The sequence below is a fragment of the Melanerpes formicivorus genome, unplaced genomic scaffold (genome assembly GCF_026170545.1).
Source record: "Melanerpes formicivorus ecotype bairdi unplaced genomic scaffold, bMelFor1.0.p_v2 SCAF_71, whole genome shotgun sequence".
NCBI classification, from domain to species: domain Eukaryota; kingdom Metazoa; phylum Chordata; class Aves; order Piciformes; family Picidae; genus Melanerpes; species Melanerpes formicivorus.
Genome location: NW_027142423.1, coordinates 1,189,010 through 1,330,332, shown reverse-complemented (window position 1 = coordinate 1,330,332; position 141,323 = coordinate 1,189,010). Strand labels below are relative to the sequence as shown.

General features: G+C 49.4%; 2 protein-coding genes across 7 annotated transcripts; one reads left to right on the top strand and one right to left on the bottom strand.

The window, feature by feature from the left end:
- Positions 1-38,710: 38,710 nt before the first annotated feature.
- On the bottom strand, positions 38,711-76,177 carry RHPN1 (rhophilin Rho GTPase binding protein 1). 3 transcript variants are annotated; one of them, XM_068163209.1, is made up of 15 exons: positions 75,584-76,177; positions 67,765-67,883; positions 58,287-58,415; positions 53,596-53,671; positions 53,123-53,200; positions 51,649-51,773; positions 51,171-51,337; positions 50,482-50,669; positions 50,180-50,336; positions 48,333-48,452; positions 44,369-44,563; positions 44,032-44,108; positions 42,789-42,935; positions 41,422-41,580; positions 38,711-40,975 (listed from the first exon to the last, which is right to left on the bottom strand). In XM_068163209.1, exons 1-15 carry the CDS (start codon positions 75,683-75,685, stop codon positions 40,781-40,783), a joined length of 2,034 nt encoding a protein of 677 aa, XP_068019310.1. In that variant the 5' UTR covers positions 75,686-76,177; the 3' UTR covers positions 38,711-40,780. The 3 variants fall into 3 exon arrangements, with proteins under 3 accessions (XP_068019310.1, XP_068019307.1, XP_068019308.1); XM_068163206.1 differs by having other exon boundaries at positions 38,711-40,978; positions 75,584-76,176; XM_068163207.1 differs by having other exon boundaries at positions 38,711-40,978; positions 67,765-67,880; positions 75,584-76,175.
- A 3,784-nt stretch (positions 76,178-79,961) lies between these two features.
- TOP1MT (DNA topoisomerase I mitochondrial) lies at positions 79,962-124,126 on the top strand. 4 transcript variants are annotated; one of them, XM_068163203.1, is made up of 21 exons: positions 81,211-81,321; positions 81,612-81,705; positions 81,823-81,896; positions 82,116-82,206; positions 84,833-84,891; positions 86,511-86,583; positions 86,719-87,602; positions 92,157-92,272; positions 94,148-94,269; positions 95,350-95,472; positions 96,289-96,476; positions 97,172-97,316; positions 98,497-98,640; positions 99,698-99,883; positions 100,501-100,569; positions 101,597-101,711; positions 102,285-102,412; positions 103,163-103,257; positions 104,583-104,732; positions 106,104-106,207; positions 124,055-124,126. In XM_068163203.1, exons 1-20 carry the CDS (start codon positions 81,278-81,280, stop codon positions 106,204-106,206), a joined length of 3,003 nt encoding a protein of 1,000 aa, XP_068019304.1. In that variant the 5' UTR covers positions 81,211-81,277; the 3' UTR covers position 106,207; positions 124,055-124,126. The 4 variants fall into 4 exon arrangements, 3 of the variants coding, with proteins under 3 accessions (XP_068019305.1, XP_068019304.1, XP_068019306.1); XM_068163204.1 differs by lacking the exons at positions 106,104-106,207; positions 124,055-124,126 and adding an exon at positions 79,962-79,984 and having other exon boundaries at positions 104,583-104,736; XM_068163205.1 differs by lacking the exons at positions 106,104-106,207; positions 124,055-124,126 and having other exon boundaries at positions 103,163-103,261; positions 104,583-104,670.
- Positions 124,127-141,323: the final 17,197 nt, after the last annotated feature.

The window sequence follows — 141,323 nt, the reverse complement described above, 5'->3', positions numbered from 1 at the left end:
CCCTGGTGATCATTCATCCCAGCACATTGTTAAGAGGCAGATAATTAATTGTTGAGAGTCACTAAAAAAATGATCATTCTGCTCAGAGAATTACCATGATGTTCTGCAGGAATGTTAACACTTGCAGCCATAAAATGAAGGGTGAGCTACAGCACCAGCTGCCAGGAGAGCCATGAATTATAGTCCCATGATTGGATGCAGAGATAGAGCTTCCAGACCTTTCTGAGGAGAGGAGATGCACATTCACCAGATATTAATTTTTTCTACCCCAGAGTCCATGATTGACTGTTAATGACTGAACCAGGAGTAAAAACTGGTTTTGCTGATACCAGTTTGGCATGAAGAGAGCCTTCATATTTATTTCCCATCTGATTAATTGGGATTTTACTCCAAACAGCTGGAAACAAATAAAATACAATACTTACAGAGGCAAAACAGGTCACACTAGCAGGACTGTGTTCCACTACCTGCCTTGTCTGGAGAAGAGGAGGCTGAGGGGAGACCCCATTGCTCTCTACAGCTCCCTGAAAGGAGGTTAGAGTGAGGTGAGGGTCAGTCTTTTCTCTCTAGTATCAGGTGATAACATGAGGGGAAATGTCCTGGAATTGTGCCAAGGGAGGTTTAGCTTGGCTATGAGGAAAATTTTCATTCCTGAAAGAATGGTCAGGTGTTGGAACTGGCTGCCCAGGGAGGTGGTGGACTCACCATCCCTGGAGGAGTTCCAGAAACTTGTGGACATGGCACTTTGAGACATGGTTTAATGGCCATGGTGGTGTTGGGTTGATGGTTGAACTTGATGATCTTTTCCAACTGAAACAATACAATGATCCTATGATTCTGTACCTCCTGTGGCTGAGCAGCTGGATTGAAGAACAGCAGGGAGAGAAAATCAGAATTACCAGGTCTGAGAGTTAATCTCTGGAGATTAAAGAGGTTTTTTTGAATGCTCTCCAACCAAGCTGAGGCATCTGGAAAGGTGGATTGAACATAGTCCTTGTTCTCACATTCCATGAACTCCAACCCAGTGAGGCTTATGTAGGGAATCTGGTAGATCTCCAAAGATTTGTCTTTGGAATCAAGATGACTCCTGACTTTGCATCCAGCAGTGTTATCATCCTTCACAATGCTTAATGCTGCTTATTGAAGAACTGAGCTGAAGTGGGCAGGTGTAAAGAAGGACAGAAGGTGGTTTTAGAAGGCATTTCTCTGCTAGATAAGACCTGACATATTTATTGATTTCCATTTCTGATGGAGTAACATTTGCATCACTTAGCATTCCTCCACAAATGGACTAAGGAGATGACTCAGGTCACAGCTGGTTTCCCAAATATGGGTTGTTGTTTTTTGTGTTCAAGAGATGTTCACTTTCCAAATGACTAGCTCTTGGCCTTCCCTTCCATGCTCTATCCCAGTGACTTCATCTCTTAGCAATGGGGTGGGTTTCCTGGCTGTCAGACCACTTGCCTACAAGTGATGAAGATACCTCCTCCCTTCTCTTCCAAGCTGGGTTTTGTTTTCCCTGTTTTTCACAAAGCTGCGTTTGAATCTTTCTGTGGACAGAAGGCCCAGGAGAGAAGGAAATGAACTATCTAACCCCAGTCTCACAGCAGGAGTCTCTTAGACAAGGAATTACTAGAGAGAGTCCAGCAGGGGCTATGGAAAGGAGTCTCTGCAAGGATGAAAGGCTGAGAGCCCTGGGGCTGTTGAGCCTGGAGAAGAGAAGCCTGAGAGGGGATCTGATCAATGCTCAGCAAGAGCTAAAGGGTGGGAAGCAAGAGGATGAGGCCAGACTTTTTCTGGAGGTGCCCAATTATAGGGCCAGGGGCAATGGGCACAAACTGGAAGCCAGGAGGCTCCACCTGAACGTGAGGCGAAAATTCTTTTCTGTGAGGGTGCTGGAACAGGCTGCCCTGAGAGGTTGTGGAATCTGCTTCTCTGGAGAGCTTCCAAACCCTCCTGGACATGGTGATCCTGGGCACCCTGCTGTGGATGACCCTGCTTTAGCAGGGGGGTTGGTTTAGATTATCTCCAGAGGTCTATTTCAACCCCCACCATTCTGTGATTCTGTAAGTCCAAGACCCAAGATGCTATTGTGATCTCCCAAGTAAAGCCACTGACCAGGATATGCTGTTGGTTGGATGAGAGTTGTTGAATATGGACATTGAACCTGCACATTTGTGCTTGGAATATGAAAAATGCAGAGCAGAAGGTATTTCTTGTTTAAGCTAACACTGCCACAAGTGTGTTCACCTCCCTCATACCAGTACCAACCTTCCCATCCCCAGTATCAGCTGACATCTGACCTGTGGGAAATGCCCAGCTGCTGAAGACACTCATGGTGTGCCCCATTTGGGGCTAAATTCAGTGGGGAGGTCAGAGACAAGCAGCCAGGACGACCAGGGAGCTGCAGCACAGGAACATAAAGGAGCAGGCTGCAAGAATAAGGGCTGAGAGTGAAGATGGTCTTCAAATCAAGTAAACAAAGCATCAAGAGGGAGGGAATAGTTTGCTCTCTGTGTCCCTGGTGGGGAGGCTTAGATGATGAAGCTAGAAAGACTTAGTCTAGACATTAGGCAAAGCTCCCTAACTGGAAAGAGTGAAGCAATGTCTGAGGAGGAGGAGGGGGAACTCAAACACTGGAAGAGTTCAAGACTAGGTCAAGTGAAACATCTCTCAAGAGCAATATGGGTCTTGCTACTCCTACCCTGTGGAGAAAGAATGATCCTATGACCCTACAATGCCCATCCCAGCCCCATTTGCCAGGGGTAACAGGGTATATTTCCAGGTAACCAGAACTCAACTAGAAAACAGCCTACACACAGACAGACCTTTGGTTTCTACTGATCAAAGCCAGGCTCAGAGGACTGATTGAGAGCTTCCTGACTCCATGGCTGATCACTCTCCAGTGTTTTCAGCTTTAATGAGCTGTCTGTGAGGAGAGAAAGGGAGACATGAAGGTGCTCTGCCGTATGCAGGTAACACAAACATGTCACTGATGCCTCCTTTGATGGCCTCTTACTTAGGGGATGTGCTGCAGGGAAGCTCAGCTTGTTTGGGGCTTGTATTTTCTGCCCCTCATCATTATCAGTCTTTGACATGTGATAGCAACAGGTATCACCCCATGGAAGCAGAAATCATGCAAAGCAGCCACACCAGCAAAGAGGCAAGGATAAATGCAGCAGGAAGCCCACACAAGAAGGCCTTGTCTACAGCTCATCCACCTCCACTCAGTGCAGGCAGGTGGCACTGAAGATGAATAGCACTGGCAGGGCTGGCAGGAATGCTCAAAGCCAGTGACATCAGCCATCACAGCCAATTAGAGTAGAGCTACCAAAAAGCAGCTTCTCTACTTATGCTGGTCTTCTCCAGACAGGGCACACAGCAGGTCCTAAGCCTATCTCCTCCACAAGGCGTCCGGATCGCTCCTCTGATCTGTCTAGCTGTCATATTCTTCTCTGTGTGCACAAACCATCAATATTCTCAGTAATTTCCAGAGTCCTTCTTCCAGGCAGCCTCAGGAAGGACAGAGACACACTTAGGAGTTAAGGTCATGTCTTCCATTAAGTCCAGGAGAGACACCACTCCCAGAAACCCATATAGGGTACACCACGTGAAGCTCTACCTGTACACCTAAAGGATTTGGGGATTGACTGTGGTCCAGCCAGAATCCTGGAAGAGCTGAAAATAGGAAACACAAGCTGAGTGGCAGGATTGTGAGTAGAACCATTTGATTGGAGAGTGGCAGATGTAGCTGCTGGCTTAAGAAGAAGTTAAACTGGACAATTTGGGGGCTCTTAGCCTGGTCCCAGGGGCATCAAGGAGCCACTTATTGAAGACATGGATCACATGAGAAATGAAAGTGAATGGATTTATTGAAAATAGGTAGTGTCCTTCTCTCCTGAGATCTTCCCTGGATAACAGATTTTCCAGGAAGAGCAGAATGTGGGAGGTGTCATCTGTCTGGATTTAGTGAAGCATCTGATGTGGCTAATTGTCCAATTATCTGATGGATAATTAGCCATGAGGATGGAGAAGATAGGATCTCTATGAGGGTCATGAGATGGGTGAAGAATTTGTAGGCAGTGAGAGCATAGTGGCTGACAGGGGAAATACAGGGCTGAAGGGAACAAGTGGAATTCCTTAAGGCTTTCTTTGGAACAACTTCTACTTCATCATTTCATGCATGACCTCATTTCAAAGAGGAGGAGTCCGCTGATGAAAGCTGCTGCTGCTAAGAGTTTAGGAGGCAAAACCCATGTCCAACAAAGAGCTAGATGACCTGGAGAGATTGGAAAAAGAGAAATGAGCAAGATGAAATGCAGTCATGCAAAGCACAAGATGAGCCAGATATGAACTCACAACAAGATAACATGGGGGAACAAAGAAGGAAAAAAAGGAAAGCTGAAGTTAGCCAGGCTTGATACTATGAGATGTCACACCATGCACCCATGAAAAAGAGGTGAAGGTGGCTGTAAGATAAACTGCATCAGGGATTGTTCTCAGAACTGGTCAAGAAAAAAAAAGCTTTTGCTTGAGCTTGGTGTGATACAGCTCATACTAAACTGGGACAGATGGATGAAGTAGGGCTTGGGGAACAAACATTGCTTTGAGGTGTAAGCAAGAAAATTTTGTCTTAATTAGCCAGCAAAGGCTGAGGTGGAGAAGTTGTGACTTATAGACATGCTTAGGACAAGCAGGAGGAATAAAGAAGAATGGTTTGGACTGAACACTAAGTAACACAAGGAAATCACTATAAACTGTCCAGAGAAGTTAAAGCAAAGTTCAGATTCATCTTGGAGACCCAAGCAGGAGAGGCAACAGATGAACTTCACATCAGAGGAAATTGTAATGTGATAGTTAGATAAAACTTTGCTTGTGAACATGGTCAGATGTTGGAAAAGGACTCAGATAAAGTATGGGATCTCCACCCTTGGAGGTATCCCAGGGAGGTGGTGGAGTCACCATCACTGGAGGTGTTTAGGAAGAGACTTGACGGGGTGCTTGGTGCTATGGTTCAGTTGATTAGATAGTGTTGGGTGATAGGTTGGACTCGATGATCTCAAGGGTCTCTTCCAACCTGGTTAATTCTATTCTATTCTATTCTATTCTATTCTATTCTATTCTATTCTATTCTATTCTATTCTATTCTATTCTATTCTATTCTATTCTATTCCATTCCATTCCATTCCATTCCATTCCATTCCATTCCATTCCATTCCATTCCATTCCATCCAGACCTCAGAGAAGGCTCTAGGTTTGAAATTGGATTGACCTTCAGTGTTCATAGGCTTCAAGCAGCAGTTTGGACAGGAAGTTATCAGAAGTCCCTTCCAGCTTCTTTGGATTCTATTATTGGAAAATAAAGATAACTAAAAAAAAAAATCAACCTAACAAACCAAACCAAACCCAAACCCAAACCCAAACCAAACCAAACAAAGGAAACCCTGAAAATGCAAAGTTGGCTTTTAATTGCCAAATTAATGAAGATCTTGAGTGGGATTCTGCTCATCTCTTTGTGTTTCCTCTGGATGCAATCACAGCTTATTAATTTTAAATTGCATGGAGAGTCATTAGCCTTGCAATTGTCTGCTCAGTAAACACGCTGCTCCCCAAGGGCTTATTGAGGCTTCTCTATTCCTAGGTGACCTGCCTGGGTATTGATTATTTGCTCGTTAGTCTTAATTAACTATGGTTTTTTTAATAAACAATTGGAAGATAATCAAGAATCAAGCAGAAGCTTTTTTCCTGGGGAACATTAGAATCAGAGTGGTTTGGGTCGGAAAAGACCTCTAAGATCATCAAGTGCAATCATTAACGCAGCGCTGCCAAGTCCACCACTAAACCGTGTCCCTCCGCACCACATCTCCAGGGCATTTCAATCCCTCCAGGAATGGGGATCCCACTGTTGCCCTGAATAGACTGGTCCAGGCCTTCAAAACCTGTTCTGTGAAGATTTGTTTCCTAATGCCCAACCTGGTGCAACTTGAGGCCACAGGGCATCTATCACCTCTCTGGGCAGCCTGGGGCAGTGTCTCACCCCCCTCAGTGTAAACAATTTCTTCCTTCTCTCCAGTCTAAATCTACCTCTTCTAGTTTAAAACCCTGCCCTCATCTTTCTTATCAGCCTGTTTAAGTACTAAAAGGCCACAAGAAGGTCTTCCTGAATTACCCTCTTCTCCAGCCTGAACAACCACAGCTCTCTCATCCCATCCTCACAGGAGGGAGCTTCCAGACCTTGCATCATTTTTGTGGTCTCCTCTGAACCTGTTCCAATATGGGGTATCATGTGTCATCTGAGTTGCCTCAAGGTATCTGGGACACCCTCTTAAGCTTTGCAGATGTTTAATAGGACCTATAGGGAACCCTCTTGACCTCTGGATCAAAAAAATGAAGGTCAGGCTGGGGAATGGAAATGTATAGACAGCTGAGAGACTGTCTATACATTCCTACATCTCCTCTTGCCTCTCTCCTTATGATTAGGGGCAGGTCTCCCACAGGACACCCTGCCACAAATGCACCTCAGCTCACTGGGACAGAGTCTGAATTTGGGGTGCACTTAGCTTGTGAAGGCACAAAGGCTGCAGGATCTGGACATGAGCCTTTTGAAGCTGCATGGGTTGTGCAAGACAGGTAATGGGACTAGAGATGAATATGTGCAAGTGGGTGAGGACTGACAGGTGGCACCTGTTTCCAGCCTGATCTAGTGTGGGGTGTCCCTGCCCATGGCAGGGGGGTTGGAACTAGATGATCCTTGTGGTCCCTTCCAACCCTGAATGAAACTATGAAACTATGAAACCTGGGCAGGTGTAGAGGTGGTGGACACCTGTGCACCCACATTGTGAACAAGGAAGAGAAAGGGCACAATAGGCTGCTGCAAGTGGAGAAGTGGAGCACTGATGAGCAGAGTCAGTGCAGGGTTCCCAACCTGGAAGAGTCAAAGTGGGGATTTCCAAAGTTGAGTTTTCCACCTCATCCTTCCCAATGGCGTTGGGAAGCACTGACTTGTCCTGCTGTCTAGGGGTGATTCAGAAGACAGAATTATGACGAGATGGAGGAGAAAGAAAGATTTCCCTCTTGTTTTGGGTGTGGGTTTTTTTTGGGAGGGGGGAGGGATACACACCAAATTAATGAAAAATCAATCTGGCCTCAAGAATCCATTAATGGTGATAATGCACTGGTGACGTAGCAGGAGCAAGAGCAGCAGCAAAATCCAATAGCACCAGTTAAAGTGGGGCTCTGACACCTTCCTGCAGTCATGGTAATTTGTGGGGGATCATGTAGGGGGCAACAGATTCAGAAGAGCACAGCAACATCTTCACTCTTTTCTAAGACATCCTGGCTTCCAGCTGTGGCCATGCATGAGGTTCCCATGCCTTGCCCAGAGCATGATGATGTTGTATAGGTACATTTCAGAGATGAGAGTCCACATGTGAGTCCAGGTAACATAGAGCCATAGATTCATAGAACCATGGGATATTTTTCATTGGTAGAGACCTTTAAGGTCAGCAAGTTCAAGCGCTAGGCCAAAACTGTCAGGTTGCCACTAGACCATGTCCATCAGCATCACAACTGAATGGCTTTGAAACACTTGCAGGGATGGGGACTCCATCACTTCATTGGGCAGTCTGGTCCAGGCCTTGACAACCCTTTTTGTGGAAGAAATTGTTCCTCATGTCCAACCTAAACCTCCCCTGGCACAACCTGAGCCTGTGTCCTCTTGTCCTGTTGCCTGTTTGTTGAGGAACAGACCAACCACCACCTCACTTCAACTTCCTTTCAGGGAGTTGTAGAGAACCAGAAGATCTCTCTTCAGCCTCCTTTTCTCCAGGCTGAACAACCCCAGGTCTCTCAGCCACTCCTCACAATTCTTGTTCTCTAGACCCTCCACCTGCTCTATTTCTTCACTGACCCTCAGCTCTGCAGAGCTTTTAAGCAGGATGCCCCAAGCTAAACACAAAGTAGTGTCATGATCTTCCACCCCAGTACAGCACCTTCCACAGGGTGCCAAGTTTTGAGACGATGTGAATCACATTCACCAGCATGTGGGGACTCTGACCAGGTCCTAGCGTGTCATAGCACTGTCCTTCAAGCAGACAAACAAGACCAAGGCTTGGGGCAACAAGGTGTCCACCTTGATGACCATCGACCCCCACAAATCAGCATGACCATGCCCACATGTCCACACTTTCCATCCTCACTCCATTACTGATGTACCTTTCCTCATGCAATGAAAGCTGCCTGGCAGCTCCACCCTGGACACTTTGCCTTCTCAATCCCCCAAGACCAAGGCTTGGGGCAGCAAGCTGTCCAGCTTGATGACCATCGATCCCCACAAACCATGGGGGACTGGTGGTCATCCATTCCCACATGTCCTCACCCTCCATCCTCACTCCATTACCGATGGACCTTTCCTCACGCGATGAAAGCTGCCTGGCAGCTCTGTCCTAGACCCATGGAGGTTCTCCCTTTCCCTCCTCCTTCCCCCAAGCTCATTCTGCTCTCCCCACACCCCACCTCGCCGGATCGCTGAGATTTATGAGCCAGACTTGCATTATGAGGTGAGTGACTTATCGGTCTGTCAGGGGGAGCGTTTTAAGACAGAATTATATGGGAGAGGGAAAAGATTTTTACCAAATTAATGAAAAATCAATCCAGCCTCAAAAATCCATTAATGGTCATAATGCACTGGTTACAGATAGAGAGATAGCGCAGAATCCAATAGTGCCTGTTAAATACCTCTCCTGGAATGGAGCGTCTGGGATATAACTCATTCATTAGGCTGCCCATGTTTACTTTTTAAAGTGACACCAATCTCTGTCCCTGCAGGACTCCATCTCCATGCAGCATTTATAAGCCACGTTCCCCCAGTGCCCATCTCAGAGGCCAAGATGGTCTCCACGCTGAAGGAATTGATGCTCTATCCCCTTTTCTCCCCCTCCCCAGGATAATCCCTGCTGAGATAGAGATGGGTTGACTCTGTTTCTGTAGCTGATGGTTTCCACCCTTCACTAAGTGTTGGCTTTGACCCCAAAGAAGAGTCATAGAATCCCAGCATGGCAAGGGCTAGAGGGGACATCTGTAAATCATCTAGTTCAACCCCAGTGCTAAAGCAGGGTCACCCACAGCAGCTTGCCCAGGATCATAATGTTCAGGTGAGTTTGGAACTTCTCCACTGCAGGAGACTTCACAGTCTCTCTGCACAGCCTGGACCAGGGCTCCAGCACCCTCACAGCAAAGATGTTTCTTCTCCTGTTCAGATGGAACCTCTTGGGCTCCAATTTGTGCCTGTTGCCCTTTGGCCTTCCACTGGGCACCACTGAAAAGAGCCCAGCCTCACCCTCATGACCTCTCTTGCTGCGCACTGAGAAGATCCCTTCTCAGTGTGCTTTTCTCCAGACGAAGCAGCCCCAGGTCTCCCAATCTCTCCTCATAAGAGAGAGATTCCAGTCCCCTAATCATCCTCGTGGCCCTCTGTTGGACTTTCTCCAGTAGTTCCCTGTCTCTCTTGATCTCAGGAGCACAGAACCGGACACTTTAGCTCTCTCGAGGTCTGACTTGCAGCTATGTCTCCTCTCTACTTTCCAGGTTTTATCTTAGTGCTTGACTTAATCTAGCCTGGGAGGAAATGGCCTCAAGTAAGCTTTGGATTTGGTGCTACTGTGACCTCACCTCCTTCTGCTTTACAGCCTTGGGATTCCTGCACTTGCCACCGATCCCCTCCTGATTTATGCTGAGCAGAGGTGGGATCAGGACCCAGCGTGCTTGGCTGCGATGCCTGGATAGAGTCAGCTACACACCTCGACCCTGCTAAATGTCATAATGCTGCTGGGTTTTGTTTCCTTTAAATCTTTTTAAAAGCAATAAAAAGCCCTAGAATGCTCCCAAGAACCAAGCATCTAGCAAAGTGACAGCCTGTCAAAGCTGCCTCACCAAGAAACCCTGGTCCCAGCAAATTTTAAGCAGGAAAATTTATTCCTGTGTCGCTCATCTCTCCGAGTGAAAAATGGCCAAGGGCTCCTCTTTTGCATGAAGTCTGGGAACCAACACAGTGCTCAAACGAAGCAGATCGGCTCGAAACAGAACCATTCATCATCTGGAACAGGCAGCCATGACAAGTACCGCCACCAACAAACAACAACAACAAAAAAACCCCTCACCCCAAAACCCGAACCCAAACAAAAGGAAAAAGGAAGTGAAAAAAGGAAGAAAGGAGGAAAAAAAAAACAAACCAATGAAGTTGTGTGGGTTTTATCCAAGCTTAAATGATCCTGCCCATTTACATGACGTGACAGGTTGTAGGGCTTGGCCAGGAAACAGCTTCACTCATCTCTAACAGAGGTTTCCAGGAGAGTGGCTCTATTAGCTTGGTCACCTTTGCTGCCACATACTTTATTAGAATAACCTTTATTAGAATAAACCAAACCAGGTTGGAAGAGACCTTCAAGATCATCGTGTCCAACCCAGCAACCAATCCAACCCACCCCAACAGCTAACCCATGGCATCAAGCACCCCATCAAGTCTCCTTCTGAACACCTTCAATGACGGCGACTCCACCACCTCCCCAGGCAGCCCATTCCAATGGGCAATCACTCTCTCTGTGTAGAACTTCTTCCTAACATCCAACTTGAACCTCCCCTGGCGCAGCCTGAGACTGTGTCCTCTTGTTCTGGTACTGGCTGCCTGGGAGAAGAGACCAACATCCGCCTGTCTACAACCTCCCTTCAGGTAGTTGTAGAGAGTGATAAGGTCACCCCTGAGTCTCCTCTTCTCCAGGCTAAGCAGCTCCAGCTCCCTCAGCCTCTCCTCATAGGGCTTGTGTTCCAAACCCCTCACCAACTTTGTTGCTCTTCTCTGGACTCGTTCCAGCAAGTCAACCTTCTTCCTAAACTGAGGGGCCCAGAACTGGACACAGTACTCGAGCTGTGGCCTAACCAGTGCTGAGCACAGGGGCAGAATGACCTCCCTGCTCCTGCTGGCCACACTGTTCCTGATGCAGGCCAGGATGCCATTGGCCCTCTTGGCTGCCTGGGCACACTGCAGGCTCATGTTCAGCCTACCATCAACCAGCACCCCCAGGTCCCTCTCTGCCTGGCCGCTCTCAGCCACTCTGACCCCAGCCTGTAGCACTGCATGGGGTTGTTGTGGCCAATGTGCAGAACCTGGCACTTGGATGTGTTAAATCTCATGCCATTGGACTCTGCCCATCTGTCCAGCCTGTCCAGGTCCCTCTGCAGAGCCTCTCTACCCTCCAGCAGATCAACTCTTGCCCCCAGCTTGGTATCGTCAGCAAATTTACTGGTGATGGACTCAGTGCCCTCATCCAGATCATCAATAAAGATGTTAAAGAGCACAGGGCCCAGCACTGATCCTTGGGGCACACCACTAGTGACTGGCTGCCAGCTGGATGTGGCTTCTACATGACGTTTCCCAATTCCAGCCCCCACCCAGGGATTTTTTTTTGGGGGAGGGGGGTTGGTGACAGACACCTGCTACCTAATGTCTGTAGTGAGTTTGTGTTGTGTTGCCTTCTAGGATGCATTAGTGTGGGAGGAGGGGTGGAGAAAAAGAAGATGTGGAGGGAGTATATTTGAGCAGTTTTCCATCCCTGGGACATGGACTGGGGGATGAACTTTGCTGGAGATGGTCTTGGGAGAGGATAGAGTCCAGACTGACTATATTTTCTTTCACACTGCTTGTACACACTTCCAGCTTGACTTTTGTCTGACAACACTTTGGGATGGACTCCTTTTGAGCTTGGAGGAGATGATCCTTGTAAAGCAACTATCTCTCACAGACCCTTTTTTTCCCCAAGATCATATCTCATGGGATTATTCCAAACAGTCTTAGTCTTCTCTCTAGATGTCCAAGGCTTTGATCCTGCTTTTTGTCTTATTCTTTTCCCTCAAGACCCTGAACTTTGTCATTCATGGTCACTTCAGGCAAAGGAAATATGCTCTCCACCTTCCTCCAAAGAAAAACCACACATAGGTTGTGGGTGGCTTGTCCATCAACCAGATCTGAAACTTAATCCTCATTCAGGAAGGTAGAGACTAAACAAAACAGCTTTTGATCCAAGTTCAGACTCCAGATGTCCTGCCAAGGCAGAGAAAAAAGCCATGTCATCCCCATGTTCTTGGTCTGCTTCAGGACTATGCCATCCTCACAGTAAATCAGATTTTCCTCATGCTGAGGTGGAACTTCCTGGGTTCCAGTTTGTGCCCATTGCCCCTCACCCTATCACAGTGCACCAGTGAAAAGAGACTGGCCCTGTCTTCTTGACACTCACCCTTAAGGTCTTTGTAAACATTGATCAGATCCCCTCTCAGCCTTCTCTTCTCCAGGCTAAATAGCTCCAAGTGTCTCAGTCTTTCCTCCTCAGAAAGATATTCCAGTCCCTTAATCATCCTTGTAGACTTCACTGGACTCTTTCCTCAGCTCCCTGTCTCTCTTGAACTGGTAAGCCCAGAACTGGACCCATTATTCCAGGTGTGGCCTTACTGGTGCAGAGCAGAGGGGTAGAAGAACCTCCCTTCACCTGCTAGCCACTCTCTTAATGAACCCAGGAGACCATTTGCCATCTTGGCCACAAGGGCATATTGCTCTCTCATGGTCAACTTACTGTCCACCAGGACCCCAAGATGCTTCTCTATGGAGCTGCTTTCCAGCAGGACAAGCCCTGACCTTTACTGGTGCATGGTGTTATTCCTCCCCAGATGCAAGACTCTACACTTGGCCTGGTTGAACTCTGTGAGACTCCTTTCCACCCAACTCTCCAGCTTGTCCAGATCTCACTGAATGTCAGCACAGTCTGACAGGGTGTCAGCCACTCCTCCCAGTTTCCTATCATTCTGGGCAGAGGTGTGATGTTCTCTCCTCCCACCCTGCTGGGATACTGCCAGGTCCTCACACATGGACCTGTCACATGTATCACAACGGTGGCCACTTACAGGACAGTTCCACAGGCTGCAGGCAGATGGGGATCAGGTTTTAGTTCAGAAATGCTGACAGGTAAGGAGCTTAGAACCAGCATCATGAGCAAGTGTAGCCTCTGGGTTTTATCCCCCAGCAGTTTCAAATACAAAAGAGAAAACAAAAAGAATGCTTCATTTTCTTCCTTAAGTCCTCTGCTCTCAGAGCTGGATTTAAAAGTTTGGGTTCAAAACTGTCTTTAAACATCAAACAGCCAAAGGTTGCTCTTGGTTCACCCAGTGTCAGTCACAGAACTTGAGAATCACAGAATCTCAGCATGGTGAGGGTTCAAAGGGACCTCTGGGCACATTCATCCCACCCCCCCTGCTAAAGTAGCATCACTCACAGCAGGTTGCCCAGGGTCACAATGTCCAGGTGATTTTGGAATCCCTCCAGAGAAGGAGACTCCACAACCCTCTGGCCAGCCTGCTCCAGGGATCTGCCATCCACAAAGTGCTGAAGCTTTCCCTCCTATTTAGGTGGAACCTTCTGGCTTCCAGTTTGTGCCCACTACTTCTTGCCCTGTCACTGGGCACCACTGAAAGTGTCTGGCCCCATTCTCTTGCCCCCTACCCTTTAGCTCTTGATCAACATTGAGAAGATTCCCTCTGAGGCTGCTCTTCTCCAGGCTGAGGAGAAGATGAAAGGATTCACTGCAGATGAAAGGATTGCCATATTTCAGTCCATCTTTGTGTGTGTAAGAAGCCCTCTAGAAGCTCTCTGGAGCTGAGCAGATGGGTATTTCTGGTCACTATGTGCCATCCTCACCCAGCTGGTGCTGAGCAGAAGGTCAGCTGGGACTTCAGTATATCATTGTGGCCTCCAAATCTATTCCCCTGTCAGCACTATTTCCTCCCTCATGCAAGTCCCCTGCTAAAACCAGACCCCAGCTGTGCCTGACGTTGCACAAAACCCAGCTCCTGGCCTTGCAAGATGTCCTGTGCCTGGTCACAGGGACCTGGAGGAGGGTGGCAGGGGATTTGTCTCCTGCCAAGCTACGTGCAGTGGATCTGCAGTGACGCAGAGCTACCTTCAGCAGATCCATGGTGACACTTTGTCCCTCAGGCAGCTGGGGCCGTCCCATGTTTGCAGCCTCGTGTGGTGACCTTCCACAACCCCACATATGTGTAAGGCTCTCCCAGGGCCTTGTATAATGGTGAGAAGCCCCCATGGGAGCCTAACAGCAAGTTTCCCCACTGTGATGTGATCTGTGGGTGCAGATACCCTGGTTGGCCTCAGCTGCTCCTCACAAGATTTCTGCTCTAGACCCTTCATCATGTTCATTGCCCTTCTTTGGACACTCTCCACCATCTCAATGTCCAACACCACAGGCTTCAGCATCTACAGGGCAGATCTTTCTCTTTCCCCAGGACTTTGCAACTCAGAGAGCTGTAGGATCCTCCTCAATTCACAACCTTCTCCTTCTCATTCCCAGTCTTTGTGATCTCAAGGATTCCCTAATTGCAACATATTTTGGTCAGAATCTTGTATCTTGCCCTTGGCTGCTCTTTGTGGGGTAGAAATGCTGCTGGGAGAGGTAGACAGGGACCATCAGCACTGGGAATGGTGTCAGTGATGGGACTGCTTTTATGGGGCTCCTATGCTGTGTCAAAGCACCTCATGAAAAATCTCCGTCTAAGCTTTTATTTTAAACCAAAATCTATACCTTGGGCTTAGCCAGACCTGAGAAGACCTCCTAATTTTTCTTTAAATAACAAGCTGAGCATTTGCCAAGGCAAGAGGAGGGGAAAAAATAGATTCAAAACTGTTTTCCTAAGGTATTTGGGAAGCCAAGAAGTTCCCTGTTACAGAGTGGTGGTTTCAAATAACCTTCCCCCCCCCCCCCCCCCCCCCGCCCCCCCCCGATAAAATAATTCCTTGGATCTAATTTTAGACATTTGGTGTGGAACCTTAAAAAAATTAAAAGTAAAAAAATGAAATATTAAGTGGGGTCTCATGAAAGTCAAATCAAGTTGGGTCCTTTCTTTATTTTGAACATAAAGATGATTTTTTCCCCCTTTAGATTTTCACACATTTTGGTGGTTCTCGCTCAATGAAGCCACGAACAAAGTCCTCTGATGCAAAGTGAGATCCTTCTTGGCTGCTTTCATGCTGTGCTTAAATATGAGAAGGAGATCCATATCCATATGCATATCTACATGTGCATGAGACACTTAAGAAAGTGCTTTGCTTGGTTTGAAATATTAATATTTAAGCTGACCCACCTCTACCATCCACCTCATTATTCATTCTTTGAGGAGCTTCTCAATGCTTCTCACTGCCTAAAGGGTAGAGGTCAAGAGAATGGGGCCAGACTCTCGTCAGTGGTGCCCAAGGGGCAGTGGGCACGAACTGGAAGTGAGGAGGTTCCATTGGAACGTGAGGAGTTTCTTGATTGTGAGGACAACAGAGCAGTGGAGCAGGCTGCCCAGAGAGGTTGTGAATCTTCTTCTCTGGAGAGGTTCCAAATCCAGCTGGACATTGTGATCCTGGGCAGCCTGATGTGGGTTGCACTGCTTTATCAGGGTAGTTGGACTGGAAGATCCCCTGAGGTCCCTTTGTACCCCTACCATGCTGTGATACTGTGGTTCTGAGATGGGAAAACTGAGGCACACCTACATCATGAGGGATCCTGCTTGCTCATCTCCTCACCTTTCACCTTGGCTCTGGATTCTGAGCTCAAATGGCCTTTGCTAGGACAAGCATCCTCCAGTGATGAGTTATCGTTCTGCCCCTGCACACTGCACTGGTTAGGCCACACTGTGTCCAGTGAGTACTGTGTCCAGTTCTGGGCCCCTCAGTTTAGGAAGGATGTTGACTTGCTGGAACGAGTCCAGAGAAGGGCAACGAAGTTGGTGAGGGGTTTGGAACACAAGCCCTATGAGGAAAGACTGAGGGAGCTGGGGTTGCTCAGCCTGGAAAAGAGGAGACTCAGGGGTGACCTTATCACTCTCTACAACTACCTGAAGGGAGGTTGTAGACAGGCGGATGATGGTCTCTTCTCCCAGGCAGCCAGTACCAGAACAAGAGGACACAGTCTCAGGCTGCACCAGGGGAGGTTCAGGTTGGATGTTAGGAAGAAGTTCTATACAGAGAGAGTGATTGCCCATTGGAATGGGCTGCCCGGGGAGGTGGTGGAGTCGCCGTCATTGGAGGTGTTCAGGAGGAGACTTGATGGGGTGCTTGGTGCCATGGGTTAGCTGTTTGGGTGGGTTGGATTGGTTGATGGGTTGGATGTGATGATCTTGAGGGTCTCTTCCAACCTGGTTTGGTTTATTCTAAATAAAGGTTTATTCTAAACATAGTTGGGCATCCAGGGAGCATCAGGAAGCAGAACCGCTCAACGATGCTGGTCCCACGCGAGACGGTCCCCGCGGTTCCTGAAGTAATTTGTGCACAAGCGCTGACCAGCCAAGCATTGAAATACTTTGTAGACTCAATTAAAGGGTTTGAGGAAATTGCTGGGGTTTGGAGTTGGGGGGGCTTATATGTTTGTTGCTGTTTTTTGTTTTGGGTTTGGGTTTTTTTTTTCCTTTTAAATACCACTAAGAAAGTCTTTATTCATTTCCGCTCATGTGATTGACAGAGCAAGGATGCCGAAAGCCTCGAGGTCACTCCATGAGTCATTAATCCTGCTGGACACAAGCTTTGTTAGCAATTTTTTCTTCTCCAGCTGGGTGAGATCTGACCAAGAGCCTGGTGGATTCAGACCCACATTTAGTCCCAAGTTGGGGTAGCAAGTGTTAAGGTCATCAGCACACCACCGAGTCAGGTGCATCTTCGTCTTTTCCAGTGAAGAAAGCAGAGAACTAAGGCATGAGGGTGCTGTCACAGCACACATTTCTTCTTTCTCCAAGCATTGTTGTTTTCTGTTGGGTAAAACACAAAGATCTGGGCAAGTCTGGATGTTAGGAAGAAGTATTTCAGCACAAGGATGATGGGACTCTAGAACAGGCTTCCCAGGGAGGTTGTGGATGCCTCCTCCCTGGGGATGTACAAGGCCCAGCTGGATGAGGCCTAGAATAGAATAGAATAGAATAGAATAGAATAGAATAGAATAGAATAGAATAGAATAGAATAGAATAGAATAGAATAGAATTAACCAGGTTGGAAGAGACCTTTGAGATCATAGAGTCCAACCTATCATCCAACACTATCTAATCAACTAAACCATGGCACCAAGCACCCCATCCAGTCTCTTCCTTCACACCTCCAGTGATGGTGACTCCACCACCTCCCTGGGCAGCTGAGCCTAGTTGGGAGGCATCCCTGCCCATGGCAGGGAGGTTGGACTAGATGACATCTAAGGTCCCTTCCAACCTAAGACATTTTGTGATTCTATGATGATTCCATGAATTATTGGCTATTGGTTAGCAACAGCAGAGGTGTTTTGAAGAGCCCTTAAGATGGGGAGTTGCTGGTTTAGCTGGCCTGCTGAATCTGGGTATTTCATGTGACCGTTTCAGTTTGCATTCCAGACTATCAAATCCACAATGGACATTTCATGCTCAGCATGTTGAACCTTCGGTTTCACAGATATCAAAAGCTGAAGTGCTGCAACTCTTCTGTTTACCACAGGCAGAAGGCAGGATGCACTGAGATCCTCACAGCAGCCAGAAGATTCTTGGTTGGCCAAACCTCTCCTGGGCTGGAGAAGGCAAAGTCTCCTCAGACCCATGCCAATCTGCCCTTGTGCTCAGTGAGCGTCTGAGCACCTGCCAAATGATGAGAGGATTCCCTGAGTTCATCTTCACTTCCTCTCCATGATGTCATATTTCCCACTCAGGCTCATTTCTTGCACTTCTGGCATTTTGGGAGCATCTTTAGGAAAAGCAAAGCTTGCTCTTTCCTCTCCGCCACTTCCATCATCCCAGTCAGTCCAGAGTGCTGTCCAGAGCAATACTCATCATTGTCAATACAGTCTTTGATGGCAGGGTTCACCAGGGTCAATATGGTCAGAAACTACCCCAGAATATTTTACAGAGGTTGTGACAGATAAAATCAATCAGCCCATGAATGACTCAACACCACCAAGCACCAGTTGTGTGTTCTTCTGCATACCATGGTGGTGGAAGAGGGTGGGTGGGTAAAAGGAAATTTCCCCCTTTTCTTGCTTCACCTCATTTCCACTTCAACTCCCCACCCCCCACCCCTATTTTAAACATTCATATTCCCCATCCCAAGCCTCAGAAGGTGCCTCTCATGAGCCAGCTGGGCTCCATAAGCTCTTAAGCAGCTCTAGACATGTCCACGTCACAGCAGGCAGCACTGTGGTAGCGGAGGTGAGCAGGACAGATTTTCTGAGGGGCTCATCTTCCACCAAGATGTCCCAAGACTTGGGCAGACGTGGGATTAGGTGCTTATTATCCTCCCCCAGTTATAGTAACTCATAATCCTGGGATGATGCTTTTGACAGGTGGAGATGAGTGATTGGACCCATCCCTCCCACCTCTAAGACTCTTGCAGTAGCTCAATAGCTGAACCAGGCTCCCCATCATCCATCAGGGATGTCACCTCAACTCTATGCTGGGTTCAGCTTGCTCCCGGTGATGCCCTTAAGGACCTGCTGCTGGACCATCTTTCTAACCTTCAGGTGTAGATAACAAACCCCTTTGACCCCACACCAAAGCACCCTCGGTGGGTTTCCAGCAGAGAGAAAGAGGAAGGATCACATCTAGACACCCTTTTCTCCTGGGGAGGTTTCCAGCAGAGAGAAAGAGGAAGGATCATAGCTAGACACCCTTTTCTCCTGGGGAGGCTTCCAGCAGAGAGAAAAGGGAAGGATCATATCTAGGCACCCTTTTCTCCTGGGGAGGTTTCCAGCAGAGAGAAAAGGGAAGGATCATATCTAGGCACCCTTTTCTCCTGGGGAGGTTTCCAGCAGAGAGAAAAGGGAAGGATCATATCTAGACACCCTTTTCCCCTGGGGAGGTATCCAGCAGAGAGAAAAGGGAAGGATCATATCTAGACACCCTTTTCTCCTGGGGAGGTTTCCAGCAGAGAGAAAAGGGAAGGATCATATCTAGGCACCCTTTTCTCCTGGGGACACCAAGCCAGTAGCCCCTCAGGTGTTTTTTTTTCCCTCTAGTGCAGCGACTGACTTGGCACTTCTGCATCTGTGTCCTAACAAAGGGGTGATTAATTTCCTCAGGCCACGCTGGGATCTTTACCAAAGAGAGAACAAGCACATCCCAAACCTGTCCCCATCTCCTCTAGAGCAGGGCTGGGCTCCCCTCCTCTTTCCCCTCCCCGGTTTTTTCCACTCTGCCTTCCCTCTCCTACTAAATTAATCTCCATTGCTCCAAAGGTCTCTCTCACACACACCGCTGACCCAAGCTCAAATTGATTTTTTTTTCCCCCTCCCTTACCCCTCACCTCCTGCTGCTTTCTGCCAGCAAAGCACAGAGAGGATTTTTATTATTATTATTATTATTTTTATTTTATTTTTTTTTTCCTTACTGACGTTATTTTCATTTTATTTTTTTGGAGGAACTAACCTTTGACCTGCTGGGCTCTGGGAAATAAAAAAAAGTAAATTAAATCAATTTAGAAGTGTAAAATGAATTATTTCAAATCAGGAACATGAGGGAACCTGAAAGGGGGGTGGGGGGTGTGTGTGGAACGGGCTCTCTTTACTGCCTGCTTAAAGGGGGAAGTTACTAAGCCAGCTGTTGGGTTTTCATTCCTTCTTGATTGTTCTCTGCTTGCTCCAATTAGTCTGTGGCTTGTGGATATTTATTGCTTCTGTTTTAGGCAGACCAGATCAGAAATGTCTTGCCCTGCGGCTCTGAGATGGTGGGATGGTTCTTGTTTGGGTAAGTCCTTCAAATTCACCTTCTAAGGTGGGTATGGGGTGATGATTACAGGGTTTTGGGGTACAGAAGCTGGACACCATGCTCACAGCTGGGTGAAGATGAGACATCAGTGTGCTCAGGTGGCCAAGAAGGCCAACAGTATCCTGGCTTGGATCAGCAAGAGTGCAGCCACCAAGATTAAGGATTGTCCTCATATAATGGGCACTGATTCCTGGTTCACTTTTGGGCCCTTCACTCTCAGGATGCTGAGATGATGGAGAAGGTCCAGAGAAGGGCAATGGAGATGGGGAAGGGTCTGGAGGACAGGTGTGGTGAAAAGCAGCTGAGGGTCCTGGGCTTCTTCACCCTGGAGAGGAAGAGGCTGAGGGGAGACCTTCTCCCTCTCTACAACTCCCTGAAAGGAGATTGGACAGAGGTGGGGGCCAGTCTGTTCTCCCAAGGAACAAACAATAGGACAAGAGGAAGCAGCTTCAGTTTGTGTCAGAGGAAGTTTAGCTTGGGCGTTTGGAATAATTTCTTCCTTGAAAGGACTGCCAAGCCCTGTCCTGGGCTGTCCAGGGCAGTGATAGAGTCCACATCCCTGAAAGGACTGAAAAGCCATGTAGGTGTGGTGCATGAGGAACATGGGTTAGTGACAACCTGGTTAATGGTTGGGTTTTGTGGTCTTGAAGGTCTTTTCCTAAATGATTGAAGGGGGTCTCAAAAATGGGTGGGGGAGTTTGAAAGCTTGTCCTGATCACACCACACTCAGGAGCTCTGGGAGCAGCATCCTGGCTCCCCACAGTGAAAATCGTCCTTGACAGGGACAGGACAGTCAATCTTCTTCCAAGGGTCAACCTGGTGTTGGATTTCAACTCCAGGGCCCAGGTGGGAAAGCTGGCCCCAAAATGCCTCTGTTTGTGAGTGCAGCCAATGCAGCAAGTCAGCAACTCTGGAAGTGGCTCCTCAGCAGCTTCTGGGGGACATCTCAAGGACAGTGCTCCTGCAGAGGGCACGTAGGGCTGAGACTCCAGGACGACACACACAGCATGTTGTGGTCAGTCTGTGGCAGGGGTGGACTGGAAGGGGGAGGGCAAGAAAGCTGTGCAAGATGTTTGGAGTGGACTTGTCCTTCAATTTAGTAAAGGAGCAAATCTGGGATAGGTGAGTACTGGACAAATGTCACCTCTGCAAATGTCTTAGGGCCATCTGTCCAGCACCATTTGCCTATCTGCTGAGGGGCACCTTGGTCAGGGAGTGAAAGGTTCAGGACACTGTACCATACCCCTAAAGCAGGACATGTGGGGCTAGCCTTGCATGGGGCCAGCCTCCTGCTCCAGAGACTCCCAGGCACTATTGCAAAAGTCTCCCCTTCATGAGGGAGACAGAAGTGACCAACCCATCATACAGGGACCCTGAAGAACCAAGGAGAACCACACATGGATCTGTAGAGTCCCAGTATGATGAGTGGTAGATGGGGAAGAAAAAGGTAGTAGGTTGTTTCCCGGTAGCTCTGAAGTGGTGGAAAAATAGACACAGCCCCATTACCAGGGGCTTCAGTGAGGCTGAGAGATGGGAGGAAGGTCAGGGATGCAAGGTCAGAGGTTGCCATCTAGAGGGACCAGGACAGGCTTGAGAGGTGGACCCCTCTGAACCTCATGAATGTCAACAAGGCCAAGGGCAAGGCTCTGAACCTGTGTTGGGACAATCCTCAGCATCAATCCAGGCTCATGGATGAAGGGCTGGAGAGCAGCCCTGTGGAAAAGAACTTGGAGGTGCTGGTGGGTGAGAAGCTGGAGATGAGCCAGCACCATGCACTCCCAGCCCAGAGCCAGCCCTGTCCTGGGCTGATCCCCTGCAGTGTGGGCAGCAGGTGGAGGGAGGGAATTCTGCCCTTCTGCTGAGACCTCACCTGCAGTGCTGGGACCAGCTCTGGAGTCCTCAGCACAGGGCAGACCTGGACCTGCTGGAGTGGGGCCAGAGGAGCCCACAGCAATGATGGGAGGGCTGGAAGCCCTCTGCTGTGATGTCAAGCTGAGAGAGCTGGGGTTCTTCAGCCTGGAGAAGAACAAGCTTCACGGAGACCTGCTGGCCTTTCAGTGCTTAAAGGGGGCTGTAGGAAAGCTGTGGAGTGGCCTTGATCAAGGAGTGTGATGATATGAAGAGGGGTGATGGTTTTAAACAAGGAGGGAGATTTAGATTAGATTTTAAGAAGAAATTCTTCTTTGGGAGGGTAGTGAGGCCCTAACCCAGGTTGCCCAGAGTGGGGGTAAATGCCCATCCCTAGAACCATTCCAGGTCATGTTGGACAGAACTTTGAGCAACCTGTTCTAGTGGAAGATGTCTCTGCCCATGGCAGGGGGGTTGGAGCTAGATGGCCTTTAAGGTCCCTTGCAAGCCAAACCATTCCATGATTTTCTGGTTCTCTGATTTTGGGGTGAGGGTTCCTACTTGTCAAAGCTCTCCTGCTCCTTAGCAGAGTGTCTCAGCTCTGGTTGATGGGCTCCACTGGGATGCCTGCAACATGTGCAGAGAGGAGAAACAAAAGGATTTAAAGAAAACAAGCAAAGAGCAACCCACAGCACCCAAGCAGATGTTTCCCCAGCTGCAACACTGATGTGCCCATTTGATCTTGGAGATGTAATTACTGCTGCTTGCCCATTGATCCCAGCCAGGAGTATTGACCAGCTGTGGTGCTCGTGGACTCCTCAATCCAGCTTCACTAAGCAGTGTATCACTGAAACCAAGGCCAAAGCCAACTCTCCTCCTGGTTCCAGCTCTTTACAGCAAGCCCACCTTGATGTGCATCACCTTAGAGACAGCAAAAGCTTTTTTTCCTCTCACAAAAGGCTTTTTTAGGTCATGGTGGTGTTTTATTCCCTCACCAGCTTGTCTCACCTGGGGTCCATATGGATTAAACCTGAATCTCTTTGGGACAGGAGGGTCAGGAGGGTGCAGCTGCTCAGCTGGAACTAGGTCAGGAGCTGGGGTGATGTAGAACAGCTGGCAAATATCAGGAGGTGCCAAGTGGAGAAGCTGGTACCACCTGGAATTTCTATTTGAGAAGAAGTTTGGACAGGGCTTTGAGCAGCTTATCTTTTTGAAGATACCCCTGCTCACTGAAGGAGGTTGGTCTAGATGACCTTCAAAGGTCCCTTCCAATCCAACCCATTTGATGATTCTATGCCTATTGCTCTGGTCCCAAGGATTTGGGAGACACCAGCCTTCCTGTGGTCTTCCCATGCATGCATGGCATCTGCACATGGGAATCCCATGCATGAGGTGGGTTCCATGTGGGCACCAACGTTTTGAGGTAAGTGGAGGCATCACAGCACGATGTGCCTCCACCTCTTACCCACCAACAGTACCCTGTGGGGTTTGTTCCAACTCTGCTGAGCTGGTTGCACTTGCAGCTGTGTATTGGCAGGAGAACAGGAAGCTCACATGAGCAGGTGGTGCTCACTCCTCTCTGGACCTGTGGGTGCATCATCACCTTTGGGCTTAGCATGGAAAAACACAGAGGGAAGTCACAAAACATGTCCTAAGGGCATCAGAATCTCTGTGTTTGCTCCAGATGCACTGTTCAAGTGCTCTACCACCCTCAGTGTAGGGAAGCTCCTCCTCATGTTTAGCTGCAATTTCCCTTTTTCCAGTCTGTGCCTGTTACCTCCTGTCCTGCCACTGGGCACCACTGAGGAAAGACTGGTCCCTTCCTCTTGGGACCCATCCTTGAAGTATTTGTAAGCATTGAGAAGATCCCCTCGCAGTCTTCTCCAGGTGCCTCAGGCCAGTCCCCTCATCTTAAGGGGGTTTGGTGGTATTTGAGCTGTAAGCCAAATTTCAAAGAGCCCTTTAAGATCATTGAGTCCAACCATTAGCCCAGCATTGCCAGACACTAAACTGTGGCACTCAGCACCACAGCTCCATGGCTTTGAAACCTTTCCAGGGATGGGGACTCCAACACTATCTGGGCAGCCTGGGCCAGGCCTTGACAACTCTTTCCATGAAGAAATTGTTCCTCATGTCCAAACTAAACCTTCCCTGATGCAACCTAAGGCCATTTCCTCTTGTCCTATCACTTGTTACTGGAGAGAACAGACTGTCTCTCATCTTTCTCCAACCTCCTTTCATGGAGCTGTAGAAAGCCAGAAGGTTTCCCCTCAGCCTCCTTTTCTCCAGACTCAACAACCCCAGTTTGCTCAGCTGCTCCTCACCAGCCCTGTTCCCCAGACCCTTCATCAGCTTTGTTGCCCGTCTCTGGACCTGCTCCAGCCCCTCAGTGTCCTTCTTGGAGTGAGGGCCCAAAACTGAACCCAGAGTTTGAGGTGTGGCCTCACCAGTGCCTGGGTCAGGGGGTCAATCACATCCTTGATCCTGCTGGCCACACTATCATTGATCCAAGCCAGGATGCTGGTGGCCTTCAACAGCAATTTCCCAACTCCCTCTTCTTCAGGTGGAGGTTTATGCAGGCCCTGGAGGGGGTTTAACTTGGTTTTATTGCCCTTTTCCATTCTTTCTTTTGTCCTTTAAACCAAATAATCATTCTTTTCTTTTAATATTTCTAAGGGAAACCTCCCATCAATCTATCCACCTCCCCCACCTGAGGGCTGCCCAAGGTGCAGTGGCAACTGTCTACCTTGCAGCAATAACTCCACAAATGGATCCCAGAGGAGAAGTGAAAATCCTGGTGTACTACCAGCCACAAATCCCTTTCAGGAGAGATGTCATCATTTTACAGCCAGGTAGGGCTATGGAGAAAGAAGGAAGCAAACTGAGAAGGGATGAAGGTAGGGATGAACTCCATAAGTACGGGGTTGGGGCAGGTGGCTGGGACCTCTTTGGCTGTGGGGTTTTGGGGTTGCAGGGATATGAGTGGTGGCACTTGCATGGTGATGTTGCTGGGCATCATCCATTCTGGCTTAAATCCACACCTATCTGGTCATGCCACCAAAATATCTTCCAGTTGTCACCAGTGAGCCCAATGTTAAGTAGGGATGGGCACAAGGTAAAGACCCTGCAGGAAGGGGTCAGATGGAAGATGAGTGCTGCTGGGAAGAGGACAGGACACTGGGGCTCATTTCCCAGCAGTTCTGCTTCTGAAAAAGAGCCTTTTGTTCTACTGCGTGCTCTGGGAAATGGGGCTCATCCCTACCCTGCACCTTGGCTGCAGAGATGGGTTCAGACTATTGGCACATGGTGGCAGTGCTGTGGGACATGGAGCTGTGTTGGTCCTGGTCTGGTCTCTCAAATCCTGGATTGGCCCCTCTGAAGCTGACCTGGAATGGTTCCAGGGATGGGGCATCTGCCACCTCCCTGCACAATCTGGACAGGGTCTCACCACCCTCAGCATGAAAGATTTCTTCCTTCTCTCCAGCCTAGATCTCCCTCTTTTAGTTTCAAACCATCATCCTTTCTCCTGTCACAGCAGGCCATACTAAAAACTCTGTCCCCAGCTCTATTCTAGTTCCCCTTTAAGGCCACAAGAAGGTCTTCCTGCCACCAGAAATATGTCTCTGACCTGTGAGAAACAAGTCTTAACAGACCTTGTTCAGCCCTGGATGCTCCCTTCAGGATACCAGTCTCTGGCAACCCAGGAACCCTTGAGCCACTGGGCTGCTCTATCAGCTGACAGGGAGCAGCTTGGTGGCTCACCAAGGGTATTCATGGTGTGGGGTCCTCCAAGGTGCTTCACCCATGCAAGGCTTGCTCTTTGTCACTGTGGCAGAATGTTGGGGCTCAATCAACAAAGAGCTGCAGCAGCTTCAGCATGGACTGGGCAGGGTAACGGATGGGAAAAGCTGGTTGACTGAGAAGAAAAGAAAAGAAAGAAAGCAAGGGGGGAAAAAGGCAAGCAAGAAAAAAAAGCAAGAAAGTAACAAAAAAAATCAATGGGCAGGATGGAGATGACATCATATCACCATTATTATATCATCAGCCCCACGCTGCTGATTTATGGCTCACACAATCACTCTCCTCCTACGCTGGCCTCAGCTTGGTGTCTCCTGCCCTGCTTACCCCAGAGCTCTCAAAAAGCAGCTCTTGGCTTAAAAAGCAGAGTGTGGAGCCATTATGGGCCTTCTGACATCCTTCTGGCCTCCTCAGCCTCTGTCTCCAGAGGGATTTGGGGCAAATGATGCTGCTGTTCTTCACTACTTGCCTTTTTGTCAGGTTATGATGGTGCATCCTTTGGGGATGAGCTTTTGCCTCAAGGGTTCCTGAGTTGGGCCTAATCTCTTTGCTCTAATCATGTTTCATTGCACTTCAGGACATGGTTTAATGGCCACAGTGGTGTTAGGTTGATAGTTGGGCTTGATGACCTTAGAGATCTTTTCCAAGTGTAACAATTCCATGTTTTCTCCATTTCCTTTTCTTTCTTTGGTGGGAAGCATGGAATGGTGAGCCCAGCCTGACCACCTTAAAGGTCTTTTCCAACATTAATGACTCTATGATCTCAGCTGTGAATGAGGGAAGGACAAGCTCTGGGTGAAGATGCAGTCAAGTGCAGGGTCCTGCATCTGGGTCGAGGCAATCCCAGGCACAAATACAGGCTGGGCAGTGACTGGCTGGAAAGTAGCCCTGAGGAGAGAGACTTGGGGGTGCTGGTGGACAAGAAGCTCAACATGAGGACGCAGTCTCAAGCTACATCAGGGGAAGTTTAGGCTTGAGGTGAGGAGAAAGTTCTTCACTGAGAGAGTTGTTAGCCATTGGAATGTGCTGACCAGGGAGGTGGTGGAGTCATTGTCCCTGGAGGCATTCAAGAGGGGATTGGACGTGGCACTTGGTGCCATGGTCTAGTCATGAGGTCTGTGGTGACAGGATGGACTTGATGATCTTTGAGGTCTCTTCCAACCTTAGTGATACTGTGATACTGTGATGAGCTCTCAGTGTGCACTTGCAGCTCAGAAAGCCAATCAGATCCTGGGCTGCATCAGGAGAAGTGTGGCCAGCAGGTCGAGGGAGGTGATCCTCCCCCTCTACTCAGCTCTGGTGAGACCCCACCTGGAGTGCTGCCTCCAGTTCTGGAGCCCCTATTACAAGAGGGATGTGGAGGTGCTGGAACGTGTCCAGAGAAGGGCCACAAGGATGATCAGAGGGCTGGAGCACCTCTCCTGTGAGGACAGACTGAAGGAGTTGGGGCTGTTCAGTCTGCAGAAGAGAAGGCTCCGAGGTGACCTCATTGTGGCCTTCCAGTATCTGAAGGGGGCTACAGGAAGGCTGGGGAGGGACTTCTCAGGATCTCAGGTAGTGATAGGACTAGGGGGAATGGAATGAAGCTGGAGGTGGGGAGATTCAGACTGGATGTGAGGAGGAAGTTCTTCCCCATGAGAGTGGTGAAGCCCTGGAATGGGTTGTCCAGGGAGGTGGTTGAGGCCCCATCCCTGGGGGTGTTTAAGCCCAGGCTGGATGAGGCTCTGGCCAGCCTGATCTAGTGTGGGGTGTCCCTGCCCATGGCAGGGGGATTGGAACTAGATGATCCTTGTGGTCCCTTCCAACCCTGGGTGATACTGATACTATGCCACCTCCAGCTACAGAAATCACCAAAATGATCATGTTTGTCTGGGTCTGGTTTAAATAAAAGAACATCAAAACATTAAAAAGAGGAGAAACAAAATGTGTCCCAGATTGGCTCAGGAAGAAGTTCAAGTCTCTGTAGTCACACCTTCTTAGTGGTATTACCCATGTGTGGCAATTCAATGGCTCTTCAAGCAATTTCATACCCACATGTTCTCCACAAGACAGCTTCTGGGCAGGGAGGTTGATTTCAGCTCAGGAAGGATTTAAAGATTTGGTTCTATCTCATAAGCAGCTGAGGAAATGCCACCTCCCATCCCTCAACCTGGTGATTAGAGAAGATAAAGGCTAGCAGCAGAGCCAGCCCGGCCAGCTGACCCCACTTGCCTCAGTTTCCCTTCTGCTCCAAGGAAGTAAGATCATGGTTGGACTCCAACTCCATGATCTTAAAGGTCTTTTCCAACCAAAAAGGTATTCTGTGATTCTGCCTCAGTTTCCCTTCTGCTCTGAAGAAATGGAGTTAGATAATGGTTGGACTCCATGGCTCAAAGCTCTTTCCCAACCACAATGATTCTGTGATTCTAAGTACAAGAGGCAGGAGGAGGGCTCATGTGGAGGGTTGAGACAGCTCAGCATGGGAAAAGCCCTCAGGTTCCTTTCTGCTCCAAGGAAGTAGAGTTAGATAGTGGCTGGTCTTGATGATCTTAAAGGTCTTTTCCAACCAAAATGATTCTGTGATTCCAAGTACAAGAGATCTGGGGGCTTTGTCTGAAGGGCTGAGACAACTCCACAGGGCAAAACCCAAATATTCCTGCAGGGCTGAACTGAGTCCAAGCCCTTAGATCCTTGCTAGCCATGTAACCCTCCTCCTTGTTTTTCACAGACCTCATGGAGCACCCTCCCAGCCTGACCAGTTATTCCAACTGCAAGGACAGGCTCTGACCCCTGCAGTCCTCCCAGTCCCACCAGCTGCTCTTCATTTTTGAGCTTCCCCAGGCAGTGACTCACTGGTTTTGCCCACACCCCACTAGGGCCTCGGTGCAGCCACAGCTAAGAATAAACTCAAACCAGTGCTGATTATGTTTACTGGGGCATGACCAGTTCCTCATGAAGCCCTTGAGCATTTTATGTGAGGCCACCCCCCCACCCCCGCCACCTTCCCCACCCCCCTTAATACCCAGTTTGTTATCTGCTCCCCAAAGCTCAGCACATCAAGGCTGCAGCACTGCTGAGGCTGCACAATCTCACTTCATCTGACTCCCTCCTGGCCCCTGTAGCATCCAGATGTGCAGGGCTCAGCATCCATGGGATGGATTTGGTATCCAGCTGTACCAGACTCCGGATGTTTATGCCAGAGTCATACCCAGATGTGCCAAGCTCCTCACCCCTGTGTGGGACACATCACCAGCCTGGCACAGCTCAGCATCCAGTTCTGCAGCATCCAGTTCTGCAGCATCCAGCTCTGCAACATCGAGCTGTGTAGAGCACTGTTGCACAGTACAGCATCCAGAAGTGCAGAGCTCAAGATCCAAATGTCCAGGGCACAGCAGCCAGCTGTGCCAAGCTCCTCACACCTGTGTGAGAATCAGTAGAAGCCCATGCAGAGCTCAGCACCAGGCTGGCCAGCATTCAGATGTGCTGGATTTGGCACCCAGCTTTGCCAGCTTCAAATCTCCATGCAGAACTCTGCATCCAGCTGTGCCAGGCTTCTCATGCAGAGGAGCTCAGCATCAACCCACACAGAGTTCAGCACCAGGCTGGGAAGCATTTAGCTGTGCAGAGCCCAGCATCCAACCATGCCAGGGTCATATCCAGCTGTGCCAAGCTCCTTATCCCTGTGCAGCCTGGAACAACTCAGCATCCAGCTGTGCAGCATCCAGCTGTGTGAAGCATACAGGCACAGCATGAAACCTGCAGGATTTAGCATCCAGCTGTGCAGAGCTCAGCACTGGGCTGCCCTGGAGCATCCTGGTCGTGCAGGGCAAGGAGTTTGGACATATGTTGGGTATCTCCACTTAGGCAGGAAGCCAGGGAGAGGCAGAAATGATTCCCAGCTGGAGACTGACAGCAGGGACTTGCTCCAGGGAAAGGGCAGGGAAAGTTTTTGGCAGAGTGGAAAGGTTTCATCACCGAGATATCATCAGGCTGAGATCTTTCCTCAGGGAAATTTATTTTCTTAACTCATTTCCAATCAGTGTTTCCTGCTCTGAAAGAGTCACCTGTGTGTCATGGTGGGGGTGCTGGAGTTTGGTTTTCCTTCAAGAAGTTGAAGGGGAGGGGAGGTTTAGACTGGATATTAGGAAGCAATTCTTTACAGTGAGGATGGTGAGACATTGGAACAGGCTGCCCAGGGAGGTGGTGGATGCTCCCTCCTTGGAGGTATTCAAGGCCAGGGTGGACAGGACCTTGAGTAACCTGGTCTACTGGAGGTATCCCTGTCCATGGCAGGGGAATTTGAACTGCATGATCTCTAAGGTCTCATCCAGCCCAAACTATTCTATGAATCTAAGGAGTTGAGGATCTTCTATAAGTTCTTGGATATTCTAGCATGAGAGGTGCTGTACATCAATATATGTTTATTGACCCTGGTTGCAGCATCCATGTGTCTCCTCTTGGCACCTTGCAGCATCATCAGGGAGCTAAGGTGTTATGTATGGGATGCAGAATCATAGAACCATAGAACGGTAGGGGTTGGAAGGGACCTCCACAGGTCATTAAGTCCAATCCCCGTGCCAAAGCAGGGGCACCCAGGGCAGGTCATGGTAATTCATCCAGATGGGTCTTGAAAGTCTCCAGAGAAGGACAATCCACAACTGCTCTGGGCAGCCTGCTTCAGGGCTCCAGTACCCTTACACTAGAGAAGTTTCTCCTCATGTTGAGTTGGAACTTCCTGGGTTCCAGTTTGTATCTGTCGCTCACATCCTATCCCGGGACAGCACTGAAAAGAGACCAGCGCCTTCTGCTCTGTACCTTAACAGCCATGGTGGTGGTAGGCTGGTGCCTGGACTTGATGATCTCAGAGGTCTATGATTCTGGACCCCAGCACCTGCTACCTGGGTGCCAACAGCTTGGAGCATGCTCCCCAGTGAAGCTGGTGGCTGGAGGTGGCAGATGCCAGCGGCCTGCCGAGGCAAACGGCTCTGGAGGCAGCAGGTTCCTCCGGGTTTGGCAGCAGAAGGCTATGGACTTGGTGATGTTTAATTAATGCGACTGGCTCGCCACGTGGTGGGGAAGGGGAGGGCTGGGGACGGGAAATTGTCCCTTGGAGGGACAAACCCTGACAACCTTGTCAGCCCCAATTAGCAGGTAATTACCTCCATGACGTGCATCTTTATTAATCCAATTAATAGAGCTGGTGGCGTGACCTCGGCAGATCTGCTGACTCAGGGTGATGCTCCACAAGGGGGAACGTGGGAAGGCGGTGGAGGAAGGAGTGAATTCCTCCTCTCCTGAACCATCTTCTTCATCACTAATTTGAGTTGTCGTGGCTGTCATGGTTTGAGCAACTGAGATCTCTCCCACCCTGATCCTAACTGCTTCCTCTTCCATTTCTCCTTTTCCTATCTACCATCCATCTGTATGGTTTGAATAGGCTGAGGTGTCTCCCACCCTGACCCCAACAGCTTCCTCTTCCCTTCCTCCTTTTCCTGTCTCACATCCATCCATCTTCTTTGCCTTCTTGTCCTCATATTCATCCATCCATCCATCTTCTAATAGAGAGAGAAATATTCTTCTCTCAGCATATCTAGCCCCACAGGGTGGTGATCCAGGATGTGGGGGGTGCCTCCAGTCTGGAGTGCTACTCTTATCCCTGATGACTTCTTTAAAGGGTTCCAAAGGTCTCAGTGTACAAAGCTGGATGGTGAAAAGCTCAGTGCTGGGTGACAGGACAGATGGAGAGATAGATGGATGGACAGATGGATCAATGGAAGGTTAGAGAAGGTGGCTAGATATATAGATAGGCTGATAGGTAAAGAGATGGATGGACAGATAGGTGGATAGATGGACTGGTAGATAGATGAATGGTTAGATGGATGGGCAGATAGATGGATACAGAGGCAGATAAATAGGTAGGTAGATAGGTGGATAGATAGACTGAGAGAGAGGAATGAATAGATGGATGGATGAACAGATGGTGATGGACCTGGGGCAAAAAGATTGATGCTGCTGCTGCCTGTGGAACCAGGTGGATACAGGAGTCTGTGGATACAGCTGAATAGACTGATGGGTGACTGGGGAGCCAGTCAAATATTTTGCCCAGGTCATACCTCTTGTGAGGCCACCACAGAGCACAGGCAGACAATGATGCCCAGTATGGATGGTGATGTTGCCTCAGTATGGATGGTGGTGCTGCCCACGTGCTGATGTGCTTTGTGGCCCATAGCCATTCATTCTGGCCAACTGTGAAGTGAGCATCCTTCCAAAAACACTGGAGATGCATCATAAATGGAGATGTTCCCCTTCATGAAAGGGACAGTCCCAGAGAGCTGAGATTGTGTCCTCCAGGAAAAGAATATTCTGAAGGTCCCCCAGCTCCATCTTCATGGCTGGGATTGTAGTATTGGGTGATAGAATGAAAGGAAATCACAGAATCACCAAGGTTGGAAGAGACCTCAAAGATCACCAAGTCCAACCTGTCACCACAGACCTGATGACTAAACCATGGTACCAAGTGCCACGTCCAATCCCCTCTTGAACACCTCCAGGGATGGTGACTCCACCACCTCCCTGGGCAGCACATTCCAATGACTAATGACTCTCTCAGTGAAGAACTTTCTCCTCACCTCCAGCCTAAACTTCACCTGGCGCAGCTTAAGACTGTGAAATGGCCTGAAATTGTGCCAGGGAGGGTTTAGGTTGGATATTAGGAACAATTTCTTTCCTGCAAGAGTGGTCAGGCATTGAACAGGCTGGCCAGGGAGGTGGTGGAGTCACCATCCCTGGAGGTGTTCAAGCAAGGTGTGGCTGTGGCACTTTTGGGACAGGGCTTAACGGCCATGGCGGTCCTCGCTCAAAGGTTGGACTCAATAATCTTAGAGGTCTTTTACAACCAAAATAATCCATGCTTCTGTGCTGCTGGGCACTAACCAGGCAGGGCAGGAGCTGGGGTGGGGAGTGAAGAAGTGGAGAGAGGCTTTATTGTATTCTTTTTTCCCCTTCATGGCTCTCTTGTGGAGCGACCTCTCCTCTGTCTTTCCCCACAGATGGAGCCTCAATTAAATTCGGAAATACATTTTTTAATAGGACTTTCACCTCAGCTCCCTCCCGGGCTATTAAAGCCATTATGGTAGAGTTAAGTAAAGAACCACCAGGCAGGCAAGAAGCTTTGAGAGCCTCTTGTTGCTGTCATCACATGTTTATGGTCCAGGCAATGTTTTGCTTTATTAAAGATTCAGCAGCCATTTCCGAACGGCTCACTTCTGTCCTTCCCATTAAAGCCCTGCTTCTTCGTGACTGCAGGGGATTAGGAAACAAAACAAAAAGGAGGATTGCTCCCAAGGTGGGGAAGAAAAGATGAAGAGGTTGGGAAAGTCGGAGGGTACGTAAGGAGGTGCTGCATTGGAGAAAGAGGGAAGAGGCACCTCGCAGCTCTGCCTTGAATTGTACCACCCTGGAAAGCTTCCCAGAGGAAAAGGACCCAGGGGTGTTGGTGGACAGCTGGCTGAACATGAGCCACTCTGTGTCCAGGTGGCCAATAAGGCTACCAGCATCCTGGTCTGTGTCAGCAGCAGTGAGGCCAGCAGGACTAGGGCAGGGATTGTCCCTCTATATCGGGCACTGGTGAGGCTGTATCTTGAATTCTGGGGTCAGCTTTCAAGAAGGACATTGAGGGGCTGGAGAGTGGTACAGAAAAGGGAAATAAAGCTGGTGAAGGGTCTGGAGAACAGGGCAGGTGAGGAGCAGCTGAGGGAACTGGCACTCTTTAGTCTGGAGAAAAGGAGTCTGAAGGGAGACCTTCTGGCTCTCTACAACTCCCTGAAAGGAGGTTGGAGCCAGGTGGGGGGTGGTTTCTTCTCCCAAGAAACAAGTGATAAGAGGAAATGGCCTCAAGTTGCACCAGGAGAGGTTTAGGTTGGACACAAGGAACAATTTCTTTGCTGCAAGACTGGCCAGGCATTGGAACAGGCTGCCCAGGAAGGTGGTGGAGTCACCATCCCTGGGGGTGTTCAAAAACCATGTAGATATGGCACTTTTGGGACAGGGTGTATTGCCATGGTGGTGTAGGGTTGGTGGCTGGACTTGATGATCTTAGAGACCTCTTCTAGCCTTAATGATTCTGTGATTCTTTGAGTTTGTTGCCCCTGGGTGCTGCAGGGTTTATTTGCACCTGGTCTCCAGGAGTTGAGCAGGATACAGCTCCTGGGGAGTCATGGAGGTTGCTGGCTTGGCTCAAAGCAAAGGCAAATCCCTGCCTAACTCATGCAGAGTGAGGTCACAGCAGCTGCACTTGCTCCTACACATGAGGGACCTCCACTGAGAACCAGGACTCTGACAGCCTTCTAGCTCTCCGGTATGTCCCCTATTGCCCTATTTCATGACCTTCTTGCCCTGTTGCATGTCTAAGTTACTCCCCAGCATGCCCCTCCTGCTTCACAGCATGACCCCATTACCCCATAGCAGGACCCACTGGCCCTGTAGGATGTCTACCTTGCACCACAGGACAACCCTCTTACTCCCTAGTGCAACATCCTTGATCTGTAGCATGACTGTGTAGCTCAATAGCCCCATTGTGCTAGGCTGATGTTCTTGACCAATAGCTCTCTCGCTCCACAGTATGACATGCTTTCCTCTCAGCATGATCTTATTGATCTACAACATGACTTTCCTTCATCACAACATGACCTCCTTGCCCCGTAGCAGGTCCATTTTGCCCTACAGCATCACCTTCCTTCATTACAGCATGAGCTCCTTGCCCCAGAGCATGTCCACCTTGCTCCATAACCTGACCTTCCTTCACCACAGCATGATCTCTGCACCACAGCATCACATTCTTGCCCTTTTTGCTTGGTGTAGACCCAGAATGTTCTCCCAATGCACACTGCAGTCTGTGAAAGCCCCACACCTCTGGTCTAGCCTGGGTTTCTTATGCCAGGGAAGTTTGTGGTGCAGTGGAAACTTGTCCATCTCTTGCTGCTGCTCTTGCAGTGAGATGGTCAGAAGCAGATCCTCATATGGAGGTGCAAATCCTGGGGTAGGGCAGCTGTGTCTAAAGTGAAAGTTTTGCAAGTTAAGACAAGGAAGGGGCTGGGCTGGATGCTGTGTGAAAGCTACCAAGTTAGAAAAGCTGACCCATAATGACTCCAGACATGTTCTGGGGAGAAATCCCATAGAGGACCAGCATCACCCCCATCTTCTTTTGGACTACAGAGCACAGACCCTTCAGAAACACTGATGTCCCACAGAAAATAGGGCACAAGAGGTCAAAGGTGGTCCCTTCCCCATCCCTGCCCCACTGCCAGACCAGATCCACCACGGGCCAGGCCTGGCCTGCTCCCACACAGGACGTACTTGTTCCTGTGCATGGAAAGGGGCTTGAGCACTCCCCAGGGACCACACAAGGATGGGAGTGGTGGAACTCTAGCCACTGCTTTTGTCCCTGACAGGAAGCAGCTGAAGGTGGCAGACCCTGGGGACAAGCAGGTGCCTGGCAGCTCCTTGCTGGTGGTATCTTGTCTTCTTCTCCCAGCAGCACTTTGCCCACTGGGCAGCATTGAGACATCTGCTAGAGCAAGAGCTGGCTTGGGGGTGAGCACATAGATGGGTTTGCACAAAATCACAGAGCTGTGTCCGTGGGGGTGCGTAGCGTCGGGGGCAGTCTGGGACTCGAACACCATCCCACCCAGGGCTGCAGTGGCTCGGAGTGAGGAAGGATTGGCCAGGCTGCAGGGAGCAGCATTCAGCACGAAACGACTCTGCCCTCTAGTGCAAAGCTGCCAGCCTACATCTCCACCAGCTGCTGAACCTGCTGGTTTCTCCCCTACACCTCCAACAAGGCCTCAGGACTAGCTTGTGGGAGCAGGATGGGTGCTCCCAGCAAGATTTCAGGCCTTCCTTTCTGTGGTGGATGGAGCTCAGAGTCCTTGGCTTTATTACTTGCACACTTTCCTCATAAGAAGTTTGCAGAAGTTATGGTTGAAAACTGCTTTCCATGCCATGCTTTGCAATGTGCTGGTCTCCAGAGCAGCCAGGGATACCTCTACTCAACCTTGGGTGGTAGTGTGGGTCCAGGGCTGCTTCAGCCCTCCCAGAGCAGATGTAGCTCGGCCGTGCTACGAGGAGTGGGAGCAGTGGACAGGCTGCTGCTGCCCTCTAGTGGGCGCAGGCTGGAAAGGAGGTGGCAGTGGGCACCTCACTGCACTGAGAACCGGGGGGGCTCGGAAGGACCAAGCTGGGATGTGGGGCTGAGGGTGACAGCTTCCATGGGATGTAAAGCAGGCAGCCCAGGGAATTAGTGGAGTCCCCATCCTTGGAAGGATTTAAAAGCCCTGGAGAGGTGGTGCTGAGGGACATGGTTTAGTGGTGACCTGGCAGTGTTAATGGTTGGCCTTGGTGATCTTTCTATGACGGAGGACACACAACAGCACTAAGTGACCACAGTACCAGCAGCCTTCCTGAGAGCAGGATAAAACCTGCTGTATCCCATCCTGCACCCGAGGTGATCCCATCGATCCACTCCTGGTCCAGGACTGCTTGAAAGTAGCACCAGGTGCTGCTGAAGGACCTGATCCTGAAATTGCAAAGTGGTGGGTGGAAAGCTGGACATGAGCCAGCACTGTGCACTCCCAGCCCAGAACCAGCCCTGTCCTGGGCTGATCCCCAGCAGTGTGGGCAGCAGGTGGAGAGAGGGGATTTTGCCCCCCTGCTGCACTCTGCTGAGACCCCACCTGCAGTGCTGGGGCCAGCTCTGGAGTCTTCAGCACAGCAGAGACATGGACCTGTTGGAACAGGGCCAGAGGAGGCCACAGCAATGATGGGAGGGCTGGAAGCCTTCTGCTGTGAGGCCAGGCTGGGAGAGTTAGGTTTGTTCGTCTTGGAGAAGAGAAGGGTCCAGGGAGACCTCATAGTGGCCTTTCAGTGCTTAGACTGTTAAGAAAGCTGGGGACAGACTTTCTATCAGGGCCTGTTGTGACAGGACAAAGGGTAATGGTTTGAAACTAAAAGAGGGAGATCTAGTGTAGAGAAAAGGAAGACATTTTTCACACTGAGGGTGGTGAGACCCTGGCCCAGGTTGCCCAGAGTGGTGGTAGATGCCCCATTCCTGGAACTATTCCAGGTCAGGCTGTCTGGGGCCCTGAGCAACCTGCTCTAGTTGCAGATGTCCCTGCTGACTGCAGAGTATTGGATTAGATGTCTTTAAATGTCTCTTTCAACCCAACCCATTCCATGGTTCTAGGAAATTCAGTGTAGTGAGCAGCAATAGGACCTTGCACAGCTGCAGCACGCCAGCACCAAACCATCTTGGGGCTGAGACCATCAGCCCAGTAGCTGCTTTCCCTCTGTTGTCCCCAGGGAAGAGGCAGGAGCATTAATTTGTAGCCTCCAGAGAAGCTATTATGGGTTATGCTGCCAATGAGCCGTGAAGCGAGGACACGGCCGCAGCTCCTGACACTGCAGGTAGCTTCTCCTCTTCTATTAAGAGATCTGTTGTGTGCTTAATGGAGAGGAAAATCAAAACACCTTCCCACCATGCTGGAAGGGCTGAAACACGGGCCAGGAGATTTTTATTATCAAGCTCTGAGAGGAGGAAAATCCAACCTCAAAGGCACCACTCAAATCCACCTCAAAGTGGGATGAACATCCCTTAGATGTCTGGGCTCTCCCTGATGGGGTTCCCATGGTGGTGGGCACCACTCTTTGCTGCCTCAAGGGTCCTAGAAATCAACCAGGGATAAAAATAAACCTTCTTTGCACTTCCTCTCTAGTCAAAACATTCCCCTAAGAGGTGCATTAACTGGTCATACCTGGCCTCAGCTCCAGAGCCCACCCCAGAGCTCCCCTCCTCAGAGTCAGAAATTGGAGAGACCTCAAGTTCCCAGCTACTCTTAAAGCTATTTTTGCAGTGGATCTTGAGCTTTCTACCCACGTTGTCCCTCACCATCAGGATCCTACAGGATATCTTCACCTCCTAGGTCCAGATGGAGAAGACAGAAAGAAGCAGTGAGCACCAGGTCCTTGCTGAGAGAGGACACATCTCATCTGAATATACGTCATCCCTGCTATGGAGTCATGTTTCCCGCATCCACTGAATGTGGGCGGGAAAAGGATCTGCTGCAGCAGAAGATCGTACTGTGGGTGGCTTAAAACAGCTTTGAGGTTGCTGCTGGGTACAGGAGGAGGTCTGATAAAGAGGGAAACACCTTAAGTTACACAAATATATCCCAAGAATCAGATGTCATTTTCATCCTGGCTCGGTAGGTACTCACCTTGGTATCTCTCAAGAGGAATTACTCTGTCCGTGCTCTTCCAAAAACAAGAGGTTTGGAAACCTTTGCTGCAAATCCCCTTGGAAGCCTAAAAGCAGCAGATCAAACCTGGGGCCTTGAGCAACCCAGTCTAATAGGAAGTCTCCCCTGCTGCATGGCAGTGGGGGTTGGAACTAGGTGCTCTCAAAGGTCCCTTCCAACCCAAGCCAGTCCATGGTGTGATGAAAGCACGCTGGGTGAGAACAAGATGTCTTTCTTAAATGGTTTCCTCATATTTTCCAGGAGAACCCCCCATGAGGTCCAGTCTGAGCACCACTCTCCACCTCTCACCTTAATTCCATGAAATAACTCATGTGACAAAGCCACCAGCTCCCAGTACACCACACTGGAGATGGAGGTGATGCCTCAACCAAGGGTTGTTGGGCTGGTCTAGATGCTTAGGAGCTCGATTTGCTTTGGATCAGGCTGTACAAGAGCTTAATCACGGAATGATAAGGGTTGGAAGGGACCTCTGGAGATCATCAAGTCCAACTGCCCTGCAAGGCAGGTTCACCTAGAGGTCACACAGGAACACAACCAGGTGGGTTTTGAATGTCTCCAGAGAGGAACAATCCTGGGCAGCCTTTTCTACTGCTCTATCACCCTTTGGTTGAAGAAGTTTCTCCTGATGTTTAGATGGAACATCTTATGCTCAAGTGTGTGCCTGTTATCCCTTGTCCTGTCACTGGGCACCACTAAGAAATGTTTGCCAGCATCCTCTTGACCCTTGTCCTTCAGCTCTTGCTGAGCATTGAGAAGATCCCCTCCAGGCTGCTTTTCTCCAGGTCAAACAGCCCCAGGTCTCACGCTCCTGACACCCGCCCTCCCCTCCCAACCTCAGCAGCTCCAGACACAGGTTCAAATGGCCCCCAAATTCAACCCATTTGCAAAACCAGTCCATGGCTTGCTCTACTCCATGGGTGGTGCTCCCAGTCCAGCTGTAATTGACAACAGAGATGAGCTACCAAGAGTTTCTGAATCAGTGCTTTTTTAATCCATAAAAGGTCCATGTACAAAGTAAAAAACCAAACCAAACCCAAACCCACCATAATTAGGGAGATTCTCCAACTGGCACCAAACACAACCCCTCCATCAACACCAGCAGAGCAGATGGGTGGTGAGGGTGGTGACATGAGGCACAGGCTCACTGCTTCCCTGGGAGGAATCCATCTCTAGCTTGGAGATGTCTGCCACACAGTTTAGGAAGGGCAGGGAGATTTTGCTGGGATGCTTTCAGGGCAAGGTGGCCTTTGTTGTGAACCTGTCTCCCCCTCCACAACCCCTGTGCCAAGCAAGATGATGGAGAAATGCTGCCTGCACCAGATGGCCTCATGGTGGCAGCCAGATCCATGATCTGGTTTGAAGATGGTCTGTGGAGAGGGATCTTGGTCAATAACACAGAGCTGGAAGCCTTCCTTTAGTTCTCCTGACTTAAACCCAAAAGCTCACCGTGTGGGCATTATGCTGCCTAGAAGCACCCAGGGAGCAGCCCCAGGAGGGGATGCTCTCACCGTGACCTCCCACTGCCAGTGCCTGCTTGCTTCATGAAACCACCACAACCTATCTGCCACTACTTAAAAAATAAAACCCCATACAACCCCTGGAACAGGTTGCCCAGGGAGCTGGTGGATGTCCCCTGCCTCGAGGTGTCCAAGGCCAGGCTGAATGAAGCCTTGAGCAACCTGGGCTAGTGGAAGGTATCCCTTGCCCACGACAGGAATGTTGGAACTAATCATCTTTAAGGTCCCTTCCAGCCCAAACCATTCTATGAATCTATGAGTCTCTGAAGGGTATTTTATACCTAACCCAAGATCCTCCAAGCACTGGAGACCAGACAGCTCTTTAACCTCCAGAAAAAAATAATCCAGGAGGCAGAAATGGGATGGAGAAAGCATTGCCCATCTATCTTAAGCGCCTAGTTGGAGTCTCCCAGCGTTTCCAGGACAATTACCACGCTGCATGGATACAGCAGCCCAGCGTGAGGGTTATTAGCAATGTGTGCAAGGTCCACCACTAGCACAAATTTAGGACTTTAATAATCTGGAGGACCTATCTTCCTGGACTTTTAATCTCATACAGAGTGGGGGGAAAAAACCCAAACCAAACCCCAACAACCCCGGGGCTCTTAGCTATTTATCTACTCTCATATTTAGGGCAATCCACCTCTACTGATTAAAAGAAGAGAGACAACCAATGCAACACACATTCAGCCTTTCCCTTTTCTTCTGCAGAAGCAGCTTGGGCTGCATTTGTCTGGGTGTCCATCAAAAAAACAACCCCAAAACACTAAAAAATCAAGTCAAACCCATCCTAATTTCACCCCATTTCACTGGGACATTCATAACTGATCTAGCTGGAGATGCCCTTCTCCCTGCAGGGAGGCTGGACAAGATGACCTTCCAAGGTGCCTTGCAACTTGATGCATTCTATGATTCTAACTGGTACTACAACAGAGGTACACAGCCCAGTGCTGCCTGGATCTCATGATGTGGTCACCACAAGTCACTGATGGCCATGCTACCGCCTCTCCCAAAAGAAAGAGGAGTTGAAGGTGACCTCCAGCTGGAGCTGCTGAACGATTTGGCTCTGCCAGCAGCTCTTGGTGCCATCTTCTACCTCACAGAGAAAGCCTAGGAGACACTAAAGAAGATTACAGCTTTTTGCTTTAATGACTGGGGCTTGGTTTGGCTGCTCCTTGCACTGAGCAGAAGGCACAAACCAGTCTCTGCTTTAGCACAGCTCCCCCCAACCCCTTGAGAGCAAAAAAAAGGAAAAAAATTAAAAGTTAGGCCTAACTCAGTGGTGTTCCCATTTTTGTTTAGTCAAGGCTGGTTTAACGTGGGAGCTGGGAAAGAGAGGACTCTGGTTCTGTGCATCTCTTGCCTCTCGGGAGAAGATCTGACCGGCGGCACGTCCCCGGGGTGGGGAGGTCCTTGCAGCACTGACACCAGCAGCAGCCCAGGGAGGCCAGCAGTGCTTGCAAGGGCTCAAGGGCAGCCAGCCCCGGAGCCTGTGGGACACAACCTGGCCCAGCAGCCGCTTCAGTACATGACCTCGTTGTCTCCCACCGCAGTGAAGGGGACGCCGTAGGTGCTCTTCTTGCTCCTCTTGCTCTTCTTGCTCCAGCCCAGCAGCGTGCTGGCGCTCTTGCTGTTCATCAGGCTCTTCCGGTTGTTCTCCTTGTTGCTCTTCAGCGCCCCGCTGCCCGAGGACATCGCTGCTGCCTTCCTGTCCGCCTGCTGGGGGCAAGTGGAGAAGGGTGTGAAGCCTGTGCCGTACACATGATGCTCAGTTCCAGCCCAGGAACCAGACACTGGGGAACTGCTTCACAGGATCACAGGATGTTAGGGCTTGGAAGGGACCTCTGAAGGTCATCAATTCCAACCCCCTTGCCAGAGCGAGCACAGGTCGCACAGGAACACATCCAGATGGGTCTTGAAAGTCTCCAGAGACTCCACAACTTCCCTGGATAATCTGTTCCAGTGCTCTGTGACCCTCACCTCATGCTGAAGTGGAACCTTCTGTTCTGTAGTTTATATCCACTTCCCCTAGTCCTATCCCAGGGTGCAAGTGAGAAGAGCTTGTCCCCTCCCTCTCGGCACCCAGCCCTCAGATATTCATAAACATTTATCAAATCCCCCCTCTTCTGCATTTCCCACCTCAAGCTTGGGATGTGACTTACAGTTTTTGGTCCCTCTGAGCCCTGAAGGGTTATCACAATGATCTCCACTCCTTCCTCCCCAGTGCTCTTCAGCAGCTGCACCACCTCAGCATGCTTGGACCACTTGCAGTCTTTGCCATTTACTGAGATGATGTAGTCTCCTTCCTTCAGCCCAGCTTCCTGGAGCGGGGAAGAGAGAGGATGCACATGTTTGAACTACTGGATGCCACTGCATGAGCTCTGCTCGGTGTCCACCCTACTCCACAGGTCCTTACCCAGTGGAGATATGGCCTACAGGGAGGGTTGAGGTCCACCCTTCACCTACAAGACAACTGAAGCCTTCATGATTCTTAAAAGTTTATATCTGCTTTGCAGCATGCCCACAGAAATGGGATGCTTTACAGCCTAAGGGCCTCTTTTGCAGCTGCTGGACATGGTCACACTTGACATCTCAGCCTTATGACTTTCTACAGTTTTGCAAAATTCATCCCTTTCTGACTCTTCCACAAAGGTTAAATTCTGCAGCTCTCAATCCCCCCCAAAACCAGATAAAACACTGCCTGCAAGCCTTGATCCTCGAGAAAACAGGCTCAGCAAAGTTCTTTGCACTCCCTTCATCCATGAAGGCATGAACATGACATGCTTGAAGGAAACCATGTGCCAACCTGGGGCTATGGGGACACCATCAGAGCTTGGAGCAACTCAGCCATCTGCAATGGAGGTTTAGAAACTTGTCCAGACAAGGACATCTGCATTTTGTTGTCTACCTGGAGTCCAGTCCCTTGCTGGGATACACCAGGGGTCCAGGTATGGACCAGGTATGGACCATGTATGTGCCTTCAGAAGATCTTACTCTTCTAAAGAGGAGATGTGATCTTGCAGCTAAGGAGCATGGTGTTACGGAGATGCTGGGCTCTGGTTTTCAGGGTCACTGATGAACAGTGATGAGGGAGAAGGAAGACTTTCTGGGCATCCCCCCACCAGGATGCTCCAGCAAACTTCTGCTGGAAAACAATGGTGCCCCTGATAGATCAGAGTTTTCACTGAGGTAAGTCACGTTTCAGACTTGCCATCTTCTTCCACCCACTGTCACAAGCCCAAAATGGGGAAGAAGGGAGCTGGGTGCTTGCCAAAAAGAAGCTGCCAGCAGTTAAAATCTGAGCTAACCTCCATCCTTCTTCCTTAGGTGCCTCCTAAAAGACATCCCAATTCTCTCATGACACCCATCTGCAAGCTGAGATCCATGAGGGGTAAGTCTGCACCTGAGCACACCAACACAGTGACCAACTGAGTGTTAAGACCTAAAACCACATGGAACCCCTGGAAGCAACCCCTCAGACCTCACTTCCAGCATCTCCACGAGGACAGCAAGAACTTGGGATACTCACAGCAGCACAACCCCCTGGGATGACACCAGCAATGAGCACAGGGGAGTCTCCTCGCAGTGTGAATCCAAACCCATTCTCTCCTCTCCTCAGGTGGACTCTTCGTGCTGGGTACCACTTGTTCTTGGCCGAGAACACCGAAAGAGGTCCCTGGGGTGAGGCAGAAACATGGAAACCACCTTATGGTGCAAGAACAAGTCTCTGAGGATGTGCAACCTTGCAAACACCCACTGAGGGGGAGGAAGCAGAACATGAAAGTCTGTCTTTTGCATTTCCAGGATGTGATTTTGAGCCTGTTGGGTGTTTTTATCCTTCCTGCACACCCTAAAGAATGCAGATTTGTGCACTACAAAGCTTTATAAAGTCCTTTAAGGACTTTAAAGATCCTTGAGTCCAGACATTTTCTAACTACTATCAGCAGCAGCAGTTTTGTGCAAGTTGGGAAGGACTTTGGGAGGTCTTCAGGGCTTAGATCTGGACATGCTCCTAGCATTACCCCAGGAGGAAGAGCTCTTGGCATGGTCAGGGAGGTGGCATCAATTTAGACACTAACAAAATAGAAAGCTCTGGTGGGCAGAGCTGGCTTCAGGAGGAAAAAATATTTCACCCAAGGACAAATGATTTGGGCTGAGGTTCCTCACCACTCCTGGGCTCTGGGGAGATGCAGCCCAGATGGGCTAGCTCAGCAGGGTGGGGTGGTGGTCATCAATTCTGGGTCAGATCCCACCCAGATCCTTCCTAATTTCCTGTCTTTTCTATTCCCACAAGAGCAGGATCTAGCTGCCTGCCCAGGGGCTGCTCAAATCCAGAGAGCAGAACAAAGTCCCACAGCAACCCCAAAGCTCAGCCCTGCTCCCTCAGACCCTAAGGAGGGTAGGAATGAAGATCTGCTGGAATTCTCCCGGTGCCTTTTAGCTGGCACTATTCTACCCTCAAAAAGCTTCCTCTAAAGGGTCCCTCCTTGGGTAAAGCCCACCCAAAATGCCTGTGTCTGTGTACCACAGGAGCTTCATGAGTGATTTAGGTCTTTCAGAGACAGATCTGAGCCCTCCCAGCCTTTCTTCTGCACAGGTCCCTGTCTGTGAAGAGATGGCTCATCCTCCTTGGAAAGCCACCCATGAATGCAACCGGGAGAGGGAGAAGAAGCTGCAGGGGAGGAGGAAACCAGGCAAGCAGAGATACAGGGAAGGAGGAGAAGGAGATGCCTGCTCCCTTGGGGCCACCTCCATCCCATAGCTGTACGTACCAGCCTGTGGAAGAGGTCGGTCACCTTCACCTGCGAGAAGTTGGGGGGTTTTATCTCTGGTTTCTGGTGGGTTTTGGCTAGTGGTGAGGAGAGAAAACACATACAGGGGGGTCAGGTGGTTGTGGCAGCTTCTGGCTCTATATCAAGGTATGGCCCATGAGAGCCAGGACCAGACATGCAACCCAAAGCCCCTGCTGCCCCCTGCGAAGCTCCACCACCACTTAGGGAGCTCTGGTCCACAGCAACGTGCCACGAACACACAGTGGAGTCTGCCCAGCCCATGCAACCTGCCCCAAATCCTCTCCCCAGCTGCCCCCCCTCCAGCCAAGCCACTCACGATGGATCTCTGGGGCATCTCCAGTCTCAAAGAAGTCCTCTTCGTGGTCGATCTCTGAGTATTTGCTCAGCGAGCGCTTGTGGGCAAAGGAGAGGACCTCCTGGAGGATATCCATCTTCCGCAGGATCTTGCACAAGCCGTGGATCCTCATGGCTTCTTCGTGCTTCATGATGGCTTTCTTGAGGTGAGCTTTGCCTGCAAGGGAGCAGAGAGATGACAGCCCAAGGGGAGAGCAGCAGCCCCGCCACCGATCCCGCTCCGCTCCGCAGCCCACGGATGACAGCAGCCTCTGTGGCTGTCTCCAACCCGACGTGACTCAGGGACAGCCCAGTCACGTTCTCAGCCTGCCAGTTGCTCAACGTGCTCTAACTGGAGTAGGTCCCAGCCGTCAGCTCGAGCCCCTGATGTAGGACCTTGAAGGGTGACCTACTTCACTCCCCCCGGTGCTGGCAGCAGAGCTGGCAGATGTTCCCAAAAAACGCTGCTGAAGGAGCTGCCACCATACCCCCCAAGTCCCTCCTAATGCTTAACCTCAATCTCCTCCACAAATTAACTTCTCTCCATCACCCTGCGTCCCCTGGGGGGGAACACGGAGGACAATCAATCCCTGTCCTCATGGTGACAGCCTTTTAGCTCCAGGAAGATGCAACACGTCTCCTTTTCTAGGCTAAGCAGAGCCTTCTCCTTGCCCTCCTGCTTCCCATCCTCTTTGGCATCTCCTCTTGCTTTGCTCCCCTCAAGACCCATCAGGATGCGCTCCTGTGTGAGTTGCCCCAGGCGACCCTGCTTTGGACTTGACGATCCTCAGAGGTCCCTTCCAGCCTCTACCTTTCTGTGATTCTATGAACTTACCTTCACCGTGCTTCCACCCTTGTGAAAATGGTGCAGCACGAAAATGGCCAGAAGAGATGAGATCATGATGACCCACGGCTACCAATGCAAACATCTCCTTGGTGAGATGATTGCAACCAAGATACCCGTATCCAACGCTCAACTACCCAAAAAAGGCTAAATATATAGAGACGTGTCATAGAAACACGTGTGCCTGTAGCACTTCCAGCTTTGGACACAAGGTGGCAGCACAACCCAGGGAGATGGGTGAAACTTCCTCCAGACTTAGAACTACAAACCCTGAAGATCTCCAAATTCCCCCCCGAGGAGTCACAACATAGGAAATATATTGATGTTGGATGGAAAACAGAGAGGAAGAGACTCCCCAGAAACGTTGTATCAAATGGAATCAATCAGATTTGAGCAAAGCATCTACTGGCAGTAAGAAAGCAACCAGGCTTTATTGACTATCAACAACTCCTGGAGGTTCTCCTTCCCCTGTATCCTGTCCTGGTGAGACCACAGCTGAAGTGTTGTGTCCAGTTCTGGGCTCCCCAGTTCAGGAGGGGCAAGGATATACTAGAGAGAGTCCGATGAAAGTTATGAGGATGATGAAGGGACTGGAACATCTGTCTGACGAGGAAGAGCTCTTTAGTCTGGAGAAGACTGAGAGGAGATCTTATTAACCTTTATGAACACCTGAAGGGTGGGGGACAAGAAGAAAGGGCCAGGCTCTTTTCAGTAGTGCCCTGTGGTAAGATAAGGTGCAACAGATGCAAACTGGAACACCGAAAGTTCCACCTCAACATGAGGAGAAACTTCTTTATTGTAAGGCTCCTGAAGCAGGCCACCCAGAGAGGTTGTGGAGTCTCCTTCTCTAGGGACTTTCAAGACCCATCTGGATGCATTCCTGTGTGATCTGCCCTAGGTGATCCTGCTCTGGCAGGAGGGCTGGACTCAACGATCTCAGGAGGTCTCTTCCAACCCCCATCATCCTGTGATTCTCTGATTCTGTGATCATGGGGAACGGAGGTTGAGCATGGAAGCTGTGCAAGCTCTTGGCTCCATTCTGTTGAAGATGGTGGAATGCATTATGTCCAATAAAACGTCATGTTATAAGACTAGAAGACAAGGGAATGGGAAAAATACATCCTTCCATGGAGATGGCTTTAATGCTCCAAGCTTCTTCCCCTCTTGTAACCCTAAACCAGGGGCTGAGACTGGGGTCTAAAGTTGATTTTTCACCAGCAGATGTTGGATTGAGCTTGTTCCCCCCAGCACAGCTGAAAGCTGGGCTGATGCAAATTTTGAAACCTGACGACAAAAATCTGCCTGGAGGGTCAGGAACAAAGAGTGGTGGTGAACAAAGTTAACTCCAGCTGGTGGCCAGTCATAAAAGGTGTCCCCCAGGGCTTATGCCTAGGCCAGTTGCCTTTAACATCTTATCAGTGATCTGGATGAGGAAATTGAAGCACCATTAGTAAGTTTTCAGGTTACACCCAGCTGTGAGGAGCGCTGAGCTGCTCCCTTCCAACCACTAACATTCTGTGATTCTGTGAGGGTAGTTAGTCTCTAAAGAGGCACCTGAACAGGCTGGATAAATGGGCCAAGGACAATGGGATGAGGCTCAACAAGGTCAAGTGCCAGATCCCACACTTGGGTCACAATAACCCCATGAATGCTCCAAACTTGGGGAAGAGCATCTGGAAAGTTGTCAGCTGAAGATGAAGCAGCATGTGCCCAGGTGACCAATAAGGCCATGAACAGCCTGCCCTGGATCAGCAATAGTACAGCCAGCAGGATCAAGGATGTGATTGTCCCCCTGGACTCAGCACTGGTGAGGCCACATCTTAAATCCTGGGTTCAGTTTTGGGCCTCTCACTCCAAGAAGGACATTGAGATACTGGAGCCTGTTCAGAGAAGGACAATGAAGCTGGGGAAGGGTCTGGAGAAGAGGTCTGGTGAGGAGCAGCTGAGGGAACTGGGGGTGTTCAGCCTAGAGCAAAGGAGGCTGAAGGAAGATCTTCTGGCTTGCTACAATTCCCTGAAAGGAGGATGGAGCCAAGTAGGAGTTAGTCTCTTCTCCAAAGTAAGAATAGGACAAGAGGAAATGCTCTCAAGCTGCACCAGGGGAGGTTTAGATTGACATAAGGAACAATTTCTTTTCCAAAAGAGTTGTCAAGCTGCCCAGGGCAATGGTGGAGTCCCCAACCCTGGAAGGATTTGAAAGCTGTGTAGGTGTGCTGCTGAGGAACATGATTTAGTGGTGGCCTTGGCAGTGCTGTGTTAACAGCTGGACTTCATGATCTTAACGTTCACTACCAATGAAAACAATTCTATGATTCCATAACACCAGCTAAGGGTGGTTCTACCACAGTGCTCTGACTTTGGGCTTCAGTGAAGGAGTCTCCTCAAGCACGTCCTCCATCTCCCATCTCTAGCAGTGAAATTTAGCCAAGCAGCCAACAAGACTTTGCTGGGTCCAACTACCTGACAAACTCCTTCCTGGAGGGACCTGTCACTTTTCACATGTATGCAACGAGGCAAAAGAGCACCAGGAGGCAGACTGTGGTGGTTGATGACACTCCAAACCCAGGGTGCTGAGCTTGCTCTTGTTGCAAACTCGTTGGGCAGGAGCTGCCAAAACACGACTTCAGCTGAATAAGCAACGCTCTGTTTTTCCCCTGAAGCTGAAAAATCTGCATGGGAGGAAGTTTTTGTCTCCCAAGTCTTTTGATGCAGCTAAAAAAGCCACCCCCTGGCATCTGCTGTGTCTTCTTGTTAGCAAGCCAAGTCAGCAGCAAGCCTAAGTCAAGGAGCTTCCAGGATCTCTGCGTTCCTACAGATTTCTCCATACTGCATTGGGCGATGTTACCTGGTTGAGGAGATCTCAGTGCCCAAGGCTTTGCTGTCAAACTCAGCTGGACAGGTTGGTGCAAGCACCATGAGCTGGTCCTCAACACCTTAACAGAGACCCAAGAGGTGTCTTTGCATGGAAAGACCCCCTCCAACAGCTCATCACATCCCTTCATGAAGACCATGCCTACACAGGCAGGGCTGTGATGGGGCTTTGCCCATGCATTGAGGTTTCATCACAAGAAACTGAGGGCTTTGCCCCCACCAATGTTCTTACCCAGCTTCCTCCTCTCCTCAGGGTCCTGCAGCAGGACACAGAGTGATGGTCCATTGGGCATGGTGACGTGGAACTGGATGAAAGCCTTCTCCTGCTCTGGGAGTTCAGCATCGGATGCCGCTGTGTGAAACAAAAGGGGAAGATGAGCTCAGAGACAAGTCAAGGCACTGCTCAGCCACCCAGATCCCTGTGGCACTGGGCACAAGGGGATCAGGAAGCCACATCCATGTTCATATAGCCCCATAATTTCAGCAGCAGCTTCCTCTCACCCAACAACCAAGAGAGCACTGATGGGGAGAGAACTGTTCCAGTCCCCTAATCATGGAGAAACCAAGATGGATTCAGCTTGTGCAGCTTCTCCCAGCACCACCCTGGGCTCTGCACATGTGATTTTCACACCGTTGTTTCCCACCAAAGCTGCTCCAAATCTTCTTTGGCTCAGAGGGAGCTCAGGGTTGCATGGCAGCCTCTCTCCCTGGCAACAGAGCATGGTAAAAAGCAACCTAGCATGTTCCAGCCAGCTTTATGGATTTGCTGGTCCAAACAGGAGATCCCAAAGCCTGTTGAGCAACCTGGCATCAACATCCAGCGAGCAAGGAACCAGTAACTCCAGTGCCAGCATCCTTGTGGCATTAAACCACAGTTTAAGGAGTTTACTGTCATTTGGGAGGAAAAGATTTGTTCTTCTGAACAAGAGGGTCAGGGAGGGCCAGCAAGTTGGTATGTGAGATCTCATCAGCATCCTCTGGATCTCCAAACACCCAAATCAAACATCTCCTGCAGGTTTGTGTTTCCCTCACCACCTAAGATTACTAGGAGGGGAAAACAGCCTCAGAATTTTAGTGGCTTCACCACCATCCTCTTCCATACCTGTCTCCAAGCAGCTCCAGGCCTGCAGCACCCCAGTGTCTCCTGTCTCTACCCCAGCAGCTTTCCTTGCTCAATCCTGCTTCTGCAACACTCACGAGGCACAAGCCCAGCAGCAAGATTACTGGCAATCTCCAGAGTGGGGGCGGATACTAGGACAGTCTGGCAGCCACCACCAGCACAGTACTGTTCTTGGCAACCACCCTCCCAAGAAGCTTCCCAGCTTCTTCTCAGCCACCCAACCATGTGATGGGTCAGCACCACAGGTCAAAGCATTTATCAACTGCCCGCCTCCAGATCCTCTGCTCGACCCAAAATCACTTGCAAGGGTGCTGGTGATGATGCAGATGGAGATCATGGGTCTCACCCTACATCCACGCTCCAGCTGGCTCCTTGGAGCCACGTCAGGTTGGCTCTGGCACAGCCACGTGTACCCTGCTTCCAGCTCCTCACCAGCCTGGGATGGAAGCTGACCACAAGACTGGTAAAATGAAATTCGAGTAGCCTTAACCAGTTTCTCCAGGGAGATTATGGGGTTTGGGTCCACCACAGGGACCTGGTGCCTTGGAGGATGCCCAGCTGAGGGCACCAGCACATGTATGGTCAGCAGGCAGCTGACACATAGAATCATAGACTCTTCAAATGGTTTGGGTTGGAAGGGACCTTCAAAGGTCAGCTAGTCCAACTTCCTGCAGTAAGCAGGGACATGTTCAACTGGAGCAGGTTGCTCAGAGTGCTGTCCAACCTGACCTGGAATGTTTCCAGGGATGGGGCACTCACGTTCTTGGAAGGACTCTGCAAACCAGAAATACAGGGGAAGTCTGCCCTGTGCATGAATCACTGAGTCAAGAAATAACATCAACAGCTCAGAACATCCCCAGAACTTCAGGTTTTCTGTCCATCCATCCTTGGGGTATGTCCCTTCACATCTCTTGCATTCCCTGCCAAATATGAGGCTACCACGAGGAGCCAGTACTCACCGGGGCAGTCACAGAGGGCAATGGCAGCGAAGTAGTGGGAGAGGGCTTTGAAATGCTCTGACTTGACATGGACCATGGTGGCCCAAGAGAAGGGAACATAATCCTTCACGTGGGCTTGGGTCATCGTCTGGTGTACCAGTGAGTAGACATCTTCTACCTGTTGGGTTGTCAAGAGGCAAACTGCTAAGCCAGGAGACAGTGACAGAAGGCTGCCCTCTTCTCCTGGGATGTTCTACCAACCACAAAAGGAGCCTCTCCAATGTGACAGGCCCACCAAATCCTCCCCTCTTTGAGGTGCTCACCCTTGCTGCCTCCTGGGCGAGCTGCAGCCTGGAGAGGAAGTCGTGTTGGGCACGTAGCAAGGTCATCTTCTCAAAGACACACTCCTGGACCTGGGCGACCATCAGCCGCACCAGCATGTTCAAGGAGGCAGAGCTCATATCCAGGCTGGGAGCATTGGAGAAGTTTTCCTTCAAGTAGTTAAAGGCACCTGCATGAGGAAGAAGCTCCAGGTAGCCACTAGGCTTGTCAGCAAGTGGGTCAGACTTTCAAGCCAAGAAGGTCTCCCCATCAGCAGTGCAGGACGTGAAGAGCCACCAACCCAGCTGACACATCAAACACCTCATCATAAATGGTGGGTAAAAAGGTTGAGGGTCTCTCCCTTGCTATCTAAACCATCCTTCAGCCCACAACTTTCTTCAGCTGCAAACAGATGGATTGTCATCTCTCCTCTCCCCACCTTGGACATCCCTACTTCTGCATGGCATGAAGTGGGTGGCTGTTGGGTCATTTCAGCTCCTCCCCACAAGCCACAGAAGAAAGCATGGTGCCAACTTGCACTTGGTTCATGGAGCCTTGGAGATGCCCTGTCTCCATCCCTCTTTGCACAACTGCTCCCTCCTCCTTCTTGCACTCATGAGGATTGTTCCCACCCCATGGAAATGATTCCTGTATGGTCATGGAGAGCTGGAGGAGGGAGGAACCCACTTACCAGCTGCCTTCTGAAAGGCATCGATGGCCTGGTTGAGGCCCGGCAGGGAGGCACGGTCCTGCCGCGCTCCGATCTGGGTGTGCAGGGCTCCGATGTTGAAGAGGACACTGCCCTTCTCGAAAGCCAGAGCTCGCTGGTGGGAGGGGACCCCTGTCAGGGAGTCATACCTGGGGAAGGGAACAGTCAGTCACTGTCCATTCCCACCAAAGTCCTTACCCATGGATACAGGAGGAGTTTGGAGAGCCTTCAGTGCTCTTTGTGGGCTTGCAGACACTGCTCCCATCACATCTCATTCCTTCAGAGCTTGTGGTTTTTCCTGCCACCCTTAATGAACCCACCCAGAGCAACAGCAAACCCAGCTCCTTGTGTCCACCAGGCCCACATCCACTGCTGAAGCAGCGATGCCATCATGGAGGCTTGAGCCCAGCTCCCTCCCCACTCGTGATGCCCCAGGTGGGATGATGAAAGCTGCACCAACCAGTGGAAGAAGACACCCAGGCTTTTGTTAGGAGGGAAGAAGCGGCTGTCAAGGAAGTAGAGCTGGTTGTAATACTCCATGAGGAGCTCCAGCCCGGCTTCGTTGCGGCTCGGGGTGCGCATCGCCTGCGGGGACAGGAGGGGAGACACTCAGGTGGGAGCAATCATAGAGTCATGGAATTGTTTTGGTTGGAAAAGATCTTTAAGGCCATCAAGTCCAAGCACTAATCCAGCACTGCCAGGTCACCACTAAGTCATGTGTCGCTACGTGGCTTTAGAACACTTCCAGGGGTGGGGACTCCACCACTGCCCTGGGCAGCCTGGGCTAGAGTTTGACAACTCTTTATGAGAAAAAAATTGTTCCCAACCTCCCTGCAGTGAGCAGAGACATCAGCTAGATCAGACTGTTCAGTGCCCCATCAAGTTTGATCTTGAATGTCTCCAGGGATGGGGGCTTATCCACATCTCTGGGCAACCTGTTCCAGTATTGTCCAACCTCAACCTCCTCTGGTGCAGCTTGAGGCTGTTTCCTCTTGCAGAAGGAAATGTTGAATTAATGGAGCTGCATGCACTGGCCAGCCCAGGACAGAGAAACTCCACCTGAGTTGTTAGATCAGTAGGACCAGATCAATAGCACTACAGGACAGAGGTCAAGATGCTGAGCAGTAGCAGCCCCCCAGCACAGGTTCAGCTGTGGAGAGGTTGGGGAGGCACCAAAGTGGTGCTGGGGCACCTAAATCCAAAGCCAGTAGCCTGGAAACCAGTGCTGGAGGCAATGCTCACCTAAACCAAACTGAGATTATTATATTAAGGGAGAAATTCAAGGGCAAGCTGCTGAAATAAATGCTGCAGAAGAAACTGGATTTTTTGCTTCCTCAGCTTTTGACCTGAGGCAGGGAGGAAGTTCAGAGCTCTCCTAACACCTAGTTGTATCCATGGGACTTTGCCATCCTCTGGCTTTGAAAGGCTTCTCTCCTGCCTGAAGAGCAGGATGAAGCCCTTCACAAGAGCTTCGACAAGGCTTTTTCTTTCTTCTCTCCCAGATCAAAGCTTCATGGCAACTTGAAATAGATGAGAGGCTTTGTAGGTGAGAAGAAAACTAACCTTCACAGGATTACTTTGGACTTCCTCTTCTCCAGGCTGGAGAGAGAGCCTTGGTGGGGGTAAACTAATTTTCATGAACCAGTCATGGATTGCACAAGAACTTTTATTGCTCTTCAGTCCTGGATTAGCAGGGCATTAGAGGACAGGGGGTAAAAAACACAAACAAAAAACCCCACAGTTCCTGAATGGTTTCTAATATTTAGTGACCTGTGAGCCAAAGCTGAGGTGCTCTAAAGTGGGAATCATGCACCCCAAGACACAAGGATAAAGGTGCAGTTGGGATGAGGAGACCTGCAGAGCAAAATGTGGCAGCTTCAGTCAGTGTTCCTGGAGAGGTCAAAGCAAGACTTTGCAACTCAAGGGGCACCAACCTGCCGCAGCTCCATGAACTCCTTGATTTCCTTTTCAAACAAGATGCCCTCCTCTCCATAGTGTTCACTGATGAAATCCTGCATGGGGAAGTAAGAAGAAAGAAAATTCTCAGTCACCTTCAAAATGGATTGTCACAATTTAAAGGGTGACTTTGGGTGCTTCCATATAAGCAGCTTGCCAGCTCTCCTAACAAGGAAGCCTGCATGAGGGAAAACTATCCCCTCCCCTGCCCAGTTCTTGCTCTTCAGCATTTCCAGACCCTCATCTCCCACTTTTCCATGGTTTTAGTCCAGCTAACCCCATAAATCTACTTTTTTTGCAGCTGTTCCAAAACAGAAAGTGTTTTGCAGCTGCTGCAGTGTCTCCTCTACAGCACCAAACTGGATCCATGTGCTAAATCACCCCGCCAAGTGCTGGCCACTCCTCTCCATCATCTTGCATCACATCAAGAATGCAAAACCCCTGTGCTCACCTTCAGTGCTGCCAGCAAATCCAGCTCCTTTGTCTCCTTCAGGCCCAAAGGGATCATAGGGACACTGATGGACTCACTGGAAGAAGACAAGAAGGACATTGAGGTGCTGGAAAGTGTCCAAAGATAGGCAATGAAAATAGTGAAGGGTTCTGGAGAACAAGTCTGGTGAGGAGCAGCTGAGGGAACTGGAGAAATGGAGGCTGGAGGGAGACCTTCTGGCTCTCTACAACTCCCTGAAAGGAAGCTAGAGTGAGGTGGTGGTTGGTCTCTTCTTCCAAAGAACAAGTGATAGGACAAGAGGAAATGGCCTCAGTTGCATCAGAGGACATTTAAGTTGGACATAAGGAACAATTTCTTCATGAAAAGGGTTGCAAGGCCTGGCCCAAGTTGCCCAGGGCAGTGGTGGAGTCCCCATTCTTGGAGGAATTTCAAAGCAGTGTAGATGTGGTGCTGAGGTTTAGGGGTGGCCTGGCAATGCTGGGTTAATGGTTGGACTTGATGATCAGAAGATTCTTTTCCAACCTAAGCGACTCCATGATTCTAGGACAGCAACTTATTTAGTGGTTGGTTTAAATGCTCTGGAGATAACTTGTGTGTGTCTGGGACTAAGATGAAACAGCTCTTTTTCCTGAGCTTCTGCTGCTTCCATAAAAAGATAGAACTAGAAGAGGACTTTGGACAGCAGAAAGAAGTTCTTCCCAATGTAATGTCAGGAACAGCAGCCTGAGAGGAGAGCTGGACAGAGAATAACCTGAACCCATCACCTTTATTTCTCCAGCTTCTTTTCTCTCCATAGAATCATTACAGTTGGAAAAGTCCTCCAAAATCATTACATCCAACCATCAGCCTAAGACCACCATGGCCATTAACAATTCCCATAGCAATAAAAGAAGCTCCAGTAATAAAGCTGCTTTAATTCCCAGTCCTTGGGAACTGGGTATGACGTAAGCAGAGGTCAGGGATTCACCCCACTCCTACCTGCTAATCTGTGCTTGGTGCTGATAAGGACTTGGTGGAGCTGCAGCCCCGTGCCTGATATTGAAATTTGCTCCCTCAACTAAAAGCAATTGTCTAAGAATAGCTCTTATCACCATAAAACTATGAAGATGACAATAACAAGTCTGGGAACACCCAGCTGGGGAGTGGCTTGTATTTCCACATTAAAACAGGGCAGTTGTGCAGCACCAAGGAAGAGGAGCTGCAGGATGAGAGCCAGGAAGAGACCACTTAGCAGCTATTGTGATGTTCTGCTGGTATGAGGAGCAGAGCCTGAAGCAGGCAGAAAACTACAGCCCAAAGGCTCCCAGGGTGGACTCATCATCCCATCATTTAGTTTTCAAACAAAAGGGAGATTTAGACTAGAAGGAAGAAAAGGTGGTGAGGCACTGGCACAGGTTGCCCAGAGAGGACATCCCATCCATGGATGGAACGGTTTGGATGTGGCTGTGAGCAACCTGTTCTAGTTGAAGACCATAAAGCATGTCCCAAAATACTACATCCCCTTGTTTCTGACTGCAGAGGGGTTGGACTAGATGACCTCCAGAGGTGGCTTCCAGCCCAAACAATTCTGCTGTTCCTCTCTGCAGACTTCCAGAACTCACCCATGTACAACCCTTTGCAACTTGCTCTAGGTGAAGCTGCTTTAGCACAGGGATTGGACTAGATGATTTCCAGAGGTGCCTTCCAACCCAAACCATTCTGTGATACTATGGCCATCTACACTCACATGGTCCTCCTTGAGGGAGCACTGTCATGCTGCCGGGGACAGAGATGTGCAAACACCAGAGACCTGAGAAACCAGTTCTAGTTGAACACGACCCTGCTCAGCACAGCATGGTTGGACTAGATGACCTTTAAAGGTTCTTTCCAACCCAAAGCAATCTATGATTCTATGACCCAACTCTTGTATACAAAGGTGGAGAATGGAAACTCACCTTGCTATCTGCAGCTCACATCAGCTCCACAAATTCTTTCCCTGACACCCATTTATCCCTTGGGGAAGTCCCCAGTCCTAGCACTGAGCCATGTTACCACACCCTCAGACACTTGGCCACCCAGAGAACTTGTTTAAAGAGACCAGAAGTTTAGCAGGGAGTGAAATGGTGTGGGGTGGGCCAAGCAGGATCAAGCCCTCACCAACCCAGGTTTGCACACCCTCTCATTACCTCCAGAACCTAATGATAACTCCTTAGCATGTATCACTCCTTGTTCTAGGGAGGAAAAGAGGCAAAGAAAAGAACCTGGGGAGTGGGGCAGGGAGATTCCACCCATATTTTCATCTCTTCATACTGAATAAACAGCTTCAAGAGCTATAATTAGTGCAGAAAAAGCAATTATTGCTCATTGCCTAACAAGATTTCCACACGAATCCAATGCCTGGAGCACACAAAGGGGCTTTTGTTTGGCCTGGGCAGGGTTTGGGGGGTGCTGTTGCTGGTGTTCTGATTTTGAAGCAGGGCAAACACAGTGGGATGGAAAAGCTGAGCATCCCTGACAGGGAAGAACTTTGGGAGAATGCAGAGAAAAAACAACATCCAGAATTACATTCAGGAAGTGTAATAGACCTCCTAGGTGCAGCAACACTGAAGGGTGGTGGAGATAAGGGCTCTCTTGGCTTTGTTCCCATAAGAGTCCTCCCCAAATCTAACACAATCTGGATCATCCTGGTCATACACTTAATCTCACTGCAGCACTCTGCAGGATGGAGCCACCAATGCTCTCCTGGTCTTTGTACCTCTCACTGGCCCCGGCAGCTTAGTAACCCTCCCCCAGAGGACCATCAAGGGGCAGGGGAAAGGGCAGAGGAAGGGAAGGCTCCCACATAGCCACAGCATCCCTGGGCTGTTCTGCCTTGGAGAATTCTTTTTTTCTCACCCAACACCACGCTGCTGCCCCAGCACACTGGGCTGCTGCTGGGAAGTGTGCTGGGATTACTGCTCTGGTGAGTCAAGCCCAGGGTGTTGGGTGAGCATTTCATAGCTACACAGCATCTCAATTAAAGAAAGGCTTAACCTCAAAAAGAGAGAAAAAAAATCTAATCATAGAATTGCTCTGAGATCATCAAGTCCAACTGTCAGCCTAACACCACCATGGCCACTAAACCACGTCCCAGAGTGCCATGTCCACACGTTTCCACACACGTCCACATGTGACCTGCAGGGACAGTGACTCCACCACCTCCCTGGGCAGCCTGTTCCAATTCCTGATCACTCTTTCAGTACAGAAATTTTTCCTAATATCCAACCTAAACCATCCCTGGCACAATTTCAGGCCATTTCCTCTCACTCTATCACCTGATTTCAGGCCACTTCCTCTCATTCTATTACCTCATACCAGGCAGAAGAGACCAACCCCCCATTTGGCTCCAGTCTCCTTTCTGGGAGTTGTAGAGAGCCAGAAGGTCCCAGCCTTCTCTTCTCCAGACTAAACAGTGCAAGTTCCATCAGCCACTCCTCCCAAGACCTGTCCTTCAAACACTTCACCAGCTTCATTGCCCTTCTCTGGACTTGCTCTAGCACCTCAATGTCCTTCTTGGAGTGAGGGGCCCAAAACTGAACTCAGCATTTGAGGTGTGGCCTCACCAGTGTCCATTCCAGGGGAAATGTCCCTGCCCTGCTCCTGCTGGCCACACTATTCCTGATCCAGGCCAGGATGCTGTTAGCCTTCTTGGACACCTGAGCACACTGCTGGCTCATCTTCAGCATATACCCCTGATAATACCCTTGATGAGAAAAGAAATTGCAGAGTATCTGCTCTGGGAGCAACCAGAACAGGAGGTCAATCACCTGAACAGTCATGCTTTTAATTTCTTCTAGTAAATATCCTGTTTGACCTGCTGGAAAACACTCATGCTCTGGTGGCATAATCAGGAAAAGGGGTGAAGATGGCGGTTTCTGAGCTATTCTTCCTGCTTTAGGATATCAGTGCATAGAGGATGCACCATCCATCCTTACACATCTCAGAATCTCCTAGGAAAAGCTGTTGAGTTGGCTCTTCTTCACAGAACCACACCATGGTAGGGGTTGGAAGCAAACTCTGAAGATCATCCAGTCCATCAGGGTCACACACAGCAGGTTGGCCAGGCTCACAGTGACCTCTCTCTCCAGAGAGACTCCACAACCTCTCTGGGCAGCTTGCTCCAGGGCTCCAGCACCCTCATAGGAATGAATTTTTTCCTTGTGTTTAGGTGGAACCTCCTGGGTTCCAGTTTGTGCCTGCTGCCCCTTGTTCTGTCACTGGGTACCCCGACAAGAGTCTGGCCCCAGGCTCTTGCTCCCACCCTTTAGGTCTTGCTGAGTATTGAGAAGATTCCTTCTCAGGCTGCTCTTCTCCAGGCTAAACAGTCCCAGGTCTCTCAGCTTTTCCTATTCACAGAGATGCTCCAAGCATCTCAGCGTCTTTGCAGCCCTTTAGCATCACCTTGCAGCTCTAGAAACAAAACATTGATCTTCTCAGGTTGAAAAACCATTTCCAGCAACTCTGACCCATGTCAAGTTCCCCTTCTGTTCTTCAGCCACCACCTCATGGTCCCTGCCAGAGGGCCAAAGCCTGGGCAGATCAGGGAGGCAGAGCAATGGGTACAAGGTGAGAGGCTTCATGCTCCCAGAAAAAGAAAAAAATCAATCCATAAGCAAAATAAAATCCTATGTGATCAGCTACTCTTCCCACTTTGCAGCTCCTGCCCAGTGTACCTGTCATTCTGGTAGACATCCACACTGCTGTTCAGCTCCTCCAGCTCCTCCTTCAGCAGCTGCAGGTTGGAGTTTACGTAGCTGAGCTCCAAGGCGACTGTCTCTTTGACTTTGTGGTTACTGGTGGCCCTGCAAGACAACATCACCTGGATCAAACCTTCCTCATTTCATCATTGTCTTTAATTATCAACACTTGGTTGCAGTGCTAAATACAGATTAAGTTGTGCAGTGGTGCAATACCTCATGCATCCATCTACATCTCCGTGCAGAACTGTGCCTCCTGCTCTCCACATGATCACAGAAATGGTTTGGGCTGGAAGGGACCTTTAATGGTCATCTAGTCCAAACCCCCTGCAATGAGCATGGACATCTCTAGGAAACATTTCTTTCCTGTAAGAATGGTCAGGCATTGGAACAGGCTGCCCAGGGAGGTGGAGTCAGCATGCCTGGAGGTGTTCAAGAAACGTGTGGACATGGCAGTTTCAGGACATGGCTTAATGATGGTGTCAGGCTGATTAGACTCCATGATCTGAGAGGTCTCCTTCAACCAAAACAATTCTGTGATTCTGTGATCTTCAACTACAGTAGGTTGCTCTGAGCCCCAAACAGCCTGACCTGGAATGGTTCCAGGGATGGAACCTCTCTGGGCAGCTTTGGCAAGTGTGTCACCACCCTTAGTGTAAAAAAAGTCTTCCTTCTCTGTGCTCTTAACCTCCCTCTTTTACAGAATCACACAAACATTCAGGCTGGAAAAGGCCTTGGGGATCATCAAGTCCAACCAATAGCCCTACTCTAAAAAATTCACCCCTAAACCATATCCCCAGTTTCAAACCATGACCCCTTCTCCTGTCACAACAGACCCTACTAAAAATTCTGTCCCCATCTTTCTTCTTTGCTCCTTTAAGTGCCAAAAGGCCGCAAAGTCTCCCTAGAAACTTCTCTTCTCCAGGCTGAACAACCCCAGCTCTCTCAGCCTTTCAGGACTGAAGTAGCCAAAGCATGCAGACATCTGTGCCACAGAGGCTGAGGCCAGGCAAAACTCATTACTTGCCAAGATGAAGCTGCTATTTCTGCCCTAGAGTGACCTTCTCACAGTATCACAATATCGCCAAGGTTGGAAGAGACCTCAAGGATCATCGAGTCCAACCTGTCACCACAGATCCATGACTAGACCATGGCACCAAGTGCCACGTCCAATCTCCTCTTGAACACCTCCAGGGATGGTGACTCCACCACCTCCCTGGGCAGCACATTCCAATGACTAATGACTCTCTCAGTGAAGAACTTTCTCCTCACCTCGAGTCTAAACCTCCCCTGGTGCAGCTTGAGACTGTGTCCTCTTGTTCTGGTGCTGGTTGCCTGGGAGAAGAGACCAACCCCTTCCTGGCTACAACCCTCCTTCAGGTAGTTGTAGAGGGCAATGAGGTCACCCCTGAGCCTCCTCTTCTCCAGGCTTGCTCCAGGCTTCTCCTTGCTTGTTCATGTTCTGACCTCCAGTGCAGTTTCATGTTTTGCTCAAGGTTGTTGAGTTGGAGCTGGTCAGCCTGGAGAAGGCTTTGGGAAGACCTTCTAGTGGCCCAGTACCTGAATGGGGCTACAAGAGAGCTGGGGATGGACTTTTTACAAGAGCTAGTTGTGACAGGATGAGGGGGAATGGATTGAAGCTGGAAGAGGGAAGATGCAGACTGGATATCAGGAAGAAATTCTTTACAGTGAGGGTGGTGAGACACTGGAACAATCTGCCCAGGAAGGTTGTGGATGCCCCCTCCCAGGAGGTGTTCAAGGCCAAGTTGAATGAGGCCTTGAGCTACCTGGTCTAGTAGAAAGTGTCCCTGCCCATGGCAGGAGGTTAGAACTAGGTGATCTTTAAGGCCCCTTCCAACCCAAACCATTCTGTGATTCCATGAAGGTGTTCATCCACACCGAATAAAAATCCTTTCTGGTTGGGTTTGAGGCAGAATTCATTACTTTTGTGTGAAAAAACCTTTCTGGGGGAGAAGAGGCTTTGTTGTGCTGGCCCATTAGCAGAGCCAAACCCTGCTCTCCCTTCCCCACTTGCAGGTCAGGAGATGTAAACACTAGGGATTGATTACAGCTGCCTGCTCCCAGCAAGACAAGCTCCCAGGCTGATTATAACCGTCTTATCTGCTCTGAAGGAAAGCAGGGAGAGATAACCCAGAGCTGACAACTTGCAGTCACAGGCTGAAAGGGGCTCTGGCTGCTCCAGCTAAATCACACAGGATCCAGGAAAAACAACACGTGCATGAGCTCTGCTCAGCCAGGCAGCCCTTTTCCTCCAGCTTTTCCAGACTCTGTTGGTTTGGGGTTTTTTTGCTTGTTTCTTTTTAGCTAGCATCCTTCAGAGGCCTCATCCTGACCTGGCTCAGAGCTATAGAAGCTTTGCTGGTTTTCTTTTAAGAGGCTGGTCCTTTGGTGTCTCCTAACTCCCCTTTGTTGGGATTTTCTCCAAGATCAATGACTTTTATTTTACACAAAGGAAAACCAACAGTATGTCCAAAGATCTTGCAGTCACTTCTATTTAAACATGCTGCAGTCATGACTAGATACAGGGAAGAAATTTTCAGACTGAACACCGTGAGACACTGGCCCAAGCTGGCAGAGAGGTGGTAGATGCCCCATCCCTGGAAACATTCAAAGTCAGGTTGGACAGGAATTTGAGCAACATGCTTTAGTTGTACCTGCTCACTGCAGGGGGGTTGGACTACATGACCTTTAAAGGTCTCTTCCAACCCAAACCATTCACTGATTCTATGATTTCTGCAATCCCCCAGATAGTATCAGCACGGCAATCATCCTTTTTCCATAACAGCAATCATCCTTTTTCCATAACAGACAGTATTTAGTCACTGATTTAGTCCTCCATGCAGCTCAACATCTCCAGGGCACAGGTGATCACTGCTGTCACTATAATTTTTTTCCACTATGAGTTAGAATCACAGAATGGTTTGGTGCCGGGTTCTGCACATTGGCCACAACAACCCCATGCAGAGCTACAGGCTGGGGTCAGAGTGGCTGGAGAGCAGCCAGGTGGAGAGGGACCTGGGGGTACTGGTTGATGGTAGACTGAACATGAGCCTGCAGTGTGCCCAGGCAGCCAAGAGGGCCAATGGCATCCTGGCCTGCATCAGGAATAGTGTGGCCAGCAGGAGCAGGGAGGTCATTCTCCCCCGGTACACTGCACTGGTTAGGCCACACCTCGAGTACTGTGTCCAGTGCTGGGCCCCTCAGTTTAGGAAGGAGGTTGACTTGCTGGAACGAGTCCAGAGAAGGACAATGAAGTTGGTGAGGGGTTTGGAACACAAGCCCTATGAGGAAAGACTGAGGGAGCTGGGGCTGCTTAGCCTGGAGAAGAGGAGACTCAGGGGTGACCTTATCACTCTCTACAACTACCTGAAGGGAGGTTGTAGACAGGCAGATGTTGGTCTCTTCTCCCAGGCAGCCAGTAACAGAACAAGAGGACACAGTCTCAGGCTGCGCCAGGGGAGGTTCAGGTTGGATGTTAGGAAGAAGTTCTATACAGAGAGAGTGATTGCCCATTGGAATGGGCTGCCCAAGGAGGTGGTGGAGTCGCCGTCATTGGAGGTGTTCAGGAGGAGACTTGATGGGGTGCTTGGTGCCATGGGTTAGTTGTTTAGGTGGGTTGGATTGGTTGATGGGTTGGACACGATGATCCTGAAGGTCTCTTCCAACCTGGTTTGGTTTATTCTATTGGTTTATTCTATTGGATTAAAGGGGACCTGCAAGCTCATCTAGTTCCACCCCTCTGTCATGGGCAGGAACACTTTCCACTAGACCAGGCTGCTCCAAGTCCCATTCAACCTGGCCTTGTATCCCACTCCAAGATTCCAAACCCACCTGGATGTCACCCTGAGCAATCTGCTCTGGGTGATTCTGCTTTAGCAGGCAGGTTGGTTTATACCCTACTCCAAGGCCCATTTTGCTTTGTGAGATTTCACAGGCACATGAAAGTTTCTCCAGGACTTGTCACCAGTTACGGTTTGAGAAGCCAGTGTCACTTTGGGGCACTTCATTTTGCACTGTGCAAGTGCTACACAGAATCATTGAAGTTGAAAGAGAGTTTGAAGATCTTCAAGCCAGCCCTGCCAAGTCCACCACCAAACCATGCCACCACATGGATATTGAGGCACTTGAACATGTCCAGAGAAGAGCGGTGAGGCTGGGGAGAGGTCTCAAGCACAAGCCCTATGAGGAGAGACTGGGGGAGCTGGGGTTGTTTAGCCTGGAGAGGAGGGGGCTCAGGGGAGACCTTGTGGCTCTCTGTAACTGCCTGAGGGGAGGTTGTAGACAGGTAGGGGTTGGTCTCTTCTCCCAGGCAACCAGCACCAGAACAAGAGGACACAGTCTCAAGCTGCACCAGGGGAGGTTTGGGCCTGAGGTGAGGAGAAAGTTCTTCAGAGGAAGAGTGATTTGCCATTGGAACGTGCTGCCCAGGGAGGTGGTGGAGTCACCATCCCTGGAGGTGTTCAAGAAGGATTGGATGTGGCACTTGAAGCCATTGTTCAGTTAGTCATGAGGTGTTGGGTGGTAGGTTGGACTTGATCTCTGAGGTCTTTTCCAACCTTGTTGATTCTATGATTCTATGTACATGGTTTCAAGCTCCCTCCAGGCATGGGGACTCCAGCACTGCCCTGGGCAGCCCATTCCAGAGTTTGACAAGCATCTTGGGGGAAGAAATTGTTCCTATTATGCAGCAATTAAGAGCGTGGTATCTCACAGAGGTGTAATTTAGGGTGATAATTAATCATTTCCATGAGCAAACCTGCACTGAAGCACTTCCATGTCCGGGCTGAGTGCTGCTCTCTGTATGAGCACGCAGAGGCTACGTGTCTCCATTAGCCTCGTTGGTGAAGTTATCAGTTGTTTGCATAGCTAACAGCTAACAAAGATTTCTGATTTTTATTTCTCTAGTTCTTTTCAAGAAGGTGGTTGATTGGTGAAACCTTTATCACCCCCATTGCTTCTCTCAGCCCCGGTTATTTGAACAAGAAAGGAAAAGGTTTCCGCTGCCTCTGCCCATTTATTGACTCACCAAACAAACCCTCTTGACACCACTGAGCAAACACCACCTGCCTTTTCTCCCCTCCAACACACCACTCATGGCAGCCTCTCCAGGAAAGGAAACTGATATGGCTGAACAGAACAGCTCAGGAGATTATTTCTTGTAATCATTAAGGGTTGGGTGGGTTTTCTTTGTGGAAAGGGCTGGGGGGTGGAAATCCCAGAGAGTTCAGCTGCAAACTCAGCTCCAAGCTGGGCAATCCACAGCTTCTCTGCTTGGATTTAGAGAGATGCAAAGAAGTTTCTACAAGCAATTCTACAAGCAAAATATGGTTGGACTTGCTGATCATACAATCACAGAATGGTTTGGGTTGGAAGGAATCTTAAAGGTCATTTAGTTCCAACCTCCCTGCCATAGGCAGGGATGACTTCCACTAGACCAGGTTGATCAAACCCCTGTGCAACCTGGCTTTGAATATTTCCAGGGATGAGGCATCAACCTCCTCTCTGGGCAAGGTGGGCCAGTGTCTCACCACATTCAGTGTGAAAAATTTCTTCCCTATATCTAGTCCAAGCATGTTTAAGTGGAAGTCACTGCAGAGATCTTTGAACTTACTTTTAATTTTCCTTTTCTTTTTTTTTAACAAAATTCATTAGTCTTGGGAAATCATAGAAGTATCATAGCATCATAGTATCAGTCAGGGTTGGAAGGGACCACAAGGATCATCTAGTTCCAACCCCCTTGCCATGGGCAGGGACACCCCACACTAGATCAGCCTGGCCAGAGCCTCATCCAGCCTGGGCTTAAACACCTCCAGGGACTGTGCCCCAACCACCTCCCTGGACAACCCATTCCAGGGCTTCACCACTCTCATGGTGAAGATGGGTGAAATCCCAACAAAGTAGAGCTAGAGGAGGAGACACCAAAGGACCAGCATCTTAAAAGAAAAACAACAGAGCTCCTTCTACTGTCCTGAGCCAGGTCAGGATGAGGCCATGAGCTACTGCCCATTGTCCTGTCACCAGGCACCACTGACAAGAGTCTGGCCCCAGCCTCTTGACCCCCACCCTTTAGGTCTTGCTGAGTATTGAGAAGATCCCCTCTCAGGCTGCTCTTCTCCAGCCTAAACAGCATCAGGGCTCTCAGCCTTTACTCCTCACAGAGATGCCCTGTGTACTCCAGCATCTTCATAGCCTCCACTGGACTCTCTCCAGTAGTTCCCTGTCGCTCTGGTACTGGGAGCCCTGAACATTAACTGTGGCCTCACTAGGGCAGAATAGAAGAGGAGAAGAACCTCCCTCCACCTGCTGGTCATAGTCTTCTTCATGCACCCCAGGACACCATTGGCCTTGTCCACAAGGTCACATTGCTGGCTCACAAGGAACTTGCTGTCCACCAGCACTCCCACATCCTTCTTCACAGAACTGCTTTCCAGCAGGTCACGCCCTTGCCTGTACCAGTACAGGGGGTTATTCCTCCTCAGATGCAGAACTCCACACCTGCTCTTATTGAACTTTGTGAGGTTCACCTCTGCCTCCAAGTCTCCACCCTGCCCAGTTCTTGGTGGATGACAGCACAGCCTGATGGGTTGTCAGCCACCACTCCCTGTTTTCTGTCATCAGCAAACTGGCTGAAGGTCCACTCCACCCCTTCATCCAGGTCATTAATGAAGATGCTGAATGAGACTCGACCCAGTACTGACCCCTGGGGAACACTGTAAGCTACAGGCCTCCAACTGGACTCTGCATTGCTGCTCACAACCCTCTGAGCTGTCTCTCAGCCAGTCTTCCATCCACCTCACTGTCCATTCATCTCACTTTGCTCATCCTTTTGTTTCAGGTTTCAGCTTGATTGCTCTGTTTCCTCCTAGATTTCCCATGTTCCATAAGCTCTAAGTATCATAGTGCCTAGAAACCCACAGTGTTAGCTGCAAAGTGGACTTGTGAAAAGGAGGAAAATCAGCTTCTACCGAAGGACATCCAATCTGCTGATCCAGCAGAAAGGAAAAAAGAGCCTCATCAGGGCATTTCCCAGTAATTAAGTTGTGATTTGCATCACATTTTTGCTCACTCCCCTGCACAGGGCTCTGATTCCTGCTGTTTGCACCAACCCCACGGCCAGGCAGCTTCCTGCTGAGCCAGCACATTGTCCTCTGTGTTTTCATAAGAAAAGGGAGTCATGTGGAGCTCCACGTTGGGATTTCATGGCCTTTTCCTTTAATGAGATGAAGCACAGCAGCTTGGCTGAAGCAGTGGGGTATGTGGCCTGTAAGCTCACCTCCTGTGGGAAGCCTGGTTTGTCACAGAATCACAGAAGGGTGAGGGTTTGAAGGGACTTCTGATCATCATATAAACCAAGCCCCCTGCTAAAACAGAATCATCCAGAGCAGATTGCTCAGGATGACATCCAGGTGGGTTTGGAATCCCTCTAGAGAAGGAGACTCGCCTCCTCTCTGGGCAGCCTGTCCTCACCCACCAGTAAAATACCATGTCTTGTAGTTCAACAGGACAAACTTCACTCCCTTCTTCAAGGTTCATAGACCACTGAGGTGAAATCACTCAACTTCAGAAGCAAAAAATCCATCTTATTTTATTGGGAAAAAAACAACTCAAACTAAAACTAAGAAGTAAAAAAAAGGACAAGCTATTTTAGGGCAGCATTGTGATATGTTCCTGTTTTGACAGCCTTGCCCACCTTGCACATAGAAACATCAGATTGCTTGGCTTGGAAAAGACCTTTAAGATCATCAAGTCCAACTGCTAACTCAACACTGCCAAGCCCACCACTAAACCATCTCCACATACACATGGCTTTTCAGTCCCTTCAGGCATGGGCACTCCACCACTGTGCTGGGCATTCTGTTCTAGGGCTTGAGAACCCCTTTGGCCAAGAATTTTTTCCTCATGTCCAACCTAAACCTCCTCTGGAACAACTTGAGGCTGGCTCCTCTTGTCCCCATCACTTGTTACCTGGGGGAACTGACTGATCCTGACCTCTCCTCCAACCTCATTTCAGGTGTTCTAATACCATGAGATACACAAACAATCTACAAAAAAAACCCACAAACAAACTCATCTTGGAGTTAATAAAGATAAAAGAGTTCCAAAAATCATGTGATTGCATCATGAACACTCTACAGGGGATGCCAATAATGTGCTGGCTCTGCTTGTGCCAGACCAGCTGCAGTCTGTAAAACAAGCAAAGGTGTCAACTTTGCACCATCTCTAAATGCATCTTCCACCCTGGTGGAAAGCCACCAGACTGCACCCATCTGCAAAGATGTACCTGAGTCTTCAGATTCTGCTGTGGTGGAAATCCTGGGGCTGGGAATTTTAGAACTAAAGCTGGATTTGACCCACTTTCTAGGGTTATCAGCACAAGCTCTGCAGTCAAAGCTCAATTCCAGTTCAACATTTATTCCCTTTATTCCAGATAGGGTCTAGAGCACAAATCTTGTGAGGAACAGCTGAGGAAACTGGAGTCGCTCAGCATGGAGAAAAGAAGGCTGAGAAGAGACCTACCAGCTCTCTACAATTGCCTGAAAGGAGGTTGGAGCGAGATGGGTGTCAGTCTCATATCCCATGGATCAGGCAGAAATGGCCTCAAGTTTCACCAGGGGAGGTTTAGGTTGGACATAGGTATAGTCAAGCAGATGATGCTATCCTGAAGATGAGGAGGCCTATCAGGAGAGGCTGAGAGAGCTGGGGGTGTTTAGCCTGGAGAAGAGGAGGCTCAGGGGGAGACCTTATTGCTCTACAACTACCTGAAGGGAGGTTGTAGCCAGGTGGGGGTTGGTCTGTTCTCCCAGGCAAACAGCAACAGAACGAGGGGACACAGTCTCAAGCTGTGCCAGAGGAGGTTCAGGCTGGATATGAGGAAGAAGTTCCTTACAGAGAGAGTGATTTGCCATTGGAATGTGCTGCCCAGGGAGGTGGTAGAGTCACCATCCTTGGAGATCTTCAAGAAAAGCCTGGATGAGGCACTTAGTGCATGGTCTAGTTGATTGGATAGGGCTGGGTGATAGGTTGGACTGGATGATCTTGGAGGTCTCTTCCAACCTGGTTGATTCTATGATTCTATATGATTCTATGACATAAGAAACAATTTCTTCCCCCTAAGGGTTTTCAAGGCCTGTAATAGGCTGCCCAGGGTAGTGGAGGAGTCCCCATTCCTGGAGGAATTGAAAAGCAGTGTAGGTGTGGTGCTGAGGGACATACTTTTGGGATGACCTGGCAGTGACAATTAGTCATGATGATCTCAAAGGTCTTTTTCAACCTAACTGATGCTACAATCTGCTCACATCCTGCTTTGTTTCGGTCTTCTGGGACATAATCATTGTGATTTTTCAAGATCAGCTGCCTTGGAGCCATCATGACCCAACTTCCACCCCCAGCCTAAGCCCTGGGCCTGAGCAATGCTCCAGGGACCATGACTCACCTGAAGAGGTTTTCTGCTCCTGCTCTCATCCTCATCTCCTTGTTGATCTGCTGGTTAATCCGTGCCCGGCGATGCTGCAGTTTGCTGCGCTGGGTCTGGGCAAAGGGATCACAGCCCTGCTGAGAGAGAGCGGGGCAAGGTCTCACCAAAACATCCACCACTATGGGATCATTAAAGACCCTTTCAGAGCCCAGTACTGCCCTTGAATTCAGTCTTATTTTCTAATACCACATGTTGAGTAACTTGATCTCCTATGACAAAGTGACCTGCTCAGGGGATGGGGGAAAGGCTGTGCATGTGTCTACCTGGACTGCAGTAAAGCCTTCAGCACCACTTCCCCCAGCATTCTCCTGGCTGCTCATGGTTTGCATGGGTGGAAACTTCACTAGGTTAAAAAAGCCTGGTTGATTACTTGGGTCCAAAGAGTGGTGATGGATGGACTTGAATGTAGTTGGTGGCCAGTCACAAGAGGTGCTCCCCAGGGCTCACTTCTGGGGCTTGCTCTCTTCGTGTCTTTATAAATGATCTGGACAAGGGGATCAAGGCACCTACAGTAATGTTGTGGATGACACCAAGCTGGCTGTAAATGCTGACCTGCTTGAGGGTGGGAAGGTTCTACAGATGGGTCTGGATGGGCTGGATTGATGGACCAAGGCAAATAGGATCAGGTTCAGCAAAGCCAAGTGGCAGGTCCTGCATATGGGTCACAACCACCCCATGAATACCATTATTAGAGATGAATGGCTTGCAACTACCCAGTGAAAAAGTACATGAGGATGATGGTCAACAGTAGCTGAAGATGAGCCAGTGAGTGGACAAGAAGGCCACCAGCATCCTGGCTTGTATGAGCAATACTGTGGCCAGCAGGAGTAGGGCAGGGATCATTCCCCTGTACTCGCACTGGTGAGGTGACACTTCAGATACTGTGTTGAGAGACATGGTTCAGGAGTGATGGGTGACCTGGCAGTGCTGGACCAACAATTACACTTGATGATCTGAAAGGTCTCCTCCAACCCAAATGATTGTATGATCCTATCTTGCCTATGCAATTTATTTTCTAAGCTATTCAGAAAAGGTCCCTCAGATGCAACCGTGAACAGGAACCGAGTGTTGCCTTTCCATGATTTCATCAGCCACAAAACAAGACCCAGGGGGCTTCAGATGAGCTCAGGAACAGATGTGACCCCAGATCTCATCTCCTGCTGGCTGTAGGGGATGGAGCACAGGCAGCAAGTCAAGAGTTCATGGGGGTGGAGAAACGAATTGCACAAAGCGGTAAATTAATTCCATCTCTGCCTCCTCCTTTGGCTTCAGCTTGGACTTTCTGCAGACAGGGAAACACATTTCATCTCAGACTTCAGGAAATAACAGACAGCAATATCCCTCTGTCTCATGGGGGCAAGAGGATATTATGGGATGCCCCAGGCAAAGAGACTGCCATGAGGAGTGTCTCCAAATCCAAGGTCACAAAAGCTCTGTCCAAGCAGAGATGATTTCCATTGTGTGAGGAGAGGTTCAGAGAGATGAAATGAGTCTCTAAGAGACCCCTGGGATGGCACAAGTTTAAGGCAATGGAGATCTCCAAGCCTCTTTTTCATACACCAGTGCAAGCCTGGGCAGAACCCTCCAAGAACATATCAAGATCCACTGTAGCACTAAACAGAATTCCTCAAAGCCACTATTTCATCCTCTTGCTTCCCTCAAGAAGTCTCCATTTGCTGTGTGCACATCAGTCTTACCTGCTCCCCACTGCTCTGCCTCCAATACTGTTGGTGGGACCCCCACATCAAAAAGGATTTTGCCACCTGAAAAAGTCTACAGAGCTCTCCAAGACTGCCTACTCTCACCCTATCCATAACACCTCCTCAGTTAGTTGCTACCATGTAGATCTCTATGTGGGCCTCACCTGGTCTCACCCCCTTCAAGAGTCTCAAATCCAACAAGCTAAGGCAACACCCTCCAGAAAACACTGGAGATCCCAGTGTTACTCTGTGGAAACTTCTTTCTGGGGAAGTAGGAAAGGATTAAACTAAATCCTTGCCCCAAAAAAAGGGTGAAACCAGCTTTGATTAGCAAGTACAGAATGGACATAGTTGTGTTTTCATGGATTTCAGCTTCTGAAAATGCATTTCTGGTGTCTGAAGTCCACTAAGTGGTGGCCCCTTTGAAAAGGGTCTGGGATTAATGTTGGCATTTAAGTGAAAGACTCTAGCTCCTAATTGGTACACTTGAGACTGAGGAATCAGAGTGACTCCATCTGGTCCATAAAGGGAGATTTAGACCAGATAGACTAAAGGCATTTTTTACAATGAGAATGGTGAGACACTGGCCTGGGCTGCACAGACAGGTGGTAGATGCCCAATCCCTGGAACCATTCAATGTCAGGTTGCTTGACACTGAGCAACCTGCTCTAGTTAAAGATGTCGCTGCTGACTGAAGGTGGGTTGGACTAGATGACCTTTAAGAGGTCCATTCTGTGATTCAATACTACAGTAAAATCAGGTGCTTCAGAAGAGGCCAGGAGGAACACAGGAGTTCTTTTCCTTCCTAGTTCAAAGCTTTTTGCACAGAAGTGAGCACATACATCTTCTAGTAAGAGGCCATAAATTGTCTAGCAGAGCATGTGTGTACTCAAAGGACAGCCATGAAAATGAGCAAAGGATCATTAAGTTATACGACTTGTGTCTATCTCTGGAGTTTATTGCCTCTGACAAAGCAGGATTAGACCCAGAATGATTGTAGCAAGATCATTTCATGCTCAGAAGATGTCTGCCAACTAACATTGAGTTCAATCCTCAGCATGACAATGTTATGGAAAGCCCTCAAGCAACACTTCCACATAAGGAGGACAAGAGAAGCCAGAAGATCCCACTCAGAAGAGGCCAAGACAAACAGAGCCCCTTGGAGGGATATGAAGGCTTTTGTCAACTCTAGCCTCATCTCTGGAGGGAACATCTACAATGACATAATGGTGTTTTTAACTCCCCCCCACCTCTTCCAGCTCAGGAGCATCCATCTGGGGTGTTAAATAGACCAATTATATGGTTAAGGTTTCCTTGTATCAGCAAGTCCTTAGGGAACATTGGTGAGAGATGATCACCAAGTGTACTTTGCACTTCATGTCTTCAGTAAACACAAGGAGATGAAGCCTTGCTATGTCTTGGGTGACAAGGCACACCTAGAGCATTGCTTATAACGTCAGTGCCAAAACCAGGCCACCATCTCCCAGCACTAATGACAGAAAAAACCTCATTAGCTGCAGGAAGAGATGGATGCCAGCAAGTCCAAAGGGCAAAGCCATGCACAATGGGACTCATTTCTGCACTTTCATTTCTGCTAGAATAACAGGAGCTTAGCTGCTGGAAGCAATCAGGGGAAAAGCAAAACCTAAACATATGAAGTGATCAAAGGATGACTGTGAGCTGGCAGCTTGTGTAGCTGTGAGTCTACTTAGAGTACCAATGGGTATTGAAGTAAAAGGTCCCAGCTACCTGCAGAGCTCCTGGATTCGCAGGAGGTACTCCACAACCCACCTGCTGAAGCATGGACCAAGCTGTGCCACCTCTAAGATTTGCTTCATGGGCTTCAGCAAGGCCTTTGACACCGTCCCCCACAGCAAGTTCCTGGCCAAGCTGTCAGCCTGTGGCTTGGACAGGAGCACTCTGCACTGGGTTAGGAACTGGCTGGAGGGCTGAGCCCAGAGAGTGGTGGTGAATGGTGCCACATCCAGCTGGTCATGGCCAGTCACTAGTGGTGTCCCCCAGGGATCAGTGCTGGGCCCCATCCTGATCAATATCTTTATCGATGATCTGGATGAGGGTATCGAGTCCACCACCAGAAAGTTTGCAGATGACACCAAGCTGGGGGCAGATGTTGATCTGTTAGAGGGTCCCCAACTTTTTGGAGAACCCAGTACTCTAGATGTGGCCTCACTAGGGCAGAGTAGAGGGGCAAGAGAACCTCCCTCAACCTGCTGGCCACACTCTTCGTGCACCTCAATAGACCATTTGCCTTCTTGGCTGGCTAATGGGCAACTTGTTGTTCACCAGCAGCCCCAGGTCCTTCCCCGCAGAGATGCTCTCCAGCAGGTCACCCCTCACCTGTGCTGGTGCAGGGGGTAATTCCTCCCCAGATGCAGGACTTCACACTTGCCCTTGTTGAACATCATGAGACTCCCTTCACCCAGCTCTCCAGCCTGTCCAGGCCCCCACTAACCACCAGCACAGACTGACAGTGTGTCAGCTGGGATTATTTTACAGCCCACGTGTTTTTGAGTCAGGCCAACAACAGGCCAAGTGGCCAAGTGACCCTGGTTTAGCCATGGGATAGAGGAAAACAAAAGCCTGAGAACTGTTCCACACACAAAAGCAGGCTTGAAAATTCTCCATTTTAGCCGATTATTGATCGTTTCCTTCTCCTCTCAGCCAAGCACATTTCACTGGAGCTTCAAAATAAAAAGCTGGTCACAAGCAAGTATTTTCATTTCTTTCCTGAACATTTAGTCAGATATCAAAATCCCTATCATGGAACTAATCTGATGAAGCCCTCTGGCTGCAAGCTGTTTTTCCTGTGGGAGACAGGAGCAGCTAAAACCTCTAAAACCTTTCATTGAGAAGATGGTTACATCACACGGCCTTTTAACAAATGAGCTGAGGATTAAGGTTTTACATTTCCCAACAAAGTGCCCTCACTATTGGCTGAGGGATTCAGCAAGAGGAAGGAAAAATAAAACAAGGGGTGGGGTGGGGGGGGAAAATCCCCAAAACAAAAATGTGGGGGAATAAAGGCTTTCAAACAGCAAAACTTGCACCCAGAGCTTGAATTCTAGGAGCGTGAAACTGCTCTGGGATGCTGAGGGAGATATGAGAGCCAGGGCAAGGTGCCAGCAGGAAACAGATGTTATAAATCTGATATTAGGAAAACTTTCTATTCCAAAAAAGTTGTCAAACCCTGGAGCAGGCTGCCCAGAGAAGTGGTCAAGTCCCCATTTCTAGAAGGGTTTAAAAGACAGGGAGATGTGGTCCTGAGGGATGTGGCTTAGTGGTGCACTTGACAGTGTTAGGTTTATTCACAGAATTACAGAATCCTTTTGGTTGGAAGGACTCAGCCAGGTTCTGAAGCTGGTTTTAGCCTGACTGCAACATCAAGGTTCAATCTGATCTTGAAGACACTTGAGCTTGACCTCCTTGAGTGGAGCTGAAGAGGTTACAACCTTCAACCAGGTTGGCATCGACCCAGGGTCTTGTTGAAATAGCAGGTGCTGCTTCTAAGGGAGGAATATTCCCCATTTCTTCAGAGTCCAGATGCCACTGATTTGATGATCTTCAAGGTCTCTTCCAACCAAAATGATTCTGTAATTGTATGATTCCAGGTCCAAAAAGTCACCCTTGCTATATCTTTTGGGATCCTCTATAAGGAGTAAACACACAACATCCACATCAATGGTTGGATTTCATGATTATCAAGGTCTTTTCCAACCTAAATGATTCTGTGAGTCTAGGCCCAAAATAGTCACTATCACAGCAGCCTTTGTGATCCCCTGAGAGGAGCAAACATGCAGTGACCATATTGACAGCCCCTGATGGCCTCAGAATGAAAAAACACAACTAGAATCACAGAATGGTTTGGGTTGGAAGGGACCTTTAAGATCATCAAGTCCATGGATCATGAAGCTGGTGTCTACATCCATAAGAAACTGGAGAGTAAACGTCCCGTTGCCCCTCCCTTACAAGGAGTACCTGCTATTTCAACAAGACCCTGGGTCAGTGCCAGCCTGGTTTAACATTGCAACCTCTTCAGTTCCACTCAAGGAGGTCAAGCCTTGATAGGACAAGAGGAAATGGCCTCAAATTACATGGGGTATTAAGAAAAAATTCTTTATTGAAAGAGTGGTCAGGCATTTGAACAGGCTGCCCTGGAAGTTGTTCATGAAATGTATGGACATGGCACTTTGGGACATAGTTTAATGGCCACAGTGGTATTAGGTCAATGGTTGGACTCAGTAATCTTAGAGGCCTTTTCCAACCAAAACAATTCTACCTAGTTCCAATGCCACTGCCACGAGGAGGGGGACATCTTCCACCAGACCAAGTTGCTCAAGGTCTTGTCCAACCTGGTCTTGAACACCTCCAGACTGTTCAAGAGGAGGCTATCTTGATAGTGCCTGCTTAATAAAAAACTGATAGCAGTAAAAGGAAGTCTAATCATGTGGGGGGTTTAATTAAGTAATCATGTTATGACAGATGTTGCAAATCTGCTGCCAGATCCACCCCCTGGGTAGAGCTTTGCAATATTTTCCTGTTTTTCTCCTCCACTCTCCCCTCTGGTAGATCAAGGAAGAGTAAACTAGTGACTTCTAAAAGGGAAATAGTGTCTGTACCCAGAAGAAAATCAGGAACAGAAGTCCTGATGCTCCTCCCTTAGAAGCAGCACCTGCTATTTCAACAAGACCCTGGGTCGATGCCAACCTGGTTTAAGGTTGCAACCTCTTCAGCTCCACTCAAGGAGGTCAAGCTCAAGTGACTTCAAGATCAGATTGATCCTTGACATTGCAATCTCAGGATTAAAAATCACTTCCAGAACCTGGCTGAGTTCTGCTTTTCGGGTGGGATGGTTAAGCTATTTTTTTTTTGGCAGGGAGGATTTTTTTATGTTGTTTTCATTTGTTGTATTTTGTTTGTTTGTTGGGAGGGGGTGAGGGTGCTTTTGATTTTTTTCCCCCTTTTATATGGGTGTCTTTCAGGGGGTTGCTTTCTCAATGGGTCCTTTGGGGAGGTTGCGTGTTACCGGGGCTGCCCGTCGGGTTTTGGTTGTAGGAACTGTTTGTTTGTTTGTTTGTTTGTTTAGGTGTTGCTTATTTTTGCCAAAGGGCTGCAGGGAGGTAGCTCTCTGCTGAAAAACAAGTTTTGGAAATTATAGACTTGGAAGAAGAGATCAGATTACAGGGTCAACTCCCTGCAGGTTTTATAAATCCAGCTCCCAGGGGACAAACCTAACGGGAGCCACACTTCAACAGTCCCCAGAATTAACATTTACCCATTGTTTTCTTGCTTTAAGCAGCACCTTTTAAAGCCTCCTGAAGCCCAAGAGCTCACACTGACACCCAAGGGATGCCCAGCAGGGTTTGTGGCAGCCTGAGGACAATCCCTGTTGGTTTCACCTTGCTGTTACTAATTAAACAAGTGACGCCAGCAAAGCTATCAGCCCCATCTCGCACGCAGAGACACTGCACCCACCTTCCTTGTGGGTATATCCTGGGGGTGAAGTATGCCAGGGAGCAACATCCACCTTGGTACCTCTGAGATGAGAGGAGGGATGGATCGGGCCACCCTCTTATGGGCAACAAAGAGAAAAAGCCAAAATATACAGGAAAATTTGGGTAAAAGGAGTCACTGGGAAGCTTGTAAATGGAGCCAGTAGATGAGATGGAGTGGAGTTTAAGAGATAATGAGCTATGAGATAGTTGTGTAAGGTTTATGGATGAGGTACTGGACACGCTTCTACTGCACATCACACCCCAAACCCTTCACCAACCAACTCCCTGCCATTACCTGACACCTCCAGCATGGTTTGACAAGCAGGATGAAACTGCATCCCCACCCGTGGGGATCACAACCCCCATGGAGGGGAGGCCTTGAGCAGCCTGGTCTGGAGGAAGGAGTCCCTGTCCATGTCAGCAGGTTTAGAACTAGATGATCTGTAAGATCCCTTCCAATCCAAAGCATTATATGATTCTACAGGCCAAACACAGGCACCTTGCCCCATACTGCGTTATCTGGGCACATGGCCCACCCCATGGCACCCACCAACTGTGTCTCACCTTCCGGGTGCTGCCGCTCTTCAGCGCTTGCAGGAGGACAAGACCACTGTCCTTGTCCCCTGTCCCACCACCGTCTGGGCTCTCCTCCTCAGGTGGCATCATCTCCAGGGGTTCAGCATCCAAGGGTTGAAAGGGCCCACAGCTGGAGGTGGGACTCTTCTGCTTGACCTCACAGGGTGGCTCTGGGGCTTGCTGGCCACCCTTCGGGCTGCTCTGGTTCTCCCTGCCTAGCCTCACAAACTAGCTGCCCCCAGAAGGGGACAACAGAGCCCAGTCCTGTACTGCGTGGGGGCTTAAACCCTTAACAACCCCCGCCACCACCACCCTTCCACTTTAGAGCTACCCCCGATAGAAGGGGATGGGGTTAAACCCCACAGACCTTTAGAGCTACCCTGGACGGGGGGAGGATGATAAATCCCAAGACTCCCCCACCTACAGCTACCCCAGATGGAGGATGGGGGTGGGTTAAACCCCACAGACCCCGTTTTAGAGCTAACCCTGATGGGGAAGGAAATCGATAAATCCCCACAAACCGTTCTAATAGAACTGGTGGGGACACAACCCCTCCCCCCCCCTTGCCAAACTTCTCGATCCGGGGGACACCCCTCTCAAACCCCCACCACCACCACCGTGATGCCCCAGCTGAAGGCAAGTCCCCACACACTACAATCCCCCCTCCCAGGAGTTGAATGAGGCCCCTGGATCCCCTCAAAATCGACTGTCCCCCCCCACCTCAGCCCCGCTCACCCCTCGATGCCCCCTCACGGCCCCGCCGCCGAAGCGCTACCAGCCGGGAGCGAGCGGCGGCCGCGCGGGGGCATAAGCAGGGTGGAGGGGCGGGGCGAAGAGCAGCTATAACCAATAGAAGACGGGGATGGAGCTGATGGGCAGCGATATTGCACAATGGGAGAGCGGGAGGGGAAAGGCGAAGGGAGGGGGACAGAGGAGGGGCGGGGCGGGGCCCAGGGGCTGTCGCCATTGGCAACAGGGGGAATGGGAACGCCGTAACGTCACGGGAGGGGTGGAGCAACGGTGCCCCTGCCATGGGCACCGCTGGGGAGCGAACCGATCTCTCGTCGCGCAGCACGGCTGCAGGAAGCCACCTACAATCGGAATCCCCCCCTCCCCCCGGCACATCTGGATGAGTCCGCCTCCAATCAGAAGCGTCCTTTAACCGGTGCTTTTTCCCCGTCCACATCTGGATGACGTCACCTATAAACAGACCCTCCCCCTCGCCACGTCTGGACGACACCATCTCCAACCAGACTCAACCCGACGACGCATCTGGACGAGGCCACCTTTAGTCAGACGTGTTTATTATCTCGGCGCTCCCCGCAGCCACATCTGGACGAGACTCCCCCCACCTCGTCCACATCTGGACACCATTTCCAAACAGACGCCCACCCCAGCCACACCTGCACGAGCCCACCTCCTGTCAGACGCCCCCCTAGCCACATATGGAGCATCCTACCTCAAATCAGACGTCTCCCTCCTATTTGGATGCTCTCCCCCCACATTCGCATGTGGACAACATCACCTCCAATCAGACCCACCACCCCAATCCGAGGAATTCCTTTTCCCAGCCACATCTGGGCTCTCCTCGCCCTATTCAGCTCCTACAATCCCTACACCCTTGTCCTGTGCACTGCCTTCCCGGTGCAACACCTGGGCTGTTGTGGTGGGAGCAATAAGGCAGAACCCATCCTCGACACCCCCCCCCACACACACACCCCCACACACCCCCATCCCCCTCAGGCACCTGCCTTCTGCTCCAGTGTTGTTCTCGAGGTGCTCCCCACTGTGTGACACCTTGGGCGCATTACCCCTCTCCTCTAACAACACTCCAATGTCTGGATGGTGACAGCTGCCAGAGCAGCTCTGCAACATCTGGAACTGCCCTGCCCTCGCCCTGCTATAGCTATTAGATGTTGCTCTTGTACCAAACATAATATAAAATAAAGGAAAATATATTTTCTTACCCTTCCCAGCCATATCGAGGCCAATTTTCACTAGGACCTGGCTTCTTTTCAATCATGAAGTTCATGAGACCAAGCTTAGATGTGGTGGATCCCAAGAGAAACAGTTTTTCCTTGTTGAAGTTTCAAGGATGGTGAGATCATCTCAGAGAAGGGACTGTGCTAAAATCATAGAATCACAGAAACATTAATGTTGGAAAAGATGAACTTCAAGTTCATAAAGTCCAACCATTAACCCAGCACTGCCAAGTTCACCAACAAAACATGTCCCTCAGCACCACATCTACACAGCTTTTCAACACTTCTAGGGAGGGGGACTCCACCATTGCCCTGGGCAACCTGGACCAGGGCTGAACAAACCTTTCCATGAAGAAATTGTTTCTCACGTCCAAACTAAACCTCTCCTGGTGCAACATGAGACCATCTCTTGTCCTTCACTTGTTACTAGGGAGAAGAGACAGACCCCTACCTGGCTCCAAATTCCTTCCAGAGGCTTGTAGAGAGGCAAGGAGGTTCCCCTCAGACTCTTTTTTCTCCAGGATGTACAACCCCAATTCTCTCAGCTGCTCCTCACCAGAGTTCTTCTCCAGACCCTTCAGCAACTTCATTGTCCTTCTCTGGACATGCTCCAGCACCTCAATGTCTTTCTTGAAGGGCTTAAAACTGAACCCAGGATTCAGCCTCACCAGTCCCCTGTACTTTCTCTCCCTCCTGGATTTCCCTGCCCAAAAGGAGCTGCTGGACTAGATATCAAAAATTTCCCAGAGAGATGGTGGAGACTCCATCTCTGGAGATATTAAAAACCCTCCTGGATGTGTTCCAGGGTGACTCTCTAGGTGAGCTTCCCTTGGACTCAATGATCTCCAGAAATCCCTTCCAACCTTTACCATTCTGTGATTACTATTTCAACCATGGTGTCACCATTTGTTTTCCCCCAAGACTGAGCCAAACCCTGTTTTGTGGTCCAAGTTTCCCTCCTGCAGAGCACTAGATGGAGCAATCCTGGTCCTATCTCCCTCACCATGAAGATGAAAAATATACATAAAGTATATGAACATATTTCTAAAGTCTATAAAAATATTTTAAATTCTATTATTAAGAGGTTTGACCCAAAATGTGCTTGGGCAAGAGGAAGCTGGTTTAGGTCAAGACTGGGTTCTCCCGTCTCACCCATTGGGAAAATATCACCTTTTCCCATCATGAACATCCCAACTGCTGTGGAAGAAACCTTCACCAATCATCAGGGTTGAATAAATCTGTGTGGAACCTGGGGTGAAAATGAAAGAAACTCAAATATATGCTGGTCCCAAGCGTGGCAGAAGGTGGCTGAGAGTAAACAAGCCCCAGCATGATGTTGTCCTCTCCTGCTCCCTGCCCTGGGGCTGGATCCCATCCCTTGACAACTTTTACTCATCCAGCAAGAAAGGTGGCTTGGATGCCTTTGCCGTGGCTGGTGCAACGAGGATCAAAGAGGCTTTCCCAGAGCCAGCCCTGCCTCCAAGGGTTTCCGCTCCTGGCCGCAAACTGGGCGGCATCTTCCCAAGGGAACATGTGGCCCCGCTACTCATCATGGTTAGGGACCTCAGTGTGGGGCAATGCACTGGTTGTCCCAAAATCCAACATTTTGAGGGGAAAGATTATGTTTTGTAGGATCATAGGGTTGGCTTGGATTGGAAGGGATCTTCAAAGCTCGTCTAGTCCCACCCACCCTGCAGTCATCAGGGGCATCTGCAACTGGAGCAGGTTGCTAAGAGCCCCAGACGGCTTGACCTGGGTTGGTTACAGGGATGGGACATCTACCACCTCTTCAGCCACATAGGCCAGGGTCTCACCATCCTCAGTGTTAAAAAAAGAGTCTTCCTTCTCTCCAGTCTAAATTTCACTCTTTCAGCTTCATACCATCACACTTCATCCTGTCCCAACAGGCCACAGCCTGAAAGTCCATCCCCATCTTTCCTGTAGCTCCCTTTAAGCCCTGAAAGGCCACCAGAAAGTCTCCCTGAAGCCTTCTCTTCTCTAGGCTGAACAACTCAAAGTCTGTCAGCCTGTCCCCACAGCAGAGGAGTTCCAGCCCTCTGATCTGTGTCTGATCTGATTTCTGTGTCCTCCCCTGGCCCTGCTCCCACAGGCCCATGTTCTTCTTGTGCTGCTGCTTCACTCTGCAAATAGCCCCAGCACCCCTCTGTAACAGCTTTGTTCTACCAGGTTGAGAACGTTTGGAGCCTCAGCTGTCTTGAGGTTCTTGATGGCAGTTAGGCCAGGTGAGAGCAATAGGCTCGCCTCCATGAACAAGGCTGCAGAGGGATGTGTTGGGTGAGTGCTTCAGGGTCAGAGTTATGGGCTAGAATATCTTGCAGGATCTGGTCTCTGCACCCAGAGTCTAGGTTCAAAGACACCTCCAGAAGAGACTGTGGGGCTCTGATGGGTAAGAAGCACCTGAGAAAGGCTGGATTTGGGGACTAATTTAACCATCTCATGGCAGGGGGGTGTCTCCTGGAAGTAAGATTTTCATACCCTGGGTTTATTGGCCTCATCCTCCACCTGAGCCACACAAAGCACTTTTCACCTAACAGGTCTTTCTGTGCCAGGAAGATACTGGCTAGAGGTTCTTCTCAAATTCATCTTTTGGGCTAAAACTTCATTTCTCAGCATACATCTGGGTCTGGTAACCTCCAATCAGGCCTAAGGGAGTCTTTTAATAAGCTGCCTGCAAAGGGGTATTGCCTTTAGGGAGGCAGTTGGGTGAGAGGTGAGGTCTTCTTTAGTCTGGGTGGCTTTGAGGGAGCATTTCACCCTATGCTGATTGAGTGTGGTCCCCATCAGTAGCTGTAAGTGTTCATGGCTTGGTAAAGTCTGGTTAAATCCGGGGATCCTCAATGTGTTTTCTGCTCCCTGAAAAGCTTGCAGGATGTCTCATGGTGTTTTGTAGCTTACCTTATCTCCTTGGAAAGTCCCTTTTCATTTCTTAGCTCACTGGTTCAAGGTCCTTCATGGATGGGGAGCACCTTAGTGTTGTTTGAATTTGATATGTATTTTGTGCATCCTCTGGAGATTTGAGTTTCCAGGAGGAGCAGCAATATGAGGGGTCTGGTTGCTTCAGCCATGAGGAGGAGAGAAAATAGTTGGCTGATGGTGGTCTGGCTGCCTTCTTTGCTGGGAACAATAAATAACTCAAGTTTTGCTCTTGTGTGGTTATGGGTTTTGTTTGTTTGTTTGGGGCTTTTTGGTTGTGGGCTTTTGGGGTGGGTGGGTGTGTTTTGTTTGGGTTTAGTTGTTGTTGTGCTTTATTGTGTTCCATTCTTTGTGGATTTCTGGGTATAATGAGGACCTGGATAACACCCTGGGCTGCTCTGAGGGTATAAATCCACCCTAACACATAACCACCATCTACCTAGCTGGAGATGTGAGTTCCTAGGCTATTTGGGGAGAGCAATTTATTTTAGCAGCAACTTTAATTGACACTTCCCCCCTGCCTTCCCCCTCCCCCCAAGCTCAAGACTTTCCCATTTTGTGCTCTGCTTGGGTCTTTGTTAAAGATGAGCTTAACCCTGTGGCTATCTGCAAACATCAGTGTTGAGCTGTAGAGCAAGCATCTACTGGTGTTTCTCCTCAGAGCAAAACTGGCTATACCCTGTCTCCATCCTGTTGCAGTGGTCATCCTTGGGGGTACTGCCTTAACTCGGTGTCACATCTTGGAAATCTAGTGGATGACAGACCCATGGAGTTCTCAAAGGCTGGTGGGGTGAAGAACAGCAGCAGCAGGTGGGTATCATGAGTCATGGCGGGGGGGGGGGGGGGGGGTGTGTGTGTGCGTTGGGTGGACTCCAGCATTATTTTATCACTCCTGGTGCAGCTCTTGATTCTGTTGGGCAGCTCAGCCCTTAAATGGTCAGCTAAGAATTTCCTCCAAATTTACTTTTGGGAACCTTTTTTTGGTGCTGCTGCACATAAGAGTTAGGTAGTGGGGCATCAAACCATGGCCTATTTCCACCACCAAAGGGTTTGCTGCATGTTCTGTCTGCTTGGTAGGACAAATTTGCTCTTGTCCCCAGGAAGCGAAGGAGTGAGTCAGGGAAAGAGCTGCCAAAGGCACCTAGGAGAAAGGCTGTGAAGAAGGAGCCAGGGGAAACACCATGCATGGTCCAGGTACCAGACAGCCCTCTCCATGCCTGGGCATTGAGATGACCCTTGTAACTGTCCCAACTATTTCATGGACATCAAACCATGAACTTCTCTCTTACACGGCTCTGTCCTGGTACGCAGCCCTCTATGGTAAAAGGAAAGAAGAAATCACCCAAGATGAAAGAGAAGCCTCTGCAGGAAAATACCATCAGCAGGTAACTCCTTGGCTGAATGGCGGCTGATGATAGCAGCCAGGGAGGAGATGGAAGCTTCAGGGCTGGTATTCCCCTTCAGAGTTCACCCAGGAACTGTCTACAAGTCCCACAACCAACTGCCTTCTCCTTGGGTTGCTTTGATTATCAAAAAGGGGATTTAACTGGAACAAAACCCTTGTTCCCTTGTTTTCCTTCTCTGTCTCTTTTTTGGCCAAGAAGCTCCCTAAAGCAAGAGGCTGCAGAAGGGCAGGGTCTCAGCTCAAGCCTGCAGGATGAGATCCAAGCAGGGGACGGACCTGCATATGGGCTGGTATGTGGTAGTGCTTCTATCAAAGGACTAAGGAGCACTCGTGTGGTTTGTTCTCAAGGGAGCTGTGAGGATGGTGTCACAGAATGGTGGGGGTTGGAAGGGGTATCTGGAGGTCATCTAGCCCAACCCCTCTGCCAGAGTAGGTTCAGAGCATGTGGTTGTGTGCAAGCCCCTGAAAGGGTTCTTCTGAGCATACTGAATTAAAGAGCAAATTGTCTGAAGCTCAGCTGTCTGTGGCATTGCAGTTGAATCACGTTTTGGTGTTGGATCAAGAGTAACACAAAGTATTAGGACACAGAATCATAGAATGACCTTTGAAGGACCCTTCCAACCCAAGCCATCTAGTTCATGCCCCAGCAATAAGCAGGGACATCTGCAACTAGAGCAAGTTGCTCAGAGCACCAAACAACCTGACCTGGAATGGTTCCAGGGAGGGAGCATCTATCACTATTCCTGGTATCCTGGGCCAGGGTCTCACCACCTTCATCACAACAGAATTTTTCATCCTCTCTAGCCTTAATCTCCCTACTTTTGCCTAAAACCATCACCCCTTGTCTCAACAGAGCCAGATAAAGGAGTCTGTCCCCGGCTTTCTTACCATCCCCTTTAAGTACTGATCAACCACCAGGAGGCCTCCATGGAGCCTTCTCTTCTCCAGGCTGAACAATCCCAACTCTCTCAGCCTGGCCGCACAGCAAAGGGCTTCCAACCCTCCCCTCATTCCCATGTCCTCTCTGTCCCCACTCCAACAGGTCCAAGACTCTCCTGTGCTGAGGACTCCTGAGCTGGCCCCACCACTATAGGTGGGGCCTCAGCAGAGCGCAGCAGAGGGGTCAAATCTCCTCCCTCCAACTGCTGCCCATGCTGCTGGGTGTCAGTCCAGGATGTGGTTGACTTTCTGGGCTGTGAGCACCAATTGCCAACTGATGTCTATCTTTTCACCTGCCAGTATCCCCAAGTCCTTCTCTGAAGAGCTGTTCTCATAGGTGACTCTATATTTTCTCAAACACAAGACAGATGCTGATCTCATCCTGACAACATCCCTTCCTGAGGCATTTGGTCTTCGCTGCTGTGCTTGGATGATGCTGGAGAGCACAGATCCTGGCACAGATGCTTTTTCCCTTCCCTATGGTGTGCCTTCTCTTGCAAAATCAGTTTCTCAAACATCAGCAAACTTTCCTGGATGGATGCAACCAGAACTGCAACCTTGAAACCTCCCAAAGCTTCCTGGGTCTGATGTCTTGGTGTTCCAAATATAAGCACCAGTCATTTACATGCAGGAGTTATTTGGGGGGGTGATCATAGCTGCCTGCTCTTGAATTGACCAACCTGACTTCTGATGGTGGCTGAAGGATTGAGAATAGGAGAGTGGGTGTATTCCCAGAGAACCAAAGTCTGTATTTGCCAAAACCAACCTATAATTAACTCAGTTTTTTTCCCTCTTAATGAATTAACCCAGAAGCTTCCCAGCACCAGCTTTCAAGAAACATCCCTGTGTAGTTTTGGCCTCCTTTTGAAAGTCTTCAAAAAAGAAACTTGGGGAAGTTGGAATTTTTAATGAGAGCCTTGGCAAGCATGAGGTGAAGCTGGGATGGGTTTCAGGGGTGTGTGTGGTTGGATGTAGCCTTGCATGGCCAGCAGCAGGAGAACTTGGCTTTGGCTTTGAAAACAAGCGTGCAGTGTGATAGTATTTCTGGTGGCCACCATGGGTCATCTCCTGGGGCACTGAGTTGCTGCTGAGCTCGTTTTCATAGAATCATAAAATGCATCAGGTTGGAAGCGATCCTCAAAGATCATCTTGTCCAGCCCTCCTGCAGTGAGCCCCTTTCTTCTAGGTTCTCATTTTCCCTATGCTTTACTTCTTTCTCCTTGCCCTCTGTTCACCCTTGTTTTATTTCCTACCCTGTGACTTTTTCCCTTGCCTCTCTTTCCCCCTCACCATGTGCTACAAGGGTCCTTTAATATTCCTGTGCCAGGGGAGGTTTAGGCTGCATGTTAGGAAGAAGTTCTTCATAGAGAGAGAGATTAGCCATTGGAATGGGCTGCCCAGGGAGGTGGTGGAGTCACCGTCACTGGAGGTGTTTAGGAAGAGACTGGATGGGGTGCTTGGTGCCATGGTTTAGTTGATTAGATGGTGTTGGATGAGAGGTTGGACTCAAAGGTCTCTTCCAACCTGGTTAATTCTATTCTCTGCTAAGGACCAAGCTGGTGTGGGTGCACATAAGCTACCATGTGATGAATCTTTGTGGTGGGGCCCTCTTATCCTTTCTGCTGTTCTCTGGTAGCAGCAACTCATTTATTGAGGATGATGGTTGAGGAGAGGTTTCATGTTTTCATGGTTTTGTTACATAAAATACCTTCTCAGTGTTGCTGGAAGTAAGATAAGGGTTTCCCAACCCCAAAACACCTCAAGAATCTCCTTGTGGTTTGATAAACTTGCCATTTGTTGCTCCTGGTTTCTAGCTAGGTTGGCTAAGGAAAGGGGCAGCGATGTCAATGGGATATGGATATTGTGGCCTGGCTGATTGCTATCACAGGGGCTGGGTAGTTGCTCAGGGGTGATGCTTGTGTTGGGGTACCTGCACCAGCTAACCTCCTCCAGGTCAACACTGTTAATACCTTCTAGGAGGAGACCAAATCTGCCCTCTCCCAAGGGCCATCAGTGCAGCCAAATGACTCTTCAAGGTAAGTTCAGCTACTTCCTGAATGATTTGGGGTTTTTCCTCAGAAAATTGGAAATTTGTCCTTTCTCTTCTTGCCATGGGTTTGCACAGCCCTGGATTTTCCTCCTGAGCACACCCTGCTGCTGATGCCTTCACTGGGCATCTTAGCCATATCCTGGTGCCTTCAGTGACCTTAAAGTTTGCAGAAAACATCGTAAGAGGAATTTGAGGCCACATCCTTGGATTTGAGGGTGGAGAGGGAAGCTCTTGGCCCCATCCAACCTCCCCAGTGATGCTGGAGTCAGCAGGGCATGATCACTCAGATGCACATACCTCCATAAATAGGCAGGTAGGCGGTGGGGAAATGCTGGTGGGGACAGCTAACATCCCAAAGCCTGGGAAAAGGGTGTTTCAATCTCTCATTCCATGCTAGATCTGGACAGAGATAGGAAGCTTGAATTCATAAAGCTGTCACTTAGCAGGCTAATCCTCTCTGGTTGTAGAGGCAGGGGCTTTCATGTCCAGTGAGAGGCCTCTAATAAGACCTTCTGGGGAAGGAGCCGAGCCCAAAAGGTGGCAGGACTTTGCCTTCTGAGTCATGAATCTGGTGGTGCTTGGCTGCTAATAAGATTGGAAGGGCTGAGCATGTTTTGCAGGGCTGTTTGCCCTAATGAGTTTAGCAGGGATTGTGTAACATGTTCTCCAGCTGCTTGGAAAAATCACACTGTCCTTGGTTTTTTGGGAACTTGCTGTCAGTGTGGTCAGCAGGACCTGAGCAGGAATTGCCCCCCTGTACTGGTCAGTGTTGGGGTCACACTTCGAATGCTGGGCTCACTTTTGAGGCCCCTCATGCCAAGAAGGATGTTGAGGAGCTGGAGCATATCCAGAGAAGGACAATGAAGCTGGTGAGGGGTCTGGAGAACAGGTCTGGTGAAGAGCAGCTGAGGGAGCTGGGATTGTTCAGCCTGGAGAAAAGGAGGCTGTGGGGAGACCTTCTGGTTTTCTACAACTCCCTGAAAGGAGTTTGGAGCCACGTGGGAGTTGTTCTCTTCTTCCAAGTAACAAGTGATAGGACAAGAGGAAATGGCCTCAAGTTATTCCAGGGGAAGTTTAGGCGGACATTAGGAGAAATCTCCATGCATATGGCTGATGGTGGAGGTCATGGATTCAGATACTCCTTGTCCTGCAGCTTGTTGCAACAATGAGGCCGTGTCCTTCCCTGTCATACCAATGCTCAGGCAGCCTTCTTGGGAGGGGATTGGCAGAGCCTGTCTCCACAGTCCCAGGAGAGTGCCCACAATGCCACCTATGTGTTGCTTTCAGTTGCTGCTGCCAAACCCTGCAAAACTCACTCTCCTCATCCCAGAGGTGTTGCTGGGGATGCTTCCTTGAGGCCTTCCCCATTTAGTCTGGAGACCTTGTAGTTCTGCTGATTTGAGCTTCCTTCTCCTATAAGCTGCAACTTCTTCCTACAAAGGCAGTCACTGCTGCTTTGTTATATCTCCAGTTGTCACAGAATACAAAGTCCTGCACATGGAGGGAAAGGAGGACTTGTTTTGGGAGCAATCCCCTAATTTTCCATGTAAGAAGTGGAGGTTGGTGCTCACCAGTAGGTGAGAAGTGGCTTTGCTTCTCTCATAGGTCACAGAGCAAACCCGAGAGAGTAGGACCCACAACAGGACAGCAGCTCTCAGAGGCCAAGGCTGGAGCTGGGGTAAGAAACCCATGGGGTTCCACCATCCCCAGACCAAATCCTGCCTGGACCATCTCCTTCATGCCCCTGGGCTCTGGGATAATCACTTTTCTTTCCCAGGTTCATCCTTTCTTCCCTTATGGCTGTTTCTCACAGGTCCCAAAGTCAAGCAATGGTGTTGCTGGTATGGCTGCATCCTCCTCTGGAGAGCCTGTAGTTTTTGAGATGGATGTGGGGACTGTTACAACAAAGGAAGGTGAGGAGGAGCTGGACCTCTTTGTCCCAAAGCAGCAAGGTGATGCTCAAGACTCAAAAGATAAAAGGGAGAAGACACAAGAGAAGAAAAAGGAATTGGTGAGAAAGGGAGGGAGGAGGAAGGATGCATATGAGGAAAGCCAGAGAGCTGTGTTTAAAGACATCAATGAGAAGAAGGGGGGTGATGGTGATGCCATGAGCAGGGCAGGAGAAAAGGGCAGAGTGAAGCAAAGGAGTGGCAACAGCATCCAGGATGCTGGGAAGGAAAAGCAGGAGAAGGGGAAAGCAGAGAAGATCAAGAAGGTGAAAATGGAGGAGAAGACGAGGAAGAAAAAGAAAGTAGAGGAGGAAAAAATGTTAGAAGAGGGGGAAGAACTGGAGAAGACAAGTGAGAAAAGAGTTGGAGATGAACTGGAGGAGAGAGATGGGGTGGGGAAGGGAAGTGAGGGTGGAAAAGGAGTAAAGAAGGAGGAAGAGGATGTGCATGAGAAAGGGGATGCAGGATGGAGGGAGACCCAGAGTGCAGAGGTTGAGCAGGAGATGGAGGATGAGGCAGGGAAGAGAGATGTGTCAAGGAAAGAGAAAAAGCAAAAAGTCAAGGAGAAAAAGCCAAAAGAGGAAGCAGAAGAAAAGATGATGAGCAAAGAGAAGAGTGAAGAGGAGGAGAGTACACAAAAAAACCGGAAAAGGAAATCTAAGGAAGGAGGAGAAGAAAAGAACAACAAAAGGGTTAAAAAGGAGAAGATAGAGGAAGAAAAGAAAGAGATGGAGAGCAAGTGGAAGTGGTGAGTGTCCTGCAGCCCTTTGGCTTGTGGGTAGGTCTAACTCTAAAGCAGCTAGGGGTTTAGTTTATTTCTTGGGGTGGAACTGTGAAAATTCATTTTGATTGCTATTTTCAGCTGCTTTGTATTTCCTAAGCCTCAAACTTGGCACTCTCAGCTGGATGAAGGGGATGAGAGATAACAGGAGGTTCTGAATCACAGAATCATAGAACTCCTCAGGTTGGAAAGGACCCTCAAAGGTCATCTTGTCCAGCCCCCTGCAGTGATCCTCCAACTAGATCACATTGTTCAGGGCCATATCAAGTCTGATTTTGAATGTCTCCAGGGATGGGTCCTCAACCAGAGCTCTGGGCAACCTGTTCCAGTGTTTAACCACTCTCATTGTAATACACAATATTTGCATAAGAGAGTTTTGTATTTGTATAAAGAGTGTATATATAGTATATAGTCTACCTAAACTGGCTTTACAGGTGCTCAGCTGGCGAAGAGAGAAGCTCATGATTGGTAGAAGGCATAAGTCCCGTAGAATAGAATAGAATTAACCAGGTTGGAAGAGACCTTTGAGATCATCGAGTCCAACCTATCACCCAGCACCATCTAATCAACTAAACCATGGCACCAAGCACCCCATCCAGTCTCTTTCTAAACACCTCCAGTGATGGTGACTCCACCACCTCCCTGAGCAGCCCATTCCAATGGTCAATCTCTTTCTATGAAGAACTTCTTCCTAACATCCAGCCCTGGCACAGTTTGAGACTGTGTCCTCTTGTTCTGGTGCTGCTTGCCTGGGAGAAGAGACCAACCCCCACCTGGCTACAACCACCCTTCAGGTAGTTGTAGAGGGCAATGAGGTCTCCCCTTAGCTTCCTCTTCTCCAGGCTAAGCAACCCCAGCTCCCTCAGCCTCTCCTCATAGGGCTGTGCTCCAAACCCCTCCCCAGCTTTCCTAAACTGAGAGGCCCACAACTGGACACAGGACTCAAAGTGGGACCTAACCAGTGCAAAGTACAGGGACAGAATGACCTCCCTGCTCCTCCTGGCCACACTGTTCCTGATACAGGCCAGGATGCCATTGGCCTTCTTGGCCACCTGGGCACACTGCTGGCTCATGTTCAGCCTGCTATCAACCAGTACCCCAAGTCCCTTTCTGCCTGGCTGCCCTCCAGCCACACACAGCATAGCACAGCAGCCTCCAAGCTGGTGTAAGTAGTAGAAGGTATAAAGGAGCTTTATTTATGTTTCCTTTTGTTTCTTTTGTTTTGTTTTTTTTCCCACCAGTTTGAGGGTGATCCAGGCAAGCATCATGAGAGGGTGGATGAGTGAGGCTGATGGATCATAGACAGATTTGAGTTGGAAGGGACCTTTACAGGTCAGCAGGGACATCCCCAACTACATCAGGTTGCTCAGAGCCCCACCAAGCCTGACCTTGAAAGTCTCCAGGGATGGGACCTCCACCACTTCTCTTCTCTAGTGTTCCACCACCCTCATGGCAAAGAATTTCTTCCTGATGTCCAAATGCTGTATTTCTTGGCAAGGTGGCAGGAAATGGTGTCTTTAACCACTTGGTGTCACTCTCTCCCCATAGCACCCCAATATCTAGGGCAGAGAATCACACAGGCATAGGATGGTGGAAGTTGGAAGCAACTGCTGAAGATCATCTAGTCCAACCTCCCTGCTAAGCAAGGGTCATTTAGAGTAAACCACCCAGGACCATGTCTGGGAGGCTTTTCAGTGCCTCCAGAGAGGCACTCCACAACCTCTTTGGGCAGAGCCTGGTCCAGTGTTCTACCACAGGGCTGGGTGCTTTGGAGCCCATGCAAACCTGAGCTGTGGGGAGCTTCTGGGGTGTTGTCCTGCACAGGAATGTCCATGGGTACCTGCACCTTTGAGACAAAGTGGGGCATAAAGTGGAATGAAAAGTAGGAGTAAGGAGCATTTGTGCTGAGTAATGCCTTCTTTGGGGGGCTGGGGCTTGGCACGGAGGCAAGAAGCTGGTACATAGCTTGGTTTTCTTCCCCCAGCAGTTTTGCCCCAAAACTTCACCCAGGACTACATTTCCCATAAGGCTTTGCTGCCTTGGCACTTGGGTAGTGTCACAACCCGGACTGCGGGGACACAGCGGTGGCTCCTCATGGCAGTGCCTCGGGCACCAGCACCACTATGCATTGGTGGGTAGCAGGGTGCTGGGGCAGGATGCTCGGGGTGACCTGGACGTCCCCCAGCCTCACTGGTGGTCAGTGACTTGTACCCCTGTACCGGCGTCTCACCTCCTCGCTGCTCGGTCGCAGGGTCCAGCACTCCCAGCTCACCCTCTCACCCTCATGTGCCTCCGCTCAGGGTCTGGGGGCTGCAGGAGGTAAGTGTGGGAGATGCTTTGCCAGCACGGGGACCCGTGGTGAGGAGGGGGAGGGGAGTTAGAGCTCTTGGTGTCCTCCAAATCACCTCTGAAATGTTTTCAGAGCAGCTTTCTCTACCATGGTGATTTTCCCTTAGTATCTTCTTCCCCGCCCCCGTTTGTTTTTTTCCTTGGCACAATGAACCTTTGGCTGTGATTGATTTATTCCACCCCCATTCCCCTCGGGCAGGAGAAAGGTTGGAAATGCTTCCGGGGCGCTACCGAGCGAGAAACTCTGGGTTTATTCTTCCCCAGGGCGAACTCCTCCTGTGTTTGCCCAACGATCCTTGGTTGGTTGGTTGGTTGGTTGGTTGGGGTTGTTTGCTTTGTTTTCCTGAAGATGCTGGCATTAAGGAGCCAGCGTCAGCCTAGCTGAGCTGCAGGTCTCCTGCTTGTCTCATATCCTCCTGTCACCATCCTCTGCCTTTGAGCTAGGTTGTCTCTTTTAATGCTCCTCAGGGTGGGTGTTTTGATTTTGTTATTAGATATGGGTTTGTTTTTTTTTCCCCTTTCAAGAGCCCTGAATTTCACGTTTTAAGGCTTGCAGTTGTTTTTAAATGCTGTGTGCTCTGGAGTGTGTGTGTGTGTGTGTGTGTGTGGAGGGGGAAGGTGCATGAAGATCTTATTTGCATTAAACCATGGGTGTAAATATGTCTTGGGTTAGCAGGGACCTTTCAGGGTCATCTAGTCCAACACCCCTGCAGCGAGCAGGGACATCTGCAACTAGAGCAGGTTGCTCAGAGCCCCAAACAACCTGACCTGGGATGGTTCCAGGACAGTGAGGACCGAGGAGTGAAGGGAGGGTGAGTTTTAGCGCTTACAGCCGCTGCTGGGGCTATGGTCATAAATACCAGCGACAGAGCTTTCCCAGGCCTGGCCAGTGTGGGGATGTCCTCTCTGTCAGAGCAAACCTGAAGTGACAGAGTTTCATGAAATAATATAGAAGTTAATTATGAAATGATGCAAAAGCCAGAAAACTTCTGTGTTAGAATGAGTCAGTCTGGTTTTGAGAGGTGGGGAACTAAAGCTGCCTCTCACTTCCCATGTAGAAGTGTATAGTATTGCTGTGGCTGAAGAGTCTCATGCTGCTTTTGTTTTCTTCACATCTTCCTATATTTCATGTAGTCCTCTTTTTACTCTTATAATGAGGAGAAAGTTCTTCACAGAGAGAGTTGTTAGCCATTGGAATGGGCTGCCCAGGGAGGTGGTGGAGTCCTCATCCCTGGAGGTGTTCAAGAGGGGATTGGATGTGGCACTTGGTGCCATGGTTTGGTAGTCATGAGGTGTAGGGTGACAGATTGGACTTGATGATCTATGAGGTTTCTTCCAACCTTATTGATTCTATGATCCTAAGCTGGAGCACCCTGGAGAAAAGGAGACCTTGTGGATCTCTAAAACTTACTGAAAGGAGGTTGGAGCCAGGTGGGGGTTGGTCTCTTCTCCCTAGTAGCAAGCGGCACTTGGTGCCATGGTTTAGTATTCACGAGGTCTTGGGTGACAGGTTGGACTTGATGATCTTTGAGGTCTTTTCCAACCTTATTGATTCTATGATTCTAAGTGACAGGACAAGAGGAAATGGCCTCAAGTTGCACCAGAGGAGGTTTAGGTTGTACATAAGGAGTTATTTCTTCATGGGAAGGGTTGTCAAGCCCTGGACCAGGCTGCCCGGAGCAGTGGTGAAGTCTCCCTGGAGGGATTTAAAAGCTGTGTAGATGTGGTGCTGAGTGACACAGTTTAGGGGTGAACTGACTGTACTAGGTTAATGGTTGGACTTACTTCATGAACTTGAAGATCTTGTCCAACCAAAATGATTCTGTGATTCTGTGCAAACTGAGCAGCCTCCATGGTTCAGCAGTGGGGTCTCTCTGCTTGTGAACATAAATTTGGCTGACTAGATCCATCCTTTCGTTCTTCCCCCTGTGTCCTTCCATGTAACCACACCAAACATCCTCTTTCTCAAGATCCCTTTCCCTGGCTTGCACCACAGTTATCTTTGTTTGAAAGAACAGGGAAACTGAGGCAGTAGCACAGACCACGGGATTCTGCTTGGGGTTTGTGGCAACCATCAGTGCTCACAAATCACCTTCCCAGGGTCACCCTGGGAGAAGGTCCCAGCCCCCAGGCTTGAGAATGCTTTCATGAGTCCCTGTGCCTCTGTCTCAGGTGGGAAGAGGAGAAGAAAGAAGATCAAGTGAAATGGACCCAGCTGGAGCACCGAGGCCCCTACTTTGTCCCTCTCTACGAGCCGCTGCCTGATGATGTACAGTTCTATTATGATGGTATGTCCACCTTGTGATGGGACCTGGGGCTTGCAGAGTTGTCCTCTGCCTGGCTGAAGAGCTGGTATCCTCTCTTGGATGGAGAAGTAGTATTGTAGACCACAAGTATCCCATTGGATAAATCTGAACCCTGGGTGAAGGCTGGGTGGTTTTGGATACAGTAGGAGTTATGGGATTATTGAGAAACTGATCATCTCATGCATCCCTTCCCATGCAGAGCACCCTGGGACAGGGTAAGGGGGTCCCATATGGCTGCCTTCATCTGGCTTTAAGGGTTCTGTAATGCACCCATGTGTGTGTCTGGGATTTGCACCTCACTTACAGCCTGTCCTAGCTGCAGGATGTGCAGTGGTGGGCCTGGATCCCAAGTTTCTTAAAGGCCAGCAGCAGATCTTGGTGCTGTTGCCTGAAGTTCTCTTGTACTTCTTGTGAGGACTGACTGGGGGTGGGGAAAAGGTTTGTTTTTTTCCTCATTAAGATGCCTCTGGAATTTGAGCTTTACATCAACTCATACATGGTTTCCCTGCAAGCCAAGAAAATGTGACAGCTTTTGCATGTTTTAGCTGCTTCATGACTCCTGATTTTGTCCCCAGGGCCACCAGACACACCACCTTAAAGCAACTCAATGAATCAGTGAGGGGCTGAGATTGACAGGACAGATCCAGGTCTCTGCTGTCCTTCATTTCCCACCCTGCCTGCTAGGTTGTCTTCTCCTCCCCAGTTTTAACTCCACCCCTGAACTATTTTCTGACAGATCAAGGAATGGGAGGCAAGAAGGACCTTGGGCCTTGACCAGGGGATGTTGGAGATAGGAGGGCACCACAATCCTATGAGGTCTTGGTCCTCCTCACTGGGCCTCCTATTGCTTGTGGGCTATTTCTGAAGGGGAAAAAAAAAGGCCAAGTTGGTGAGATGAGGTGTCTGGCAATACTCTCACCAGAGAGCAGTGATGGGCCGCCAGTGAGGTGGTCAGTGACTTTTTCTGGCTCAACAAACAGGCTTTGGACCTTCTCTGTGGCCTCTGAGCTGTGGGAGGCCCATCTGTGTGCTGTTTGCATCTAGGCTGGTGGCTTTGGCCTGGAGTCTTGGGTGATAATTGGCTTGTTTGCTAAGAGGTGTCACTGTTCCTGGATGAAAGAATGTTTGTGGACAGGCAGCAGCCCCAAGCAGGAAAAGTCTTGTCCTGGGGCTGCTGTAAGGCTGTGACCTGCTGTGCCCTGAAGTTCAGGTGGAGATCAGGAGCCCCAAAGACCAGAATGTCTGGTGCAGGGAGGATTGATCCCCTGGAGCTCTGCAGGGTGTTTTTCATGTGGCTTGCCTAGGAAAGCTCTTTCAAACTATTGGTCTCCTAGGAAGAGCCAAAAAGTTATTTGGATTTGCTGGGTTTCATTGCTCTGGTCAAAGAGCCCAGGACAGGGTGATGGATCTGACAGATGATCTGAGACCCACCAGATGACCATGAGAGGCTCTGTCTGTTGCTCAAGTCTCTGCTTTGAGCTTCCCATGATTGCTTCATTTATGTGGGGAAAGTATTTGAGATGAAACTTGTCCAAGTGGAGAGGTCCTGGAAGTAGTTGTGGTCAGAAAGCAAAACTTTGTGTGGAGCTGTTAGTTTGGGACTTGTCGTAGTGTGGTGACTGCTGAAAGCCCCATGGCTCAATGACTTTGATGTAAATCAAGATTTCCACTCTCCTGGAGAAGAAAATGAAGTGTGTGATTGCAGGTGAGCTGCAGCAGCATCCTGCTGTGCCAAGCACTCAAGGTATTGATCCGCAGATAAGGCTGTGTCTGGTGTAGGAACGTGCTGGAATCCCACCAGTGTACAACTGCCTGGGTTGGGTTGTCCCCATAACTAAAGGTCCTCTCTCTTCCTAGGCAAACCCCTAAAGCTGAGCCTGGCCACAGAAGAAATTGCCACCTTCTATGCCAAAATGCTTGATCATGAATACACAACCAAGGAGATCTTCCAGAATAACTTCTTCAATGACTGGAGGAAGGTATCATCTCTGTGAGAGCTTCTTTGCTGCCCAGCTTTCAAATTCAACTCAGCATTAACCCTGTCATCTCCAGGTAGACCCTTGGCTGTGGTGTGGGATAGAATCATAGAGTTGTATCAGTTGGAAAAGACCACTGAGATGGAGTCCATCAACCTAACACCACCATGGCTGTTAAACCATGGATGGAGAGATGAGGTTTATTTGTGGCTAAGTTCTTCAGTTGTTAGAATAGAGTAGAATTAAATTAACCAGGTCGGAAGAGACCTTTGAGATCATCAAGTCCAACCTCTCATCCAACAGCATCTAATCAACTAAACCATGGCACCAAGCACCCCATCCAGTCTCTTCCTAAACACCTCCAGTGATGGTGACTCCACCACCTCCCTGGGCAGCACATGCCAATGGCCAATCACTCTTTCTGTGAAGAGCTTCTTCCTAACATCCAGCCTGTTATCATATAGCTATGGGATTCTAAATTATGTGATTGATTGCTTCTTCTGGATTTGGGTTGGGGTTTGCTCTCTGCAGGATCTTGGAGAGCTTCCTGTTGGCACTTGTGGTTCTGCTGAGTTCTAGTGGTGCTACCTAAGAAAGTAGGTGCTGGGTCTCCTGAACAGCTTCACAAGCAGTTTGAGGCAGGTGTCCCTCTGAAGAATTAACCTCATGGTTCCACAGCACCGTGTCTCAGTCCCCAAATAAAAGCAAGACCCCTATTAGGGGAAGATAAGTGTTCCCAGATACCTTCAGAACTGCTTCTGCAGGCCCTGCAAGCTGCTTATGACCATGCTTGTGGACCACTTTCTTCCACAGCAGAGGGTAGAGCTTGCTCTACTTCAGAGCTGGCTGCCTTTTTCTTCCCTGGGTGTAAGCTCAGATGTCTACAGGCAGGATGGCCTTCTACCATGGCAGCTTTCTCTGTCCTTGGGTGGAGGTGGCTGGGATAGCTGGGTTGGCTGCTCCCTTCTGATTTTTCTGAAGAACTGGTATTTGGGTCTTCTCTCTCCTTCTCTATGAAGAAAAGAAATAAGCAGCAGCTCTGTGTGAGTTGGTTTTGCCCAACCCTTCTCATCCCTTGCTCAGGAGATGACTTCAGAGGAGCAGGAAATAATCAAACAGCTGGACAAGTGTGACTTCAGTGAGATCCACAAGTACTTTGTGGACAAAAGTGAGGCACGGAAAGCACTCTCCAAAGAGGAGAAGCAGGTGAGGACTGTTTTCTGTGACATCTGGGGCTGGCCAATGTGTTTTGAGACAAGGTTGGGGTATTTCAGCTCCTGCTTTTTTCCTTTCCTGGTGTTAGCTTTGATCTGGGACCTCTTTGGCCTTTGGATCAGCTTCATCTATGAACATCATGCCCCTCTTCAATAACTTTATCTGTGGAAACTGCACGTTTCATGGCATCCTTGGACTGTGATTTGGGGTCCTACCCTGTCTAGAGGATGGTGAACATTGATAAGGGCCTTTGGGCACACAGGCTTTCATAGAGTCATAGAATTGTTAAGGTTGGAAGGAACCTCAAGGATCATCTAGTTCCAACCCCCCTCCTATGAGCAGGGACATCTCACACAAGATCAGGTTGCTCAGAGCCACATCCAGCCTGTCTTTAAAAACCTCCAGGGATGAGGCTTCTACCACCTCCCTGGGCAACCTGTTCAGTGTCTCACCACCCTCATGGTGGAGAACTTCTTCCTAACATCCAATCTGAATCTACCCATTTCTATTTCTGTTCCATTCCCTCTAGTCCTGTCATTACCTGACACCCTAAAAAGTCCCTCACCAGCTTTCTTGTAGGCCCCCATTGGTGTCTCATGTGGGACCATCTTGAAGCTTTCTAAAGTGGGTGAAGATGAGCCATTTTTTGGGAGTGGACTTGGACTTGTGCTTATGTCTTCCTCCAGCCCTTTGAGCTTTACCTTGCCTGCCTTACTTTCTGCAGGAAGAGGGTGATGATAAGCAAGCACAAGTCATGGGGTTTTGGTTTCATCCTGTGGGATGATGATGGGATGGTGCTTGTTTCAGAAACTGAAGGAAGAGGCAGATAAGATCCAAGAGGAGTATGGGTACTGCATCCTTGATGGGCACCGGGAGAAGATAGGCAACTTCAAAACGGAGCCACCTGGGCTGTTCCGTGGACGTGGTAACCACCCCAAAATGGGCATGCTGAAGAAGAGGATCATGCCAGAAGATGTTATCATCAACTGCAGCAAGTGAGTTGCCTGGGGAAGAGCTGAGACTCCCAAAACTGAGCTGCTTTTGGGGCAGGGATAAGTAGCACATCTCCCCTGCCCTGAGATGCCGTGGGGTTTTGCTCTCAGGCTTGAGCTCACTTGGAACCCTTTGATGGTTGGACTTGGTGACCTCAGAGGTCTTTTTCAACTGAAACAATTCTGATTCTCTCTCCTCCTGGCCCCCTCCAGATGTCTGTTTCATGGTTAGGTATGACTTCTTTAGTTTCTCTCTGGATGTGATGTGGCCAGGGAAGCTGGTGAGCAGCTCTCATCTCTTACTGGTGCCTGTAATGTTCATGCAACATCAACTGTAAACACTGCAGTGCTCTTACAGCTGCTTAAAGACCTTGTAGCCTTGATTCAAAACACACTGTACCAGCCCAGCAAGTTCTCCTGTTGTCTCCAGCATCCAAAGGATAAAGATCTGATCACCTGAGCAACCGGCTCTAGTTGCAGATGTCCCTGTTGGCTGCAAGAGTGTTGGACTAGATGACCTTTAAAGGTCCCTTCCAATGCAACCCATTTTGTGTTGTGGAACATTTTGGGGTGGATTGGATGTTTTCTGCCGGTAATGCTGCAAGATGTTGAACATCCTTGGCTCCCTGGGAGCAGTTGAATTGATGGGCTGTTTCTTCTTCATGGTCTGAGGGCTGTCAAACCTTCTCTACCCACAGGGACTCCAAGATCCCCACGCCCCCAGAAGGGCACAAGTGGAAGGAGGTGCGCTTTGACAACACGGTGACCTGGCTTGCCTCGTGGACAGAGAACATCCAGAATAGTCTGAAGTACATCATGCTGAACCCCAGCTCCAAGCTGAAGGTTGGAGTGATGTTGCTGTTCAGGCAGAGTTGGTGCCTGTTGCGCCAGCAGTTGTTTTTTGACAGATGAAAAGGTCAGGGGAAGGAGGAGATATGGCACATCCACAAAATTGTATTGAACATACTGTGGCCAGCAGAACCAAGGCAGGGATTGTCCCCCTGACTGGACACTGAGGCCACACCTTGAATCCTCTGCTCAGTTTTGGGTCCCATGCTCCAAGAAGGACACTGAAGTGTTGGAGTGTGTCCAGAGAAGGGCAGTGAAGCTGATGAAGGGTCTGGAGAACATGTGTTGTGAGGATCAACTAAGGGAACTGGGGTTGTTCAGCCTGGAGAACAGGAGGCTCATAGGAGACCTTTTTGCGCTCTACAACTTCCTGAAAGGCAGTTGAAGCTAGACAGGGCTTGGTCTCTTCTCCCAGGTGACAAGTGATAGGGCAAGAGGAAATAGCTTGGATATTAGGAACAATTCCTTCATGCAAAGGGTTGTCAAGCCCTAGACCAGGCTGTGCAGGGCAGTGATGGAGTCCCCATCACTGGAGGGATTTCAAAGGCATGTAGATGTGGTGTTGAGGGACATGGTTTAGTGGTGGACTTGACAGCATGTGATTAACACTTGCGCTAGATGATTTTAAAGGTCTCTTTGAACCAAAACAAATCTATGATTTATGCTGATAAATGGAGGGTAGGAGCAGATAGGATCACCACCTCTAGTGCCATGAAGGCAGGGAGTGAAAGGGCAGCAGGGAAAGGTCATTTAAAGCTATTTCCAGTCCCCAAAGCAAATAAAGACACTGTGAACAAGTTGGGCACAACTGGGCAAGTGCATTGTCTCAGTCCACATTGGTGCCAATATCCAAACAACAGAGGCCACAGCCCTGCAGTGCTTACCTGTCTGGGTCCTCACTTGCTCTGTGCTGGTTGCTAGCTGATGGAGGAACACCTCCAGACTCTAAAGCAGCCCAGACTCGGCCACGATCTCAGGTCCAGCACCACCAGCAGAGGGCATAGAAACTCTAGACGAGCTGGATTTGCTTGGAATTTTCCACTTCATGGAGTGCCTTCTCAAGGCAACAATGGGCTTTGAGGAGTATTCAGATGCTGGAAGTGTTCCTAGACCAGGATCTCACTGGTAGGGATGGAAGGAAGATGTGTCACTGAGTTTTAAACTCTCTTTCCAGGGGGAGAAGGACTGGCAGAAGTATGAGGTAGCCCGGCGCTTGAAGGATGTTGTGCACAAAATCCGTGCTGAGTACCAAGCTGATTGGAAGTCCAAGGAGATGAGGAAGAGGCAAAGAGCAGTGGCCCTCTACTTCATTGATAAGGTACCTGCAGCTTCTACCTAGCCCCGAGGTCCTCCATCCCTGTGGAGATTGGAATTTAGCTTATCTGATCCGCCAGTCCTGTAGATGTTAGGAGGGTGCTGGGTGTACTGGCCAGGGTTGCTCCATGTGAGGAACCTGGAACTGATCATGAAGCATGGTGATTGTTCCCCCTCTACTGGGCACTGGTGAGGCCCCACCTCAAATACTGGGTTAATTTTTGGGCTTCTCAGAACAAGAAGGATAATGAGGTGCTGGAGTGGATCTGCAGAAGGGCAACAAAGCTGGTGAACGGTCTGCAGAACAGGTCTGGTGGGGAGCAGCTGAGGGAACTGGGGTTATTTAGCTTGGAGAAAAGGAGGCTGAGGGGAGACTTTGGGCTCTCTACAACTCCCTGAAAGGAGGTTGGAGCCAGATGAAGGTCAATCTCTTGTCCTGAGGAACAAATGACAGGACAAGAGGAGAGAGCCTCAAGTTGCACTGGGGAAGGTTTAGTTTGGACGGTAGGAAGAACTTCTTCCCCTTAAGGGCTGGCAAAGGAAGGTTGTCAAAGCCTGGCCCAGGCTGCCTAGAGCAGTGGTGGAGTAACCATCCCTGGAGGGGTATCAAAGCTTTGGAGATGCGGTGCTGTGGGATGTGGTTTTGTGGTGGACTTGGCAATGCTGAGTTAATGGTTGGACTTCATAATCATAAAGGTCTTTTCCAACCCAAACTATTGTATGATTTTACTGTCTGCTGGTGCTTGTGTGAAGATGTAGCTGTGTGGCAGTGTAGGAGCTGTCCTCCTGGACTTCACCTGCATGTGTGTGCCTGTGAAGACAGAGGCCCCACTGGAGAGGTGGATAACTCCTGTTTGGGGAGATATTTTAGTGTTTCTTAGAGAAATAATCCCATGCTGAAAGAAGTCACTGCTTGGTTTCCACCAGGGTCCCAGCAGGCAGGCAGTGAGGCACTCCCCTAGGAAGGTTTCTTTTCCCTCTCCTGAAGTTCACATCCACTTTAATAACCTTGGAAAGAGGAGCTGAGTTGGGGTGGGGTGGATGACTCTGTGTCTTTCCAGCTGGCCCTGCGAGCTGGCAATGAGAAGGAGGAAGGGGAGACTGCAGACACAGTTGGCTGCTGCTCCCTGCGTGTGGAGCACCTGAACCTGCACCCCAGGCTGGACGGAGAGGAGCACGTGGTGGAGTTTGACTTCCTCGGGAAAGACTCCATCCGGTACTACAACAAAGTGTCGGTGGAGAAGCCGGTGAGTGGGGCGGGAATGGAGACAGGGACTGCTGTGCAGATTTGGTGCAGGGCTGGCTTGGGTTGCTCTGTGGTCATCAGGCCCAAATTCTCATCTGAAACCTGTTCCAAAGATGCCTCCTGTGTTTTAACACCATGGTGGCAGTGTGCATCTGAGATAACTGCAGTGCTGGGTGATGAAGACACAAACTTGATGATGCCATCCTGGGAAAAAGGAAGAATCTTTGTCTTTGGAGGTTCTTATAGCTAATGAATGGTGAGAGAGAAGTCCTGCCTTCTGCTGGAGCATCTTCACTTCACTGGTAGCCATTAGGACTTGAACTGCCCCTATTGATATCTTCCTTTCTGCTTTGCCTGTGGGGTAGATGATTTCAGGGTTGTTTGTGGAGAAACTGGAGTGACAGAGATAGCAAAGGTGGGGGCAGCCTGTGGCACCTGTGGCTTTGAGGTCCTAGTGATAGCTCTTAAAAGTTGAGAAGATTGGTGGAGTTGTAAGAAGTTAGACAGAGGACTGGATTAGAGTCCATCTGGATGAGGAGGCAGATGGAGATGAAGGAGATGTCTGGGAGCTATATGCATCATTGTTCCTGACCAGGGCCATCCTTTCTTCTTCTTTAGGTGTTCAAGAACCTGCAGCTGTTCATGAAGAACAAGGACCCAGGAGATGACCTCTTTGATAGGCTCAATGTGAGTGGTCATCTCTAAGCTTTTGAAACAACATTGATGGTGTAGAGGAAGTAGAAGCAAACCTGTGATGCTCCTGTGCAACCTTCAGGCTCCTAGGCTGTGGTGCTGCATCAGTGTCATCCCTTGCTTTGGGTTTAGTTATTGGAGACACCACTGTAGCTGTCTGGAGATGCTATTTAGATGCCATAATGGGTTCTTTCATCCTCTTTTCTTCACTGGTATCCTCCTTGCTTGGCTGCCTTCTGCACCCGTGAGCAAACTATGTCATTGCTAAGGAGGTGACTTTCTACTCCTTCCCTGCAGCTCATCTGCTTGGGTTTCTTTTTTTAACTTGGGAAGATCTGCCCACGCACATGATGGTCAGGGCATTGCTGGAGGTGTCAAACCTCAACTGGCTGATGCTTTCACACCTCACCAGGGCTCAGTAGAAATATGAGGGGCTGCTGGAGAGATGTGCTGTAACCTTCTCTCCTGAGCTACTCTTCTACAAAAACCTTCTCCCTCCTCTTCCTTAGTGAGGGATATTGTGTGCTACCACCCAAGCTCCATCTCTGCCTGCACTCCTTACAAGCCACTTGCCCATCTGAAGAGGCTGCTCCTCTCTGGTCATGTAGGGTTTATCTGTGATAGGCTTTCTTGGTACAAGTAAAGCTTCCTCCAAGTCCTGGGTAACACTTCTTAGCATCTTCTGCTTCCAGTCCAACTGCAGCCCCATGTGCTCCACAGGACAGGCATAACAGATACGATGTGCATGAGATTAGATGCAAGATGTGTCCTTTTGGACATAGATGGGCAGAAATTGTTGTCATCCAGGGAAATTCTTTGTAGCTTTAGGTGGAATTTGTGTCAGTTTTAGACAGATGGGGGCCTGACCCAACAAGTAGATCTACAAGCTGTGGGAAATATTTTTTAATGTCTAATTTGGTTGCTTAGATAAAATACAGTCTGAAAAGTGAGTGCTTATTGTCCTGGCTTCTGCTTGTTCTCTTCATTTCTTCCACACTTTGTCCTATCTTCCTTTCTCCAGACAAGCATCTTGAACAGACATCTCCAGAGACTGATGGATGGTTTGACTGCCAAAGTGTTCAGAACGTACAATGCATCCATCACCTTGCAGGAGCAGCTCAAGGCACTAACTAAGTGTGAGTTACTAACACTGGTTGTGGTCTCACCAGCTGCATTGCATGGACACAGGGCTCTGCTCCTTGACAGCTGATGCACCGTGTTGCAGGGTGGTATGTTGGGAATGGGTTGCCCAGATCAGGTGTGGGTGCCTCATCCCTGGAATTGTTTAAGGTCAGGCTGGACAAGGCTTTGAGCAGTCTGGTCTGGTGGGAGGTCTCTCAGCCCATGGTAAGGGGGTGTGGAACTTGGTGATCTTCAAGGTCCCTTCTAACTCAAACCAGTCTGTATGGTTCAGATAGTTACCTGCTGAGCAGTAGTCTGACCTGCAGCCAAGCTGGGAGTGTTTCTTTTCCCCCTTTCTAGCTTTGCTGCTTGGGTGCACTCTTTTTTTTCTCTACCTTGGGTACCTGAGCAATGAGGCATGGTGTCGGATTCAGTGATGCTCAAGTGTCCTTCACCAGTTTCCACCACCAGTATTGCTCTCCCCTGAGAAATAATGGGAAAGGCAAACAGCTCACTGTTGTCCTGCTCTGTTCCCTGCTTACCTGAGCTCCTAGAAAGGAGAGAGTGATGCTTCCATTGATTTCCAGCTGAAGACAGCGTTGCAGGAAAGCTGCTCTCCTACAACCGAGCTAACCGAGCGGTGGCCATCCTGTGCAACCACCAGAGGTCTACACCAAAAACCTTTGAGAAGTCAATGAAGAACCTCCAGAGCAAGGTGAGCCAGACCAAACTGAGAGCCTCCAAATCTGATCTAACCTCTGATCTGTTTTGGGGTTAAGGAAGGTGAGGAGAGAGAAGGTGAATTTCCAGATGCCTGAGGAGATCACATTGATCAGGTGTGGCAGGGAGTGAACCAGGAGCAGTGGCTTTTTTAATCAGTGCAGAGATGTCAACTCAGGGGTGGAGAGGGATGGGGTAAGCTCAAACACTGGATGAAGCACACTTGGCACTCTCATCTTTTGGTGCCTTCAAACCAAGCTGGATACCTTCTGTGATGGCACAACTTCAAAACAGTTGGCTCTGAACCAGAGAAACTGGTTGGCCCACCAACCAAATAGTTGGCCATTCTGGCTGTTGGCAGGAGGACCAGCCGAAATGTCAAGGATCTGATATGGAAATATCTCAAGCTAAGACTTCTAATTTTCCTCAGCTTTTGTTAACACTCTAGTGGTGAACTTGGGGCTTTGCAGAGGGCTCCCAACACTGTCACAAGCCAAACTGAGGCAGTTGCACAAGATGACCAGATAAGAGCTGCAGGTGTTTCTGGTATCCAAGCTGTGATGATCTATTGCAAGATGCTGTGAAATGCTTGGCCTCCAGCAGATGATGCAAGCACAAGCTGTTGTCTTTGGAATAGCTGATGAGAAATTAAAGAGCAAAGTGGCAGAGAAAAGGGAAAGAGGGAGGTAGCTGAAACCTTCAAGAAGGGCAGGAACATGGGCTTACTTTGTATTTGCCTTCACAGATTGATGCCAAGAAGAAACAAGTGGAGGAAGCTGAGCAAGAGCTCAGAAAAGCTGAAGAGGAGTTTGAAGACACAAAAGATCCCAAAGCAGAAGTGTGAGTGAGTCTTCCTTACAATCCTTTTATGTGGAGGGACCTCTGTGTAGAAGGCATGGGGATGGTGTGGTCCAACACCCTGTGTGCAGCTCATCAGAACTGACATGTCACTGTTGGGTACCAGGTGTTTCATGACAGCCTAGCGGATGGGTGGAGGTCTTGTGGATGGTTCCTTGCAACTGTAGGATCACAAAGAGCTTCTTCAGGAGGATTTCTAGGGCACACCTCACTGAATAATGAGACTTCAGCTCAAGATGTTGGCTGGGAAAATCTTCTTTCCTGTAAGAGTACCAGAGAGCTGGAGAGGGCTGCCCAGTGAGGTTGTGGAGTTTCTAACCCCGCATTGTGATCCCGGGTAACCTGCTTTAGGTGGACTTGCTTTAGCAGGAGAGTTGGACTGGATGATCTGCAGAGGTCCCTTCCAAACCCCACCATGCTGTAATTATCTTAGAAATGCTATGGTGTAAAGGATACCAGCTTGAGGTTGAAGCTGGGGATACACAGGCTGGCTCTGATGGGACCTGTGAGTGGTGAGCTGTCACCTGTCTGGTGTCTTCAGCAGGCATTGCATGGAATCTGTCCAAAGCTGCTCCTTTTCCCAGAGCCCAGATGTGACTTGCTGTCTGCCTAAAGACAGGAGAAAGCTGGAGGAGAGACACAAGGGCTACTTTTCCAGTTTTATTCCAGAGTTTCTTGTTTTCTGCTTACACCTTATGTTGCTGAGATGCAGAGCAGGTTTGCAGAGGTGGTCATTGCTCATGGAGGATTTGAGGAGGTGGGCTTTGCCGGGTGCTGGCTTTTGTGCTTGCTCCACTTCAGTGATGATAATTCTGCTTTTCAAGTGTCTTATGAAATGGGTTAGTGCTGAATTACATCTTGTTCTTTGCCATTGTGGAGTATTCATAGGCTCAAGCTGTGGAGGGCTTCTGATGAGTGTAAAGGCTGCTCCGAGCTGAGTCACAAAGTGGTGGGGGTAGGAAGGAACCTCTGGAGATCATCTCATCCCTGCTAAACCAGGTTCACCTAAAGCAGGCTGCCCAAGATCATATCTAGGCATGTTTTAAATGCCTCAGAGAAGAAGACTCCACAATGTCTCTAGGCAGCCTGCTTCAGGGCCCCACCATTCTTAAAGCGAAGAACTTATTCCTCATGTTCAGATGGAACCTCCTGAGTTCCAATTTCTGCCTGTGGCCCCTTGTGCTGAAGCTTCTTGGCTTCCCCTCATGCTTCCAGGCAGCAGCAGATCAGAGCTACTTTATATTTCCCCTCAGCTGCTGCTTTTTCCTTTTAACATGGTATTTGTGTTGCTCTTCCTCTGTCCTCAGCAACGTGGAGAAGAAAAAGAAGCTGTTGAAGAGGCTGAAGGATCAGCTGGCCAAGCTGAACGTTCAAGCCACAGATAAAGAGGAGAACAAACAGATAGCTCTGGGCACGTCCAAGCTGAATTACCTGGACCCCAGGATTAGCATAGCTTGGTAAGTCTGTGGCATGATATGGGGCAAGTGTTCATTAGAGATGTGCAGGTCACCTAGTATGGCCTGGAGAGCAGGACAAACATATGCTTGAAGGGAAAGGAAAGAAACCTGCCCAAGCCCTCGAGGGGGTTGGAGTGCGGCAGCAAAAACCGAAGCTAAGACTTGCTGCAAATAACTGTTTGCAGGATCTCAGAATCCCAGCGTGGTGGGAGTTGGAAAAGACCTCTGGAGATCATAATGTCCAACCCCCTTGCTAGAGCAGGGTCACCTAGGGTAGGACTCAGGATCACAATGTCCAGGCAGGTTTGCAATCTCTCCAGAGAAGGAGACTTCACAGCCTGTTTGGGCAGCCGGCTCCAGCACCTTCTCACAGCACAGACCTTTTTCCTCATGTTCAAATGGAACCTCCTGGGTTTCAGTTTGTGCCCCTTGTCCTGTCACTGGACACCACTGACAAGAGTCTGGACCCTTCTTCCCCCAGCTTTAGCTCTTGCTGAGCATTGATCAGATCCCCTGTCAGGCTGCTCTTCTCCAGGCTAAACGGCCCCAGGGCTCTCAGGCTTTTGTCTTCACAGAGATGCTCCAGGCCCCTCATAGACTCCACTGGACTCTCTCCAGTAGTTCCCTGTCACTCTTTAACTGGGAAGCTCATAACTGATCCCGGGACTCCACCTGTGGCCTCACTAGAATAGAGGGAAAGGAGAACCTCCTTCAACCTATCACAGCATCACTGAGGTTGGAAGAGACCTCAAAGATCGAGTCCAACCTGTCACCTCAGACCTCATGACTAGACCATGGCACCAAGTGCCATGTCCAATCCCCTCTTGAACACCTCCAGGGATGGTGACTCCACCACCTCCCTGGGCAGCACATTCCAATGGCTAACGACTCTCTCAGTGAAGAACTTTCTCCTCACCTCCAGCCTACTGGCCACTCTCTTTTTCATGCATCCCAGGATACCACTGACCACTGCAGCTATAAGAGCATATTGCTGGCTCATGGTTAACAAGGAGATTCTTTCTGGGTTTAGGACAAGGAGTCACTTTGCATGTCTTTGTCTGCAGTGGCACAATGTCCAGCTCTTATTTCCTGAGGAGAGATGATCATTGTGCTGGGAGTGGTGTGGGATGCCTGGCACCCAGGGAAGTTTAGTTTGGCTATTAGAAGAAGCTTCTTCACTGAAAGTGTTCTCAGACTGGAGCAGGTGCCCCTGGGGGTTGTTTGAAAGACACAGAGCTGTGGTGCTGAAGGACACAGTAACCTAACCTTGGCTGGGTTAGGGAATGGTTGGACTTGATAATGTTTAAAGGTCTTTCCCAACTGAAAAGATTCTGTCATTCTATCCCCACTGCTGTCTTGTGATCTGCCCAGGTGCAAGAAGTTTGGTGTGCCCATCGAGAAGATCTACAACAAGACCCAGAGGGAGAAGTTTGCCTGGGCCATTGACATGACTGATGAGGACTTTGAATTCTGAGGTGGTGCTTTTTCACCTTGCTTTGTGCTACTTGTTTGATGTCCTGCTGCAGTTGTCGGTGGGGTGGGTGTGGGCAGTTGTCTAATGAAATAATTTGATATGTGCCTTTTTTCCTTTCTTTCTTTCTTTTGAGACAAAAGAAACCATCCATTTTCAAGTTGGAACAGGTCTTACTGACTTGTGACACTGGCCCCGGTGACTTTGAGGTGAACTTTTAATTCCTCTTCAGAGTTGCCAAGTGCTTTGGATCTTTTCTTACCTCCTCCCTGGGAGGAGGATTGAATGAGAGTGTTAATTGTACTGACAAACAAGATTAGATCTAATCCTATCACCTTGATGTGCTGGAGCTCTGCTGCCCTTTTCAGACTCTGAATTGGCTTGATGAGGAAACACAAAGCAATGACAGCAGCAGGAATAAGCACCTAAAGTAGAAAACCTAGGCTGGGGTCAGGGATGTGCTGGGAGGAAGGGGAAAATCTCCAGGTTTTACTTGTCAGGGTGTTTTGTGTCCTCTTGCCTTCAGGAGAGAAGATGATTGTGCAATTGCACAGTGGAAAAAACGTGGGAGGGAGCAAATGGCAGGAGGAGGAGGAAGGTGAAGATGCTGGATTAAAAAGCAGGTTTTACACTGGAGGGATGAAATTCACCTTGGAATGAGCAAAGCATTCTTCAATCACACCTGAACCTTGGTCTGGGAGAGAACATCTCATTTGGGATAATGCTTTCCCTGTTCTACTTCTTCAAGTTGTCCTGTTCAGTGTAGCAGATAATGAAGTGTTCAGGCCAAGCCTTAGGATCATACAATCACAGAATGGTAAAGGTTGGAAGGGACCTCTGGAGATCGAGTTCCAGCCTCCCTGCCAAAGCAGGATCACCTAGGGTAGGTCATATGCATCCAGACAGGTCTTGAGTCTCCAGAGAAGGAGGCTCCACAACCTCTCTGGGAAAGTTAACACCAGGAAAGGAAAGGATGATACTGTCTGTGGGGCTGGACCAGTCTAAGGCTGTATGTGAGCATGCTGAGGAGTGGTGGAGCTTTCTGAAGCTGTGCCTGTGTGGGATGACAACTTCATCATCAGGTTGTGTCCTCCCCAGTCTGCTCTCACTGTGCATGGAGAAGCAATAGCAGAAAGTGCTGGTGTTTGGCTGCCTTTCAGCATGCACCTGGCAACAGTTATCCCACAAACCAGTGAATCTCAGCATACCTTCTGGCATCTCAGGGCTGATGTTCAGGTTGCTACAGTCCAAGGCTTTTGGTTCATCCCATGAGTTCACTTACAACTGATCTTGTGCTTAAACTACTGCTGCTTTGGTTGGAGGTCAGGTATTTGAAATGAGATTCATGGAAACTGGAAGTGAGGTGGCTTGCTTTTTTTTGAGTAATGGTGGCTGGAGACTTCTTGCAACTCATCCAGGCTGTGGTTCTGCTGGGTACTGATGTGCAGAGCTATGAGCCAAGGCTCAGGGTCTATCATGGCAGCTGTGTATGCGCAGTTGTCTGTAGAGGATTAGGCTTGATAGGAAATCCTTGACCTTCAAGCAAAAAGCCTGGCTGCAGACATCAAAAAGTCATTTGTTCTAGGCCCCTAAGGGCCTCTAGGCAAAAATAAGCCAACAAAATGGAATTGCTGGTGACAAATGGAAGGTGAAAATGCATAGGTGAAGCCGGGGCTGGTGTATCTCCAATCCACACAGGGATGCGCTCTACCACTTGACAAGCTGGTTCTCAGCCAAACTCTAACTGGACTGTCTCTCCAAGCCCCAAGAACTGATGTTGGTTTTGATGAGGGAACTGTCTCCTAAAATAAGATCTAAATCTGAATTATAGAATGGTAGGAGTTGGAAGGGGCCTCTGGAGATCATCTAGTCCAATTTCCCTGGCACATGGTGGCAAGAGTTAATTTTCTGGCAGAGTTAGACCAGTTATTAGCTGCACAAGCAATGGATAGGAGCTGCCAAGCATGCCTTGCCCTCTGTTGGATTTGCACCTGTGAAACCAGTTTGGTCCCAATGGTTGCAGATGTTTTTCTGCCCACCCTGCTAAATGTTATTTTGCTTTTCCAAAGAGGTTCTAGTGACTGTTGTTGCTAACTGGTGGAAAGTTTGTCCCATCCCAAATCAAGGAGCAGTTCTAGCTAAGCTCCTAGTGAAACCATGCTCCTGTCTTCCAGGAGCAGAAAAAAAGGAACAAGATGCAATTTGGTCAGCACTGGAGATGTTTCCACTGAACCAATACAATATTTTGTGTATCTGCTAGAGGAACAAGTCTCCTCAAGCACCATGTGAAGGAAAGGACCTGCACCAGTAAGAGCAGCTGGAGCAGTCTGAGCAGTGGAAGATCACCCCAGAAAGCAAATCCTACTGTAGCTTTCTGGGGAAAATGAATGATTCAGTCCTTGGCCTCTTCTCTAGAAGGTTCCCATTAGTGTTGTCATCTTCTGCTGGGTTAATGGAGTGGTAAGGTTGAGTGGCTGATATCCCACCTAGTCCTGTCCATCCTCCCTCTGCCTTTGCTGGAGTGGTGAATAAATAAAGTGAGTGCTTGCAATACTACTACCTGAAAGGAGGCTGGAGCCAAGTGGGAATTGATCTCTTCTCCTTGGGAGCAAGAGATAAGAGGAAAGGAAATGGCTGTAAGTTGCACCAAGGGAGGTTTAGGTTGGGCATTAGAACAAACTCCTTACTGGAAGGGTTCTCAAAGACTGGAGCAGGCTGCTCGAAGAAGTGGTTGAGTCCCCATCCCTGGAGGTGTCTGAAAGAGGCAGAGGTGTGGTGCTGAGGGATGAGATTTAGCATCGGACTTGATTGAGTTAGATAATGGTTGGACTTGATCTTAAAGGTCTCTTGCAACCAAAACAGTTCTATAATACTCTGAATATTTCATGCTTACAGGGCTGTGCTTTCCTCAACAGCTGCCTCATCTCTATCAGAGCACCCTGGCCAAGCCTGGAGGAAAACTGAGGTGGTTCAACTCCAGTGAGAGCTCAGCTAATGAAGCTGAGGTCTTGACTTTGAGCTGCAGTAGACAAGGGTCTGCTGGCTGGCAGATGGGCCTTGTGAAGTGCTGAAGGACTTGCTGGCCATTCTCTGGATATCAGGGCTGTGAAGATCTGCCACTCTCAGCTAAATTGTAATTCTTGGCTATTCTATAGGAGATTAGATGAAGCTTTTCCTATTCTGGGAACTTAGATGATGTGTTCTTTCTCCAAAGGGTGTGTTGCCCTGAGAACCAGTTCTGTGGGGCTTGACCATTTCTGTCAAAAAGCTTAGTGAAGCCAAGGTTGGAAATCCAGGTGCATTGCAGGTATGAAGCAGAAGCAAGGTGGAGAGTTCATGTGCCTTGCCATGTGTTAAATAACCCCTGCTGGGGTGAGTAACACAATGTGTTTCGAACAGATAAGCTCTAAAGAGAAGCTGATAAGTCTGAGGAGTGTCTTCCTGGCCTGTAGCCATAAGTGAGTGAGGTAGAGGTTGGAGGAGTTGACATCACAGAGGCACAAAGCAACACTCTGGCTTAATGTCCAATCTGACAGGAGTTTTCCCACAGCTCAGGACCCTGCAGAGATTGGAAAAGACCTCTAAGATCATCAAGTCCTAATATCAGCAGAAACATCATCATGCCCACTAAACCATGTCCCAGAGTGCCATGGCTACATGGTTTTTGAACGCTTCCAGGGATGGTGACTCCCACCCTCTTTCTCTCAGGCTGCCTGTTCCAGGATTTGACAACCCATTCAGGGAGGAAATTGTTCTTCATGTCCAACCTAAACCTCCCCTGGTGCAACTTACAGCCATTTCCTCTTGTCCTGTTACTTGGGAGAAGAGACCAACCCTTACCTCACTACAGCCTCCTTTCAGGGAGCTGTAGAGAGCAAGAAGGTCTCCCTTGAGCCTCTTTTTCTCCAGGCTAAACAGCCCAAGTTCTATCAGCTGCTCCTCAAGCCTTGTTTTCCAGACCCTTAACCAGCTTCATTGCCCTTCTCTAGGCATGCTTCAGCACCTCAATGTCCTTCTTTGAGTGTTTTATAGTATAGTGTCAGTCAGGTTTGGAAGGGACCACAAGGATCATCTTGTTCCAACCCCCCTGCCATGGGCAGGGCCACCTCACACTAGATCAGGCTGGCCAGAGCCTCATCCAGCCTGGTGTTAAACACCTCCAGGGACGGTGCCCCAACCACCTCCCTGGACAACCTGTTCCAGGGCTTCACCACTCTCATGGTAGAGAGTGACAGGCCTTTCACAGATGTCTCTGAGAGTGGATTCAAGTTGAGCCAGGGGAGGTTTAGGTTGCATATTAGGAAGAATTTCTTGGCTGAAAGAGTGGTCAGGCATTGGAACAGGCTGCCCAGAGCGGTGGTGGAGTCCCTGGAGGTGTTCAAAAACCATGTAGCTGTGGCACTCTGGGACATGGTTTGGTGGGCATGGTGGTGTTGGGCTCATATTTGGACTTGATGGTCTTAAAAGTCTTTTCCAACTGAAATTATTCTATGATCCTCCAACCTTTTTCTGGAGGCACAGAAAAGTCTAGACCTTGATCCCTAGGATACTTGGTAGCCCAAAGCCAAAACAACAGCTTTATTTTATGTGTGTGTGTGCATTTGAGTAGAGAAATGCAAAGTCAAAAGGCTTTATCTCTTTTTTTTTTCTTTCTATAGTTCCTTTTCATTTTGTTTTTCCCACTCCCCCCTTTTTTATTTTACTTTAAAAAAGGAAGATCTGGTTTCAAGCAAAACCAGAAGTGGAAGCTTCTCTGTAACTACTTAGGCTGCTGACATGCTGTTCAGAAGAACCTGTTGTTGATATTGGTTGGGAGGAGACCTCAAGGCAAGTTTATCAGGAACAAAGCTGCCTGCTCCTGCTGACACTGATGACAGGCTTAGAGCTGCTGTAGTTACATAATGATGCTTACATCAACTTTCTGAGTTTGTGTCCCTGCCTGCAGGCTAGGGATGTCCTGCACTGTGTTATGGCACAAGGGCAGCTCTGATATTGTGGCTGTTTGATAAGATAGGAGGTAATGAGAAGTTCCTCTTGTCTTGCTTTGGCATCTGTTGCCCATGCTCAGCCTTTTCCCAAGAGATGTTGAGGTTGGGAGGGTCTCCACTGGACTAGGGTCCAACCTCCTGCTCACAGGAGGACCAGCTTTGGGTTGCTTAGGGCTTTCTGCAGCCACATTTCAATATCTTGAGGAAGATTCCTCCACTACATCTGAGAGCTTCTCTTTTGGCAGTTAGTCACTGCTCCAGGAAGCTTTTTCTTCCTTATGTTTGGTTGGAAGGTCTCTTGATAAATCTTGTAACCAGTTGCTTGTATTATCTCCGTGCTTGTCCAAGGAGAGTCTAGCCCTGGCTTCTCATTAAATAGCTGGATGTCTTGATCCTCTACCTTAGCCTGCTCCTTTCCAGCCTGTTCTGTTGCATGGAGTCCTTCAGCCCTACATCTGGAACTTTGCTGAAATTCAGGACTCTCTCTGGACTTCACCTTTCACCAAACACCAGCCTGCTGAACCTCAGAGGAATGCAGTAGGAGCTTGTGGCTGAAGGAGGTTGGACCACCTTGACGTGCGGCTTTAGGGCTGCCTATGAGGGATACTTCCCAGATCCCTGGAGACAAAGTTGTTTGAGCCCTGGAGGTGTTTAAAAAAAAGCATGTAGATGGCTTAATGGCCATGGTGGTGTTAGGTCAATGGTTGGACTTGATCTTAAAGGACTTTTCCAACCAAAGCAATTCTATGAGTCTATGGGGCTGCATCCCTGCCTTTTATTCTGCATCAGCATCCTGGAGAGGTGGGAAGATGAAGCCTTATATACTGACACCTTTTGCAGGCTCTAAAGCCCTTGCACCAAGCCATGCTCATCAGAAACCTTCCCACATCATGCATTCTCCTGGGGATGAGTTACTCTTGATGTGGATCCAACAACTTATCGATCCTCCTTGATGGAAAAAGTGCATCAGGCTCCAGTTTCCCAGAGCCACTTTCCATAGTGGTCAGCGCTGGAAGCACTCTCCTGCCCATCAGGGCTGTGGGGGGTGAAGGGGAGGGATCCTGGTGGGTGAGCTGAAGAAAGGTGGTCATCAAAGATGCTGAGTTGCTCTCTCATCTTCTTAATGACAGGGCTTCTGCTCACCTGTAGGTGGTTTGGAGAGATGGGCTTTTGGATGATTCATCTTAATTGGTGCAGGGGGAAGCAGGTGTGATGACAGCTCGGTGAGGAGCATTTGCTGTTGAGCTGCTGCTTATAACTCTGCGTCTGCTCCCTGGGGAGTGATCAGATTAAGGGGGCAAAACAAAGCAGCTGCAGTCTGGCAGACATGTGAGGCGTGGGAAAGCCCCTGTGGAGACGTCAGGATGAGAAATGTGAAGGGTTTCCAGGGGGTTTTTCCTCCCTTCCTTTTTTCCCTTGAGGTCTGATGTTGCAGAAATGAAGAAAACTGGGAAAAAAAAAGAACAGAAACTTTAAAGGGGAAAGTTTCAGTTGATGTGGCTGTATGAGACTGTGCTGCACTTCAGTGAGACCTGGACAGGCCGCAGAGCTGGGCATAGGTGAGCCTCACAGAGTTCAACAAGGGCAGGTGTAGTGTCCTGCACTAGTACAGGTTAAGGGCTGACCTCCTGGAAAGCAGCTCTGTAGAGACAAACCTGGCAGTGCTGGGGGGCAATTAGTTTGCCATGAGCCAGTGGTGTGATCCTACGGCTAAGAATCCTTGGGGTGCATGGAAGTGCAGCCAGCAGGTCAAAGGTGGTTCTCCTACCCCTCTATCCTGACCTAGTAAGGCCAAAGCTGGAGTCCTGGGTCCAGTTCTGGGCTCCCCAGCTCTAGAAAGACAGGGAACTACTGGGGAGAGTCCAGCAGAGGCTCCAAAGCTGCTAGGGGGCCTGGAGCATCTCTGTGAGGAAAGCCAGGAGCTCCAGCTTGGAGCCATTTGGCCTGGAGAAGAGCAGCCTGAGTGGGCATCTGATCAATGCTCTGCAAGAGCTAATGGGTGAGGGGGCAAGAGGATGGGGTCAGACTCTATTCAGTGATGTCCAGTGGTGCCCAGGACAAGGAGCAATGGGCATCAGCTGGAACCCAGGAGGTTCCATCTGAGCAGGAAGAGAAAATTCTTTGCTGTGAGGGCAACAGAGCCCTGGAGCAGGCTGCCCAGAGAGATTGTGGTGTCCTCTCCTCTGGAGAGATTCCAAACTGACCTGGACATTGTGATCCTGGGCAGCTTGCTGTGGATGACCCTGTTTTAGCAGGGGGGTTGCACTGGATGATCTCCAGAGGTCCCTTCCAACCCTCACCACGCTGGGGTTCTGCGGTATGAGAGGAAAGAGAGATCAACATTTAAGCTGAGGCTCTCCCTGCTGTGCTTCAGTCTCCGGCTGCAATGAATACAGGCACTTCCTTCTCCAATGTGGTTTAACAGAAGAGAAGATCACTTCTGTGGTTTGGCATAAATAAAACATGTGCTTGAAGGAGCTCCCTGGGTTTACACAGTTGTGCTCTGTGTCTGTCAACAGTCAGCCAAGTCAGGAGTGCTGCAAAATAAGCTCAAATTGGCCAGACCTGAGCCTTTGCTGCATGTTTAGCAAGCGTGGTGCTGCTGATGCCAGGGAGAGTGGCCACAGAGGAAAGAACAATTAACCTACAAGAAATTGGATCCCTGGGGTGATAAAATGAAGGATGTGCTAATGAGGGGTAGAGGAAGGCCTTCCAAGCAAAGATCAAACTCCAGGGTCTCAGATTTGTGCTCTGCAAAGGAGAACTCCTGGCGCTTGTTCTGTGCAGCTGTGGAAGGCAGGGTGCTTGCCCATCAGGGATGGTTGTCCATCATGGATGTCCTGCAGAGAGGGAGTAGATGGCATGTAGGCTGGTTCTTCCTGGAGCTTCTTTTTAGCTGCAGTATTTTTGGCCAGCTGAGCACATGTGTTATTCAAAAGAAAAGACTCAGGAAGAGCTCAGCCAAGCTTGTCCCAGGCTCTTGAGAGTTGCTTCTCCCGCCCTTAGCCTGAGCTGCTGCAGGATGGGTCATGAGGAATCCCCATAAATGACTTAATTAATATTCTTAATCCGAGTCTGGATTAGGCTGCAATTAGGAGCGATTGCCTTGCCTGGGAAACAAGCCTTGAGTAACTGCTTTCATGGCTGCAGGAGGGCTCATGCATTCCTTCTGCTGCAATGGACCTGACAGGAGTGTGATGTGAGGGCTCTGTGAGCTGAAGTAGCTTCCAGTGATGATTCCCTGGGGTTACCCTGTGCTGCTGGAGGAATGGTGAGGCAGAGAGCTGGTGCTTTTCAAAACAAGTGCTGTGACTCAAGCATGGTGGCTTGCATCCCTTCTCTTGTGATCAAGGCAGGCTCTATATATCTGCAGAGGTGGGTCAGACAGGGAAGTCTCTAATCCCTTTCCACAGCTCACCTATACATAAATGAGTTCTTTGGTGTTTGGTTTTTTGTTTTGGTCTGGGTTGTTTTTTTTAAGCTCTTTTGTGCAATTTCTTCCACCTATTTCTTAAGCCATAGCTGGTTTCTTCAACAGGAACTACTGGAGAGAGTCCAGGGGAGGCTAGGAAGATGCTGAGGGGCCTGGAGCATCTCTGTGAAAAGGAAAGGCTGAGAGAGTTGGGGCTGTTCAGCCTGGAGCAGCCTGAGGGGGGGATCTGATCAATGTTTGCCCTTATCTAAAGGGTGGGGGGCAAGAGGGTGGGGCCAGGCTCTTTACACTGTTGGCCCAGGGGTAGAACAAAGGACAACAGGCACAAACTGGAACCCAGGAGGTTCTACCTAAAAACAAGGGAAAAAATCTTTGCTGTGAGAGAGGGAGAAAGACCACTTGACTCTATAACTCTCTGAAAGGAGGTTAGTGCAATGTGGGTGTTGGTTTCTTCTCCCTAGTATCAAGTGATAGGAGAGGAAACTGCCTCAAGTGGCACCAAGGAAGGTTTAGTTTGGACATGGGGAAAATTTCTTCCTTGAAAGAGTGGTCAGGCATTGGAACAGGCTGTCACTACTTGGATGTGTTCAAGAAATGTGTAGATGTGTCACTCTGGGATGTGGTTTAATGGCCATTGTGGTGGTGATGGTTGGACTCAGTGATCCTGGAGGTCCTTCAACCTTAACAGTTCTGTGAGTCTATGAATGCTGCAGTCAGGACAACTGCAATCACAATGAGGCATCTGGGATGAGACCTCCACAGTGGTGCCAGGAACTGTGGCTCTGTTCAGTGTTACCAGGCTCCTTCTCTGTGTTGGACTGTGATGAGGTCCCTGTTGAACAATCCATGCAATCTTCTTAATCCTTCCTGTTCCTTCAGCACCTGCAGTCATTTTGCACACCTGGCCCCAGAGCAACTTCTGAACATTTGACGTTCAGGCACGAAAAGGCCATTCGGAATGTAGCTTGAGCTCGATGGAGAAGAGATGCTTCAGTTCTTTTGCAGCTCCTCTTGCCACAGCACCCTGCAGCCACCATTAAAAAAACTAATCAACATGTTGGAAGCTTCTGTTGAGTGCTGACTCACAGCAGGGCTGAGGTTTTGCAAGCAGCATGGTCAGGTGGTTCGTGCAATTATAGAGAGCTCAACAACTGGAGGTGAGTAGGAGGAGGACAATCCTGTGCAGCACAGCTTCACATCAGAGTGTGTCTCACACTGTTGCAGCCAGGCAGACATTTCTGAGAGCTTCTGGAAACAGACATGGAAAATAATGACTGCATCTCCAGAGGTGTTGTCTGTGTTGTCAACACTTTGGTCAGGGCAAGGTCTGGGACAGTACTGGGAACACTTTGGGTGAGTTCCTGGCCCTGGGGTCAGCTGGTGACCATTTCTGTAGCCAAGTTGTTTTCCTCCAAAACAAGGTGGTTGAATCCAAAATAATATTTGAAAGCTGATCTGGAATTGTCAGGGGTGGTCCTGGTTGGTCAGGCTGAAAATACGCTGAGGAGCATGCTAACAAGTGGTGTGGACCACCTGGAACTGTGCTTTCCATGTATTATTGGTATAGACAGAGGTGCCTGCAGGGTAGCTCTTCTGCAGTATGTTTCCAGCCCCAGGGCATGTGGAAGGGTGGTGACCCCTCCTGGAGCTTGTGACACCTGGACATCACTGCTGGGTACCCTTATTAATGGCCCTAAGTGCAGAGACGCTCCTCTGCATAAATTACTCCAGCTGGGGTTTGGGCAATGCAGAAGTCCCAGAGACACTATAAAATTCAGGTCATACTGGGAAATGGAGACTTGAGATGCCACTGGGGCTCCATTTCCATGCCCTGCTTAAAAGAGAGGAAGCCAAAGGGCAGGTTCTCAGGATTTCAACACTGTGGTGCTACCTGGCCCCAGGCTGCCCACATTGTACTCTTGAGTATCTCTGCTCCACCGTGGGATTCCCATGGTGAGCAGCTGGCCACCTTCACAACACCCAGGAATGGGGAGTGCATGGAAGGTGGGGTAGGAGCAACCACAGGCTCTGAGTCTCTCAGGTTTGGCATGGAAAGAGTTTAAGGTCATGTAGGTCCGCAGTAAACCCATGGGTGGGATTAGCTCCAACCTCCTTTTGGCTTAAGCACTGAAACAGCTGTGAGGGGCTGAGGTGGGGACAGGTCTGTGCCAGGGGGATGGTGGTGACAACTCATTGTGCTGTCCTGATTTTGAGGAAGTCACAACCAGGAATGACCTTTGCAGGAGCAAACACAGATAAATTCTTAAGGAGGAGAAAGATGGAAAGAAAAGAGCATGAAGAAAAATCACCATTTGGCCACTCTCATTGGACTCAAGGCTGGGAGGAGCTGGAGCTTGCTCTCACCCAGCAGGTGCTCAACCCACACAGTTGCCTCTTCTTCCAGAGCAATACCTGCTTCAAACTGTTGTCTTCCCTGCCAAAAACAAGTGGTACCATATTGACCTACCTCTTCCTCACCCACAGCTCCACCCAAAATAGATGATGAGGAGCAAGGCAGTTGCTTCAGTAGGGTTCTCTTAGAGCTGTAAAGTCCTTGGTGGTTCAGTCAAACCTTGTGCTGAGACCCAATTCCCTCCTTCAACTCACGGCAGTCCCAAGAGTACTAGCAGCTGGATAGGAAATAGTTGTAGGTACACATTGGGATGATGCTGGGATAGGTGGAAGTATTTGGGAACCTTCTGAGATCTCACTTAGGAAGTGATGAGGCACATGACATGCTTTCACCACGTGGAAGCTGAAATTAAAGACTTCAGGACAAATAAAAGGAAGAGATTCCAGGAGGCCAAGCCATGATACTCCTGTTCCTGCTTACTGGTTCCTTGTGTGGACACTCGGCCTGAGGCCTTTTGGGGAAAGAAGCTAGTATGAGGCTCCCAGAAGATGAGCAGATCACTGACTACCTTCTGCTCATTGACTTCTGATCTCTGTTCTCTACCCAGGAAGACTCAACAGCCAAAACATTGCAGAGGGCAGCCAAATAAAGTTGTGTTTGCTAGCCAGCTCCAACACAACTCTGTGGCACAGCCAAGTGTAGAATGAAGCTCTCATCCTGCAGGATGATATTCACATTCCTGAAAGGATCTCCAAGGTTGCACCTAAACAAGGGAAACAAACAGTTCCTTGGAACGTTCCCTGCTCTGTTGTGCCATCATCTGCAGCACTTCATCATTTTAATTGCTAGCACATTCCCTGTCACGCTTTAAACACGGACCAACCACCACAGTCCCATCAGAGCACACGGGAAGGACGATTCGCAAGAGGCCCTGATGATGTCCAGCTCTCTGCCTCCATGCTGGAGGTGATCCTGGACACAGTTAATTTGCTGTTGTTGCTGTAGCCTCCTTTCTGCTCTGTGATGCTGGCTGCTGGGACACCTTTTTAATGCAGCTCTTTGTCCTAATCTAGCCAAGCACTGCATTTCATGTTACAGTCAAACTGCTTCCCTGTGTTGGCCCCCAGGGTAGCACCACCATCCCTGGTCTCCTATGTGCCTCTGAGGAAATGCCAGCCATGGTATCATGTGCATCATCATGTCTGTCAGTCATGGCATCATATACATCAGACATACCTGAGGCCAGGATGGTAACTTCCCAAGTACCTGGCTCAGTGGGCCACCACCAGCCCTCAAAATGCCCTTGTGCATCCTTGTCCCTCATCACCTTTGTCCATCAAGCCACTCCAGGCAGCAGACCAGTGGTGGACCACTTCCCATGGACTTGTAGCTCATCTTCCTGCTGCCTCTGAGGAACAGTTTTGAATCTCTAGACAAGTTGACTTTTCCAGCTCTGTATCAGAGATGTTCACCCCATCCATCCTTGGAACTGAGGGAAGAAACTGAGTCAGAGGCATTTCTTTGTCAGTCAGTGAATCACGCTGGGCAATCCTTATTCCCTGAAATCGGTCTAGCTCTGTGGGTGCTGCCTTGTGACACCTGGGAGGCCTTGACACACCTTCTCTGGCATCTATGGTGGCATGCAGGCCCTAAGTCTGCCAGAAGATCATCTGTTGGGCAAGTGATGTGGTTTATCCTCCCCACACCCAGAAATACATCCATTGGTGAGCAATGGTTAGTGCTCATGGGGTTATCAGGCCTGACTTCATCATCCTGTTGATCCTGCTTTATGTCACCTCTTTTGGTAGATGCTGTGGCTTGATGTTGGTGCCAGAAACCTCCAAGTATCTTACAAATCAGCCCTAAAATAAAGTCCTTTTAAAATGTGTTTTCCCTTTTTTTTTTCCTCTCAAAAAGGAAGACATTATGGGGTTTGGTGTCTTCCTGAACTTCCTTTGGTCATGCCTTCACTGTGATGAGCAATGATTAGTCCCCTCAGATGCTTTAGATGTCTGATGAGCATGACTTGTGCTTCAGAGATGCTTGCTCATTTGACTGATCTCCTGTCCAGAAAATAATGCTGGTCCCAAATAATTTAGCCCTTCTTTTGCCCATCTAATCTCTTTCTTCCACATGTTTTCTGAGCCTCTGCCTCTTCTTCTTCTGCATCTCCATCTTCTAAACCCCACAGCTGGGTCTCTGTTCTTTTTCCTGCAGACCAACTCTTGCAGGAGGGAGAGGGAATGGGTGAGCAGACAGCTGATTGCCCAAGTGGCTTTATTCAGAGAGGCTGCTCCTGTTTCAGCCTCTCAGCTCTTTGGTGGCTTGGTTGGTGAGTGGTGACTCATGTTGATGGCTGCTGATATCCAGTACTAAACTTCCTGGTAACTCTTACCTTGGAAGCAGAAGTGGGACAGGCAGTCAAATGGATGCCCCAGAGGGGCTGAAATTATCAGCTTCAGCTCCACCCAAATGGGAAACTTGAAGAGAAATAATAAATTGTAGAACTGTTGAGGAGGTTAGAAGAGGCCTTTGAGATCATCAGGTCTGACTGCTTGCCCTGAGCTCTCAATCCTACTGCTCCTACTAAGCCACATCCTGAAGACAAAGGGTTGAGCACATCATATCTGACTGGTTTCTAGCAATACTTGGAATTGGATGCTTCATATAGAAATAGGGCTAAGATGCTTTGGCCTTTTTCTTTGGTTTTCAGCTTTGCAACCCCTATCTCCAGTGTCCCTGTTCCTGCATTTAAACCCTAAGCTCTCTTGCTGCAGCTTCTCTCAAACCCAGGAGGTAGAACATTTAGGGCTTTGTAGATACTCAGCAGCTTTGCAATGATGAGAGGTTTCCTGTTTATATTGCCAACCATTAATCACAGAATTACAGAATGGTGGGGGTTGGAAGAGACCTCTGGAGATCATCTAGTCTGACCCCCCTGACAGAGCAAGATCACCTAGAGCAGGTTGCACATACAACTAGATCTGTGCTAAGTGTAGATAGTGGGAGGTCTCCAAGTCTAACCCTGGAAAGACACTTGGCAATAATCCACCTAGATGAAGTCATCAATTTATGCCACTTATTTACCACTGTACTTTGAGTAGATGCCTTCATTCACCCATCTGGCCACAGATGTGATGAGCAGATTAGAGCTGAAGAGTACAAACCCCCCAACTCAGACATCAACAGCAATGTCCCCCTGACCATAATGAAATTAAAGTATTGAAAGCAATAAATGGAATGAATTGTCTCAGTGCTTTCACTCCTCTCTGGACACATCAGACCAGCCTGAAGGCAACACCAAGGTGAGAAAACAACCCACATGCATTCCAAGCCTCTCAGACAACGCGTGATCCTGCCCACTCTTACAAAATTGGTGTCTTCATCATCACTGGGCTCAAAGGTAGGGAAGATATATATCCTGTCCCCAGGTGAGGGTGTCTTTCTTGGGCTGTGGAGGCGACTGAGAGAAGATGAAGGTCTCCTTCCTTGCTGTGCTGGCTTTGATCCTGTGTGCAGATCAAGGTGAGGTGTCGCGGTTGGCTACTAGACAAAGAGGAGTTCTGTGTCGTAAAGGCAGGGAGACCTCAGAGCCAGGGGAGAAAATTATGGGAGGGTGTGCCTTGGAATTGCAGAATGACAGAATGGTGGGGCTTGGAAGGGACCTCTGGAGATAATCTAGTACAACTCTTCTGCTAAAGCAGGGTCAGCTAGACCAGGGTGCCCAGGACTGCGTTCAGGTGGGTTTGGAATCTATCCAGGGATGGAGACTCCACAATCTCTCTGGGCAGCCTGCTTCAGGGCTCCAGTGCCCTTAAAGCAAAAAAGTTTCTTCCTCATTGTCAGATGGAATGTCCTGGTTTCCAGTTTCTGCCAGTTGCCCCTTGTTCTGTCACTGGGCCCCACTGATAAGAGTCTGGCCCCATTCTGTTGCCCACCACCTTTTAGCTATCAATCTCTCAGGCTGCTCTTCTCCAGGCTGAACAGCCCCAGGTCTCTCAGCCTTTCCTCCCTGCAGAGATTCTCCATGCCCCTTAAAAGCTTTGTAGCCTCTGCTGGATTCTCTCCAGTCTCCTTGTCTCTCTTGAACGGGACCCAGGACTCCAGTTATGGCCTGCCTAGGGCAGTGAAGAAGGGCAGAAGAACCTCCCTAAGCCTGCTTGTCATGCTCTTCTTAACGTACCCCAAGGCAGTGAGCTCTTGCAGTGGTGCAGCTGAAGGACACCAAGCTCTTCTTTTGGTTCTTTATCAGTAGTCTCAGCCTGGGCATGTGACAGTTTTATTCTCTGCAGTGCAATCTCCCTGTAGACACATCTCTAGATGAAAGCAAGACAGAAAAAAGGGAAGCTGTTGCCATTGTTGTGTCTTTGTTGAGAGACTTGTCAGTGAGTTTGTCTGTTGAGATGATGCAAGGCTGTGGTTATCGCTGAATCTTGATGAAGAAGGGCTTCAGCCCATGATACCACAATACATCAAGAACTCCATTCACCTTGTTCCTACTGCAGTCAGTGGAAGCACTGGGACAGGACTAGATCTTATATTGGCCTTCCAGTACCTGAAAGGGGCCTAGAGGAAAGCTGGAGAGGGGCTTTTTACATGGGCTTGTTGTGAAAGGACAAGGGGCAATGGTTTCAAACTAGAGAAGGATAGATTTAGATTGGAAAAGAAGATGTTCTCGGGTGGTGGAATATTGGAACAGATTGCCCAGGGAGATGATGGAGGCCCTTTCCCTGGAGGCATTCAAGGTTAGGCTTGATGGGGCTCTGAGCAACCTGATCTAGTTGAAGATATGCTGTGCCCAGTTCTGGGCCTCTCAGTTTAGGAAAGATGTTGAGATGCTGGAAGGTGTGCAGAGAAGGGCAACAAAGCTGGGGAGGGGTTTGGAGCACAGCCCTGTGAGGAGAGGCTGAGGGAGCTGGGGTTGCTTAGCCTGGAGAAGAGGAGGCTCAGGGGAGACCTTATTGCTGTTTACAACTCCCTGAAGGGAGGTTGTAGCCAGGTGGGGGTTGGTCTCTTCTCTCAGGAAACCAGCACCAGAACAAGAGAACACAGTCTCAAGCTGTGCCAGGGGAGGTTTAGGCTGGATGTTAGGAAGAAGTGCTTCATAGAAAGAGTGATTGGCCATTGGAATGTGTTGCCCAGGGTGGTGGTGGAGTCACCATCCCTGGAGGTGTGTAAAAAGAGACTGGATGGGGTGCTTGGTGCCATGGTTTAGTTGATTAGATGGTGTTGGGTGATAGGTTGGACTCGATCTCAAAGGTCCCTTCCAACCTGGTTTGTCCTATCCTATCCTATCCTATCCTATCCTATCCTATCCTATCCTATCCTATCCTATCCTATCCTATCCTATCCTATCCTATCCTTGTTCACTGCAGGGGGTGTGGACCAGGTGACCTTTGAAAGTCCCAGCCAGCCCAGTGAGTTCTATCATTCAGTGAATGTATCTGCCTCATGAATGTCTCTGACTTCTGCTCATCTCAGAGATCCTACAAGCTTGCTGATTTCAGAGAATCTGGGACAAAATCCAGAGTTTAGGGAGAGGCTGGGTTGTGGGCTACAGGGGTTCAGCAGCATTTGCTTATCATTTGCATTGTATATTTGAGCTGGTAGATTGCAAATGAATTCAGAGCTCTGTTAGCATAGATGATCATAGAATTGTTAAGGTTGGAAAAGACCCACCCAAGATAACTGAGTCCCACCATCAACCCAACATCACCACAGCCATTAAACCATGTCCCAGGGTGCATCTTTACATGTTTTTTGAGTCCCTCTAGGAATGCTGACTCCACCACCTCCCTGGGCAGCCTGTTCCACTCTTTCAGTAAAGAATTTCTTCCTGCTATCCAATCTTGTATTCTCTGTGGACAAGAGGGTTAAGCACCCAGGAAAAATAAACTTTGTCCTCATTTTCTCAGGTTTTTGCCAGCACTTGGAAATTTGCCACACTGTCTGGTGCAGAAAAATAATTCCTTGGGATAGTTATTTCTGTCTCATTGTGGCCCAAGAATACCTTTCTGCCATTTAGCTTTGTTCACCGACTGGAGTAGTGATTCTGACTAATTTCCAAGTGTTAACAAGGCCCAAGGGACAGAGAGCCTGTCTTTGGGGCCAAAGCCAAGACTGCCTGAAACCATGGTGGATAACCCAAGCTGTAAAAATGGAGAGTTAGACTGGGTGTGTGTTAGGGCTGAATCCATAGAAACATAGAATGGTTTGGGGTGGTAGGGACCTTTAAAGGTCATTTAGGCCAAACCCCACTAGAATGAACAGGGACATCAGCTACATCAGGTTGCTCAGAGTTCCAAACTGCCTGTCCTGGAATAGTTCCAGGGAGGGAGCATTTGCCACCTCTCTAGGCAACCTGGGGCAGCGTCTTACCACACTTATGGTGAAGAATTTCTTCTTTATCTCTAGGCTAAATCTCCCTCTTTCAGTTTCAAACCATCACCCCTCCTCCTGTCACAACAGACCCTGCTTTAAAAGTCTGTCCCCAGCTTTCCTGTAATCTCCTTTAAATTCTGAAAGACTGCAATAAGGTGTCCTTGGAGCCTTTTCTTTTCCAGGCTGAACACCCCCAACTCTCTCAGCTTGGCCTCACAGCAGAGGGCTTCCAGCCCTCCCCTCACTGCTGTGGCCTCCTCTGGCCCCACTCCAACAGGTCCATGTCTCTGCTGTGCTGAGGACTCCAGAGCTGGCTCCAGCACTGCAGGTGAGGTCTCAGCAGAGTGCAGCAGAGGAGCAGAATCTTCTCCCCCCATCTGCTGCCCACACTGCTGGGGATCAGCCCAGGACAGGGCTGTCTCTGGGCTGGCAGTGCATGGTTCCAGCTCATGTCCAGCTTTTCACTTACCAGCACACTCAGATCCTTCTCTGCAGGGCTGCTTTGCATCCCTTAATCTCCATCTTGTGTTGATATCAAGGATTGCCCTGACCCAGGCACAGGACCATGCACTTGGGCTTATTAAACTTCAGGAGGTACACACACATCCACTTCTCAAGTTCATTCAAGTCAATGTAAAGAACAAAGTCCTTCTCCTCTCCTCACTTAGTTCCCATATCCTGTGTCTTCTCCTTCAGTGAATTCCCTGTATTGCTACACCTGTAACTGGGAACAAAACAACTGGAGCTGTCTGAAGGCCAAGAAGTGCTCAGACAAGGATGTGTATTGTGTGACCAACGTTGCTTCTGTAGGAATTGGTATGTGCTGGTTGTGTCTCCCCAGATGGGAACTCAGGAATGGGCTGTGGGGTTTTGACTGCATTTGTTATGGTTACTCCTTGTGGATGGATGGCCTTAGGAGTCATGAGGAAGCACATGTGGGAGGTGGAAACCCTGCTAGCTCAGCCTGGTAGAGCTGAAGTTTGTGTGGTCTGAAATCCTTCACCTCTCCACACATTGAGATCTTCCTCTTTAGCTTCTGAATCACAGACCATAGAATGGTGGGTGGTGGGAAGGGATGTCTGGGCATCATCTAGTTCAACCCCCTCCTAGGGTTGTACAAGGCTGCATCCAGGTGGATTCTGAATATCTTCAGAAGAGAGAAAATGAATGTGTACCTTGATTAGACAATGAGATGGAAAGAAGCAGATAGTCAGGATGGATGAAAAGGTCTAGAGAGATTTAGAGAAGAACAATTTTTTCCTTCAAGAACAGAAGTCTGGAAGTGTGCTTTCAATCCAGGCATGACCATAGTCTCATGGATGCGACCATACACCTAAAAAAGACTTGCATGGGGGTTTGTGCTGGGGGGTGCCAGGTGCCCAGCAGGGATATTGGGTGCCCTGTGCAGCTGATCACCAGCACTTATTGAGCTGTAGTGGGACTGGGATGTGTCTCATTGGCCATGCTGGTCCTTGGGGCTGTGTGGGACAGTGGGACTCATTAGCTTATCCCCCTGCTGTACGAGATTGAGGAGCACTCAACAAACTCTGTTCATACTGCTCTCTCCCTTCTTTGCACCAGGCTTTTTGTCTTTGTGGAAGAGGATCACTAAGAAGTGCTCTGAGACTTGCCCAGATCACAACTTCAGCCTGGGCCTGGCTTCCTACACATCCCATTGCTGCCAATCCTTCTTGTGCAACCTGAGTGCATGCCCTGGACCCAGGCTAGCTCGGCGGTGAGATGGCAGGGAGTGCCACGCCAGGGTCCTCCTTCACCTGCTCAGCAGTGGTGTGAAAAAGGGGCTCCTGGAGGCCTGAAGAGCATGGTCAGACTCCCCCAGGAGGGTATGGACATAGAATAGATAAAGTATTACGGTCATCACCCTGTGTTGTCTCTCAACCTGTAGCTTCTCATTTGCTTCTCATGCCTGAGCTCTGTCATCCTGGCAGCTTGATGGAGAAGTGTCTCTGCTATGTCCTGCAGCCTGGGGAGGGAGATGCTGCTTCTGCATGTCCTGCCAATCTCTAGAGGGGTTTCTCTTATCTGGGGTGCAGCTGGGAGAATGGCATCCCCCTGTCCCCTATTGCCAGCCAGACCTGGCAACCCCCCACCTCTTCTTGTCACTGGAGGTGTTCAGGAGGAGACTTGACAGGGTGCTTGGTTACATGGGTTAGTTGATTGGGTGGTGTTGGGTGATAGGTTGGACGTGATGATCTTGAAGGTCTCTTCCAACCTGGTCTATTCTATTATTCTATTCTATTCTATTATTCTTCCTGTTGGCTCTGCTGCGGTGCCACATATTAATCAAAACAATGCTTGTCTGCACAGCCTGCACATCTGCACACATCTGCTTATCTCCAGTCTTTGTCCCCACCTCCACTTCTACCAGCTGTCTTTGGTCATCCCTCTCTTCATGTTGTCTTGCTTGCTTGTGGCTGTTGTTCACATAATCACGGAATGGTGGAGTTTCCAAGAAGGTCATCCACTCCAAGCCCCCTGCTAAAGCAGGGTCACCCTCAGCAGGCTGCCCAGGATCACAATGGCCAGCAGGGTTTTAAAAGTCTCCAAAGAAGGAGACTCCATAACCTCTCAGGTTATAGAGCCCAGCTCCAGGGCTCCAGCACCCTCACAGGAAAGAAGCTTTTCATTATGATCAGGAGGAATTTCCCATGTTCCAGTTTGTGTCTGTTGGCCCTTGTCCTGTTGCTTGGCACCACTGAAAAGAGTCAGGCCCCATCCTCATGACCTTCACCCTTTAGAAATTGATCAGATCCCCTGCCAGGCTGCTCGTCTCCAGGATAAACAGTCCCAGGTCTCTCAGCCTTTTCTTCTCGTGGAGATGCTCCAGGCCCCTCAGCAGCTTTGTAGTCCCTGCCAGACTCTCTCCAATAGTTCCCTGCCACTCTTCAATTGGGGTGCCCAGAAATGGACTCAGGACTCCAGATGTGGCCTCACCAGGGCAGAGTAGAGGGGGAGGAGAACCTTCCTTGACCTGTTGGCCATACTCTTCTTCATGCACCCCAGGACACCATTGACCTTGTCCACAGGAGCAGATTGCTGGCTCATGCTGAACTTGTTTTCCACCAGCACCTCCAGGTTAGGGTTAGGTTAGCTCCTTGGAGCTGCTTTCCAGCAGGTCACCCTCACCTGTACTGGTGCAGGGGGTTGTGACTCTGCAGCTGTAGGATCCTGCACTTGTTGGACTTCCTGAGGTTCCTCCCCCACTTGTGCCCAGCCTGTCCATGCCCCACTGAATGGCAGCACAGCCTGGTGAGGCATCAGCCACTCACAGTCTTCAGCAAACTGGCTGAGGGTCCACAATATCCCCTCATCCATGGAATGAAGATGTTGAACAAGCCATTAATCATTCATGAAGATGTTGAACAAGAGTGAACCTGAACCTGACCCCAATGCCTCACACAAGGCTAGCACTGCCATGGACCTACCACTTGGCATTGTGTCCTCCAATGATCTGTTCATTTACCTGTCCCTCCAACATCCTGCAAAGCAGCCTCAGGGTCATTTGAAGCATTTGGGTCAAGGAACAGTGGATGGTTTCTAGAAGAACACAGATTTCAGAGAGGCCAGATATTTCATGTAGATATTTCACAGAATCCCAGACTATTTCCCAAGGCTGCAGAGAAATCAGAGGAGAGGAAAGGGAAAAAGTGAACAACAAAGAGAGCTGGGAGATTTTTCATTGCCAGAGGAGGTGCTGAATGCTTCTCCCTCCTCCCAAGCAGCACTTTTTTGGGGGAGTTTTGTTCTGGTGAAAGCATGGAAATGCTTAAACTTGGGTCAGCCAATCTGCAAGGCATTGCTCAGCCAAGGGATGACGTTGTGCTTTCAGCCCAGCCCTGGTAAACAAGGGGGACAAAAAGAGCTTTGAGCCATGCTGAGCCTTGGGCTGGTGCCCATGGCTGCTCTGGATGAATGACTTCTTCTGAAGTGCTGCATAACAGGAGCTTTCAGTGATGTGGGTTCTCCTTTATTAATCAAGTCCTACTTTCCTTTACCCTCTCCTCCTCACAGCTCCACCACCCTGGGAGGACACATCTCCATGCTGAAGGACCCACACTGGGTGATACACCTCCCTTTACCTCTTCATTAAACCATCATCTCTTTTATACCCTCTTTAGGAATTCACATTTTTTTTTCCACCCTGAAGCAACCCAAGCCCCTTCCTGCCCCTCAACCTGAACACTCCAAAGCTCTAATTTACTCCTCACACAATATTTTCTCATTAAAACAACCAAAAAACCAGAGAAAAAAGGCAAAAAAAGAAAAGAGACTTGTGTGTGTTTTTCCCCTCCTGCATGCTGGAATTATTCATCTCTCTGAAAGCACAGAGGAACCCTGGTTGGATGGACTCTAAATAATTAATATTTCATTCCCTTGGATTTACACATCCTGCAGCAGTGGAGACAATCTTCCACAGCCTGCAGGAAAGCACAGTTGGGGTGGGGTGGAGGAAGGTTTTGCTGCTTTCAAGCACAACTGGCTTTTTTATGCTTGGTTTGGTCTAGTGTATTTCTTGCCCTTTTTTATTCATTCCCCACCCCCCCTTGAAGTAAAAGCAGCATTGTTCTAGCCCATGACTGATAAAAGGGGAAGGAAATCATCCTGGGCATGGCTGAAGAGCAAAGGGTTATTTCCCTTGCCCAAAGGGCACTGCATCTCAAGGGTGGGGGTGTCTGCCCTCCTCCTGTGGTGTAAAGCTACCTGGTGGCAAATTACTCCTCTCCAATACATGCAAGATGCACAGGGAGGAAGAAGCAGTGGGTGTGATTCCCAACCACTAAGTTTAACCAGGAATTAGGGCCAGTGGAGCCCACAGGAAGATGGTTAACACATGGGTGAAGCTATCCAGAAAACTCCCACAAGCCTGTGCCCCTTGCTGTGTCATTGTGCAGGACAGCATTCACCCTTTGGGCTTGAAAGGTGCTTGGAGGACCTTCAGTTCCACTGGGTGGAAAGGAACTCTTTGTTCCAACCACTGCAGGCTACACTGAGCTTCTCTGACCCCATTCAAAAGAGCGATGGTAATGACAGAGCTGGGAAAGAGATGATGGAGATTTCCTACATGTTCGAGCACATGGCAAGGCTCAGGTGCAGCACTCAAGTAGTTTGTGGCATCCCATAGTGCAAAAGAGCTCAGCTGGAGGAGATCCAGGGTGTGGGAGAAAGATGATACAGAGACTAAGGCATTTGGGAGTGGATACCCAACCATCCAGACAGGGGGAGAGAGAGAAGAGAGGGCTGTCATCCTCCAAAGGGACTAAAAAGCCTTGGTGCAAGGCATGGAGAAGGGTCCCTGGAGCAAGAAGTGCCCAAGCATGGCATTTAGAGGAGGCACCATGAAGCAAACACAGGCTCCTTTCAGTGGCTGGAGCAGGGAGGGACATGCAGTGTTGAGATGAAACAACAAACAATTACAAATGGCATCACAAATGCTTGGCTGCAGATAACAACCAGCAGTTTAAATACCTGAGGGACTTGTTGGATGGACATAGGAGGAGGTGTGATGTGGCTTCTGCATATCCAGGCTGTAGGCCAGCTATCAGAGCTCCCACCTTACAGCCTCCAACAGCCAAACCCACATGGTCAGTTTAGCTCTGTGCCAAGCTCTGTGTGGGGACAAAGCTGGAGGAGTACTTGGAGAGGGGTTGGAAGGGGGATGGAGCTGTCATGCCTTTTAGAAAGCAGCATCCTGGGCAGAGGACTCCGTGGGTGGTGATGGCAGATGAAGGCAAGTCAAGCCTTCCTGTGGCCAGCAGTCACTCCATCTGTCCCACAGCCACCTACACCACCAAGATGAGTATCACACCAGACAGGAAAACACCAAACCACATTCCTGAAGCAGCCCCTGATCTGTTGCTCAATTCTCCACAGGGCTTGGGGTGGGAGGATGAGGTCCATGTCACTGTCCTTGGAGGTGTCCAAAAACTATGTAGACATGGCACTTTGAGATGTGGTCTAATGGCCATGGTGGTGTTAGGTCAACAGTTGGGCTTGATGACCCTAGGGGTCTTGTCCCACCAAAACAATGCCATGATTCTTTCAGGGTGGCCAGCATCAGCAGCATGCTGGTGAGACCTTCTAGGTCATGCAACACAGAGAGGAGGAAGATGGGAGAAGCAACCTAGCTGTCCCCAGCAGGTACCAGGGTGTGCTGCAGGATGGACAAACACCTCTCCAGACTCATGACACCTCCAGAATGGATGTTTGGGTGGAAATGCTGCAGGAAATTACACTCTGGGGAAAATTTCAGCAATTTGAGGAAACCAGGAGTTTTCTAAATGCAACTTAGGACAGCATTTCCCAGGCACTTTTGGGGGTCCATGGTTTTTTTTTTTGTGTGGTACAAATCATAGAATCATAGAATCAGTAAGGTTGGAAAAGACCTCAAAGATCATCAAGTCCTACCTGTCACCCAAGACCTCATGGCTACTAGACCATGGCACCAAGTGCCACATCCAATCCTTTTTTGAACACCTCCAGGGATGGTGACTCCACCACCTCCCTGGGCAGCACATTCCAATGACTCTCTCAGTGAAGAACTTCTCCTCACCTCCAGCCTAAACCTCCCCTGGTGCAGCTTGAGACTGTGTCCTCTTCTTCTGGTGCTGGTTGCTTGGGAGAAGAGACCAACCCCCACCTGGCTACAACCTCCCTTCAGGTAGTTGTAGACAGCAATAAGGTCTCCCCTGAGCCTCCTCTTCTCCAGGCTAAACAACCCCAGCTCCCTCAGCCTCTCCTCATAGGACTGTGCTCAAGGCCTCTCCCCAAGCCTTGTTGCCCTTCTCTGGACACCTTCAAGAGTCTCAATGTCCTTCTCAAATTGCCCAGAACTGGACACAGGACTCAAGGTGTGGCCTAAACAAAGCAGAGTACAGGGGCACAATGACTTCCCTGCTCCTGCTGGCCACACTATTTCTGATACAGGCCAGGATGCCACTGGCCTTCATTGCCACCTGGGCACACTGCTGGCTCATATTCAGCTGGATGTCAATCAGCTCCCCCAGGTCCCTTTCTGTTTGGCTGCTCTCCAGCCACTCTGAGCCCAGCCTGCAGCTCTGCATGGGGTTGTTGTGGCCAAAAACATCAAAAGAGATGTTTTTTTTTATTATTTTCCTTTTCTTGACTTTTGACTTCATAAGACTTACTTGTCTTTAAGCACTGCACACTGAAAGGCCCTTTGAGGCCTTCACTGATGCATCTAAATGCTGGATGCTTCAGTATGTGCCTGCCCCCTTCTAGGACAGGCATCAAACATGGTGCTTGAAGGGCTCACTGGAGACTCTCAACTCTTTCCAGAGCCTCAGGACAAGTGAATTAGAGAGACTCATCATTTACATATCTAAAGCAGCTGCTTTTTCCATCAGTGGTGAGAAAAATGCAAAAAAGCCCCCAGAAGGGTGGGGGAAAAAAAAAGAAGAAATCATCCTCCTACAAGAGGAAATGTGATGGAAGTTGGCACATCTCCATAAAACCTCCATGTCTGGTGTACCAATGAATATTTTGATTGATGGGTGGGGGGGGTCGTTTAAAAAATCAGTTTTCTGGGAAAGGTTGGATGGTTTCCAGCAGACAGAGCCAGACTAAGCCCACGAGAGGGAGCTGGTGCCTCTTTGTGGCGCTGGACTGCCCACAGAATGCTGTCTGCCCACAGACAGGCAGCGCTCCGGGAGCAATTTCCATGGGGTAAACCAGCAGCCCTGCGAGGGATGAGATGGCTCCGCTGGAAGCAGCCCAAGGAAGAAGGCTGGCTGTAGGAACATGCTGTGGATGCCAGCCTGGCCAAGCTCTGCTGGCTGATGGTGGGACCTGGCTGGCCTCCAGGGTCTGCTTCTTCCCACGCCAGGGCTGTGCCTTGGTTTGGCTGGGCAGGATAACTTTTGTGCATATAAGATCAGCTTCTGGGGTGCCTGTGCTAGAAGAGGGGGTATCTGCATCTGAACCCCAAAGCCCTGCAAGGTTTCAGCGCAGAGCCTGTGGTCATGGGTTGCTTGGAAGTGGGGTGAGCCCCTCTGTGCGACCTCCTGTCCCTCCCTCTCTTACAGCTGTTTATACTCTTGGGAGTCCCCAGAATGGCTGTGTGGATATTGGGCTAGGCCTGGGATGCATGAAGAGAACTTGATTTTCTTGATGTCTGTGAGGTCCTGAGGAGTAGAGTGGGATCAAATCAGATGGTGCTGCACACTTCAGTCCTGTTATGGGTGACTCCATCCCCTCTTTCTGACGCATTCCTTCTTTGCAATGGCTCCTTGATCATTTCCCACCCCTTTGATACAAAACTCCTCTAACTCTCGCTATTCCTCTCCTAGATGGTCACAGTCAAAAATCAAGATTAGTTCCCCCAACCCACCATGAATGCAAATAATGGAAATTCCACCTTTTCCCTCTTTGTCTGTGGGGTTTAACCCTGTCATCAACACCCTGCCTGCTGCCTTCAGCAGCTGTACGAAAGAGAAGGGAAGAAGCCCACAAAGGTCTTTGGGGAGAAGGTGATTTAGGTGAGACTTTAAACCAAGTCCTACCACCCCTTCCCCATGGCTGACCTTGGAAGAGTGCCTCTGATTCATGTTTTTAAGATGGGGATAACAATGTAGGGCTTCTTGTCCTGACTTGGAGGGCTCTTGAAATCTCAGCACTCACTATTTTGGTGATGCGTCACCCTTTCTCCCAGGTCCTTACATCAGGACCAGGAAGGGCCAGCCTTAACACCCCACTGCAGATGTCTGTGCACTCAGAGCTTGCTTCTCACAGTCACCTGCAGCGTTGTGCTGCTGTAACTGTGGTGAACACTCATCCTTTCCATAATGTGATGCAGAAACCTGTCATGGCAAAGCTGGGGCTGCTCCCACATCGCTCACTCCTCCAGAAATGCTGTTCTTTGACTCATTGTGGTGCTGAGGAGATCTTATTAGGAGCTGGGCATGCAAACTGTGAAGAAAGACATTTATGCCTATCTTCCCTTTCGTACAGGAGCTTTTACAATGGCTGGAGGTAGACACAGAAGTGCATACAAAGGTGTTGGCTGCTTCTCAGTGCAACAGTTGTTTGGTCACTGCCTGAATTGTTGTCAGCAGGCAGAGAGGTTTCTTGGTGGGCTGAGGCTGAGTCTCCTGACAGTGCAATCAGAGGAGCTTCAGGGCCAGGATTTGGTTCTTGGAATGAACCCAATGCCAGGATGGGAGGAGGCTTGGAGATGTGCCCCACCCTGCAAAAGCTGGGAAACTGCCTTTTCCATTCATCACCCAGTTCCCAGCTGCACCTCAGCAGTGGTAAGAATAGAATAGAATAGAATAGAATAGAATAGAATAGAATAGAATAGAATAGAATAGAATAGAATAGAATAGAATAGAATAGAATAGAATAGACCAGACCAAGTTGGAAGCGACCTTTGAGATCACTGAGTCCAACCTATCACCCAACACCATCTAATCAACTAAACCATGGAACCAAACACCCCATCCAGTCTCTTCCTAAACACCTCCAGTGATGGTGACTCCACCACCTCCCTGGGCAGCCCTTTCCAATGACCAATCGCTCTTTCTATGAGGAATTTGTTCCTAGCATCCAGCCTAAACCTCCCCTGGCACAGCTTGAGACTATGTCCTCTTGTTCTAGTGATGGTTGCCTGAGAGAAGAGACCAACCCCCACCTGGCTACAACCTCCTTTCAGGGAGTTGTAGACAGCAATAAGGTCTCCCCTGAGCCTCCTCTTCTGCAGGCTAAGCAACCCCAGCTCCCTCAGCCTCTCCTCCTCAGCTTTGTTGCTCTTCTCTGCACACCTTCCAGCAACTCAACATCTTTCCTAAACTGAGAGGCCCAGAACTGGACACAGGAGTCGAGGTGTGGCCTAACCAGTGCAGTGTACAGGGGCAGAATGACCTCCCTGCTCCTGCTGGCCACACTGTTCTTAATACAGGCCAGGATGCCGTTGGCCTTCTTGGCCACCTGGGCACACTGCTGGCTCATGTTCAGCCTACTATCAACCACTAGCCCCAGGTCCCTCTCTGCCTGACCATTCTCCAGCCCCTCTGTTCCCAGCCTGTAGCACTGCATGGGGTTGCCGTGGCCAATGTGTAGAGCCTGGCACTTGGATGTGTTAAATCTCATGCCCCCGGACTCTGCCCATCTGTCCAGCCTGGCAAGGTCCCTCTGCAAGGGAGGGTGGCACTTTACACACTTCCCACAGCAGAGAAACATCTCCAGGCTGCTCTAAGTCTCTTTTTCCCATGTTCAGAGTGGTGCAAAGCTTTCCTTGGGCTTGTGGACCTTGCTGTTGGGGTAGTGGTATCTGGATGTTGTTCCCAATGCTCACTGCCTGCTGTGGGGCTGAGGGATTCAGAGCAACCAGAGCTTGGTGGTTTTCTGGATGTGGCCATATTTCATTTCCCAAAATACACACCATTGTCAAGGCATGGGGGTAGAAACTCAGAGCTTTGCTCTAAATGTTGGCCTGCTTCCAAGGAAACCATTTCCTACTGAATTGTTCCTACTTGTATGGCCTCTTCTTATTTGGACCGAGAGGGAGCTGGGTCAGAGGCTGTCACAGCTGTGTCTCCACAGGCAATGTCACCTCCCACTCCAGTTTCTCCACACTAAAGCCTGCACCACACATGTTGGCAGGAAGGTGAAGTAGCACATGGGTGAAACCTAGCTCCTGAGGTTAAATGTTACAGGGACAGGCTCCATCCAGAGAAGATCAGGGCAGAGTCTGTCCTCCAGCCATGGGGACATTAACCTGGAAAAGAGGAGGCTCAGGGGAGACCTATTGCTGTCTACAACTACCTGAAGGGTGGTTGTAGCCAGGAGGGAGTTGGTCTCTTCTCCCAGGCAACCAGCACCAGAATGAGAGGACACAGTCTCAAGCTGTGCCAGGTGAAGTTTAGGCTCAAGGTGAGGAGAAAGTTCTTCACTGAGAGAGTCATTCATCATTGGAATGTGCTGCCCAGGGAGGTGGTGGAGTCACCATCCCTGGAGGTGTTCAAGAGGGGATTGGATGTGGCACTTGGTGCCATGGTCTAGTCATGGGGTCTGTGGTGACAGGTTGGACTCGATGATCTTTGAGGTCTCTTCCAACCTTGGTGATACTGTGATACTGTGACACTGTGATGTGTTATGGGATGCTTTTCATCCCCAAACATGATATCAATCATAGAATCATAGGATTGTTTTAATTGCAAAGGACCTCTAAGATTGTTGAGTCCAACTGGATAGTTCATTGGCCCTGGACTGTCTCCTAGGCATGGTCTGGGAGATGTTTCTTGCCATTGGTGAGTGTTGATAGTGGGCAAATGTGCAAGCCCATGTCTTGCCTTTGACTTATTTCCTGGTGTAGAAGTAGATTGCCAGCTCTTTTTTATTATCAGAGAACTTTGTGGGTCCAGCCAGGAACGCACCAGGCTGTACAACTGACATGAGAAACCCAAAGGAAGCATGCTCATGTGCTCCGGCATGTGGAAGCATTACTGCTCAAGATGACATGTTGTCTCCTTGCCTACCTGTTAGGACCAGGTAGCAGTGAGGGCACCAGAGATATCATGGCCTGGTTGTGGCTGTGGAAGTGACAACAGAGGTATTGCTTGGTGCTCTGGAGGAGAGGAAAGGGAGAGGGAGAAGGAGGGGGAGGGGGTGAGGGAGGGGGAGAGGAGAGGAGACTCGACTCGAGGAGAGGAGAGGAGACTCGAGGAGACTCGAGGAGAGGAGACTCGAGGAGAGGAGAGGAGAGGAGAGGAGAGGAGACTCGAGGAGAGGAGACTCGAGGAGAGGAGAGGAGACTCGAGGAGAGGAGAGGAGACTCGAGGAGAGGAGACTCGAGGAGACTCGAGGAGAGGAGAGAAGAGGAGAGAAGAGAAGAGAAGAGAAGAGAAGAGAAGAGAAAAGAGAAGAGAAGAGAAGAGAAGAGAAGAGAAGAGAAGAGAAGAGAAGAGAAGAGAAGAGAAGAGAAGAGAAGAGAAGAGAAGAGAAGAGAAGAGAAGAGAAGAGAAGAGAAGAGAAGAGAAGAGAAGAGAAGAGAAGAGAAGAGAAGAGAAGAGAAGAGAAGAGAAGAGAAGAGAAGAGAAGAGAAGAGAAGAGGAGGAGGACAAAAACCATGTCTACTCTCAAAGCTATGCTGAGAGGACAAGGGGTGACCTTTTGGCTGCAGAACAGGTCTCCTGATTCTAAGGCCACGCCAGATTTGTTTCTGTTGGCACTTTATTCACCCCATCTCCCTTTCAACTTGAATGGAGGTGGGTTTTCCCTCATGCAGGGAGGCAGGAGAGCAGCTGTGAGCAAAACCAGGGCCTGATGCCAAGGGCTGTGTTTACAGTTCAGAAATGGGAGGACACGGCCCTGGGCTTTCCTTTCAGAGGAAGGACATTTTCATGGGCCTCTTTTCCCAACAGAGATCCTGTTTCCTCCTCCCTCACACCCTGCTGTTGCAGCAGTGGTTGGGCTGCAAAGCAAAGTTGATAGCAGCACTGCAGCTGCTGTGGGCTGAGGAGAAAAAAGCCACTGCTCTCCCATGCCTGTGACTTGTGGCATGCTTTTCCTCACTGCAACTCAATGCTGAAGCTCTGGGAGCCTTTGCTGAGGACCCTTCAAGGCAGGATTGTCCTTTTGCTGATATTTTGAACAAGTTGGGAGTGGTGAAAGCCTGCTACACAGCATGTGCAATTAAGATGGGGAGAGTTATTCCTACTGTGTCCTTTTCTTGGCAAGCAGCAGGGTGCCTGCAAACTCAGGGTGGCTTCTCCACCCTGGTGTTTCTCCTTGGATCAGTATGGGTGGCTTTTGGTTCCCATGCCCCTCCCAGGCTGTGATCTTCAAGGTTTCCAAGCCCTTGTTTGCACTGAGCAGCTGGTGAGCTGGGCTCAGAGTCGCTGCTCTGCTGTGGATGGAATCAATCATAGCATGTGAGCTGCTGTCATCATACCCCATGAGTGGTGGAGAAGGGGTGAGAGAAGCTAAAGCTCGGCTGCATTGTGCAAGGATGTTCCTGAGACAGCCCAATGCCTGTCCCTCCTTCTGCCCCTCCACAGTACAAACACACCCCAGCAAAACCGTGCCCTGTTTTTCCAAAACACACAGCCTTGAATGTCTGGCCAAGCCTCCTGAGAAAATAGTCTTCTGCTCACCCGGTGAGGAGCACGATTGCCTTCCCAGATAGCATGCTGTTTGTTTCTCTGCCCTGCTGAACACACCCCCTTGGGGTGAGATGGTTTCAGCCGGGATATTTCCTTGATCTGTGGCTCCTCCACCTGAAGTGGGCTCTCCTCCGGGGACTCCTCCTGCTCTCCTTGTTCTCCTGGGTTGCAGATGCAGAGGTTGCAGCACGGCTATTACATGAGGTGTGACAAGTTTCTAGACGTAACAAGGGATGGCCCAAGCTCGTGTTCTCACTGTGCAACTGGATTTTTGGTGGATGTGACCCAGGCAGGTACGTGGGTCAGGAGAGAAACGGGAGCAGCCTGAGCTTCCTACGCACAGGTTGAGCTTTCCGCTCTTGTGGAGTTTTTTTTCCACTCTTGCTGATTTTTTTTCCCACCCTCGCTGAGACTCCCCAAAATAACTTAAGAGCAGAGAGGTTGTCTGTGGAGCTCATCACAGCTTTTCCACAGGCAGAGAAACACACTTTTCTCGTCCCACTCTCAGCTTTTACCTTGCCTTGGGAATTTCAGCTGCTGGGTTTCAGTGCAGGGGATCAATTCCAGGCCTGAAAGATCCATCACCCGAAAGCCAAGTTCCAGAACTTAAAGCAAATGAAAGGCAAGGAATTTGAAAACTCTGCCTGCTGCCTTGTCTTCTGGGATGAGGTGTGCATCTCTACCCTCCATAATGGGCAGACACAGAAAGATTTAATCACAGAATCATAGAACTCTTGAGGTTGGAAGAGACCTTTGAGATCAAGTCCAGATACTCGTTCATTTCTTACAGAAGAAAAATGGGTGAGTAAATTAAGGCTTTCTTGACATCCCTGCAAACAGCTGTGGAGGTTCTCAAAGGGCCAGCTGCTAGCACAGCTGCGTTGTAGATGAGTTTCACACATTGCTGGCCTGGCACGTTCAATGACTGCTCTCTACACCACTGCGTAACTCCAGCAACTTACAGTTTAATTCCAAAGCAAAAACCAGACCACAAAACAAATCACAAGACCCCCACAGTGATCAGAAAGACAAACATGACAGCTGTCACCTGCTTTACTTCCTGAAGAGGCAGTCCAAAATCTTCTGTCCTTTCTTAAGTGCTTCTTGCACTCTCCATACACCTTTCATGCACCTTCTGGTCCAATAATGATGACTTCTGGTCTGGGATCTTCAAATACCTTCTCTGTCTTCAGGTAGGATGTTAAATGTTCTTATCATATTGAGTTGCCTCTTTTGCTGATGGTCATAACCTCCTTCTCTTCTGGTTTACACTGATTCTGGAGGCTACTCCTTTGCTGAATTAAGTGAAAATACAGCACATCTAGGTGGAAGTTCACAGCTTGCTGATTAAGGCTTCAGCAAATCATAGAATCACAGAATGGTTTGGGTTTGAAGGGACCTTAAAGATGACTCTAGTTCCAATCCCCCCTGCAATGGGCAAGGACACCTTCCACTAGACAAGGTTGCTCAGATCCCTGTCCAACCAGGCACTGAACACTCCTGGTAAGGGGGCAGAGAATCACAGTTTGGAAGGAACCTTCAAAAGTTACCTAGTCCAACACCCATGTGGTCACCAGGGACATCTGCAACTAGAACATGTTGCTCAGAGCCCCAACCAACCTGACCTGGAACGTTTCCAGGGATGAGGCATCTACCACCCCTCTGGGCAACCTGGGCCAGGGTCTCACCATCTTCTTTGTAAAAAATGTCTTCTTTATCTCCAGTCTAAATCTCCTTCTTTTAGTCTCAAACTGTCACCCCTTGTCCTGCCACAACAGGCCCTGCTAAAACTCTCTCCTCATGTTTCTAACAAACCCCCTCTAAGTATTGAAATGCCACAAGAAGGTCTCCTTGGAGCCTTCACTCTCCAAGCTGAACAACACCAACCCTCTCAGCAGTTCTCTGACCATTTTTGTGGCCTCCTCTGGACTTTCTTCAACAGGTTTATCCTCTCCTGCTGAGGGCTGCAGAGTCGTCACAGTTCTCCAGGTGGGGTCTCTCCAGAGCATCCACAACTTCTCTGGGCAACATATTGCAGCATCAAACCACCTTCCCAACAAAGAAAACTCAAGCTCCTCATGCTAAGGAAGTAATGCTGTACAAAGAACACTCCAAGTTGCCCAAAATTGTGCTGCAACCCCCTGCATCCCATCTTAGTGCCTGCACGTGGACTGCATGTGTCAAGAAAGAGGGTTGTGAAGGCTGGACCTTGGGCAAGGGGAAATTCACACTTTCAGTGAAAAATCAGTGACAGATAGGGGAATTGTCACCTGAGCAGTGTTACAAGTGCAAGCTTAAATAAACCTGTGACTGTGGCTGTCCTTCTTGGAGAGGCCTGGCTTTAATTCCTTCGGTGGAATTCCAAGAGGAAACTGAGTTTTTCTCTCTCACCTCTTCTACCTTCTTCCAACCATCCTTCTTCAGTGCCCTTCTTCCTTCAAACTTGCAGGTCTCCACTGTCCTCCTACCTGACTGCAGAGATGTCACCACAGAATAATGAACCTTGGCCCTGGATCCAAGGAGAATGATTCACTTCCATGACTCTTAACCTCTTTCTTCTACAAACAGGGTGGTTACATCCAAATTGCTTGCAAAGAGCAGCCCCATGTCAGGGCATTGTCTGAGACAATGTTGGTTGGGGTGTGCCCAAGCCATGTTGATGGCCCAATGGCGTGGATGGCATTGGGGCTGGGCTTGTGCCCTGCTTGGTGAGCTAGTCTGCGTCTTGCCTTTCAGGTAGGGCATCAGTGGGGATGTGAATCACAGTGGTTGACTCCATGCATGATAGTGCTGTTCAATATCACCCAAGAGCCTCCAAGCTGATGAGACAGAATTTTCTTAGGACCTTGGAAGTTAAGGGAATGTGACTAAATGGATTTGGTTCTCTGCTGGCTGGTAGTTGCAGTCTCAAAGGATTCGGTTTGCTCACTCAATGTGAACATCATTGCTGCTCACAGATGGAAGTCTACCTGGGTCACCTTGTGTTTCAGCCAGACATGGTGGATCTGGATGACCCTTCTCCTTCCTAGTTGGAGGTTTGGAAGCCTCTGTCATCTACTGTGGTGCTGACCCAAGGAGCTCTGTCCTGTTGTTCAGAGCCTGCCAGGTCAGCTACACACCCAGATGTGCTTTGGGAATGGGAAAAACAGAGTGAGATGCCTGCAACAGTCAGGCTTTAGGTGGAAAAGACAAAATATCACACCCAGGTCTTCCTTGTCCCCTTGGGTTTCTGAATCTCATTATCTCCTCACTTCTGGACATTGCACAGACAGATGAAGCAACTCAGCCTTCCTTGACCTGCCAAGGAAGGAGTGGACACAACTGGAGCAGTCTGATGCTGCCCAGGGTTGGACTAAACTGCTTGCCCTGCATGCACCATCTGTGTGACTCAGGGACACTGAGAGCACTCCTCATGGCTTCCTTCTTCTCATATTGTCCCATGTTCTCTCCTTCCCCTGTTGAGGCTGCAGATTAAAACCCTGAGCACGAAACTAAGAGTTTCTCATGGAGGAGAACTGTGATTTGAGCCACATTCCAGAAAGAAATAGGGAGAAAGGAGTTGAGTTGATATTAAACTGTTCCCAGGCCTGGCAGTTTGCTCCACCTCACTGCTCCATCAGGGGTTGAAAACACGGCTGGTCTGGTTCCAGTTACACAAAAGGAACTGGCCTTGCACAACACACTCCCAAGGTCTGGCACAAACACAGATGTCAGCTGCCAAGCTCCAAGTGGGTTAAGGTTTTTCCCCTTAAAACTCCAAGGCTTTCTTAACTATTTCATACCCTTCATGACACCCACCTAGTTCACATCCACCTAGCCCAGTTTCTGCAACAAGATTCACCCTGCAGCCCACCCCTCTCATTTTTTATGTCCCTGGGAAAGCAACTTTGACACCTCCATGCTGCCTTCTCCTGACACCATCTGCACTTCTCACTACCCTAGTTGTCTTTGCCCTGGTTTTCTTCCAGCTCTCTTCATTCCTTGCTTGAAAAACACTGGGCTGCTCTCTGCTTCAAAGGCACTCATCCCCCATCCCACCACCATGGTGCTGGTTGGAGCCCAGAGCCCTTGCAGCAGCCCTGGGCGTGACTGCAATATCAACAGCGCACGAGAACAATGTGAGTCTGGGACCTGGCCAGACCTCAGGCTGGGTCTCAAAGCTCCATCAGGGACACATGGATAGGAGCCAGATGATACTTTTCCTATCCAGACCCTACATTTTTACTCTAGTCACTGGTTAAACTGGGATTTATGGAGCTATACAAAATGCTTTTCAGACTTGAAATGGGATTTGGGACCAGACTTCAGATTTGGTACCAGAGCTTTTGCAGTCTTCTTCATCAGGGACACGTGTACCATCTTACAAGTGATGCCCAAGGTGATGCTCCAAATGTTTTCTCCAGCAGTCCCTTCAGCTTGGCTCAAGTAACTGGTTAAACTGGGATTTGGGAGCTGTAGAAAATATTCCTCAGACCTCAGTGTGGGTCCCAAAGCTTTTGCAGTCTTCATCAAAGACACAGAGACAGTGGCCAAGTGATGCCCTGAATTCTTTCCCCATCCAGGCCCTATATTTTGACTCTAGTCACTGGTTAAACTGGGATTTGTGGAGCTTTAAAAAAAGTGAGACATCAATTTGCTTCTTTATTTCTTCTTTATTTCTTCTTTATTTCTTCCCCTCACTTTGCCTGTCTTTAATTATTTCCCCTCCCCCAGAAGCTTTGTGTGTTTGCTCTGATTTATTTTGCTTTCCACCAACATTTCTCAGCTCCCTCCTTCCCTTTCCCTAGCCCTGGGTGAAATATTCATCTTTTTTATTATTATTAACC

What these genes read in the sequence shown, in the direction of transcription:
- TOP1MT (XM_068163203.1), top strand. Translation starts at nt 81,278, where the DNA reads ATGGAGTTCTCAAAGGCTGGTGGGGTGAAGAACAGCAGCAGCAG. An exon ending in TCTCCAAAGAGGAGAAGCAG is followed by an intron (nt 95,473 to 96,288) that starts GTGAGGACTGTT and finishes TGCTTGTTTCAG; the next exon opens with AAACTGAAGGAAGAGGCAGA. An exon ending in GCTCAAGGCACTAACTAAGT is followed by an intron (nt 101,712 to 102,284) that starts GTGAGTTACTAA and finishes ATTGATTTCCAG; the next exon opens with CTGAAGACAGCGTTGCAGGA.
- RHPN1 (XM_068163206.1), bottom strand. Translation starts at nt 75,685, where the DNA reads ATGATGCCACCTGAGGAGGAGAGCCCAGACGGTGGTGGGACAGGGGAC. An exon ending in CTGGGTGTCTTCTTCCACTG is followed by an intron (nt 51,338 to 51,648) that starts GTTGGTGCAGCT and finishes TCCCTTCCCCAG; the next exon opens with GTATGACTCCCTGACAGGGG. An exon ending in AGATGCCCCAGAGATCCATC is followed by an intron (nt 44,109 to 44,368) that starts GTGAGTGGCTTG and finishes CCTCACCACTAG; the next exon opens with CCAAAACCCACCAGAAACCA.